At 41.5% G+C, this 121,896-nt stretch overlaps 2 protein-coding genes across 5 annotated transcripts; one reads left to right on the forward strand and one right to left on the reverse strand.

Moving 5' to 3' along the window:
- Positions 1-8,191: 8,191 nt before the first annotated feature.
- Positions 8,192-22,255, forward strand: PDHA1 (pyruvate dehydrogenase E1 subunit alpha 1). 2 transcript variants are annotated; one of them, XM_075429186.1, is made up of 12 exons: positions 8,192-8,384; positions 9,853-9,867; positions 11,292-11,360; positions 13,382-13,555; positions 14,292-14,418; positions 16,849-16,940; positions 17,317-17,409; positions 18,700-18,855; positions 19,098-19,169; positions 20,023-20,090; positions 20,947-21,055; positions 21,784-22,255. In XM_075429186.1, exons 1-12 carry the CDS (start codon positions 8,316-8,318, stop codon positions 21,946-21,948), a joined length of 1,209 nt encoding a protein of 402 aa, XP_075285301.1. In that variant the 5' UTR covers positions 8,192-8,315; the 3' UTR covers positions 21,949-22,255. The 2 variants fall into 2 exon arrangements, with proteins under 2 accessions (XP_075285301.1, XP_075285308.1); XM_075429193.1 differs by lacking the exon at positions 9,853-9,867.
- A 91-nt stretch (positions 22,256-22,346) lies between these two features.
- Positions 22,347-119,904, reverse strand: MAP3K15 (mitogen-activated protein kinase kinase kinase 15). Of its 3 annotated transcripts, XM_075429133.1 has the most exons (31): positions 119,081-119,142; positions 112,704-112,845; positions 90,075-90,214; positions 84,571-84,594; positions 80,953-81,024; positions 76,399-76,592; positions 73,717-73,885; positions 72,564-72,670; positions 60,628-60,798; positions 59,362-59,474; positions 58,174-58,333; positions 57,405-57,555; positions 56,897-57,004; positions 55,504-55,553; positions 52,410-52,505; positions 50,712-50,799; positions 42,380-42,513; positions 41,624-41,751; positions 39,740-39,870; positions 39,347-39,452; positions 35,868-36,025; positions 31,958-32,141; positions 29,278-29,455; positions 28,407-28,581; positions 27,118-27,303; positions 26,293-26,398; positions 24,848-25,058; positions 23,866-23,978; positions 23,594-23,691; positions 23,395-23,471; positions 22,352-22,904 (listed from the first exon to the last, which is right to left on the reverse strand). In XM_075429133.1, exons 3-31 carry the CDS (start codon positions 90,195-90,197, stop codon positions 22,784-22,786), a joined length of 3,732 nt encoding a protein of 1,243 aa, XP_075285248.1. In that variant the 5' UTR covers positions 90,198-90,214; positions 112,704-112,845; positions 119,081-119,142; the 3' UTR covers positions 22,352-22,783. The 3 variants fall into 3 exon arrangements, with proteins under 3 accessions (XP_075285233.1, XP_075285239.1, XP_075285248.1); XM_075429118.1 differs by lacking the exon at positions 112,704-112,845 and having other exon boundaries at positions 22,347-22,904; positions 119,081-119,904; XM_075429124.1 differs by lacking the exons at positions 80,953-81,024; positions 112,704-112,845 and having other exon boundaries at positions 22,348-22,904; positions 119,081-119,902.
- Positions 119,905-121,896: the final 1,992 nt, after the last annotated feature.

The following is a 121,896-nucleotide window of genomic DNA, read 5'->3' on the forward strand; positions in this document are numbered from 1 at the left end:
ACACTTAAAAATAGTTCGTATTCAAACACGAACTGTTCTTCATGTTTACTCATTTTTTAAGTACAGCTGGAGTTCATCGTGCACTCTGAACATAGGACACACAATCTTAAAATCTTCTAATGATTTGCCTGGTTTATGTCGAAGTGTTATAGCCTTGTATGTTTGACTGCAAATACACAAATGTTGATATATTTGAAAGCTAACACATGATAGGTTTGACAGAAAACACAGAGAAATCAATAGGAAGCTTCTCATTGATTTTGACTGAGTCTGGAGAAGACCCATAATCTGAAAACCGGTGTGGTAAATTTTGTTCTCTTGAAGACGGTAGATAACACAGGCAATCCTTCCTAGCCTCCACCAGCTGCTTTCTGAAGAGACATTCCCCTCTTCCTCCCTCTCTTGTGGCTTTACAGTGAATTACTCAGTAGAAAATACTTTTGCAAGCAAGTCCATGTTTGTAGCACACCTTGGCCCTTTGGGCAAAGACTCCTAGGGTTTGTAGACAAGGGAGACACATCAAGGAGATACACAGCTGGAATAAAAAGTCAGATATTTGTTCAGGGTCATCTAGAATCATGGGCAAAGCTGGGATTTGCCTAGGACAACTGACTGCCAGAGGCAACAAAATTATCATCTGCTTATTTTGCTTGTGCCAGGGCCCTGGAAAGCCATGCTGGCTGAGAAGTCCATCAGGCAGTCGTGCTGCTCAGGCAGGTCATGGTGTCCGTGCTCCCCATCTCCACCCAGGCCTCGGAAGCCACAAACCCAGCTCCATAAAGCCCTCCTTACAGTTTTATAGCACTCTCTACTCCCTTCTGCCCCTGGCCCGGGACACAGCTCCACATTTTGCTTAGCCAACTCAGCATCCCCAAAACAGCTGAGAAGCCTTGGGCTAGCACTGCCTTTGACCACTTGTTCAGGACTTGCCTGACTGATAGTAATGCAAGCAAAAATCTAATATTCAAATATAAACAAATAACACAGTCAAAATATTCTGAGTTTTTAGGCCAAAATTGTAGGGAAGATCCCATTTAATGTTACCAAGAAAATAACATGTAGAAAAAACTGTGTAGCCATTGCCTTGTAATGCTCAGGACCAGGTGACATTGAATTCGGCTCTGACAAAGCTGTACTTCATTTTAAAACCTACAAACAAAGTAATAATACGGGGTTCATTCTACTCATGCAGGAAGTCATCTGCAGATTACCAGAAGAGATTCAGCAGTTTGGTAAAAGCTGGCCAAGTTCCCTTAAATTCTTGCATTTAAATGCTTTTCAACCATCCTCAATAAAAGAAAAAACCTGAACGGAAAATCGCCAGACTGGAGGGACTACTCTTCACCTCTCTGAAAAACAGAAGTCTGTTTTCTTATTTAATTCACCCACTCCCCATTCTATTTGTGTACATTTAGAGCAGTCTTAGCTGCATAATCGAAGATAATTTTGAATGCCTTGAATCATGGCAGGAGAAAAGAATTTCTGCAAGTGTGAGATCAGAGAGATAAGTTTTATTCCCGAGTTCTCCACAAAGGGGCAAGAGTGTCTTTAAGTATCAAAGCTCAGGAAGCCAAACTGAAAAACATCTTTAATTCTGTTATTTGTTTGATCTGCTTTCGTAAGCGTCGCGTTCTCTCCCTATAATTATTTGCAGGTTTTCGGCACATGGATCCAGACACACACATGCTAAAGCAAGCGGCATCGTATCATCACAAAACTAGAGTAAACAAGGGATGAATCAGAACCCACTAAGGGTTGTCAGGGACAATGTGGCTTAGTACAAAATGGCTTCAGATCATACGAATCTGGTATCAAATGGTCATGACATATACCTCAGGGTGGGGGTTTGTTTATGATATCTGACCCTTACTGTGTACCATAGGACTGGCTTGGATTTTGCAGAGGTTCAAAAAGCTTTGCAACCAGTACAGATGCATTTTTCTGGTGTGGGAAGTGTGGAGAGGAGGGTTGTATAAAATTGACTCCGCCCAAATTTATGAGCTTCATTAAAACCAGATAAACGTCAAAATTATTGAAGGATAAATCTGAACTAGGCACTCCTTCCCCCGAGGGAGCCAGGGGACTGGGGGCAATGGCAACAGATTTCCTACAAAACCACCCCTTTCTTGTGCTCGGGGCAAGGAAACAAACACCACAGACACAGCGGGGGAAGCGATACCAAGTGGGCACACCCCTTCTAGTGCAACCAGTTGATTTTCAGTTCGTTCCCTTCATATTTCCCTAGCACTGCTCTCTCCGGTAACGCAGCAGCCCCCAGGCCCCGACGCTCAGCCGCCCTGGCTGCCGGTGGGGACTCCCGGCCAGACCAAGTTCTCGGCCCGGGGCTGCACTGTCGCCTCCCAGCTTGCCCCCAGGCTCCAGAGAGCCCGGAGGCAAAGAACAGTGATCCGTGAGCCTGCTGGTGACAAGTCTGACAGTCCTTCCTCCTGCCTGGACTACTCAATTTTCTTATTAGCAGGGGTAAGGAAACCCAGAATCTGCCATGTGGTTCTGGGGAGGCAGCAAGCGGAGCAGGGCAGAGGATTAGAACTCCGAGTTAATTGTAAAATCCAAAGAGTGGTCTGAAAGACAGGATGAGAACCAGTGGTTTGTGCCTGGATGCAGAGAGCAAAACCCAGCAAAGAGAAGGCAGGCAGGCAGCAAGAGGGCTGGCAACGATCCTGCAGACAGGAACTTCGAATTGCAGCGGGTCACAAGTGAGCGTTGTTTAAAAATGTTTGCTAGTGTGAAAAACGCAGGTGTTACACAGAGCTAAGATCTGTACGAATGTTATCTGTAAGGTGCTGTGAGACAGAATGCAGCAGAATAAGGATGCCTGTGTAAAAACCATAAAGTACAAACACTTGGTTTCTTTAAAAAGCATTCTGTGTACACAGAGCTTTCACAAAATGTCTGTTTAGAGCATTTGCTTGAGCCTTGCAAACAAAAAGTCTTAGAGCTTGATTTTGGATAAAAGTATACCTTTGCATATACCTGAAAGACATATCTGATCCCAAAATGCAGGACTGAACTGAATCCCAGACATAACATTTCAGTTTTCTTATCAATGAGATCCAGCAACACCAGAAAAGATTTCTGTTTTCTTCCCAGTTTTCAAGCTGATCAATGTTGCATATAAATAACTCTACAGTAGTCGAGCTTACCCAGGGGAGTAAATAACGTCTCTTTTCCCCTAGGAGTTTGCTACGTGAATGAATACAGCCTTTTCTACAGGAGTGCTGCTCTATGTTGTAATACCAATTGTTCCTGGAACTAAAAAAAAAATAATGGGAAGCACAGAGAGGAACGGCATAAAAGGATAAATAATTCAAGCATGAAAAATGACATTCTAACTTCACTGGAATCTTGCTTCTTCAGTGTCTTCCAAATAATAATGCAGGAAAGCAATCACAACATCAAACAGAAATCACACTATTTTTCTGTCACTGCTAGAAGCAAAACATCTGGAAGATCCTAGAAAACCACTTGTCTTCCAAACCCCGATGACTCCAAAGGAAACAAATCATCTGAAGGATTTTGACAGTGTAATTAATTATTCTAATTCCCCCATCAATGTCAATTGCATGTGTCTCAGTATTAAAAGTGAGTTGGGAGCAGTGCTGCGGTCTAAAGCAGGAACTACCAGAAAACGTAGGACTGAATGGGAATTAATCAGAAGGAGTGGGAGGCAAAAGAGCAGAATAGAGAAGAGACTCTTTTTGTGAGAGATGTAGAGGAGCAGTGTGGACCTGAGAAAAGGAAGAGAGGAACAGTGACAAAAGAAACATTTGGGCAAAAAAATCAAATGAGATAGGGGAGGACAGGATGAAAAATAGGAAGAGAGAAAACAAATGAAAACTCAAAAGAAGGAATAATGAGAGAAAAAGGATTGTTCCTGCCGAGCAGTTTCAAACAAAGTGTAATATATTTAGAACTCGAGATGCATCTGAAGTGAAGCTGGCGATTCAGGACTTAAAGATAGAAAAGGAACTAAGGCTACATCTGTTCTGTTCGATAACTTAATTCTTTGGTTCAGTCCCGGGACCTGGTCCCCAGCCATTCACACCTGAGTGTGTTCATCCACTTGCGCGCTTTCCTTTGGAGCTGACTGACCGCTTCCCCCCTAGGAAGGAGCCAGGGCGTGCTCCTGGGGGCTCTGCCTGTGACCAGCACGGATGAGGCTGTGCCACCGTCCTTCACACAGCCAGCTCGCCCTGCCACCACACAGATTCCCACACTGCCAAGCGTGCAGCACAGCTCCACCATGCAACCACACTCAGACGACACTCAGAAGGGCTGCTACAAGGCCTTGGTTCAACAATTTTGAACTAAACAAACACGAAGACTAATTACTATAATTTAAGGGGCTACTATACGGTGCCACAGAGGAGACGGGCAAGCGCTCTGTGACGTGGATGCCCCCCCAGAGGAAACGAGGCTGAAGCGGCGTGACCGCAAGCTCTTCTGCGGCAGCCGCCCTGGTAGCCCCAGGTCAGTCCCCCACGTTGCTGCCTCCTGTGAGCTGGATCTACGGTGGCACGGGAAGAAGTAAAATCCGGCAGCAAGCTTCTGACTCCCAAAATGCGACGCAGACTGCATTCACCTTGATGTGGATAGATGGAGAGCTGGGCTACATCCCGAACACTGGGCGCTCCCCTCCATCTTCAACCCAATGGCAGACATTTGTAATGGCAGCTGCAATCCGAAAAATGGTAACATTTCAGGATCACACCCAGAACAACAGAAAACAATGGGTTTTGGCCGACTGCCACACAACACACCCTTGATGTGGTAATACTGGAGTCACACATGGCAAGGTACTCCATTATGAAATATTACATCTTTCATTAAATTATTTCCTAGTGTCATTCTCTGCTGATGATTTTATTATGTTTTCCTTTTCATTGTTTACCTCATTGATGAATTAGCTTTCTGCATTAGTTTTCTGTGGGACAACTTAATAATTTCAGGATGTTTTAAGAGTTTTTAATGGAGAAAACATATGAACATTAATGAAATACTATGAAAAGTAAAAAAGTGGCAGAGGTAATGCAGATCCAGGCTTTACTGTATTTCCAGGAAGGACAAAAATGGATCCTTTCCCATAAAAAATAACTATTTCTATTACTACTAGAAGTTTTAACAACGTATCAGTCTATAAATGCATAATTATAAAAATTGCTCTGCTTTTTTCTTTCATGTGGAGAAGGAACTGGTAGATGACACTGAACTTGAAAGAAGCTTGACTGCATTCTTTCGTAGCAATAATGTAATTTTTTCTTTGAGCGGGACCATGCCCACAGTTAACAATTGTTCATAGATCTCTTGAAACCTTTACTTCATAGTGTTGCTTAGTGAAGAAGTGGCACATAAGTTTACCACAAGCTTTCCATCTCACGTACAGACACCAGTACGCTGCATTCTCTTGAGCTAAAGCAGATAAACCTCACCTATGGAATGCTAAAACTACCACGCAGAGTGGTGAATCCTTGTTCTACCACGTGCTGCAGGAAATTCTGACAGCCTCACCATCCTCCCCAGTGCAAGCTACCTACACTGCGCATTCCCCCAGCTCTGACCAGAGGCCAGTTTTCTAAATGAGAGGTCCTAAAAAATTACGGATTAATAAGAATAACAGCTGGGTACGAAGGAGATGGTAGGAGGGGTGAAAATGTTACACAGAGTTAGTGCAATGGAGAAGACAGGACAAGGAACGGCTTGTTCAAAATGACAGAGGGGGAAAAAATAGCACTGGCAGCCCCGGGGAGAGGAAGCAAAGGATTTCGCTCTCAACAGGGAGAAGATAATATATGGGGAAGCTGAACAAGGCCCAGGGACAAGACAGGGCGTGAGCAGCAGGAAGATTCAGCCATACTCACAAAGCACCATGTTCAGAGGCGCTCCTTCTCCTTGTCGGTCGTTGCTCCCTCTGCACAGGAAAGCACCAGGGAAAGAGGAGAGGTGCTACTGGTGCTGCTGGGGATTTTGGCCCCTTTGCGGTCTTCATATAGACTGGTTTTTCTGCGCATCTCTGCCAAAACGTGGCATCTCCTGTGAGGGGTGTCAGGAAGCTATTGCCGCCAGCCAGCTGGAGCAGGGTCACCGCGAGGAACGCCTGAAAGCCTCAGCTTCCCCCTGCCCACCTCCCGACCCTGTCCCCGGCAGGTTAGCGACACAGGCTGCTAAGGAAATCCTGCCACCTGCAGACAGCAGGAGTCATCCCACGCCGGGAGCCACTTGGCCTCGCTGTAAACCCGAGGAGGCCAGGAGGACACTGCGAGTGTGCTTCTCGAGTCGCACCAACATAAGTGGTGTGTGCATGGACACACCTGGTGTGTGCATCTCCCCCTCTGCTCTGCCCTAGTGAGGCCCCATCTGGAGTACTGTGTCCAGTTCTGGGCTCTCCAGTTCAAGAAAGATGAGGAGCTACTGGAGAGAGCCCAGCAGAGGGCTACGAGGATGGTGAGGGGACTGGAGCCTCTGTCCTATGAAAGGCTGAGGGAGGTGGGCTTGTTCAGCCTGATGAAGAGAAGGCTGAGAGGGGATCTTGTAAATGCTTATAAATATCTGAAGGGTGGGTGTCAGGAGGATGGGGCCAGACTCTTTTCAGTGGTGCCCAGTGACAGGACAAGGGGCAATGGGCACAAACTGAGGCACAGGAAGTTCCATCTGAACATGAGGAAGAACTTCTTCCCTCTGAGGGTGACAGAGCACTGGAAGAGGCTGCCCAAGGAGGCTGTGGAGTCTCCTTCTCTGGAGATATTCAAGACCGCCTGGACAAGGTCCTGTGCAGCCTGCTGTAGGTGACCCTGCTTGGGCAGGAGGGTTGGACTAGATGACCCACAGAGGTCCCTTCCAACCTGTACCATTCTGTGATTCTGTGATTATTTTCAGATTTTTTAAGGCTGTGAAAAGTGGTAGCTTCATAGTGCTTCTTTTATACCTCTCAGCCTGTGCCAAGGCCCAGCATACCTCAGAGTACCTGCCAGTGCTCTGTGCTGTCACCAAAACTTAAAGCTGAGGAAGGTCTGGTAATTTTCAGTCCTCGGGCAAGCTGATACCAAGCCTGGGTTTGCACTTCTAATCAACAACTAACCAAATACATACAGAGCCTTTTTCGTAACAGCTGTCTGCAGAGATGCCTGTCTGTCTTCCTACTTTGTGTTTTGGAGAAGATGAAGAAATCATGTTGGGCGTTAGTGTCCTATGTAATAGAACACGTGGCAGCCAGGGAAGGAGGTGAACAGTGCCGTGGGGATCCAGACGAAGCTGCGTCTTGGAAACAGACGCCCACTTTCTGTCCTCTCTGATGGAGGCTGAGGGTGTAGTTTGAGGAACACATTTTCAGTGACAATTCTGCCTTTAGCATTTACCACTTGTGCTGCAAATGTGCTGAGCTCTGTGCAACCCTCAGGACTCAACAGACACAAGCGTTTGTGATGCCAACAGGTGAACATCATTTACTTTCTGCTGGGTTTTTTTGGGGGGTGGGGTGTTGGTGCTGCCTTTTGGTGGGATCTGTTCAGTGTTCAGCTACGGGGTTATGCAGCCGCTGATGCCAGCCCTGCGCAGGGAAGCAGAGCCGGGGTGGGAGCCAGTGGCCAGGTCTGGAGCCAGGATGGCACGGCAAGCGGGTTCGGGCACCCCACTGCAACCCGGCGTGTCCCCTCAGCGTGAGCCTGTGACTGGGTGGGAGGAGAAGAGGCAGCTGGCTGGAGAGACCAGCAGGTGGGATTCGGTGAGAGCACTCTTCAGCATTTAGTTACGTTTTGACTTTGTTCTAGGTTTGCAGGGGTGGGATGCCTATGAAATTAAAAGCTAACTTCAGTTACTTCACGCTCCTTCCCGCAGCAGGCTGGCCAGGGCGGGCACTAAGCCAGGTACGCTTGCTCGAATCCAAATTAGACCTTTTTGACCTTTAATGACCGGCTCCTGAGCCCCTCCCGCCTGGAGGGAGGGGGTCTCGTTGATCCCCAGCGCCGCCGCCCCTCCCGCACACCCGCCACAGACCCCCGCCCGGGGCTCCCCAGCGCCAGGACAGGCGAAGCGAGGCCCGGCCCGGCCCGCCCCGCCTGGCGGGCTCGCGGGGCGCCAGAACCCCGCCCGCCACCGCCCGCCGCGCATGCGCGCCGCGGAGCAGGCACGCAGGGAAAGGCGCCGCTTGGCCCGCCGCTGGGGGGCCGGTCCTGGCTGGCGTCACTGCGGGGAGAGGGTCGGTTGGCCGGGGGGCGGGCGGTTGGCGGTCGCGGCCGGGGCGGCGGCGGCGGCTGAAGGAGACTCGAGGACGGGGTCCCGCTGCCGGCCCTCGCCGCTCCATGCGCAAGATGCTGCTGGCCGCGCTCTCCCGGGTGCTGCAGGGTCCGGCCGCTGCCGCCGGGAGGACGGTGAGTGGGCTGGCGCGGCCCGGCGTCAGGGCCCGGCTGCCGCCGCGGGCCCGCGCTTTGGGAGCAGCCCCGGGACAGCGGCCGGCGGCCCGCTTACCGGCTTCCGGCGGCAAAATAAAAAGAGAAAAAAGGGGATTTCCCGGCCCCCCTCCTGCTGTGCGCGCAGAACCGGGTGGAAATCAAACGGCGCGGCGGGTCTCGCCTTGTAACTGCCTTCCGCGAGCGCGGCGGGACCGCGTAGGCCGCGCCGGGCCGCTGCTCCTTCCCGGCGCTGGGAGCGGGGCCGGCGGCTGCCTGCCCTGCCTTGCCCTGCCCGAGAGCCCCGGCAGCTCTGCGCGCCGCCGTCTCTCTGCTGTCCGTGCGTTCAGCGGGTGCGAAGCGTTGCCGTTGGCTCCCGGAACCCTGCGCTGGGCCTTTCGCTCCGGCTTGGTTCGTGCGTTTGTGCTCCGAGCGTCGGCGCGGGTCAGGCCCCGCGCAGGGGGTCAGCGTGCGCTGCTCCTTCCCTGCTGGCTGCGGCCGTCTGGCCTGTGCTGAGCTGCTTCGCATTTCTTCGCTCAGACAGCGGTCTCTTTTCATCTCTTCCCGAATGTTCTTCCAAATTCTGGTCGTTGTTTGTTGGTTTTTATTAGCAGTAGTGTTTCGTTTGTTGTGTTTTATCTCTTCTGTGTGAGAAGGCTTCAGAACTTACTTTTACCTTTTCATTGTCCTTATTCCATTACTGTGGCCATGAGGAGAAATTAACCCTGCTGAAAAAGATTGTTGGCGAGGTGAAGTCAGCGTTGAAGGGTACTTTGTGGTGATTGGAAGTCGGCTGCCTTTTTGCCCTGGAGAGCAGATCTGTTACTGTGCCACCGTTCGGAAGTAGCTCACCTCGCATTCACTTCTTGTGGAAAAAGCAGGCAGGTGGCTGCATTCACAAGAATGGCACGAGAGAGCAGATTTACCAGAAGATCTTCCTATCTCCGTGGGGACTATGTATCTGAAAGTATTTCCTAATTTACAATTAAAATAGCTATATTAAAATTTTTAAACATGGGTGCCTACAATTAGTTCCTTACTGCAAGTACTAGGCCTGCTCCTGACATACTGCATTTTCCTGGAAGTCCAAACTAGATCTGGTTTGGATACCTGAACAGAGGTTTTTTGGATCCTGGTGATTGCCAGATATGGAAATATTTGTCTTGAATTGTTCCTGTGCATTTATTGCAAAGGTATAAATTACGGAATAAATAGAAGGAGCCTTAATCCATAAAGCAGTGTTTTATACCTACTTTGAGCGTATTACAAAGCGTAAAGATGGATTTCTGTGATGCAGAGCTTACCTGTAAGGAAACTACCTCTTACAGTGTTCTAGCTGGCTAATAATTTGCTGACTTCTCTTGTCCTAATTATTACAGTTACTTACTATTCTCTTTCTTCTTTTTTTTTTTTTTATTTTATTTTTTCCTTCCAAATGCTGCTATCCTAGGGAGCTGTTAGTGAGGTAAGACCTGAATCAGTTATGTCAAGGTTTGTTTCTGACGTGTGTACTAGCCATGTATTGAACTTTTGCATTTATGTCGTATTCAGGGCAGGAGGGGTTGGACCAGGTGGCTTACAAAGGCGCCTTCCAGCCTCTGCTATCCTGTGATTCTGCGAATCCCAAACTCTTGATTTACTTCCAACTCTAGAAGTAAACCAGCTTTTCTGGACTGACAGTACTGATGCAATGTGGTAGACAGTGTAGAAACTTGTTTTAAATTAAAAACTCTAAATATTTAATCTGATAATGGGGTGGGAGGGGAGGAGGGAGATCATGATTGCTAAATCAAATAGGCAACAGCGTAGGTAACCAAGATGGACTGAGGAATTTCTCCTGACTTTTTTCCAAGCTTTATACCTATCAGTCAGACCTTTTTTGGAGACAGTGATGTGGACGTTCTCAAAATTTTGAAATAACAAACCTTCAGCTAAATGTATGTGAATTCCATGGTTGAATGAGCTGCTAAAATTTATGTGTAACTTAATTAGCAATACAATTTTGCCGCTAAAGATGCAGTGCATTTCTTATACTACATCCACAGTGCATACGTGGACAGATGAATATCCTACCTGATGCTGCAGTGAAGCTTACTAAAGTTATCTAAAAACACCAGATGTTGATTAGTCAATAGCTTGTGCTCATTCTTTAAGACAGAACAGTAATATATTTTTATTCATCCTTTTTATCTCTCCTCTACCATGCCATACTTTCTGTTGTTCTGTGTTTCATGTCTCCTCAGGTATGTCACCTTTTATGTTTCTGTATCATTTTTTAGTAGCAGCCATGCTGTTACCCACTTAAATGATACTCTCTCTCTTCATTGTTATTGCCTTGCATCGCCCCAGCTTCTCTTCCTATTGAAAAGAAAGAGTGAGAGTAGTTCATAGGCTGGAAATCTGCTGGATTGTTTTGTTTTGCTGTGTTTGGGTGGTTTTGTTTTTTGTTTCTTTAAAAAAAAAAAAAAAAATGTTTTTTGTTCTGTCAAGGCAAAATTCCAGTCAGCGCAGACAGTCATCAAGATCTGTCTTGGCTGTCCGCACTTATATAGGCAATCTGGCAAGTGAAGGGAAAAATAATGATTTTTGTAGTTTTGATGCCTTTCACAGTCTTTTGAAACTTACTGGTTTTATTTTAGATAGTCAGGGGTATTACAAAGTTAAAACTCTCTTTTCTTTTTCTAATCTTAATTTTAAATACTGGGTTTTAAAGGACTTCTAGCACATATGTACAAAATAAAAGTTCTTTAGTGCTATAAGGATATGACACTAGCGGGTTTAATTCACAAATTATTTCAATTTGAGAGTACTGTTAGAAATTATTTGAGAATTTTACTTTTGATAATTATATTTAAATACTGCTAATGTTTTGGTTTTGTCTTTTTTAAGGCATCGCGAGTGATGGTCGCATCACGTAACTATGCAGACTTTGCAAGTGAAGCTACATTTGAAATTAAGGTAAAGAAGCTGAACACTTAATACTGGGCATTCTTGTAATTGTTTGTTTTAGATCTTGACATGATGGACTTGCCCCCTTTTCAGTTAGAAAAATATGGCTTTAATTTAGAACCGTGGAATAGTTTGGGTTGGAAGGGACGTTTAGAGGCCATCTAGCCCAACGCCCCTGCAGTGAGCAGGGACATCTTCAACCAGCTCAGGTTGCTCAGAGCCCCGTCCAGCCTGGCCTTGAACACTGCCAGGGAGGGGGCCTCCACAGCTTCTCTGGGCGGCCTGTGCCAGTGTTTCACCACCCTCATTGTAAAAAATTTCTTTCTTATATCCAGTCTAAATCTGCCCTCTCTTAGTTTAAAACCATTTACCCCTTGTCCTATCGCAACAGGCCCTGCTAAAAAGCCTGTCTGCATCTTCCTTATAGGCCCCCTTCAGGTACTGGAAGGCTGCAATAAGGTCTCCCCGGAGCCTTCTCTTCTCCAGGCTGAACAGCCCCAGCACTCCCAGCCTTTCCGCACAGGAGAGGTGTTCCATCCCTCTGATCATTTTTGTGGCCCTCCTCTGGACCTGCTCCAACAGGTCCAAATTCCAGAACCAAACCCCTCGCTATCTGGCCTGATTGCTAAATGCAGCTGAAAGTACTGTGCTGGGCAGTATGTAGTAATGTTACCTGTTTCTTAAGAATGTGAAGTTGTGATTCTTTGCAGCTGTGATACTGCAGCACAAGTCTGAGTGGAATCACAAAGAAGCCAAAGAACCTTTTCTGTTCTGAGGGAAGAGTATTAATGCTTCCTTAAAGCTTTTAAAACAAATAGCTGGTATTTGCTGCATACTCGTCTTTCCATCTCCCTTTTGTTTATGGAGTCATGGGTGCTGTATCACAGATGTACAGCAATATAGGAGGAAAAAATATGGCGTCCTCTTTAATGCTTGACTTGGTGCTGCTCAAAAAATGTGCGTTCTGTCAGCTTTCCACAGTGGCTAGGTCCAAGGAAACAGTGATGCTTCTGTTGGCAGTAGCTTTTGTGCTGGCTTTTCATTTAGGAACTGATAAAAGAAACTTGGAAAGAAATTATTTAGTTTTCCTTTTACCCTCTCCCTGTTTGTCCGTGCCTTAAAGTATTAAAATTGTTTCACAGGCAGAAGGGAGGGGAAAATATGTTTATATGAAAAGTCTTTTCTGAGTAGATACAGTGTTTACCATTTGGTCCTGTCTTGATTACAAGACTCTTAAGTTTCTATTGTTATGTGAACTCTGAAGCAGAGCTGTCCTAAGAGTAGTGTGCACATGTGTTATATCAAATTCATCTAGCTGTCAGTGGATTTGCTTTGGAGAGACTTTGCTTTTATATAAACTGTCTTTAATCTGTATATCAGTATTTTGGCTGTTTAATCTGCACTGACGGAGTAATTTGTTTGGTCTGCTCCACTGAACTTGAGTGGTTTTTGGATTTTTTTCTTCTAATTTCTGTTTTGTGTGGGTACTTAAAATCAGACCTCCATGCAACTCTGTTGAGCCCATGGTTTGGGGAGGAAGTTGTGGTACACATTATGGTTTGACTGGCAGGGTGGCTGGTGCAACAGTGGTTTATTACTGCTTGTAAGAAGTGGTGGTAGAGGAGGTGAATTCGTGTCTTAGGACCAAAACTTACAAACTGTTTCACAAAGGAAAATGTCTTGTCTCTTCACTAAGCCTCTGTAGCTCTTACCAAGTATTTGGCGTGCAGCAACCACGTAAATGTGCTTTTATGGTGTTTGTGAGGACTTTAGTTTGCCTACTGCTAGTAGGAACTACAAGGCTTTATTTCATGAGTGGAAATCTGTCTTTATTACAAATAAAGCTTGTATTTCCCAGAATTTGGAAATAATGCACAAACTTTACAGTTATTTTGATCTATGAATTTAGGGCTTGCTGGCTTTCTTTTTTAAGAGATATTAAAAGCTGAATTTGAAAGCGGTATGTGATAAGAAAAAGTGATACTCATAAATGGGATGAATTACTTTCAAGTACTCGTTCAACTTTGCAGAAATGTGACCTCCATCGCCTGGAAGAAGGCCCTAGTACCACGGCAGTAATGACTCGAGAGGAAGGGCTCCATTACTACAAGACAATGCAGACCATACGACGCATGGAGCTGAAGTCTGACCAGCTGTACAAGCAGAAGATTATTCGTGGCTTCTGCCACTTATATGATGGTCAGGTAAGAATTTTTTTTTTTTTGAAAGGTTTTATATTACCTTACCTTAATGTAGGTGTTTGAATAGAGCAGAGAGTAAATCTAGAACTGAGTATCTATGTACAATGTCTGAAATTGTAGATGGGTCCATGATTTAGTTCATTAGTTCTTTAAAAGCAATGTCTGAACACACAAGGGGATCCCTGAGATCTTGGGACAGCAATAGGAAGAGAGAGAAGATAAGGTGCAGCTGAAGATCAGCTGAATGTGAGGAATAAACAACTCTGGCGTATTAAGTTAAACACGTTTGGAGGCCCAAATCTTCTTCCTCAAGCTTCGTTGGTGTTTTTTGTTCCAGTGGCTCTAGATCGTCTGCCCACTAAAAAGCAACAGCCAGGAGAAGGGACTTCATGAACATCTCTCTCCATTCCCCCCTGCCATTTTTGAACTGCAGTTGTTTATATGCTTCATTTGGGAGACAGTTGTAGAAGAAGTCCACAGATCTTTGTAGCTTCTGGTTCACCTCCTGTCTGCTTTTGTTAATCAATCAAAATCAAGACAGGCTGGAATTCAGAACCCAAGGCTGTTGTAGCTCCAGGCTCTGCAAACACAGGCCTGCGAGACCTTGGGGTTTGAGGTAGTCTCCTCTATCTGTGCTCTTCCTGTTTTCTGCTGGTATTTGAATTATTTGGGACCATAGCTAGCCCTTGCCATGCTGCTGACTGAAAATTGTGTGCTTTTCTTCATTCCTTTGTAACAGGAGGCTTGCTGTGTAGGGCTTGAGGTTGCCATAAAGCCTACAGACCATGTGATAACAGCTTACAGAGCTCATGGCTTTACCTATGCACGAGGAGTGCCTGTCCGAGAAATTCTCGCTGAACTTACAGGTTTGTGCAAAGTAAAGTGAGGATTTGCATGCTGCTGTACTTGTGTCAGATTTTTTAATTTAAATTCAAAAATTATGTTGATGCACAAAGCATACTGGGGCTTCAGAAGCAGTTTTGTGACATAGCACAATAGATCAATTCTCTAATTTTATTCTGCAACCACTTTTTATTACGAAACATATGTCATAAAGAAGATTTTACGTACTGGTAGTTCTAAAGCGCATCTTCAGAAGGTTTTTCTTGATGCCATATGTTGTATTTGTGGTGCTACAGCAGCTTGTGTAAATGGAGCTTGCTGGTGGTAGACATTTATTCTCAATAGGACAAGGCATTACCCTCCCTGAGAGACAGACTTGGATTTTCAGAACTAAACTGCTGAAGCCTTAGGAAGGCTGGTAAACACTCCCTGTAATCATAGACTGAGTGGTTTGGGAATAATTTAACTGTAACAAGACCATTATCTAGACAGATCTAAAATTTAGTGGAATGGAGAGAAGGTTGTTCACAACTGGGTCATAGGTGGAGCCAGGAAGAGAGGAGTGGGTCGGCCTGCTGAGCTCTTAGAGGTCTGTGAAAGGATGCCAGCAGTGAAAAATGAACGAGGAGTTTGAAGGTGTTGATGAATCATTGATATAATAAAGTCTTTATCTGAGAATTTGCATGCTCAAAACATTAATACAGGAAAGTGCATTTTGAAGGCAGAGAGGAGGTATGGCTTCATACACGAAGAATGGATGTGTGTGTTAAGAACGCAGGTTAGTAACCTTCACAAAAGCCCAGAGTCTGGTGGATGATCGATTCGCCAGGTGTCACTGGATACTGACAAGAGAGGGGAGAGTAAATAAGGAGATTGTCATGACTGAAGTCTGCTGTTGGCCCTGAAACTGCAAATATCAGCGATGATATCAATTTATTTCTTTTCACAACATGCATCATGTGCTGTAGCATTATGCTTGGGTTTAGCGGGGTTAATTGGAAAAGAGCAGCTGCAGTACAGGGACTGTTGTTACAAGAAATGATGCTCAGGCCAAGTTTCTGGAGAGGAGTGCTGCTAGAGCTGGTTCTTGCAAATAAAGATCTTGACTGAAAATGCCAAACTGAAAGACAGCCTGAGTTGGAATGACGCGAAAATTACAGAATTAAGAAGTCCTTGAAGGAGCAGGAAGCAGTCACGCAAGGACTAGTAGGTAAGATCCTGCAGGAAACAAACTACAGAAAAGGACTTTTCAGGAAAATTGACAATTCGTCGAGAAATGGTTTTGTGGACGTCAAGACAGATTGTTCTAAGGAAAGTAGAAAGTACAGCAAAAAATGGCATTGGTAAATCAGGAGTTCTTAGCTATGATACAAGGAAGGATTGTATGAAAAGTGGAGGGAGATTGCTGAAGTTTAATTACACTTAATAGAAATAGTCTTCTGATTAAATTTAGACAATTTTTTTTGTTGTTTTCTTTTCTGTTTTGGCTCTAACTGGCAGAATCCATAAAAGCTCACATGAAACCAATTCATAAGCATATGGAAGGTACAAGAGAAACCAATAATAAAAAACAATTCACTACTAAGTAAGGAACAGAAGTACAAATTGCAGAAAGAGATCCAGTGTTCAGCTTCTAAAATGCACACCAAGGCTAAGGCAAGCAAATCAACCAAATAAGCTGTGCTTACTAGAAATAAAATGGAAGCCTCTGTAGTTTGTAACAAAACAGAATAAGAAATGGAATGGGCTGATGAGAAATTCTGTGCTCTTAGATCAGCTCATTTAAATAGGGTTTGTTGTAGTGCTTCACGGACCACCAGTTATCTTCAAACTACAGCTTGAATAAAGCTGGGCTGCCTGACTTTTTGATATTTATCTATGGGTGGGGAGTTTGTGGTGGTTTTGTTGTGTTTTGTTTTTCTTTTTTTGTTTTTTTTAAATGTCCTATCAGTAATTTTTACTTCTGGTTACTATCACAGGGAAGAGAAGTGTAGGTTATTGCAACTAATTTGGAACAGTGTTCACACCTTTCTTGCAGAAGCCAGAAGTAGTAAGGGCTGTATATACTTCTTCTTACAGGTTATGTGTATGAGAAATCTAGACCATGTTGGCTATTAAAAAAAACCCACCATATTTTTCGGAAAGTGCTTTTGTATCATAGGACACTGAAACTTCTTGGTTGGTTTTAAAAATTCTTCTTAATCTCAGTCTGCATTTCCTGAATTATGCTTTCATTATCATTCTCTTTTTTTTTTCCCCCCCTTCTCTTGTTTGTTTTGTGATATATTTAACGGTAAACTCTTTGGGAAGAGGCCATTGTATCACAACTCCACATGAATCTAGTCACAGCAACATGGTCTTAGCGTTATTACCTTTAGGAATTTAATTAGATGTTCCCATTTGCATAGTATTTTTCTTCTGAAAAAACTAAATGCTTGTTATTCATGTTTCAGGTCGAAAAGGAGGATGTGTGAAGGGAAAAGGAGGATCAATGCATATGTATACCAAAAACTTCTATGGTGGCAATGGTATTGTTGGTGCTCAGGTATACACATATACACATTCTGCTTTAAGGCACGAGTTGAATTTGGCTCGTGTCCTGTGCCAGTATTTTCCTCTCATTTTTGTGGTGTGAGCTTGTATGCAGATACCCTTGCTCTGTGGCTATTCAATCTGTTATGTCTTTATTCTGGTTTGCTCACCATTTTGTAAACTGTAGCAAAAATGAACCGAAGTGAGAATATAGTTAATGTTTATATTTTGGCTGTAATACAGATTGGAACAAATGGAAGTGGGTTGTTAAAGTGTTTGCTGAGCAATCTCTGATGGGGTAAATGTCTCTTTATGGTTCATAAGCTGCCTATCTCCAACTCCTCTAAACATTATCCTAACATTTGGGTTTGTCCTGCACTCCGCAATAGGTTCCTCTGGGAGCTGGGATTGCGCTGGCCTGTAAATACTTTGGTAAAAACGAAGTCTGTCTGACACTCTATGGGGATGGTGCAGCCAACCAGGTAAAGGAGCTGTGTCCAGTGTGGGGCTGTGGGTTACCCGTTTCCCTTCGGGGTGGTGGAGAGGGCACTTTTCACCCTGCCAGTGTAGTGCCTGCAACGCAGGCAGCGCTGACGTGGAGCTCGTGCTGAGGTCTGTGTGTTGGGCTGTCTGCTGCAAGGGTGCCTTATTAAAGGGGTTCATTGATACTGAAAAAGCGATTCTGGAGAGAGAAGGCGCTGTACGCCCTCTGGCCTGCCGTCTGCCGCAGTTTTTCTTAGGGCTATTGTTGTGAAGTGCTGTTCCCCAAGACCAGCTTCACATCGGTGGCTGGGCATCTTGCAGATTTTGGACCCTGGCACATCTTACTTGTGTTGCCTTAGGCATTTGAGCAGGGCTGCATTTCAAGCACTGTGTAGTCTTCACAGCAGTGGTGCAGATGAATGGTTAAGAAGTGAATTGCTAGATGCTCTTTATATATCAGGAATGTAGCATATGCTTGGATTTTTTTATCATGTTTTGGCTCTGTCTCTGTCCTTCCCCACCACCATTTTAAACTCTGCCCTTGCCACTGGAGTGGAGGGGAAGCTTCCCTCCTGGAGTGCTTGAGATACTGAGGGAGTGAGTGGGGCTAATGGTTTGGTGTTCAAACACTGCGCAAGTCATGGGAGGAGGAGTTTCTAGTTACTCATGTTGTCTTCTTTCCAGTGGCTCACCTACGCGTAATACCCTGAAGTCTCTGTACTGCGAGGAGAGCTCTGAACGGTAGCAGCGAAGGACAGAGCGTCTCGCAGAGCCACTTGCTATTGACATTCATGTTAGCAGCAGAGACAGTAAGCCAGATAAGAAACTGGTGGTTTAGAGTGTACTGCTGGTACAATTTTCCACTTTGAAAATACAGGTGGAGGTCTTGGTTCTTGGTTGTCCCTGTCTGACATAGAGTAGCAAGGCTGATGCAGTCACTGTGCTCAGACTTTTCTTTTACTGTGCTGTAGCAGCGTCCTGCCAGATTAATCAGTTGTGAAGTTCTTTATGACTGTTGCTGAAATCCTTCAGTTAAAGTTGAAGGTTTTGTGCTACCCTAACACAGATACTGAAATAGGTTTAAAAATCAAGTTCTATAAACTGTTAAAGTTACCTTATGTAGTGTAGCTTCTCTTTTATTCCTGCTGAGCTGCAGCAAGTTGCTGGTTTCAGATCACTTCCAGTATTAACATTTCTCCTCGCTGACCTCTGCAACGGAAGGATTTTCAGTCGAGCCTAATGCTTGAGGGCTGCGCTCCTTGTCTATGTGTGCCTTGCTCTTCTTTCAGGGCCAGATATTTGAAACGTACAACATGGCCGCCTTGTGGAAGTTGCCGTGTATTTTCATCTGTGAGAACAACCGGTACGGAATGGGAACGTCGGTGGAAAGAGCCGCAGCCAGTACCGACTACTACAAACGAGGAGACTTTATTCCAGGGCTCAGGGCGAGTACAAGCACAGCTTTTTTTTTTCCTTTTTTTTTTGGGGGGGGGGGTGAGGGGGGAGTGAGGGGATGTGCATGCACACACCTGCACAATACATACATATGTCTGTATTTCTTATATTTAAAAAAATATTTGTAAATAAAGGAAAACTGAAACTGAATTCTTACAGCGCTTGTGCAAGTTCTGAAACTGGAAGTTTGGGGTTTGGCATTTTTGCCTCAACTTGTAGTTTTTGTTACCAGGTGGATGGCATGGATGTTCTCTGCGTTCGAGAAGCGGCAAAGTTTGCAGCCGAGTACTGTAGAGCTGGAAAAGTAAGTCTGTGATCACCATTCCTTTTCCACAGGTGAAATTCTTAGCCAGATTATTGCTGCATAAAAAGTTCCTCATCTAGCCCATTTTCTCCAGTCACTGTTGAAACTTTATTGGATCATTATTTCATTTTTTTCTCCACAGTATTGAACCTGTAAGCAATTGAGTGGTTCTTTAATTTTGTTAGAATTTATTAACATGCAATTGGTATTTAACCAAGCATTAAAAAAATTATATAGATATCCTGATGCCCTGTCATCTTTTCCCCTATTTCTCCCCCAGTTAAATTCTGTTGTGAAAGGTGTGCAGACTGTCAGGCAGTTGTGTTCTTTGTGAAGAGATTAATTAGAGGAAGCATCAAGGAAAGTAGTAGTCATTCTGTATTTACAAGTGGAAAGTGAAGTAAAAGTTTTGTGAGTCACCATTAGTGTCTGTCACCCAAGTGTGATACACTGATTCTGAAGATTCTTAATATTTGGTGAAGTAATGCTGGGAATGTGGAACAGAAAAAGAAAAGCGTTCGTACAGAAGAATAAGCTTCTGTGAGTTACAATCTTACAGTGAAACAACAAGAAATTTGAAATAGTCAGAGTAATGGTGGGATGACATTGGAAGAAATTGTTTAATGCTGCTCTATAAGAACATGAGAAGAAATGCTTACGCTATCAACATACGCTGTCGTTTGAAAAAGTTTCATTTTACTAGTTCTGATAATGTTGTGCAGATTGAACTGAGAAAAAACACTGAATTGAAATCATTCATCACTGGTGCAATTCACCTGTAGCAAATACTTGCTTCTGTGACAACACATCTGTCCCTCCAGGCAGTAACACTCTCAGTGGTGTTCTTTTCCAGGGTCCTATTCTGATGGAGTTACAGACGTACCGCTACCATGGCCACAGTATGAGTGACCCTGGAATAAGGTACCGTGACATTCTTTCTTGGCACCGAAAACAAATAAGTATTGAGGGTCAAAATCCTGAAACTGTCATGGATTCGATGTTTAAATCTATTGTGAAGTGCACATAAAGATTGTGATGAAACTGCTGTGAGTAGTCTGACCACTCATCTTGTCACTCAGCTGATGATCTGTGGCCATGCAATGTTCTTGTTTTACTTGCAGGATTGAGAGATTTACTTGTAGAACAAGCATGAAGTCAGTTAAACCTCTGTGCTTTCTATTGATGAGTTCTGCTTTCAGTGTGACTTTATGGTGTGTGGTAATTCAGCTTTGACTGGAAAGCAGCGTGCTTTTCCAGGGTTTTTTAGAGTCTTTAAAATCCCGTAAGTTGAAACTATAAGAACAGTTTGGACTGTCAGGTCAAGCAGAGCACTTCTTAAGAACACAGCTACCCAGGTGCCAGAAGGACTGGGGCGCTGCTCCAGCTGACAGGTTGGAATTTTATCTGCGTGAAGCAGGGGTGCGTCCCGGCGCTTTGCTGGGAACGTGTAGGGAAGTGGAAGCAGGCACGAGGGGGAGAGGGGAAGGAGGAAGTACGGCCCCTCACAGCAATGGTGTCAGCCGGGGACTGCTCCCCTTCCCTGGCCTGCCTTACGTGCCAGTCCACAACCCCTTCAGCTCTGCTGCCGCGTACAGAGCCAAGAGGTCTGTAGCTGCAGCCATGCCACCCTTTGAGTGGGCCATGGTGCCGTGCTTCCATTGTGTTCCTGGCATTCTTTGGTCACACCTTTTTCTGAAAGTGAGCTGTGGCCAGAACGTTGCCTCCATTCACGGGTACCCCCTGAAGAAGGTCATGTCTTTGTTTGTCTTGCTCCTAGCTACCGTACGAGAGAAGAAATCCAAGAAGTGAGAAGCAAAAGTGATCCCATTACCTTGCTGAAGGACAGAATGGTCAACAATAACCTTGCAAGCATTGAAGAGCTAAAGGTATGGCTCTGAGCTGCTGTTTAAGCAGGCTCTTGAACATTCACACACCAATGGTCTATCATCTCTGAGAAGCACAGCGCAGGGTACTGTGCATCTCTTCTGTGACGTTCTTTAAAGTTTGTTTTAACGTCACTTTCGTTGGTGAAGGCGAGGTTTTGATGCAGACCGACTAAGGCGGTTGCACTCCGCTGGAAAGGCGTTTGGTGCTTGGGGGCTGACTGAAACTCAGCAGCGCAAGGCAAGGGTGTGTGGGGGGTGTGTGTGGGTGTGTCAGTGTTTCAAGTACAGCTCTTGTCATACACTGACATGTAGAAATCAAAATTGTCCAGGCTTTCTGGACCACCCGGGGAAGGGGTTAAGCCTCTGAAAGGGAAATGATCAGTAGTGAAAAATCCTAGAGAAGAAGCCAGAAACCCTCTAAGCGAATGTTGTAAAATCATCAACTCTTTTTAAAAAAAAAAGTGACACTGACATGCTCAGTATTTCGCAGAATCAGAATTGAAAATGTGGAGGCTCAGTGGGGTCATGTTCCCCTGGCAGTAAGCGACCCATACTAGCCAAAAGGGACGAAGGCTGTGGTGGAGGAGGAAGGAAGTTTTCACAGGTTTTTAATTTGTTATAGACAGTGTTAACACCAATTCTGACCAATACTTAATCATGGCACTTAAATTCAAAATTATGCTGCTTTTTCTGAGCTGTCTTCTAATAAGTGTCCATTTTTGGTGTAGGAAATTGATGTGGCAGTACGGAAGGAGATTGAGGAAGCTGCTCAGTTTGCTACCACTGACCCAGAGCCACCCTTGGAAGAACTAGGTAACCATATCTACTTCAATGAGCCCCCCTTCGAGGTGCGTGGCCCAAACCAGTGGATAAGGTACAAGTCTGTCAGCTAAAGGCCTCGTGGTTGGTGTAACTTATTTATAAGGATAAGTGAGTGCATTTACAGGAACTATAATGACTCGGAAGCGAACCTTAAGTTTATTTAAAAGCTTTTTCAAAACGTGTAGGGAAATCCACCTCAGTATGGATTTTTCTTAAACACATTGAATGTTGTTTCAGAAGGAGCTAAATTAAGAGAAAGCAGCAGTTTATTTAAATTGCTGTATACTTGCTTTACTGACCTTTCTTTAGATTGCTGTATGTGTTATGTACAGTGTAAAAAAAAAAATATATATAAAAATTAAACTTTAACCACATTTATCTGGTGGTCCGTTTGCTTTGTTTCTTGATGAACCACTTTCCAAAAAAACCCACCAAAACCCCCATTTGGCTGCTGTGTTTTTGCTGCAGAGAAGTTACTAAATGAAAACATCACACCAGGCTTTTCTTAGTAGTTCAGTGGGAGTAGCTTTAATACAAAAAGCTATGTACATTTGCCTTGTGAAGAGGTGACAGAGGCTGGAGCCTATCCCCTCCCTGCTGGAACCATCAGCCCGCAGAACTGTAACACATTATAAGTTTTCACAGTGCTAAAGCCAGTTCAGGTGTGTCGTACCTGTTTGCAGAAAGGTGGTTTCTTTCTTCAGCTGATGCTTTATATTACAGTGATAGACATTTGACTTCTGCATTACTCATAAATAATTCCAGTGCATTGACACCGACTTAAAAGCTGTTGCTATTCACTGTGTATTACACTGATGGTCAAACGAGCCACATAACTGTGCAAAACCTGCAAGGCCACTATACATACATATGTACATCTAATAATTTAAGTGTTAGGAATGTATCTCATTTGCTTATTCCCATTGCACGTTCTCCTTCCGAAGCTTTAATCTTCTGCCCTGCTGTCTTACCAGCTGTTTGTCGGTGGTTTAATATTGCATTCCAAATTCTGCAGAGAAGACCCCCCCTGTACGAAGAAGAATGGAGCACAGTTAGGGGAAGACTTCCTCATCTCCGTTACTTTAACATCAGCAAGAAGTAACCTCTAGAAATCCCAGGAATATCTGAGCTAGAACAGCACACAGCAAACACTCCGCTGCTTTAAGGTTATGGCTGAAACAACTTCCAGGTCAGCCAGGCCTTAACAGAATGATGATGAAAGGACTTGAATCAAGTTCTTCACAGCTGTTTTCCATATGATTACATCGTCCTGCATGGTGCAGAAATAGTTTCCAGCCTTGATAAATGACAAAACTTGGGTGGTTCAAAGCACCTGAGATGTTAGGCTGAGTCAGTTAAGGTGTGAAAAACTCTGAACAGAAAATCCCAAGTTGAAATTCATAGCCGTTGCTGCTAAACTGCCACTGACCTACTTGAATTACCTAACCTCTAAAAAGTTCTTTTTATAAATTACTTTAATTAAACTCTAAACAAAGAACTAAGAAGTACTTTCTTACCGCAGTTGAAGATACCGCAGATCATCTTTAGTGATATCGTTAAGGACAGCACTTAGTGTATAATCTTCTTCAGCGAACTAGAAGGCAAATTTATTCCTAAATTAATATTCCTGCTTTGAAACCAAACTGCTCATTATGACTATAATGACCTTTTTCTAAAAGGTGTTTTTTTTGGGGTTTAATTTATTTTTTTTTTTACCCTTTTAATGGCATCCGAGTCTGCTCCTTGTTGTTTCAGCCAGTTCCTCAGCTCAGGGTCTGCATTCTCTCCAAAAGTTGCTGCAGACCTTTGGGAGTCTTTAAAAGAAAACAAAAGTATAGGCTGATAACCTCGAAACTAGGGCAGGAGTGATGCTTTTCAAGCTACTGAAGCATAAAATAGTCTATCAAGTTACCCTGAGCCAAATCAAATAAACACACAATCCAATATATTTGTGTGCAGCTGTCAAAGTATGCAGTATCTCCTCATACCTTCATGTTTAAGTTTTAATCGAAGCAAGTGCAGCTCCTGAGTTTTCTGCTCCAAAGATTGTTGTAAGAGGGTCTGGTACTCTTTCTCCTTCTGAACTAGGTTTTCCAAAAGCCTGTCAGCGTATGAGAGAGATCAGACACAACCATACTGAGGATAAGTCCAGCTGAAAAAAATATTTATCATTTTTAACGACTACCAAAGGACAGAGACACTTAAGAGACACTCTCTAAGTAACACATTTTGTGGCTTACAGGTTTCCTTCTGGTTGTCTGAGACTCAGCGGTGGCACTTTAAGGCTTTGATCTTTGCAGAATTTAGTAAAAAGCTTGTAAATTCTGTTCGTGTTGTTTTGCAGCCTCCCTGGGGAGAGTTGCTGCCTTTATCCACTAATTTACACCTGAGCAGTGTAATAACCCTCGTGTTTTAGCAAGGACTTCCTGATCACAGATTTACATGACGTCCATGAAGAACAGTGGGCCCTTCAGGTGTCAGACAGGCTGGTAGCAGCCTGCGAATGCAACCCGGGAGAAACCGGAGAGGGGCTCTCCTGAGCTACCCTGGTGCTGATCCGCAGGCAGCCTGTCCCGGGGGCCAGGACGGAGCCGCTCCGGCCTCTCCTTGCAGGAGCAGCTTTGAGGGCACTGCCACAGGGCCGGGTGGTGTCCAAGGAACCCGGAGGAAACCAGCACAGCTTCACAAGCCTGATTACTGAACAGTAGCAATCCAACATGACGTTCTGCAATTAAAAAATTAATTACACAGAAAGGGAAGTTGAGCTGAAGGCTGTTGAGCTGTCATACTGGTGCTGCCAGTATACTCTGAACCTGTCTGTGTTCCTGGAAGGTCTGCTGTATCCTGCGGCAGTCATAGCAGGTGAGCAGTGTCTGTGTTACGCATGTACGCGGCACTGCAGAAAGCAGCGTCCAAGAGCTTTTCAAAGAGTGCCCGAAAACAGACCCACGTTCTTGACAGGAGCGTTACCTTAAGGTCTCTTGTTTAAGTCTGCCCAACTCCAGGCTAAGCTGCTGCTGAGCCTCATGTGACACCACAGAGCTGAGGGTGCTGACTCCTGATGTGACGGCGGGATCCTCGGCCCCGTTTTGTTCTGTGGGCTGGTAGCTGTCCTCCGCTTCATCGCCGTCCTTGTCCCCCCCGTCAGTTTCTGACGCTGGCTCAAAGTGAGCTCGAAGCTCTGGTAGAAGGAAACAGTGTAAGAATAAGAATTTTTGTGGACAAATGCAGTGCCACAGTTTGTTCTTTATTCCTGTGGGTGGGGGAGCTTCCGAAGAAGCGGGCTGTGTGCACAATGTGCTTCCATATGGAGCAGCGGAGCTGCAAGGCCTTGTGCGAGCTGGACCACAGGTCCCGGGGCATCAGTTTTAAGGTGAGCGGCACTGCAAGAGCTCAGCTGTAGCGTACCGGGAGGTAGGTAGCTGTAGGTTACAGCTGTAGAGGTGACAAATACATTTGTGATGAAAAGAATTATAAAAGTAGTGATTAAAATATTACTAATGAGAAACCCTTGGAAAGGTTGCGCTTTTTTAAAAATGTTGGGGGAAAAAAATAAGTTGCTTTGCCCTAATGCGCTGGACCAAAGAGTTTACGAAGCCTTTCTCTTTTCCGGGTAGCCTGTCTCACCCCAGCTCTGTCAGAATGTGCCGCAGGGGCCCCCCCTTCCCCCCAAAGACCAGCTGCCATTCTTCTCCTGCAAATGAAGGCCTGAAAAAGGTGGTGCATTTGGCTTGAAAGCCAGAGCAGCTTCGGAGTGCAAGGGCTCACTGTCACTAAGCGCTCTCTGAACATTCTCAGACTGGAAGGGGTGCTCAGCACTTCGAAGAGGTATAAAACTACTTGCAAATTTCCAACTTGGAGTTATTCCTAGTCAGTTCTTAGTCATTTATCTTCCTCCTTTGTGGTGGTGGTGATTTTTTCTACTGTCCATCTGTAGGCCAAAAAAAATCATGCTCCTCCTCGTATTAATGCACTCCCTTCTCTGCAGCTGTTCCACAGCACAGCTATCATTTGTCAGAACACATGACCAGACCTGTGCAGCATTACCCACCTTGGATTTCATTAAAATGTTGTGCAGACTCATTTTCTTTCATACTAGAAAAGCTCCACCTTGGACTGAATTTAATTTGCCTTTTTTTGTCGCGGTTGAACCACACTGGTGGTGCAGAACCACGAGATATCTCCTCATTACGTGCTTTTGTACTGCAGGTACTGCGTTAATCCTCCCAATCAACACTTCTTTCTGTACAACCTTCTGAGCCTGTGCCTTTGATGCAGTGGCACAGGGGATGCAGTTAACTGTGTGCTGACAGATTAAACAGTTGAGCTGTTCCATTTGCTACAATGCTTTGACAGCGAGCAGCTGCCTTTTTTAAAAAAGAAAAAAAAGATTATTTTCAGCTGCTTTGATTTACCTGGAATAAGAATAGTGACTGCTGCTTGGACTGCTCGGCGAATGATGTTATCCATTGCAAACATCCAGTGGGGCCTTATTAAATGGTTTCTTAATACTTTATTCACCTATAAATAAACAAGTAAGTAAAAGTAGCAACATACACCATTTGCTTACACCTTAGGAAAGAGAATCCTGTTTTTCACTAGTCAGAAGAAGTTTTACAAACCAACAACTGCGTGAGTCACTGAAACCCTCCCACCTTGGACTGGAGAGTTTGAGGCTGGAGCTCTCCAGCCGTAGCCAGACTGGCACTGCAGCCCCGCTACAGCACGAGGAGAGGCAGGACAGAAATAAACGTGGGATCCAGAGCAGACGGAGCTTTCGGTGAGCTCGTAGGCAGCCCTTCAACCACCACCACACATGCCCCCACCTTGGCTTCCAGGCCTGCCTGGGGGTGCCCACCTGCAGCTCACGGAGGGTCCAACACCTCAGGGCTCTGTGCCCAGCCTCGTGTGCCCCTCTGAAGAGCTTGGCCTGTGCCCGTGGCTACACCCCAGGCCTCCTCCTAGAGCAAGGGAACTTTCAACACCAGTGATCCACAGGTGACCAGGCAAAACCTGACCTTCAAACACCTTTAGCCTTTTGTTAGTCTTCCACAGGATCAGTCACCAGGGCTTTGCCTACTCCACACTGCCCACATCCTCCCACCTTCCCCGGCAAGCACAGGAGCTTCTGAGGAACCACGGCAAAAAACGGCTGTTCGGCATGAGCAGAGTGAGAGGGAGAGGAGCGGAGAACTCTCCAAGAGGAATTCCTCTCTCCCTGTGCTACGCAAGGGACTCACCGCATCCTGAAAGCCAAACAGCACCAGATGAATCTGATTGATGGATGTGCTATCAAAGTCCAAATCCATTTTCAGCTTGGATATGGTAGAAGCCATCACTCTCTGCTCTGGAGAGCGTATGAAGTCCCGTAAGATCCCAATAATTTGCTTGATGTGGGCCACTGAAAGTTGAAGTTCTTCAGAGCTCTGGAAAAAAGATAATTAATGTGCATTAAGTAAATCCCAGAGTCATTAAACATCTAATTAGTAGTATTAGTATTTTTAGGGTTACAATTTATAGCTTTGCTCATGTATATTTCACAACGATGCACAGCAATCCCAGAACTTTTATTTCTGCAAAGCCTTTATTTTCTACCTTTTTGTAACTAAAATTTTTTAATAGCAATTTCTGTTTTCCAAAAATAAATGAAGTCTACTGCTACTGTGGCTGTCACAAAGGGAGGAGGGTCCAGATAATATCCACAGCTTTCTGCAATATACTGCAGAGGGCAGCTCTACTCCATAAAAACAGCAGAGCGAGTCAGTAAGAGACCAGATTTTTTTAGATGCTATCCTTTTAATAAACAGAATCTGGACTTACATCTAATTATGTAGACATTTGATTTCCTTAGGCAAAAAACTATGTTCATATATGCATTTATCATAAGTCAGGAAAAGGTCTAAGATTACACAGTGATAGGACTAAAGTGCTCGTTGATTTGCAGTCCATAACCCCTGTGGTTAAAGCCATCCAAGCGCCTGCAAGAACAACCACCCGTGTAATTAAAAGGCAAAGGGAGAAGTATTACAGAAATTACGGAAAAGAGGTGTTTACAGCAGTGCTGCAAAACAGCTGGAGACAGAGGTAGGACTTGCTAAAGAATCTTTCTTTTTAGGATTCTTACTGTGTTCTTGGCACTAGTTTGCATATGCTTTGAATTAAAAATTGCTAATCAGTTCTCTATCCTTAAAGCAAATCCCGCTTATTACTGTGTTCCATTTCCATGACCTCAAAAGCCAAAGCAAAACACAACATCAAATCCACCCAACCCACCAACCTCAGCCCCGCATCACCCACCCCAAGCCTCCCCTCAGAAAAACCCGGGAGCCCAGCAGCAGGCAGAAGGTGGTGCTCGCTACCCATTCAGGCAGCAGCAAGTGGCTCGCACAGTTACAGGTCTCGGAGATTGAAGATATTCAGAAGGAACAACCCAAGCACCTTCGTTTATTAGTTTTCAGAAAAGAAACAATACTACCCAGCTTGTCACTTTCCTTTTGACATGGGAAAAAGAGAGCTGAAGTTAAATTACCTGTGCAATACAGTCCTGCAAATTGGAAGCAACTTTGTTCTGTTCTTCCTTAAGGATTTTATACAGGATGGCTCGGCGTTCACTGTCCTTCCGCAGCAGAAACAGGCCGGAGTCCTTGTCCTCCATGGAGGGAGAGGTGCTCCTGTCCTCCGAGGCCGAGCCCTCATCAGGCACACTGTGCCAGCAGCCAGGCCGCACGCACAAGAGAGACCTCAGCATTAGCGACACAGCAGGGGTACTTCGGGGGTTAAAAGGCAAGTTCAAGTATACCAGCGGATTGATCAGACTGTTGAACGCTAATTCTGAGACAGAAGATGGCGTAAACCCCCCTGAAGCCGAAAGCACAAGGCTGGTTTCATCCCGCTAAGAGCTGGCGTTAATGTCACCCAGCACCCGTTCAGTTATGGGGAGGAAAGCTGAACCCCCTGGGCTGAGATAACCACTCATTTTTGCTGGCCCGATACTGTAACATATTCATTTGAAAGTATTGCTTTCTGCTTTCTGAGAGGCAGAATTATCTTTCTGCCGACCCTTTCCCACATTTTTTCATGAGTACATGGAAGGGTCAATTCTTCTGCTGACTCCTGAGTCCATATCCACTCCATCAGTGAGACAACTGACATGACGTTTATTCACCGAGGGGGCAAAAGTACATACATATGTGGAAACCTCAAGGAGAAAGAATCATTGTTCATTAATTAAATATAGACAATAGTTAAATTAACTGGTAACTTGCCTACGCAACTCGCTTGCTGTTTAACACATCTGTTTATCTAGTCATTATGTGAAAAAATCTCCCTCAGATAAAACATAATATGAATTAAAGCCACATAATCCCTCACGGGTGTCAAGCGATAAGCAAATGCTTTACCTTAGTAAATGGGAAATGGGATGCTTTGTCTGAATCTCTGAAATGGATCTCTTTGGCCTTTCGAAAAACATGTCATGCTGTACATCAGAGTCTGGCGAAACAGAGCCGTGCTCACTGCTGCTACTGCCAGCCTGCTCGCCGTGGACTGGCAGTGGGAGGGATGCAGTACGATTATAATCTGTGAACAGACATTGTAAAACACATCACAGATCTAGGCAGAAACGGGCAATGTGCTTAGAACAGCCATGATCATCTTCAGTGATATCAAAACCTCACTTTGCAAAATGGCTGAGGAAGAGGTAACCTTGTTAACAGAAAGCAGCAGTACAAATCAAAATCATTATGTGCATAAGCAATAAAAGGTGGGAAGGAGCTAACTGCTGAACCCAAAGACAGCAAAGCAGCTAGATACTGATATGAAATGCCATTTCGTTACCCTCTCTTGCATGCACACACACTCCCCCTCGGTGCTGGTCTCACCAAGTGGTACAACTGAACATACAGCTGTTTAAAGAGCCAGAAGTAAACCAACAGGTTACTGTCAGTTGCTACCACAGCCATATGTCTAAGCAGCGAGTGCTCTGCCACCTGCCTTCCTCACCTCTCCCCATGTTAACAGACATCTGTTTCCTCCCTCTCTGACACCCGAGGCACCTGTCTCACTTGCCTGTCCCCTTGCCCTCAGCAAGGACTGCCTCTCTCAGCACTAGCCTGAGGAAAATCTCTTGTCCCTTCCCAATTCATCTTGAAAGTAAGAAGAAATATAAAAATAACAGATATTGAGAGCCCGCTATAATCCTGATTGCCAGTTTGCAGCTGTGTGATAGGAAAGCTAAGGAAGAAGTTCTGTCAACTCAGAGTGCACACAGCCATGGAGCTAAAATATCACAAAAATGTTTGATGCTTGTCACTATGAATTATGTGGAGGTGGGGAAGGAAGAGAGTGAGAAGTTAAAAGTTGTTCAGAAAGCTCTGACGTACTCCCTGGTACACGACTGATGTTCAAACAGATGAGGTTAAACAGTGACAGAAATGAAACAACATACGTCACCTTGTGAGAACTGCTTCAAGGCGTCTCAGCAGTACAGAAATTTGAAAGCTGCTGTCCCAAGAGTAAGGGCTGAGACTTGTTCTGGGCTGCCTTTGTTATTGAAAAGAAAAAAGGGATAGAGACAGGATGGAAAAGATGGGGACAAAGCTGAGGAAATCACTGGTGAAGGAAACAGGAGAGGGAGGAGACAGAGTGAACTGCTGCAGCTGAGACTGCGGCAGCTGCTGGGCCAGGACCTGCCTTATGCCCCCAAACTCCCTTGGAGGTGGCTGCGGCAGCCAGCACAGCTTTCCCCAGCTCCGGCACCGCAACACACACACACACTCGGCTGCAGCCACATTGCCTTTCCCTCCCCTCCCCCAACAGACAGTTTTCATAGCATTTGCCCACTCTGCTCAAGGCCATGGCCATCACTGAGCTTGTTGCTTGCTGCAACCCAGTGCTTAACCCTGCAGCACCAGACCCTCAGGCCATCTGAAGGAGCTCCATAACCTCATCAGCCAGCGGGAGAAGACAAGAAAGGAGGAAGGCAGGAGGAGGGGGGGGGGTCCAAAAGACAATTGCGCTTCCCCTGGTTGCTTCCAGGGCAGCTGACAAGGCAAGCTCCACCCTGCCTAATGCCACGAAGGTTTTTCAGGAAAATGTCCTCAGGCGAGGGCTGAGCAGGCCACAGAAGAGCTTTGTGGCAGTGGGGCAGAAGGCCACAGCCTGCCAACAGCTCCCGACTGCCACCGCCCTGGATGAGCAGCGTGAGCTCTCCCGCTACCCCAGTGCAGCTGCAGGGATTGCAGTTCTCAGTGCCCCTCAGGTCAAGCGACGATGCCCATTTCCTTGCCGAAACCATTTCAGCTGGATGTCATAAATTCCTTGCTAGTTTTTCCCCTTAGAATTTAATTCTTTCAAATGTTCCCTGCAATTCAATTTGCATTGGGAGCGTGTGCATGTGTGTGTGTGCAGACAGGGGAAAGAAACTGCAAGACCAATGGCTTTGCTTGTTTTTAAACGGACAGTTCCTTCTAACACTAACGATTCATTTGGCACGCCTACATAAAGATTTGTTATCTTATCACTGAGAAAGCAGCTGGCATATTGAGGGGGGAAGAACACGCTAGGCAGATAAAAGAAAACAACCCACTGAACAGCTACTTCAGCACCTATGTGCCAGATTTCCAAGTTACATATCCAGTCTGAAAATGCTGACTCTTGTAGACCCAAACACCTAACAGACCCACATTTTCAGGTGCCAAGCACCTACACTATAAACCTCAGACTTCTGAAGTGTACATAATTGTGAATCTAAAATGCAGAATTGCTTTGAAAAGTCTTCACCGAATGTCATTTTCCTAATTCTAATTTACTATAAATGAGGCATTTCTTTCTGAGGAGAGGAAAAACGGGGTTGGAAGGTTTCAGCAAGCAAAACACAAAATAAGCAAGTCACCAGATTTTGTAGGAATTGTTAAATCTAAATATGTCCAATTACAAATCACAGGCACTTTCAACAGTTGAGTTCCTGCTGCTTTCCTGGCACAAGAAACGTGCTTAGTAAAAGAGAGTGCTTAATGATTCCAGTCTTTTATAGAACACTTAATGATGATGTTGACTTGGATTTGGCTGATAATTCCTTACCTGATGGTTTGAATGCAATTCTGCTTTTCTTGCCCTTGTTTACTTGTTTCAGGAAGGAATCTCTGAGCAAATCAGATGCTGTAACACGTTTACTAGGATCAGGTTCAAAACAGAGCAAAATAAAGGCCCTTGTTTCAGTGGACAGTGATTCTGGAATTTCAGGATGAATCTTAAACATCCCAACCTGCAAATAAAACACAAATACAAATTATTTTTACTAAACAACTGCAAGAGGACCATGGGCCAAAGCTTTCTTAGGATGATCTCTCACACTCTCGCTGACTCTCGTGGAAAAAGAGCGATCCAGGTACCCACACAAAGCAGTGAAGTGACAACAAGGGTCTGATCCTGTTTCACCTCATTGTAAACATGGTGTTAATGCCCATGTGGTATGACACAAATGTCCAGTTATGGATGTATCCAACCATCTACCTCCAGGCAACCTTGGAATCCGGACATTACCCACACCAAGCGCTTCAAATGCTGCTTCTCCTACCAGCCACAAACCCCTCCAGCTACTGCATATGCTTCCCCTCACCCCTGCCCAGTACTGCGTCTCTCCACTGCTCACTCCTCCAGCACGTTCACGCCCAGGAGCAGGAATAACTTCCTCCTCTAGCACCGACTGCCTGGGGCCTGCACCTGTTCTGCTCCTGCCGCTGCCAAATTTCCTTGTATGAATGCTCACAACGACCTTGCCAGACCTTGTCACCACCCCCAGCAGTCGGGCCAGATGTCCTCCCTAGACTTGCAGTGTTACTTAACTGAAAATCGCATGATGTCCAAAGGTTTAACAAGACCCCCCACTCTTTCTTTAAGTAAGGAAGAACGTGCTTCTACAGGTTGCTCCCTAGTGATTTTTCCAGCTCCTTCACTGCCTTCTTAATCTCTAACGCCGACCTGGCACAAATGTTTGGAAATGAGATTTGTGTAACACATGTGCGCTGTATGGCATGTATCTGGCAAGATTATGGCTTGTAGTCTCAGCATCTTTACATAAAACAGGCTCTGGAGAACAAGCAGAAAGATAGTGGCCACAAGGGAGATAGTAGCCCAGCAGTTAAGCAAGCACCAGCTGCTTGCGAAAATGAAGAGCTGTTTAAATAATCTCATTATACAGCTGCATTAGCACACTGTGGCACCATTAGGCACTCACAATAGCGGTTCAGCTGAGCAGTTGTGCTTCTGTTCAAATGACAGTGCAGAATATAAAATGCCAATAATGCATTAAGCCCTTCTGAACCATGACTCTAAGCACATTCAGAACTCAGTATTTCCTGTATGTAATGTTTTTAATACATGCAATTTGCTAATCTCTGCAATTAAATTGATGTATAATAAATAAATTTAACAAATAAATAGATGTTATGTCCTTTTGGCAGGATACAACATGTATACCTTGTCTGCTGGAGCATCTCTATCTGATTTGAAAAATCCCGCGCGTCTTTTGGACAGTGCTTTATAAATGGGGTACATAGTTTCACCACTCAAAAATATCAGCCCAGCAAGATTTTTGCTTTGGAGCACAGAGAGAAGACAGCCACCTGCTTGCTGTGCTAGGACAATTTCTCTTGATATGCCTGTCTCTGTGGGCAGCCCCCTCCTCCTGGTGCACTCTGGGGACAGGCTCACGCAGCCAGCTCCAGCTGGGGCAGTGTCACAAGCTGATATTACAACCTTATGCACTAAACAAAACCCAGGACAGTGCAAACCAAGACCAGGAAATTTGAATGCAAATCTCTGATCTTTATCTCTGTGGCTCAGGGAGAATATATTTTGTCACAAGCATCCTGAAACTCTGTGGCAATGTTAGTTTACTCTATCTCCATTGAATGTCATTTGTTTGCACTCCTTTCACACAGGACCAGATGCACACACACTGTGCTCACAGAGGAAATACCAGATAATGTACACTCAGCCAGGAATTATTTCCAGTTTTCTGTTTCCTCTAGCCCCATTTTCTCCACTTTGTCCAACTCTTTGATCATTGGCAAATCTGTATATGGACTGCACAGATTCAGACCTTCCCCCTCCTCACCTGCCCTATGCCCGACAGAGTGTGCATGTGTGGAGGTGGAGACCTCACAAGTTCAGTATCCCAAGTTTTCCAGGCTTCTGCTCTGCTTACATGGCTGCCCAGTCAGCTTGCTTCAATCTTGGCTTCAAACCTAGCTTCCAGCTTGCTTACTTTTATTGCAGAGCAAAGAGAAACAACAGTTCGCAATTTATGGTGCCCAGCAAGTAGCAGTTTCAAGCAGGTCCCAGCAGAGCCAAGAAATGGAAAACAAACACAAATGCTTGACTGTAGCACATCAACACAGCCTGCAATAACAATGCTCTTCCTTGAAAATGCCACTTCCTTGAAAAAAGAAGGACAAGAAATGTATTTAAAAAAAAAAACAAACAGTTCTGAGACTTCAGAACACAGCTCTGTGGCCTGGAAATGCTTATGGGCAGGACGCAGGGACATGCACAATCCTGCCAAAGCTCACCTCGTGAGCCTGCGCAGAGCTCATCGAGCACACAGAGCTGAACAAATGCTTCCTGACAATTCAATAAACCGTGCTGAAAAATAAGACGTGTAACTCACTGAACAGTTCAACTACATGCCAGATACATAAGATGAATAGGCGTCTGCCGACAGAACTGTATGTGACATTTACAGCAATGTGGAAAAAAGTCTCTTTCCATGGCTCCGTCAGGAAAGCTTTAGTGAACCAAACCACGTTCACCCAGGCAGCTTCTTCTGAGGTAGTGTCACAAGTTAACAGCACCAAAGTGACATATTATACTGCTGAAATAACTACATCAAACCCCATAACCATCCCTTTCTTTGCCTTTTGGCTGTGGTGCATGGGACAACTCACAGGCCTAGTACGATGTATGGTATTAGGTGCGATGCTGAATTGCAGCCCAGCTTACTATACTTCTTGATAAAGATCTGAATTTCCTACCGAGGTTCCGTTAATAATTATACTAATGGTCACACAGTGACTCTTCACAACATATGCAAAAGAATTAACAATATTGATAATTTAATGCAGTTTGCTGGGTTATGGATGTTGTATTTTCTTCATTATTAGACTGAGGACTCTGAAGCATAAGTGAAAACTTAAGTACTTTACTGAAGGTCTACTGCAAACCAGCAGAACCACCAAAAATTTTCAGTCTGCATATTTGACACTTTATCACATCATAGCTTTTACACTACTGTTAGTTTTAGAGTTAGAATAAGTAACTTTTTTCAAATACATGTATTCTCAAACCTGTCTGAAGCATTCTCTTCTCGAGTGATAATTTGCGCATTTGAAGACAGAAATACTAAGAGAAACAAACTACTAGAGGCAATAGTTTACCGAGGAGGTAGCTTTGATCCAAAGGACTCTAGGATATAAAACAGAGAGTATTCCACTCCTTCACTACACACCAGAAATCCTGGAAAGTCCCTGCTCCCTTCCACCACCATGTTGCAGAGACCAGGCCTTTGAAAGACAAGGCAAACATATCCCCTGGGAAGAAGGCTTATAAAAAATGACTTAAAGGAGCAGAAATAACTTGGTTGTTATCACTGGAGAGACTAGCTGCCAAGAAAGAAATTATAATCCAAGAGCAGGAGATGATAGAAGCAAGGGGGTAGAGAATACTAGTTTTCATAAGTCTTCACTCATTTTTCAGGTTGCTGCTCTGAATCATGACTTACTTCCAGCACAAAAATAAATTATTACTCCCTAGAGCAATACAGCTTAGCACAGAGAAGGATCATTCAGTGAGAATTAAGAATACAGGTCAAACTGTGGCTTTATGGAAAACAACCCACATAACAAAAGGTTACTACCAATTAAATTAATATTAAAAAATTAAGTCAGTGTTTGAAAATTCATTAACTCTATAGCAAAAAAGCTGTACTTACTTTAAACATTGCTGCTTGAGGCTCCCCTAGCTCATGAAATGGAGGTTTGCCTGTTGCCATTTCAATAATGGTACAACCTAGTGACCAAATATCAGCTGGTGCGCCATATCCTCGTGGTCCTTTATCGATGATTTCTGGAGCCATGTACTGCAAGGTTCCTAGTCAGGACAAAAAGAACAGTCAAGTGTTATAGTCTTCATTCTTATTAAAGAGAATTAACACACCACTAAGCAACCCAAAAACTGTCAAATGCAACGTGTATAGACAAAATATTTGATTTCCCATATTAACACTGAAAACTAGACAGAAACATATGTTTTAACGTCTTTTCTATAAACCATTTTTTCCCGCCTTTCTAATGCAAAGCTTCAAACTGCTGCAAGTGTATTCCCCACATAGTCTAAATGCTTCCTCAGGACATAAAATGATATCAAACAATTTTTGAAGACACTAAATTGTAAAGATTATGCATGTAAGAGGTGATGAAAACCTACGAAGTGACAGATAGTCTTCAGGACAATAATTTTTTATATGTTTACCCCTATAACGAGAACACAATAATTTTTTATATGTTTACCCCTATAACGAGAACACTAGTGACAGGGAATTTCAAAATGTTAGTCTGAAAAGAATCTATTTTCGTAAATATAAGATAATAAAGATAAGAACATTTAAAAAAAAATCAAGTTTTACACAAAAAAAATCAAGGTTGTAATCAAGGTAAATCAATTACACAATAACTAAAAAAATAAGGGAATCCATCATAAATTGCAATTCCAGGAAGTCTCTCAGGTGTGTTTGGGATTTCTGACATCCAAGGTTAACAAAAAAAGAAAAAAAGAAAACAAGCTATTGAAACTTCTAAAGTTATATGTGTTGGCAAAATAAGATTCTGTCTAAGCTTATAGTTGGCTCTCAACAGGTGAATCTGAATGTCTCTAAAGCTTGCCTGTAGACAACCTGACTGTAATACTAGTTTTAATATTGATAAACAAACAGAACAGTAAAAATGAAAAAAATATGGTCAATTTGGAGTCACTGATATTCACTCATATGCTAAAACAGCTAGCAAGAGGAAGACAGTGCATCCCAAAAACAGAAACCTGTAGATGTTCTGAGTGTTTCAAACACTACAGTACTTTCTCCATATGAATTCCTACCAGGTCTGTCATGACATCTTTAAATTAAATTATTTTTCTCCTTGAGAATGCAATAAAATTACACTGTAGTAAAGCTGTGAACTATTCAGGAAAGGATATCAGGTGAAAATAAAAGGGATTGTATATTACTACATTCCTTAGATGTGGCTGCTATAGAATAATAGTTCAAGCCACAGCTTTGCCCCCAAGGCTGTCTCTTGAATGGAGGGATGTTACATTCAAACCACTAGAAGTCTGATTCTTCAAACCATGTGATCGTATTACACAATGCCTAAACTCCACAGAGTTCATGCACTGAGTTAAGGAACAAAACAAAACAAATTGCAAGAGACCTTTTAAGATCCCCAGGGCTGTAGCTACCTGCTTACTGATTTTAAAACCAAAATGAGAACTTAAGTAAAATATTAATTCTCAGTAAATTACATCTCTGAGGCATAAACAGGGCTGCAAATGTGCAAGAGGAACAAAGAAAAAGGGCACAAGGAAAGATTTCACTCCTTTTCTTAGAGTATGGTGACTTCAGATACCATTTCTCCATATATCATCTCTAATGACAACCAGTTGCTAAAAAGCCACTGAGGAATACATAAAACACAGGCAAAGACAGAACGATTTTGCTCTAGCATCTACTCCAACCATAACGGCAATCAGCCATAACAGTGGCTTCCTGGGCCAAAATTAAATTTTGGACTATGACTTTTAATAGCCACAAAAGGGCCTTCCTCCAGGACTCCAACTTTTACCTTATGGAACCCATTTATACACTTAAAGTTTTCAGACTACCCTGTAGAAATGAGAAGCACAGTATACATCACACCACACAGTAGTGCATCTCTTTCCCATGGAGTATAGTTGCATTGAACCAGTCTAACAAAAACAGCAAGCACAAACATTGCAGGCAAAACCTGAAAATATTCTTTCCCATATACCACAAGAGACCTGTATATATTTGAGCATTATCCATCCAGTTGTATAAGAAATATGATTCATGAGAAATACTATTTATTGAATAATTTGTTTGGAAAAAATGGTGAAACTCCTTAAGAGAATGCTTCAGAAGACAGCTTTTAACTAGCTCTGTTCAGACATAATGTCATTGACATATCTATCTGTTGTAGCATCTATAAACTGAAGAGATTGCTTCTTGTAGCTCTTCAGTCTTAACAAAACATTCAAATGCTGCATTTATGATTACAAACTGGACAAATAATAATTACTTTCTTGTCTTTAAAGGACTCCTAACTTAACTCAACTTGATTCTAACTAAAATCTTTACAGCTTTGCAAGAAATAGATTTGTTTCACATGGCTGCACCTGATAAGATGTTGATCTCGTGAGATATTTATGCAGACATCATATACCGTGTTCAGATCATGATGTAATATAGATCCAGTTTCCAACTCACAAGCTTTGCTAATAATGAGTAAAAAAAGCTTAGAAAGGTATGTTATTTCAGAAACTTAATAATTTTATTTCCATGGCTTCTTTTGTAATTAAGCTGGATGAACTGCAGACTCACCACCAGACAGGTAATGGGAAGCCCTGATTATCACTTGAATGGAGGTTGTTGTCTTCTGTCTTCCACAGTCATGACTGATGGCTGTGCCTGTGTACCGTTTACTTAAACTGCAGGCCAGGATGTGGCTTGTGATTTGTGGTATCAGCCTATGCACATGGCCACATAACAAGTGAAAACATGCTGCCTATATCTCTACTGATAAAAGAATTGAGCACTCATGTGACCATATATTCATTTTTCAATGTGGAGTTGCAGCTTTTACTCAGCAAATTTTGTCTTCCCTGAATATTGCAAGTTATTACTACCTTGTTGTATATGAAAGCTTTTCTGTAACATACCAGCCTAGTATTTCCATGCAAACTGTTCTTTTTACTGCTGATAACAGCAAGTTAGCCCGTTGGTCAGGTTTTATAATTAATACTTTGAAACTGAAAGTATTTATAAATTTGTGTTTGGTTTTCTGCACTTTAGACATGCTTCAAGAAAGTGTGCATGCAGGAGTTACCCATATCAAGACTATTCAATGAAAAAGTTGCTGTATTCAAGTGTGTCCAGATGCAATTGCAACAAATCAATTGCTACTTAATGAAAAACACTTAGAAGAAAAACTATTACCCCATCACACTTAAGCTTAAAAAAAATAAACCAGTAAGCCTGTGTTTATGGTGATCACACTCTCATTCACTCTTCCCTGAAAACAGAGACCTAATTGTGTTTCCATCACAAATCCAAAGAGCCTCTTGGCTCTAACTCTAAATCTATCATCAAAACCCATATAAACTCTGCTAAATTAATCTTACCTGTAAATGTTTCGGTGCACGGATTGATTCCTGCCAGCCGTTTGGAAGTACCAAAATCAGATATCTTTACCACGCCACTATAGGTGTTCACCAAAACATTATCCCCCTGTGGTTTGGATGAGAGAGAGAGAGACACACACAGGATGGGAGACAGATGAGTACAGATTCCAAAACCCAATCTGAATACTCCTTGAAGTTTGCAATTATCTTTGTAATACACCTTCCCACAAAGGAATTGTCCAGGAACACCAGGGAGAAGGGGTTGTTTTCTCTCCTTTTGTTTTAAGCTTCCATGAAATCCTACTACAAATTCTTCTTCAGGTTAGAATAAAACTAACTGAAGTAAATAAGACGAAAAGCAAATCACACAAGACACACTAAAGGAAAATTCACCTTTATATCTCTGTGTACAATCTGGTTCTCATGGAGATACTTAAGGCCTTCCAGAATCTGCTTAGTGTAAAATTTAATTGTAGGTTCTTTCATTGGGCCCCACTTAGATCTTAGGAGAGCTGAGAGGCTGCCTACAAGAGTTAAGAAGAAAGTGTATCAAGATAGCAAAAGCCCCAAATTAACATGAAACATTTAAATCAATATATTGAGCAAAGGCTTAATCCAAATACAAGAGAAATGCAGTACCTATAATTTAGTCAAATTCTTCCTAGATCCTTCAAAGCAAATAATTTGCTGCTGCTCTTGACTGGTTATTTCTTTCCTTCCAGCTCAGCTTCCACCTCCATGACAGGAATAAATGTTACGACAGGGCTGGATGCATCTCCCTAACTTCAGTCTAACAACTGTTGAGATTAGGACTAGCAACCATTTAGCCCTTATTGAAATGAAGACTAAAGGTAACACGGTATGATGTTATACACTATACTTCATGAACCACATACTCAGGCAAAGAGAAGCTGATTTACTCAAGGCAGGGAGGGGAGAAGAAAAAAAGAAAGTCTTTTCCTTGCAAATATGGGATTAACTTCTGGAAATATTCAGAGACAGAGGAAAGAAAGCTCCTGAAAGAAACCAAGTAATGGATGTTCAGAGTAGGAGATGAATCATCCACACTTCCCCTACTTGTAATAAATCTAATCTTTTCTTAAATAACACAAATATTTTAATTGTGAAGCAAAATATAGAAGGTTTTGCTTTTTCCTCTCATACTAAACTAAGTGCAGTGGGTCTACTTAATGCCAGACAAATTCAGCTCAGAGATTTTCAGTCCACATCAACAGCTTTCTAAAGCAAAGTTTCATCAAAGAATCTTGCGTAATCTGAATAGCTGGTTCCTTTCTAAGACTGGCTGCAGAGTTTAAAATATCTGAATTGGTTCAATAATATCTTGACATTAGTAACTAATCACAGTACACTCTACTGTGCATATATGAATGGGAGAAAAAAGGAAAAAACCAACACCAGCTGACACTTAACGAGTGCAGGAAAACAAGTGGAAGTGTTGGTATAAACTCATCACATCTGCATGCATCTTACATGTCAGAGTGTCTCAGCTTTCAAGTGAGAAGGTCATAGGAATTCAAAAATTAAACAGGTTCCTATGTCAAATGCCCCAGATGTATTTAATTATACTTTGAATGTTTGTGTCTGGACCTTCCCTAGAAAACCTGAACATGTTTCCTGGTTTTCTTATTTCTGGTGTTTTTTTGCCAATTGTATTCGTACAAGAATTTAACACTCATCCTGACACATCCTTGACACTGAAGAGCAAACAGCAAAAGGGAGAAGCAAATATAGCCTAGAGGTTATATCGAGGGACTTCACATCTTAAAATATAGAGATGGCTAGAGGAGCAAAACTGGGATTTATGAGCAAGGGAAGCATATAACTTTTATCTCTAACCTACCTAGGAAATAGCAATACTTTGTACATAGAAGTTACAAAATAATGTCTAATTGCTCAATCAGTGCTACTGCTCAACAGACACTTATCCTAAAAGCTCCAGTCATTGTGCAGATGCGCAGGCTAAATGGACTATACAGCTCTAACTCCACTATAACACAAGAGTATTTGACACCAAATACTTTTTAATGAGTTTTCTCTAGGTTTACAATTATTACAGAAAGCAGAGAGGGTACTGGGACTTGTACACTTCAAATATATTTCCTTATATGAGAAGACTGCCACCTGTAGTTAATGTCTCAATAGAAAAGCCATATACAGTTCACAAACACATTAAGTGCACATATACTGGCTTTCACTAAGTTTAGAGTCCCAACTGCTTTTGATTCCTTTGAAAACTAAGCTCAGAATGATACAAACCTCCTGGTACCTGCTCCATAAAAATCTTAATGTATCCATCTTCTGAAATAGATCCTAGATACTGGACAATGTTCCGATGCTTTAAATACTTATGCAGTGCTATCTCTTCATGAAGAGGTTGAGAATACCTATTAAAAATTAAAAAAAGAAAAAAAAAAGAATCAAGAAGTATCTCATCATGCAGAAAAAGGTTCTAGTCTATGCTTAAATGCTAGTTTGTGAACAGAATAAATTTGGGGGATACTTGATCCAATTCTCAGCAAACATCTTGCCCATGATCTTCAAAATGCAGTGTGACTGGCTGCCTATTCAGAAAAAGTACAGAGGTAGATCTCAGAGGAACCCTGCAGGAGAAACAAGCCCTCAGAAAATTTACACATGCCTTTCTTCTGTATCATTACATAGCACTGTTTTTGCTTCCAGAACTCCTTTTATGCTTTTTCCCCTCCCCAAATGAAAACAAATTACGTACAACTGCAACTTCAACCCCAAATTAGGTCTTATTCTAGAATTTATGACTTACCTATAGATTATCAAACTGTGTTATTTATGTACTATATATCATATCTTTTCCAAAAAATAAAAAGTCCTTATTCTCAAATGGATACTGTGGCATACTAGGAGGAAATAACAATTGAATTTCAGTATACTTGTATTTTATAAACTAACCATATAGAAATACCTGCTAAGACGAGCTTTCAGCAAACAACTGCAGTTTCATTAGCAATGTATATACAACAACAAACGAGGTCTTACCTGCTGTCTTTCTCAGGTATTTCTTTGATGGCTATTCGGACCTGATTGCTAAGGTCTCTTCCAGCATAAACTATTCCATAAGTACCTTTCCCCAGAACGACCCTGTCACCATTCTCATCATAATCATATTCATACTGCAAGCAGAAAAGATAAACAAAGCAGCACAGAAATTGTTATCACTAACATTTAACGTTACACGAGTTATGTACTCTACTGAGTTAGTACAGCAGAGAATAGTTACTGCAGTACAGCGGTAGCATGGTAGGTTACCCACCAACCAGGCTGGTGCATTATACAACTTGTAAAATTTCCATGTTACTTGCTTTACGAAACAATCTTCCCTAACCAACTTCAAAATGTATTCACCCAAACAAGGAACACAGCATTAAACCAAACTCAATGAAGAAGTGTTGCCAAAAGAACATATTACATAATCACAGAATCATAGGGGTTGCAAAGGACCTCTGGGGAATATCTAGTCTAACCCCCCTGATGAAGCAGGGTCACCTAGAGCAGGAGGACCTCATCCAGGCAGGTTTTGCATATCTCCAGAGAAGGAGAATCCACAACCTCCCTGGGCAGCCTGTTCCAGTGCTCCATCATCCTCAGGGTAAAGAAGTTCTTCCTTGTGTTCAGACGGAACTTCCTGTGCTTCAGTTTGTGCCCATTGCCCCTTGTCCTGTTGCTGGGCACCACTGAAAAGAGTCTGGCCCCATCCTCCTGACACCCACCCTCAAGATATTTATAAGCATTTCACAGAATCACAGAATAGTAGGGGTTGGAAGGGACCTCTGTGGGTCATGTAGTCCAACCCCCCTGCCAAGGCAGGGTCACCTAAAGCAGACTGCACAGGACCTTGTCCAGGTGGGTCTTGAATATCTCGAGAGAGGGAGACTCCACAACCTCCCTGGGCAGCCTGTTCCAGTGCTCCGTCACCCTCAGAGGGAAGAAGTTCTTCCTCATGTTCAGACGGAACTTCCTGTGCTTCAGTTTGTGCCCATTGCCCCTTGTCCTGTCGCTGGGCACCACTGACAAGAGTCTGGCCCATCCTCCTGGCATCCACCCTTAAGATATGTATAAGCATTTATAAGGTCCCCTCTCAGCCTTCTCTTCTTCAGGCTGAATAAGCACAGCTCCCTCAGCCTTTCTTCGTAGGAGAGATGCTCCAGTCCCCTCATCATCCTCATAGCCCTCCGCTGGACTCTCTCCAGTAGTTCCTCATCCTGCTTGAACTGGGGAGCCCAGAACTGGACACAGCACTCCAGATGTGGCTTCACTAGGGCAGAGTAAAGGGAAGGAGAACCTCCCTCGACCTGCTGGCCTCACTCTTCTTAATGCACGCCAGGACACCATTGGCATTCTTTGCAGCAAGGGCACACTGCTGGCTCATGGTTAACTTGTTGTCCACCAGGATACCCAGGTCCCTCTCCACAGAGCTGCTCTCCAGCAGGTCAGCCCCAAGCCTGTACTGGTGCATGGGGTTGTTCCTCCCCAGGTGCAGGACCCTGCGCTTGCCCTTGTTGAACTTTATCAGGTTCCTCTGTGCCCAACTCTCCAGTCTGTCCAGGTCTCGCTGAATGGCAGCACAGCCTTCCAGTGTATCTACCACTCCTCCCCGTTTCGTGTCATCAGCAAACTTGCTGAGGGTACACTCTAACTCTTCATCCAGGTCATTGATGAAGAAGTTGAATAACACTGGGCCGAGTACTGACCCCTGAGGGACACCACTAGTTACAGGCCTCCAACTAGACTCCATGCCACTGATGACAACCCTCTGAGTTCTGCCATTCAGCCAGTTCTCAATCCACCTCACTGACCACTCATCCAGCCCACACTTCCTCAGCTTCCGTAGGAGGATGTTACGGGAGACAGTGTCAAAAGCCTTGATGAAGTCGAGGTAGACAACATCCACGGCTCTCCCCTCATCTACCCAGCCAGTCATGCCATCGTAGAAGGCTATCAGATTGGTCAGGCATGATTTCCCCTTGGTGAATCCATGTTGACTACTCCTGATCACCTTCTTTTCCTCCACTTGCTTGATGATGACCTCTAGAATGAGCTGCTCCATCATCTTTCCCAGGATGGAGGTGAAGCTGACCAGCCTGTGGTTCCCTGGGTCTTCCTTCTTGCCCTTTTTGAAGATTGGAGCGACATTGGCTTTTCTCCAGTCCTCGGGCACCTCTCCTGTCCTCCAGGACCTCTCAAAGATGCTGGAGAGTGGCTCAGCAATGACATCCACCAGCTCCCTCAGCACTTGTGGGTGCATTCCATCGGGGACCGTGGATTTGTGGGCATCCAGATCACTTAAGCGGTCCCTCACGCAATCCTTCTCAACCAAGGGAAAGTCATCCTTCTCTGTAGGCTTCCTCTCTTGCCTCCAGGACCTGGGATTCCTGAGGGCCTGCCTTGGCACTGAAGACTGAAGCAAAGAAGGCTTTCAGTAACTCTGCCTTCTCTGCATACTCCGTCACCAGGACACCCACCTCGTTCAGCAGCGGCCCCACATTGTCCCTAGTCTTCTGTTTGCTGCTGATGTAGTTGAAGAAGCCCTTCTTGTTGTTTCTGACATCACTTGCCAGATTTAATTCCAGGTGGACCTTGGCCTTCCTCGGTGCTTCCCTGCATGCTCTGACAACTTTCCTGTATTCCTCCCAAGTGGACTATCCCTCTTTCCACATTCCATAGACCTTTCTCTTCCATTTGAGTACCACTAGAAGCTTCTTGCTCATCCATGCAGGTCTCCTGCCTCCTTTGCCTGATTTCTTGCTCAGGAGGATGCACTGATCCTAGGCACAGAGGAAGTGATGCTTAAATAGCAACCAGGTCTCTTGGACCCCTCTGTGTTCTAGAGTCCTGACCCACAGGATTCCTACAAGTAGGTCCTTGTATTCAGGTATCACCTCTAAGAATTCCTGACAGAGCCTTCAGAATACGTAAATGTACAGAACATAACCTATAATTTTTAAACCAATGGTTTATTAAATAGATAAAAATGACATTCCCATTATCGTGGGTGGACACATTTTAAGACCCTATACTCTCATTTGAGTTTAGCCACAGGAAAATTAATTTCTGACATATTCCACCCATTATAAGCTTTTCCAAAAAGGCAAAAAATAAATGCTCGTCTTCTCCAAGGATGATTAAATATATGAAGTGGTGGTTTCCACTGCTGCTGACACCATGCTGGGTCATACTGCCAGCTGAATAAGTAAGTTACTGCATGTTCACTGACTTCAGTAAAGCTACACTAATTTATACCACCTCATGGTTTTGTCCCATATGGTGATCTCATGACAGAGCTCTCCTACTATAAAGGTCAGTGAAAAGCCTACTGATGAATGATGCTTAACAAAAGTACACCCAAGACACAAAATAAAACCAAATTTCATAGAATCATAGGTGGAAAAGACCTCTAAGATCATCAAGTCCAACCACTCACCCAACAACACCATGCCTATTAAACCATATCCTGAAGTGCCACATCTACACTTTTTCTGAACACTTCCAGGGATGATGACTCCACCACCTCCTTGGGCAGCCTGTTCCAATGCCTCACCACTCTTTCAGTAAAGAAATTTTTCTGAATATCAAATCTAAACCTCCCCTGACACAACCTGAGGCCGTTGCCTCTCGTCCTATCGCTAGTTACCTGGGAGAAGAGACCAACACCTGCCTCACTACAACCTCCTTTCAGGTACTTGTAGAGAGCCATAAGGTCCCCCCTCAGCCTCCTCTTCTCCAGAATAAACAGACCCGGCTCCCTCAGCCACTCCTCATAAGACTTGTTCTCCAGACACCTCACCAGCCTCGTTGCCCTTCTCTGGACACGCTCCAGCAACTCAATGTCCTTCTTGTAGCGAGGGGCCCAAAACTGAACACAGTACTACAGGTGCGGCCTCACCAGTGCTGAGTGCAGGGGCACGATCACCTCCCTGCTCCTGCTGGACCCACTATTCCTGATACAAGCCAGGATGCCGTTGGCCTTCTTGGCCACCTGGGCACACTGCTGGCTCATGTTAAGCCAGCTGTTGACCAATACCCCAAGATCCTTTTCCAATTGGCAGCTTTGCAGTCACTCTTCCCCAAGCCTGTAGCATTGCATGGGGTTGGTGTGACTGAAGTGCAGGACCTGGCATTTGGCCTTGTTGAAACTCACACAGTTGGCCTTGGCCCATCGATCCAGCCTGTCCAGATCCCTCTGCAGAGCCTTCCTACCCTCGAGCAGATAGACACTCCTGCCCAGCTTGGTGTCACCTGCCGACTTACTGAGGGAGCACTCAATCCCCTCATCCACATCATTGATAAAGACGTTAAACAAGACCGAACCCAAAACAGAGCCCTGGGGAACACCACTCGTGACCAGCCGCCAGCTGGATTTAACTCTGTTCACTACCACTCTCTACACTCGGCCATTCAGCCAGTTCTTTATCCAGTGAAGAGTACACCCATCCAAACCATGGGCAGCCAGTTTCTGCAGGAGGATGCTGTGAGGCACAGTGTCAAAGGCCTTACGAATGTCCAGGTAGACAACATCCACAGCCTTTCCCTCATCCACTAGGTGGGTCACTTGGTCATAGAAGGAAATCAGGTTGGTCAAGCAGGACCTGTCTTTCATGAACCCATGCTGGCTGGGCCTGAAGCCCTGGTTGTCTTTCACATGCCCAGTGAGCGCACTCAGGATGAATCGTTCCATAATCTTGCCTGGCACTGAGGTCAGGCTGACAGGCCTGTAGTTCCCAGCATCCTCCTTCCAGCCCTTCCTGTAGATGGGTGTCACAGTGACGATTCTCCAGTCACCTGGGACCTCCCCTGTTAGCCAGGACTGCTGATAGATGATGGAGAGTGGCTTGGCCAGCTCCTCTGGCAGTTCCCTCAGCACTCTTGGGTGGATCCCATCCGGTCCCATAGACTTATAAGTGTCTAGGTGGCATAGCAGGTCATTAACTGATTCCTCCTGGATTATGGGAGGTTTATTCTGCTCTCCTTCCCTATCTTCCAGCTCTTAGGGCTGACTACCCTGGGATTAAGCAGTCTGACTATTAAACACTGAGGCGAAGAAGGCATTAAGTACCTCAGCCTTTTCCTCACCCTTGTTGGCAATATTGCCCCCTGCATCCAATATGGGATGGAGATTCTCCTTGCCCCTCTTTTTATTTTTGATGTATATGTAAAAACATTTTTTGTTGTCCCTTACAGCCGTGGCCAGCCTGAGTTCTAGCTGGGCTTTTGCCTTTTTAATTTCCTCTCTGCACAACACAACAAGTCCCCTGTAGTCCTCTTCAATTGCCAGCCCTTTCTTCCATAGGTGGTAGACCCTCCTTTTCTCCCTGAGTCCCAGCAAGAGCTCCCTGTATCCATTTCTCATTGAAGCTGGGTTAAACAGCACACCCCTGATTCAAATTAGGGAATGGATAATGGATATTGAAAAAGCACTTTGGCAAAGTGTTAAGAAAGGAACTGGACAGCTTCATAGCCTCAGATATTATCAGGAGTACACAGACAACCCCTAGGATCTTCCCAAATTCAAGAGAATGTCCCATATGGGAAAACTGCAGGGTGTTCTCTGTGGGTTCATATGAATTCTCTATTTAAAAAAAACAAAAACAAACAAACCTTTTTACAATTGCCATAATTATTGACCTTTCTGTCAATGACCAGTTTTTCTGCTTAATCCAGTAAGACACTCTCATACAGAATGCAGCCTTGAGATCTATTTCTTTGAAGTGGCTTCTCAGTTCATATTGCAGCTCTGGCATTGCAAAGTCCATGTGTCACTCGCGTTCCCCCCCTCTTCATCTCAGCAAATATGGCAAGTTTCATGCTGCTGTATGGAAGGTGCTAAAGAAAAACTGTCTGTCATTTATCCTAACAGCTTATTCTGCTCAGTGGGACTACACTTGAGTTAGTATAGCTTTAGTACAGTTTCATTTTTCATGTTCCAGCACTTCACGGTTCATAACATAATCTTGTTATATGATAGGGAAAACTAACCCAAAACGCCATATGTCAAACTTGTCAGGTTCTTTGGTAGAAGCATATCCAGCTTTCACAGCTATCATATGACATAGAACTGTGCAGAAAAAAGACAGCAGTCACACCACAGAACTTAAGACTGACAGCAACCCTATCTGCAAGAGACTGGTCCTAAGCCAACTCTATAACTACTGTGGAGAAACCTATGTTCTCCAGTCTGGGTCCCACGATACATGAAAATCATTGAGATTTATAGTTCAGTGTTAGTTATACAGTTTAATGGACTTGTGTATACTTGATGCCACCTTACATTTGCCTCCTCTCTTTCCAACAGCTACAAAGATTGAACATATCACCGCTGGCTGCCAAAAGTCTGAGTATGTGATCCACTGGATGTGCAATTCAACAATTACATATGCATAAACAAGTGTTCATAGCTGAGCTTCTGTATGAATGTAGCAGGGCAGAGTCTGATCTCTAGAATGTCCTACTTGGGATACTGCAGGTACTCTTAAAGTGACAGGAATTTCTTCAACATCAGTATTCAGAAGACAATACCCTAAGGTAGAAAAGACTGCCAAAATCCTAGTCAGCTGTAGAACTGAACTGTAGTTCCTTTCAAATAATACTGCAATCCAAAATGCACAACCCCTTGGGACAACATCCTCATAAGAATTCTGACTGAAATACTATTTCCTTCCCCCAAACCGTGCTCAAGTTTAACCCTTCCTCTTCCCCAAATACAAACAGTTGTTTTATTAATGGTAAGAACTTCTACTTTCTCTGTGCTTGTCAAGCCCATCAAGACCATACAAAGCTGCGTTTTCCATGTTGTCTCTTCTTAAATGTAAGATCTCAGGCTGCAGAAAGACGTTAAGTGTCTCAGCTCATTTATAAGCTAAACAAATTAATCCTCCCCTTCCATGTCTTGATTTCTGTTTTAATGTCCTGACCTAAGACAATAAGTATACAGTGATAATTTAGCAGACTTCAAGATATATAGAATTATATAGCTTAAAGATTTAAAATTAACTGCTGCAGTCATTTCTCCACATGTCATTGATTCATGCAGGATTGTTTCCTGCTGTGCATTCTCAAGCCATTCTTCCAATTCAGCTTTTAAAAGGCTCAAGCCACAGTGAGCTCACTTCCTCTGAGAGACTATTATACAGTTGAATACACTGGGTTGTCTGAAGATTGTCCTGCTATTAGCTAAGTACAGAAGCATGCAATGTAAAATCTGAAGCTATAGATAATACCCTGGATTTGCCAAGGCAGAGCCCTGATCCTAGGTGGAGACCACAGATGGACTTAATGGATGTGCATATCTTGTCCTTTTCACTTGAGGAGAAAATTCTGTGGCCACTATGCACAAACTTCAGCACAAAAACTCATCTTCCCCACCACATGCAATTGCATTCAACGGTAAAGTAGAGAGTCTTCCACTTTTCTAACCCTCTTCTGAAGCTTCAGGTACTACGAAAGGTTCACTGTCATGAAGGGCTGCTCTGAATCGTAAGCCTAAAAGAAATGCTGGAATGAGACATGATCAGAAAGATACCCAGCTCAAACAAACCACAGAAGGGTTTTTACACTCACTAATTAGATTGACTGAATTAGTTTGACCACAGATAAAAGTTATGATCTACTTTATATGATGGCTTTTCAGTTTTTGAAGCAAATGTACAGAAGCACAGGAATACATACTTAGTGCTACAAATCTGGACATTTGCTATGAGGCAGCGTGCCTTATTAAGACTTGGATTCACCTACTTCAACCTGAGCCCACAAAAAATGTGAATGTTTTTTTGTCTATACTGATTATAAACAAAGCCTACAGCTATTAGGTTCCCAACATGGATGTTTCAGTGATGTCAAAAGCACAATGGATTAATCTGATCTTAAATATCTGCAAATCTCTGTGACAGAAAAAGCCTGTGAAATGAAATTACCTGGAGTAGTAAGAGTATTAGATGTCAGCTAGAAAAACTGGAGTACCTTTGCTAAATGGCTTTTTCCTAGAATTTATTTAACATCTTATCTTTTTTACCCACTTAAGTCAGCTGATATGAGACGATTCTCACCTGTAGACTGTTTGCAACATATATACAAGATAAGTAACAACCTTCATTAGGGATTTATGCAGTTTACAGTAGCAACAGGCTCACTTCATTAAAAATGTGTTTTTTCAAATGAATGCAACTCTTGTGCACAAATAGTTCCGTAAGAGTTGAAATTTCATATACAATTAAGGAGTTCAAATGCTATTCGTTATTTTTGTAGTATACTGATATGAAAGTGCAGGGAAGTCGGAGAACAAGTTTCAGGGTTCTTGAATCTTTTAACCTTGACATACCTCCAACATGTCTCCATCTATTTCTCCTTCTAGTTCCAAAGTACTGCCAACTGCATCAGACAAAATTTCTTTCACCAACCCACAGAATCTGAAAAAGAAATAAATAGCACAGCATCAAACAAAAATATCCTTTTGGAAGGAGATTAAACAGATTCTTCGCAAGCTGGGCTTTACTTTCAAGCTATTAAACTGACTAGCATGTTCATAGGTTTCTTTTATTACTTACTTCCTCCATATGTATCCTATTTTAAATGAGGAAGGATATCAAATACACACTGAAAAGCCTAATTATTTATAAAATTATTTTATCTGCTGTAACAGAAACCAATACTTGCTTGTTATTGTAATTGCACAGTAAAATCTTGGTAGATGAAACTCAAACATTTTTGCTGTACACTGTGATGGAAAGGGCTTAGTATGGCCTTGTCTTTACAAACATAGTCAGAGAAAAAGTTGAGATATTAAAAAATCATTTACTGATTTTTAATGGTTCAATTCAGTAGTGCTAAATTTGCATCATCATATTGAGTGGTTCTCCTTCTGCACAGCGATGAGAATTTTATTACCTTCAGTTTAATTTAAATCTTCCTATGGACTTGGGTTGCAAGTGTGATTACTTTCTAAAAAACAGATTTTGTGGTTGCTAGTCGGGCATCCAGAAAGACAAGAATATAAAAGCAGTAACGGGTTTTGAAGAACAGAGTTTTGACTAATGTCCTCTAGTTCTTTGGGATGGAGATCCTTAAGTACAAGACCATCTTTTGCTGTAATCCCCTGCCTGAGCCACTCACTTTTTTCCAAATTCTATGACAAATAGTTAACAATTATTGAAAATTATTATAAAATATTCACATCTCTTTCACTGGCTAATAGAAACACATCTCTGGAACAGACTCCTGTTGTGCACTGAATAAGGCATCAAAAATGTGACTATTTCATAACACAAATTGCAATGCCAAATTAAAGCTGAGCAGGTAACATTAATTTTGATGTTTTCTGTCTTCTACACACTGCACTCTGCAGAGCTATTAATTTTCTTTAACCTGAGTTTATTCCATATAATAAATAATACTTATTGCAAGAAAAATAAACATACCATCAAACACCAAATATGAAGTGTATTAACAAATCACTCCTACTTCATTCAGAAGGTTTATATGCCAAATATCAACCCCCAGGAAGAATTTGGTCTATAAAAATCTAGGCCTAAAATTCACTTAGCATGTTTACTGTTTAGAGACAACATATCATCAGGAAACCTCGGAATACAGGCACAGACAGTAACAGATATGTGTGACACAATATAAGCTAGAAATTTCTATTGCATCTAGTTGCTCTTACTTAAATCAAACTGAACAGGTACCTAAGGGAATCTAAACCAATACAGTACCTTACATGGCATGGCCAAGACACGGGAAAAGAAGAGAATAGTTATAAATCAGAATAAGCCGCTTAAGCCTTTTCTCAGACCTACTTGTAGGTAGATGGATCAGAACAAGCCAACAAGTGTAATGAGACATTGCTCTCATCATCTTAAATATCACTGAGTTTAACTCATTATTTCTTCATCAAGAAAAAAGAAGTGAAAAAAAAAAATAATTAATTTATCAAGCAACAATGTTAGCTTTCAATCTTTACCAAATCAATTCTAATTAGAACATAGATTTAGCATGCAATACCCACACAAACTGAACTCACCTACTACATTGGTTTTCTGTAGAAAAGTAGATTTGAAAGTCATCAGAGTTGTCATGGACGTAAAGAAAACAACATCGTTCATCAAACTTGGAAATACTATAAAATTCACATTAAGAAAAGATTATTTTGGATGTAACTATTACAAGAAATACAGCAAGAAGGAGGTGGTTTTTTTATTATGAACACTTAGCAAACACCTTTTTCACAGTTGTTTACCTCAGAGAGGCAATATGCATTTATATTTACTTTCCTTACAACTAGAAGCTTTGAGTTTATTTATCTGTTCTATAACCCTCTCTCCAGTTTGATAAATGATTAAGCTACTGCTTGCTTTGGTAAAATACTCATTTACCTGAAGTGTTTTGAGATTTGTTTGTTGTTCACCTCCCTTTCCATTTTTACACAGTTCTGTCAGATTTCTTGGTATTTGATGACACCTCTATGGAAAATTAATTGCTTTGACACCAACTGAGCTATCAGGAAAGTCTTTCTTTTAAGCTTAACAGGTACTTCGGGTTTTTATAATTCCACCGCTCCTACAGTAGAACTGAACTGTGAAATACCTACAGTGTAACAGATTCTTCACATTGTTAACTTTTTATGGCCTTAATACTGATAAACAAGCTTCAGGATGACCAATATTTACTCCAAACTTCAGCACTAATTCTGACAAAGTGATCATTTATTGCATATTGTGTCTTGACAGTGTCTTATATATCCCATCTAAATGCACTGAAGTGAAACGTGAAGAAGCCGTAAAGCGTAATATCAATATGAAAGCAAATCTAGGAATTATTCCAAACACTTGCACTTCAGTATTATTCTACATAAATGCCAAGCTGTTATACTTGTTAAGGTATTCTCATAATTTTTGTGCATTAAATTAATAAAATTCATTAGATTCTTGCCTGATCTGTTTAGTCAAACTCTCAGATTTTGCTAAGCCTCTGTTTAGACAGTTAGTTAAAATACATGACAAGAAAACTATAGTAAAGTCACAGAACATTACAAGACCAACTTGCTGTAGCATCATTAAGGGCTACATGGACAAATGTTCCAAAAAATTAGAATTTCCAGAAGATTTTTTCAGAAATATGTGAAAACACACTACACTATTCTGTATCTTTGCTCTGGTATAGCAATTTCTAGTCTAGCAAGGCAGATTAACACATACCTGACAGAAGAACTAAGCAACAAAGCAAGATGATTCTTCCAAGGGCAAATATAAAGCATAGACAATACTGTACTATAAACAGTGAAATGCATTTGGTATATAAGATGAACTGGTTAGCATAAATACAAGTTAAGAGTTTTGATAGAGTATAAGTTAACTGACACCACTATGTTTTTTTACTAAAAACTAATGCAATTTCAAAAATACATCAATTGTAAGTTGTCACATACAAAGCAAACATCTAATTCCACTAAGTTTAAAAAGATTGCCTCTTCAAGCTTTGTAATCCCCAGCAGAGATTAAGAATCAAAGCAAATTAATTGCTTGCTTCCACTTAATTAAAAGTTATCTTTCTCAAAGATTAATTTCTGTGCAATGTGTTGACAGAAGGCAATTAACATTTCAGAAACGTTATGCTGAGTTATGCTCAGCCAGCTCCACAGACTTCAGTAATGACAACTTCACATCGACTCACACTGCATTGGAGTAGCAGAAAAAAATATCACATCTAATTCATTCAAACCAAAACCTGCTTCTTTTAGAAGAAAATACTGAAGTTATGATAGAACCTATATTTAAATCCACCATGGTAAGCTTTCATAGCAATCACTACTCACCTTATTCAGAGAAATACTTTTTCACTGAGCTTATTTGCTTAAGCAAATTATACCACTTCAGAGAAGGCAAACTTGGGACCTAAAACTTAGGTGCTTGTGGTCAAAATCACAGCCCAGAAGCCCTCTGCTTCCAGAACTACAGAACTCATTAGGTATCTGAATTCACGCTTGTACTCAAATCAGAAAGTTTTTCAAGCACTTAAGCTTATGCACTCACAGAAGTGGCTCCAGCCAACAGCCATTTACGTCCCTAGAAAGGCCAGATCCACCAACACAGTGACTCATGAACCCAGAGAGAAAACAAATCCCACCTCGTGTTCCCTGTGCTTTCGGCTCCTCTGGTTCTTAGCTACAGCCTGCGTAATGCAGACAGAGAGAAGAATGCCACAGACACACTGCCAGGCTGTACAGACAGGTTTCATTTTGTTTTCTCTCCTGGTGCTCTGTCTCTCACCCTTCTGGCAGCAAAGCAGCCCAACTTAGGATACATAAGCTAGCTTTTAAGTGTAGGCATGTATTTTGCAGTTGTTAGTACTAAATGTGATTCTTTTGTATCCTTTTAGTTCTCAGAACAATCCTGTTCTTTCTATATAATATTCTGATCTTCTTTTGTACTAATATTTGGAGCCATTTACATGTGACTAGTGTTTCCATTAATCTAGGCATCACAAAGTTGAACAACTTTAACTATTTAAAGGCTAGTCCTTGAGAAATTCCACTAGCAGTCTCCTCCCAGCTCAAGAATTCTTTCCTTAGCACAAACTATGTCCGTGCCTCTCTTAACACTTCTCTAATAATCCAAGTTCTATCTAGTAGGTTTTTAGACAAAGCCACATCAGAAGCATTTCTGAATTCTAAACAGAAAACAGATACCATGGTTTCCTTTTGTTAAAGGAAAACAGACAAACTGTTCTTTCACTTATGGAAGGAAGTAAGAATAGCTAAGGGCTCTCCTCTCCTTCTGCCCTCCGTGTTTTTAATATCAGAGATGGCAGTAACTTCACTGAAAAGTTCATAAAAACGTATAAAAAGCAGGTACACAGTTTAAAACAGGGAAGTCCACCAGAGAAGACACATGCACACATACACCCCTTAGATGAGTATTCCTATGAGAAATGTACAGCTCTGCCCATGCAGGGAAAGGCAAACTCTTTTGTGTTGACATTTCAAGGCAGGCTGGACAGAAAAAGCTTTTATAATAGGCAACACAAAGCAGAGATTTAAGGCAGAATCCAGATTTCCCACTTAAGGGGAATATGAAACATAAACAAAGAAACACTTCATTGTTTTCTGACATACCAACCTTATTCCCCTAATGGAAGAAGCTGTAAAATTCCACTCATGAATCTGTTTCTGTAAAGAGCAAAGAGCTATAATCACACACTGTTTAACCTTGACTTACTATTGAAAACCAAGTCATAACATGGTAAGCAAAATAAAGTTTTTCCAACATGTCTCTTTTCCTTTCTTTCTTTCTTCTCCCCCCAGATTTCAGATAAGACAGATGTCTAGGTAACGAAAGGCCATTCATTGCTGTTTTACTTACTTGAGGAAAAATGAATATAAATGGCACAAGGTGGAAATAAAGGCCACATTTCCTCATGTAAAATTAAATTTGAAGAATAAATCGTGAAGTACAATTTACCAAACATTATGTTTTGACTCCATACATCAACATTTCTTATTAAACATGGAGCAGACTATGTGCTAATTTTTTCTAGGCTGAAAGGGAGAGGAAACTTTATATAACTTCGTAAGAGGTATTGAGCCAACAGCTTTGTCCCAGAGAGCACACTGGAGGCAAAACAGGAAGGGCAGCCCATGCCTAGGACCGTAGCCCTCCATAAATCTCTAGCTAGTAGCTGGATCTTATTTATCACTGCCAGATATGCACCAAGAATTTGTTTCATACAGCAAAGCTGTGTCAGACACATTCACTCAAGGTAGTAAGTAGAACAGTGTACTGGAAAAGAAGTTCACAGATTCAGTAATTATGTGGTCTTCTCTTGCTCTAACATGCTTCTTTTCCACATTTGGCCTCTCTACATTTTTAGTCTATTCTCCATCTATGGTGTTCAGGTATCAAGAATAGGTGGTGAAATACATTCTAGATTTCAAGTCTTTCAATATGAAACTGAAATTATTTCCTACTTTTAAGAGATTACACTGTCTATAACTGTGCCTGCTACTTTCCAAATTCCTGTGCCCTATCCAATAAGCCAGGACACCAAATATTTAATCTCTTGACACTTATTTGTCACAGGCTGCCATTTTTTCTAGTTTCTAATCTTAAAATTGTAAAACTTTAAAATTTCTAAAACATTAAACACAATACCAGGCTTTATCTCTACTTTTCATCTAGCTTTGAGCTGCATCTTAATAAAAATCACACAATTCTAATAAGAAATATTTAAAGCACACCAAATAACCAAAGTGCTTCTAAGAAACATGGGCAAGATAAGTGAAATCTGAACTAGAGGTCAAAACCACTTGAGTTCTAATCATAGTCCCTCCTTTTACTTTCTCTGTAAAAAGTCAACTTTCATCTCTGCACAAGAGAGATATTGAAGCTTGTGCTTCACAGAAATGTAGCAAACTTTAAATTATTGTGACGTGCTCTAAAATCTACGTGTAAAAAAAGTGACTTTAAGCACAATGAGTCAGAATACATGAAACACATCTTCTGGTAGTTTTACCATTTCAGTGGGAGAGACATGCCACAAAGAGAGAGATCTCTCATCTGCTTCATTGTTGATTGAAACATATGCAGGCTGGTAGACTTTAGTTGGCTCTATCACCAAAACCTGAAGAGAGAACATTTTTCCTTAATAAATCAGCAGCTAATACATGACAGTCTTTTCAGATGCTCCAATATAGACAATGTGTATCTCAAAGGAAGGCCTGAAAAATTTCCAAGGGGAGAGAGAAGGTCAAGACAAGGCAGGAGGAGGCTGTGTTTCTACGTACAACAAAACAGTATTATCACAATTTGTTGCAGGAGACTTAAAAGTATTTCTTAGAATGCTTGTAGGGTGGTGGGTTAAATGTATTTTAGAAAGATTAGCAGAATACAGGGTTTTGGTTCATGCAATGAAATAACAGGCAGTTAAGTATGTAAGCATTGTGTTTAGAATCTTCCAATTCTTGTTATATCCTGTCCAGAAACATAAGACATACAAAACTTGTTTGGACATAACATCTTACTGGAAATCTCAGTCCATTAGTTGTTTCTTTCGTTGCCTCAAAAATTATATCTAGCCAGAAAGTCAGTCTTTCTTGTCTAGGAGAATGTTCTATGGTGAGTTTCTTGAAACGCTGAATTAACATCAGATTCTGAACTAATGATTTCAAGTACCTAGAATGTATTGAATTAGTGAGTCAACAGAGAGAAGACAAAATTTGACCAGATTCTAAAACCATTTAACTGACCTATACATCCAAAACATTAACTGCAAAATTAAATGTACTTTCTAATACATAAATTACCATAATGGAAATGATTGTGTGATTTTTACAGATTTCTGGAAAGAATAGCAAGTTTAGTCTAAACCTTAAGTCACCAGCTCACATGGATGTTCATGGACAATATCTTTCTGCAAAAGGATATAGTTACATGAGTAGTTACATGGTGATTAGACAGTTTATTATGAGCTAGAAGATGGTTGGGGAGGGAAGCAGCAGCTAGCTAAACTCTGAAAAGAATGGTTTCACAATATTTTCACAATTGTTTCACAAGGAATCATCACTAATTTCCAAATTCTTTCTAATAAAAGATGCGTTTCAATGGGATATAAACTCAGCAATGATGGGTACCTTAATTGCTTACCTTCCCAAAATAAAGGAATAGAGTACAAAGTCAGTTACAAACAATCTAAGATGGAAAAGTGAAGTTATCCAAGCAACTACAAGATTTTTTAAGATTTGTGTATTTCCCCATAGTTGGATGTTTGAGCTACAGCCTTCTACCACATACCACACTGGAGGTTTCAGCTTAAAAAGTTTCTCTGCTGCTTGTACTGCTTTACCAACATCATTAGCCAGCATGCTCACACTGAAGAACTGTCCCACGTCCCAGTAACTGTTCATTTTTTCTAGGCTTCCTTTTCTTCCCAATAAACTGTTCAACCGTACACCTGTAAAATTTCAATTTAAAAACATATTTTTCTATCAGTAAAACACTAATAAGTGTTTTTTACTGATAAGTCTATCAGTAAAAGACTAATAAGACCTGATTAAGCATCAGTGATAAAAACAAAGTGGAACAAGTTTTGTGCAGGAAAAAACATTGCCCAACACAGAGGCTGGGTCTGCAGATAACATCCCCAGTACAGTTCAGACAGTCAGAACTCCTACTACACACAGTGTTGAAAAACCTCCTGTGCTATCTGTCTCGTGATTCTCAGTGTAAGCTGCGCATGTCTGTGTCCTCGAGATCTGCATCTACTGCAAGAGATCAATGGCCAGAGGCTTACGCAAGTCCACCCTAGAGTAAGGTCAGGGGAATGATTTAAAGCCTCCTTTGCATTTTTCCCCTTTAAGGTTCAAGTATGTGTTTCAGACAGGATCTGATTCCAAATACAATTTTTAACTACTATCTTTCTAGGAAGAACTGTATATCTGTTTCTATTATATGATTTATTTATAGATGTACAGTGGTGGGTTTGAGTTAGCACCTACAGGGAAGATGTGAATCTAGGTAGACTACTAGTTACTGTCCTGTTAGATCCATCCAGGTGATACTTCCTGTGGATCTCTCAGTTCAGGGACAACAGAAACCCTGTGGATCCTTCCCTAGCATCCCTGAGGAGAGGTGGGCCACACACTGTCACTTCCTGTCTTTGTGCTGTGTTGGCTATGCAACGGGATAATCTCTGCAGTGCAGTAAAGGTAGTTTAAGGATGATATTGAAATTGGCCCTTCCTTGTTCCTTTCCCATCTCTGAGACCCTTTAGATGGGCCAAGTTACTAGAAACTGCTCCAAGGCAGCAAGGAGAAAAACAGTCCTTCAAGATCCCTATGTTTCAGACTGCCATCCAGGACCCATCAACTAAAAAGCCTGAACCACCTTTCTGTCTGTGCAACTCATCACTATAAGCATTTTGTTTTCTCCATAGGGAGAGGGGCAGAAAACTTGTCTGTGGCACTGTGTGTGGATATTTACCTATTTTTCTCAGTTCCATTGAGCTTTCAAACCGTTGTCCTGCAACAAGTAGCAGAACTGCAAGGTTAATTCCAGAATACAGAGTTGACTGGAGTTCAAATCCTTTGCGATACCTGCAGAGAAAAGTCAAGAGCTCACATCTCACTCTATAAAAAACCTGAAATACTGCAAAGTTCTAGTAGGTCTTTCAAGCTACTAATTTACATAGTAAACTATGTACTAATTTACATAGTAAACATTTTCAACTATTCATGACTACATGAATAGTTGGTACCAATGGCACTCTTCGCAAAGAGCACTTGAAAGAAAGTAGCTTTTTGTCTTAGGGAGAGAAAGAAAAACTTCTGCTTAGTTTTCCGGACTGTCTCCTTGTGTAGTTTTGTGAAAATAAACTGGTTACTGCAAAACTCTTAAATGCAATAGAACATAATTTTAAAATATTATTTATACAAGAGAAGCAATGAAAATATTAGTCTTCAGTGCAAGTTTAACAAAAGGCTCCAGTCCAAGCCCTTTGTTCTAAAGCGTCACATTCATTAAAAGTAATTGAGCCACAGCTGACACAGCCTGAATGCATACCACTAGCTGGTGCGCAATAAAGACATTCACCTGAGGCCTGTAAGTTCACTGCTACCTATGTTGCACTAACCATGTCGATGTGATTTTGGGGTAAAAATAAGAGAGAACGAGAGAGGTATTTTCACAGTTACAATACAAACCACACATTGCTAACGTTATTGCATTCAGCAATAGTTTGTATGACTATACAAAAATACATGTGAACAGTATGTCAGTGAGAGCCTGTGTGCACATGCACGCCTTACTGTTATAAGAAGATTCATAATACAGTTTATCAGTATTTTTCCTTATATACACTAGATCATTGCATTTCCTGGGGATCCAAGGTGGAAACCATCCTTGCACAGGGGACCAACTTAATTCCTATGACCTCACTTGCAGTTCATTTTGGCCTTGAAGCAGATAAACTGTATATTTTCTCTACAAAGTGGTGGGTGAGTGTCCCCCCCCCCCCAATAAACTACGTGCATCATTCCATGTTTGTTATAGTCTATAAAGAGAAGCAAGGAAACATACATCCAAAGAACTGGTGCTCATTAAACCAACACCACAAACAGACCCTGAAAAAAAAAGACATAACAAGTAGAACATTTGATCTTCTGGTTCTTACAGCCCTGATTTTCATAACCAGAAGTAAAAGTCTAAAAACGTTTTGAAATAGAGATCTTTGTGGGGTTTTTCTGTTACCATTCAATAGCATGATCTCGACTATTGGTGTCTTTACAATCAGAATCAAGAAACATATCCTTGTAGATCCTCCCACATAAGCAAAACATATCTGGAGCAGGGTGATCACACGTGTGCAGGACTTGAAGCATAACTTGTAGTGCCTTCTCCCTGTCACCTGCATTATTTCTTCTGAAATCAAATACAGAGAACAAATAAATGAGTTCAGATCTGAAACAGTAACTGCAAGATGGTGGAAGAACATTATCCTCCATCTATCCCACAACCCATCCATCATTACTATATACAGACTTGACTTTATTTACACTGATACGTGATTGTTGGTTGATTGATAAAAACCAAATGTGTTCTCCTATCATGGGACTCTACTTTTAGCTCGCTTAAGAACCAATTAAAGCCCAGTCACTCCTCTACAAAAAAATAATAATCTGCCATCTCACTTGACTCCTCCCTGCATAAGCAGACAGACTGCACATCCTGCAATGAGAAACAAGTGTTTGTTTCGTGTTCATTCCTGACAATAATTATACAAAACCGGTCATATTCAGCATTTGAGCTGACAGCTCATTCAGCTATGCCAAAGATTTGTAATCTTGAATCCAAAGGATCCAGAGCCAATACCAGGCAGTAGTGACTAAGTACAGGAGAAGCCACGTCAGCCTTATTTCAGCCAAAAGAATGCTGAAGCTCAATATGGGTCCTTTTTACTACAAGAACAAAAGGGCAAAATTTAACTGGATTTCTTTCTTGATTAAAATTCTTCAGATTAGAGAAAATTTTTGAAAACAAACAGCTGTCATAGAGCTTCTTTTGACAAATATTTAACAATCATATCAGTAAGAAATCAATGATTAAGAAACATTTCAGTTCCTTACTATCATTAAACACATCAGAATTTTTGCCTCCCTTTAACATGTTGGTTTTTTAAGTTTAGAATTCACTACTTCCTGAAAAAAGTCACTTGGAACAAACAAAAACGTCTATTTGCAGAGTAATGCAAACATAGCTTAAGAGTTTAATAGCCTCTTGAAGACATCTTTTAATCACCAGAGAGATTGAAAATATTTACCAACCCCTTTTCAGAACTGTTTACCATTTTTAGATCCCTGCCTAGGTATCCAGGAACAGGCTTACAAGCACGGTGATTACTTTGTCAGCAATACCAGTAGCAGATAACGGTTTCTGGTAAATTTATTATTTGCATGCCCTGAAAGGATTAATATTTACTGTAAAGTGGCTCAGTTCCTTAGGTAATCATTTGATGCAATAAGACCAATAACAACACATCTGTAGCAAAAATCAGGCTTCTGTGCCTGTTAGGTGGTGGAGGACACCTAATAAGATTAAAGAGATGCGTAGCTAGTCATGCAGGCTTCATCCTGCCTTTGATGTCACTGGCAGAGTGTAAACTTTCACAGAGAGTACTTGCATATTTCTTAAAAGTTTTTTTTTTTCTTCAGATTGATTGTTATTCTGAAATTAATACTAGTCTGCTCTAATGAGCACACAAGGAGAAAGTTAGTATCTTCTTTAGTTTTACAAGAAATAAACAGAAATCAAAAAGTGTGGAGGTAAATCCCTCATGCAGCTTAGTGTGCTGTAACCAAACCTGCTGTGAACTAACCAGATTCTCTCAGTAATAGCAGCCAAGTTCCACCATTGTTAATATGAACACAAAGAAAGTTGAGTAAACAGAGCTTAGAATGAAACAGGTCCTAAACTGTAAGTCCAACAGGTCCCAGGTCATGTGTAACATGGTCACAGAAGTCAGCATGCGTTCAGGCTTTTGCCGAAAACACAAGAAACGCACAACTAGTACCTAAGTTAGAGCACTTTCACATGGAAAAAGAAAATTTAAAAATCACTGCTTCCCAGACAAGGCAAACTTTGAATCAACTCTGCCTTGTATGAAAGCAGGTTAAATATTAGGGTGTTATGTACTGACAGAAAAAGCATAACTTTAAAGAAAAAATGCAATGCATAAAGCAAGACCCTGCTTAAAATAGGACACTGTCGATTAACACTTCTGGACATTAAAAGGATGAACCTGTACACACCAAATACAATACCAGGAGCATTTCAAAGGACCAAGCCCTAAGAAAACAGTGTAGTAGAGGACTCAAAATAAAATTAAAAGCTTCTATCTCTTACACGATAAGGAAAATATAATAATCAAAAATATATTAAAATAAACAGAATTTAACACATTGCATTAATTTAACAGGATATTATTAAACAAACATCAGTTTAGACACCTTTATATTAAACTCTATTTTTCACAGCTGCAGAATTTGTTGCCCACTGGGCAATACAAACCCAACATACTAGTTACAACTCTACAAATTTGGGAACAGTTATTGGCTTCTAAAGCAATCCCAAGAAGAGAGGGCTAACAAGAAAAAAAGCAACAGAAAAATCACATAATTTTGGCTACAAGCAACTTCTTTAAGCCAACATGAAAATATACTGTTGGATATTATGCAGAACCTGTTATGCTGGACAAAAACAGATTTTCATCTCTTATTTCATACTCCACACTTTGTCAGATGTGCATGTCTGACAGCTTGTAATTTGTTTCAAGGTATCTTGAAACAGGTCTGTGGTTCTATCAGTACAGTAAAAGAGATAGTCCTAAACCCTCAAAGCTGTGGCACTGACTGCTATTTTTCTCTAACCAATACCAAATATATCAGCTTCCCCACTCTCCCTTACCCCGTTTTAAGTTCATAGTAGAGTGAATCACACAAATGTGTGTTGGAAGAGATCTATGGAGGTCATCTAATAGAACCTCCTGCTCAGAGCCGGAACATCTCCCAGTACTTGCAGCCTTGGCTTTGTCTGAAAAGCTGAATCTTTTAAACCTCCAAGGATGGAGATGCCATGGCCTCTCTGAACAGGGAAAGCTGAAGTACTGTATGTTATGATGAACAGTTGTGAAAAGGAAGGCAGAAAACTTTCTATTCATCCAGCAAAGTGGTGCACCAGGTGAGGCTGATCCCCTGAATATGAAGTTTTACAAGCTACAGCAGAATCCCAATTGGCTGCTACAGAAAGGACCCTACCTTAAAGAAGTCTGCTTACGCATGCAGTGAAAATGAGAGTGACTCTTCATGGTTTGTTCGGGTTTGGGGGGGAGCAGTTTTTAAAATCACTAATCACAATCTGAAACCTCTTTCAAAATACAGTTTTACCTTTACAAAATACATGTCAATGGTAAACAAGCTAGAAAAAAGAATACTACTACAATTTATTCAGAAACTATATTAAAACAAAGCACATATCATGGGAGAGCTGGTAATAATACTGTTTTTTTTCCACTGTTTTCCTTGTTAGCACATTTTAGTTCTCTCCCTGCAAATCTAGCCTTGCTAGAACTTGCACAGCAACCAAACAGAGAAAATCAGGCTAAATTATGTGAACACAATAACTGGAAAAGCTACTGCCAGTGAGGAAAGAGATCTTCAAGTTACTTCTAAATACTAGGACAATTACAAAAATATCCTAGTGCTCAATGAAACACTGGCAAAATCCCACAAAAAGTAAAATGCTAGGAAATAAAAGAAAATGGACAGAGAGTAAAAATTAAAAACATCATGACACCTTTTTGCAAATACCCAGCACTGTGTACAATTTTAGGCTGTATTTAAAAAAGAAACTAAACTATTAGAACTGGGAAAAAAAAAATCAAAGAAGGGAGAGAAGAACGATCAATGGTATGCAATGGTTTTTGTATGAAGAAAGCTTCACTAAACTAAGGTTTTTCAGACAGAAATGACTATAAAGACTTTTTTTTTCCCCGAAAAAAGTTGTCCTGTAGGTGACCTTTATAGCCTTTAATCACTTTCTCTACATTACTCTTCATGTTCTTCTTCCAGTTTAGTTTCATCCAACAGTTGGTATGCTCCAGAAACTGCTCACTGATTCTCATGCCAATTTGCTAATGTTGCCATGTGATTTATCTGTCTGCTTATTCTACCATGCTTCTTTAATTGCAGAAGCAGTCTTCTCACTTCCCTGTCTACACAAGCCTCTTTTGCCTGTCCCCCTGTCCTGCCACACTATCGACTCCTCCTTTACCTCTTAGGATCACTCTGTACAAACGTGATGAGAGCAGTTTAGCACATAATTAAACTAATTTTTTAAGCATGGGAATATAAATGCACATACTGAGCAAGCAGAACTGAGTTACAATCAAGTTATGGTGCAACTTCAGTTTGTATCACATGTCCTAATTTGCTGCTCTCCACCCCATCCTGCTGTCATATTTTGTCTCAACTTGGGGCTGAAGTTGGACATTCTTATACCTGAGAGGTATTCAACTCAAAAGCCTTCCTCTGAAGCCAAGGGACAAGCTGTAAAATGAAACAGCGTTGCTTCTTCCAAAAAGCAGGATACATTTAAAAAACTTTCTACTACTAAGTTATGAAAGGATTTTTTCCATCTCTCCCTGCCCTATCCCCACTTCTCCACTCTCTCCTCTCTTCTCCCTGTCAGAAAGAAGCTGCTGTTCCATAATTCAGCAACTTCAGTCACCAGAACTGTGGCTTGGATTTAGAAGCCCAGAGGTACTCTGTGCTGCTGAGAGATGTTTGCTTGTTTCCATGGGGGAACAACTGCACCACCAAGCATCCTAAAGGATGCACTCATGCTCTCTCCTTGGGTTGTACACACAGCATCCTCCTTAGCTATTGATAGTTAAAGGATCTGAGATACTCTCAGATTAAAAATTCATAAACTGCTAATGGCGCCAGAAACCCTCCCTTCGCATATTTGTCCTGTCCCCATCCACCATCCCCACAATTCTCTAGGCCTTTCCTCCCCTGAAGCTCAAGAATAATTTGTTGAGGATTGCTTCAGTTCGTTCAAGTTTTCTCTGAATCTGTACTAATGAAGGGAGGTTACAAAAACAGCCATCAATCATCATTTGCAGAAAGCAGAATCTCTTTACAAATCTATCCTCCTTTTCCCTTCCCAAATTTACTTGACAATCACAAAAATTACTGCTGGTCTCTCAGGAAGTCCCTGAACCACAGGCTGGTGGAAGCAGTAGGAGTATTTAGGGAGACTTATCACTATACATTTTCTCATCTCCATACTCTTCCCCAGGTATCTGCTACTGACCGTTAAAGACAGGAATCTAGGCTAGAAAGAACTATGCCCTGAACCAGTATGGCCATCCTTACGCTGTTTCTCTCCCCTAGTTCTCAAACACCATCCAGAAGTCCTGTTCATATCACAGCCTTTCTCCTGGAATAACACTGCCTTATAGCAAAAAACAAGTTATCTTTTTTTTCTTTCTTTTTTATTTCATGGCTTCACACTTCTTCCCCCCCCCCCCCCCCCTTAAATCCATTCTTTTCTCCAAATCCTACTCTTCACTGCAGTCATTGTAAGAAGTCCTAGTTTTAAATATCCCTAAACTAAAAATTCTTGCTGCTTCACAGGCTGACTTTACCAGCTTTAAAGCATTGGCATGGTTAACGAGCCAGAACTACACTCACTGAATCAAGCCTTTGTCCAACAAAATTAACAGGAAGAGTACAGCTTTCACTGGGACAAGAATCAGCTCAATCTGTAAGTAACAGCTGATACAACCTTTTTGTTCACATCTTCCCCTGTATGGCTTGTTTTCATCTGTCTAGCTGAAGAAGACCATATACTATAAAAAACCCGTACATCAGTGAAAAGTAGTTCGCTCAGGGGAACCTACCTTTGGTTTTCTGTAGATTTCATGCTGACTTACTGATTTGATCTTCTCTTATTATTTTAAGGCCTCCATAATCAAACAGATTTCTTGAAAAGCAATGCAGAGGGGAATAAATCAAACCATAACAAACAATTCTGAAAATGTTTCCCACAGAATAGTACATTCAAAAAGAGTCAGCTGTTTTTTTCCACTCTATTCCTATATGAATCCTGTTTATCTTCTGATTTCAGCCTTGAAGCAGCAATAGTTTACTGCACATATTACGATTTAAAAACCCCCTGATCTCACTGTCACATTGCAGAGGAAATGTCAGTGAGACCACTTAATCTGTTAGTATAAACACAACCTTTCATAAAATAACTGGTCTTCCTACACTATACTGTGTTCATTTATTATCATGTACAATACCTTTGCTTACAGTAATGATATGTGATTAATAACAAAATATATATTTTGAATTTTCTTGCATAACAAGAAGACACCGTTAGTTAAGTATGCCTTAATGACTCCCTAGCAGACAATCTGAACTGCTACTAACTGAACAGAAATCTGCAGAAAAAAAGATTTCAAAAAAATTCTTAATTATTGAGGAATACAACAACTGATTTCAAACAGAGTTATTACACTTGCATTCTCACTTAAAACAAGACACTGATTTGTGACTTAAGGCACATTTCACTGAGGACGTGATTTGATTGTAGAACCTTCAATATCTGAAAGTGTGACTGAGGAAAGCAAGACCCTAAACTGGGCTTTGAGACTGGAACTAAATTCGCAAGTCTCCAGTTAGATATGAAAAAACCAGCTTCTCCCCCCTCCTTTCAGGTGCTTCATGCAAACCACTCATATAAAATTACGAACACCATGATGTGTTTTTTACTAAATCTGAGTAATCACAGAACAGACCATTTTAAATAACCCAGCATTTTTCAGTGGGAATAATTTCCTACAGCTACTATTATTCACAATTACTAGTGATTTTCTACTTGCACCCTGTTACGCCCTTCACTTGCTAATTGCCTTTTTTTATTATTGTATTGGAATATGTTGCTTGTTAAAACACAACATGCTGAGTTAAATAATAGTGACTGCAGCTGCCCTCATCTTTAATATAAGTAAAGATAGAACCACCTTGGAAAAAGACTGAAGTCTTCACAGCTCTGGCCTCGTGTCAGGGCTGAGTTTGATTTTAAAGTCTACTCTGTTTTGAACACAATTTGGCATACCCTTTGGACTCTTTGCAAGCTTCCAGAACTTGCTAACTCCAGTCCTGGTAAATAAGGCCAATTGGAAAAAATTCAAACATAAGTGTACTGCAAATCATCAAAAACTTTGCTATGCAGCCCTAAATTAATGAAGTAGAGCCTAAGCAAACAGCTAGCTGACAAGCACATTTAGCATTTGAATTAACTATAAATATCTGTACTTTTTCTATCTACTATATATACACACCACAGCAACAGGAAATAAAATAATAAAGAACAAATTAGCATCCTCTTTTACTACTTTCATAACCTGATTACAAGCAAGTAAATTAAGTAAATTCACAGAAATGGACTGTAAAACTTTCCTGTCGCATTGACTTTGATCATTATTTGTACTGCTCATGTGACTTGCTCAATGCTTTTAGATAATGTGAGGCAATATAAAACACAGACTAGGAAATGGTGCATTTTATCCTAAAATGATTAAATAAGAGAAGATATTGTATAAACTTTATAAACTTTTTTTTGAAATGTGATATCACAGTCATTGCTTTCTACAAAAAGGCTTGATAGAAAACAATAATAGGCTTTGGAATAAAAACCCAACAAACCAAAAACCTTTAAGAACTTCTTTCACTGTTTGGTTTGGTTTTTTTTCCAGATGGATCAAAAATTTAACTGTTGCTTGTAATTAATTCACTTAATACATTAAAACACTGAAATATGGTGATTCCAAACACAAAAGACATGAATATATGCACATATAATACATTAATAAGGTACATTGAATCACTCTAGATGTTCATCTCCCTTGAGAATTCGTGCATTAGTTCCACATCTGTAAATGTAAGTAAGCACCATTGTTCTATTTCTCCATATGGTGACAAATTACCCAGGTATCACAACATGAAAGGACCCACACGGAACTAATGATACTTCATGTGTGGGGTGGAAGGCTGTGCCATATAATAAATGCGTATTTATCATATGGCACTGTTACATCTTTAACAAGCAGACTGACACAAAATACTGAGATACTGACCAGCTGACCTCCAGCTATTCCAGTACACCACACCAGGCAAAGTTCTCGAGGGAAAAAAATCAGATAGCCTTCAATTAGACACACATTTAAAACAGAGGAAATAAAATGGCAACCTTCATTCAGAAATTTCTTAGCTTTCAAGAATCTGGAACTTTGAGAGCATCCTTTCGTGGCAGCTCCCATACCTCATCTTCTCCTTACATGCTAGTTGCCTCCCGGGCAAGGTATACCAGAAGACTAAAGCAAACAGCCATCCACCCCTGAAACACCCAGTCCTTACTTGCACAGCATCTTACTTCATACCAAAGCTATGAATACAAATATCAAAAACATTCATGTTTCACATTTGGGCTGAACTTATACCTAAAGACGTGTTCCATCCTATGCCTAAATTAAGATACCTAAATCTCAGCTGGGAGGCAACAAGGAACAACGTCTTAAATCAACCCATGTCTGTATAGGAGAGAGCACTCTCTGCTCTGCGTGTGTGTGGAGTCAAAATTAACTAGCTTAAAACACTGGTGGAGGAATGATCTTTTGCTCCCTTGGACTTTTAAACAAGCAGCCAGGAGTGTGACCTACTTAGATCGCCCAGGTTTGGAAACAAGCACAAACCTCTCATTGCAAACATCCATTATTACCCTCTATGTTATTAGACCTAAGAGATGACAAATCTAAGATGCTCTCAATGGTCTGCTCCAAGATGGAAATCGGGGGAAGAAGAGAGTGATCTAGAAGAGGAGCTGTGCTTAAAAACCTGCTATGTAAATCAGGGCACCAGAAATTAGCATGAAAATGTCTGCCTCCCCTACAAACGATAACACTTAAGTGCTTTAGTACATTTCTGCACAGTACTTCCCAGGCAAGCGCAGTCTTGCTTTGCTCATGATCCAAGCCAGCTCAGATCCAAGCTGCCTCTGAACCAGAAGACATGCAGCTAGGCTGGACCGCTGCTGAGTCTAAAGTAAAACATCCCTGTTCCTTTCCTTAGCACAACTTGTTAACTTGGACCCAGAACTGCACCCAGCTGTTGTTCAGATTGGGCTTGTGTCCTCCTGCTGCACCAGCAAATACTTGAGGCCCTCAGAACCAATGCTCTACCACTTGCCTGCCACATCGCTAGCTCTACGCAGCACTTGAATAACACCGACTTGAAAATGCTAAGGGAAATTAATTGTCAACAGAACTCAGTTACAGAGTCCAAGAGGAAACAAACGAGTGACTTTCTCTGTTGATTATGATCACAGTTCTGGCACACTTTTGTAATAAAATTAAGCAAACATTAACTTCTGCAGGGTCAGATATTCTTACAGCTGCTAATTCTGCTTTGCTTACGATGTATTTTGTTCCCAGTAAGCTTCTGCTTGTACTGAGCAACACTAACACTGTTCTGTATGACGAAGTTAATAGAATATTAAGTGAAACATTGTTCTGTATTTTTATAAACAGATTCTGATAGAACTTGCTAAAAAGAACTTGCTCTTAAAACAGAAAAAATAAGTGATTAAAAAATCCCATGGAAGTAAGATGCTAAAAGCAACACTTCAAGGGTCATTTTGCACTAAGTGGTCTTGTTATGTTATGTTACAATGTTCGAGTCTTAACTTTTGTCCATCATTTTGTTACAAGAAACATCTTTTATTTTCAAAAACATCTGTAGAATCTAAATTCTGCATTCTTACTGATGGAAAACTGGTCATTTGTTTCTGAAAAAACTTTTCCATAGCAATGTTCAAATTGTTCCTTGAAGAACACAAGGAGAGTCACGCTGGTTCAGGCTAATGATCGATTTAATGAAACCTTTTGATGGGGAAAGCAAGTTCATGAGCAATTAATTTTGTCTTGTCTTACACGGGTGCTACTGGCACTGCCAAAACAAAAGATTGAATGGCATGACTTTCACATGCTGCTCAAAATACTCAGAATTTGAAGACAAAGAGAGTAAAAGAGCTTGCCAACTTTATTATGCACATCTAATGAAAAAGTTTTAAAAACTGATCGAATCAGGATATTTTCTGAAGGACGAGGCACAACCCTAAAATTATTCTTGCTGGCAAATTTCAACATCTTGAGTCAAATTCCTGAAATAATAAAAAGTTGGACAAACTTTTTCTGAAAAATAAGGCCAAATTCTTTTTGTGGAAACCACTTCTCACGACATCAGTATGATATCTTAAGACAACTTGAATTTCAGAAGCTCTATAAGATCAAGCTTGCAATTTTTAGGGGTTGGGTGAAAAAACAGAGGAAAAACATACCATCCAATAATAACATTAATAACTATAATATTCAATAATAATAGCTATACGGCTAGGAACATGGTTTATAATTTACATAATTTAATTAAGGAAATGTCAAAACACTGGTTTCTACTTTAAAATACTGCCTTCTGTGGTAAATTAAAAATTTTATACAAAAGGTGCATGTTTTCCTTTTATTTTTAAGCAGCCTAATGAGAAAATTATCTTTCATTAGGTGTGACAAATACCAGAGCAAACTGCAAGTTATATAAAAGGATTCTCTCTGTCTTCAAATATTCAGATCAAAATTTTCTGGAAGATATACTTCAGTGAAACAAGTTAACAACTCAGTAGATAGTTAATCAGCGAAGATTTAATGGTGTATGGTATCAGGGGTGGAGAATCAAGATACCCAGCGTTCACTTCCAGTCTTCCAAAAAAAACTACATAAGCTGAATTATATGTAGGAACTACATTCATATATATGGTATCAAGAGCTAAATATTAATATTTTAGCCTTCTTATTAAAAAGGCTTCATCATCATCTAGATTTGGGTTAAAGTTCCAAACATGGGTCTAATTATCTCTTTCTGTGAAAGATTTGGGCATTGGCTGGCACCTGATACATTTCTTCTCACAGAGGTAATTCTCATTGTAATCAATTCACTTCTCAGAAATTACTGGTTTTCTTTAATAACAAAAAAGGGCATTTCAAAAAAGTCTAATTCCAGCCTTCAAAAAACATCACTATAGCTAGCTGTCACAAAAGCATGGACATCAGAATTATGAGCAATATCAGCCACACCTATGCTGAATAGTCTGTATACTCTGTATTAATCACTACTACATTCTTTCAAAGATCACTTCAAGCTGTTTGCCACTGCCACGCTCAGAGGATCACTCAGCCTATTAACAAACCACCAGATCCTTTTAAAAAAATCAGTTTTCTACGAACTTTGCTGTTGCCATGTACTGCATTCTTTGTTCCTATATGTATGACCTTGCACACAGTTGCATGAGAATTTTTTTTTTTTTAATAGAGAACATGGTCTACAAAATGCTGTGAGAAGACTGTTCTTTGACACAGAATTTCGTCTAACCAGTTACTTTTATTATTACATGTGATTTCATCTGTATGAGATCGATTTTCTACAATACAATATTAATAAAAAATATTTAGAAATGAAGTAACTATTATAATTAGCCACTACAGAAATTTGTAGCTAACTAGAAGAGTTCAATAATATTTCTGTGCTTCCTAACCTCGCAATGCTCCTGTAGATCCAGATCACCTTTCAGCCTTTCAAGGAAGCTGCATCACAAATGTGCATTCATGCATCAAGCAGTGCTTGTTACCTATTACTTTAATAACTCATCCATAACTCTGTCATGGTAAACTTTTCAAGATGTTCAGAATAATCAGTGACTCAGAATAAGCAATCTCAGCCTGACCAAGAACCCATTTGTGTCATTGGAGTCTTTCACAATTAGTCAGGTGGCCTTTGGAACAGATTGACTCTCACTGGGTTGTTGACAAAATGATGGTTGTTGGAAAACAATGATTTCTAAAGTTACAAACTGACCTGGTGCACAGGAAGTACGGGATTATTGAAAGATGACTGTGGTGAATATCAGTGTGTGTAGAAAGGGAAAAGAATTTGATAATATCTGCACTATAGATTTATATATAAGACCACATGGAACAGCAATAAAACAAACCAACCTCAATCAATCATCCTTACCGATTCAGTGCAAAAGCATAGTGAAATTTAATGTTGTGTTGATCAGCCAGATCGCAGGTAGGAAGCATTTCTAGTGTTTCCACCAGCTTCACCATAGCATCATAGTCCTGGTATGAATTAAAAAAAAAAAAATAATAGAAAATGAAAGCAGAGGAAAGCACCACTAAACTAAAACACATCATGACTGCTACACAATATCTCAGCTGACTGTTCCCAGAAGAGTCAGTGAAACAGCCACAAACTCTGCATAACGAATGAAACAGGGATTTTGTCTATCCATGTCAGTACTTGCTGCTTCCTCACCTCAGTGCTACTGCCCAAATTACTGACTCCCTCTGGCCAGTTTGATCAATCACACTCTCGGCATCAGGAAGGAAAGGTGATGAGTCTGCCTCTTTCAGGCGTTATTAAGGACTTCTGATGAATGACACTTCATCAGGTCATCGCAAGCTACAGCACAGTCCATTCTGCAGTGTGTCAGATGGTTGTGCATTCGTGTTGGTTTCTCAGGAGTAAACCACACATACATTGCTGAAGAGGCCAGTTTACTGACATCACAAATGGCCTCGTATTACTTAATTTTTTTGTTCAAAATGTGTTTCCAGATGATTACATTTCTCAACAGACAATATCTTTCAAAAGAATGTAAATCATCATCAGAGGTGGCCAAAATGAAGTTAGATAAAGTGCTGCAGGAAAATACGCATCTCAGAATGGAAAGTTGGTTTATGCAGGATGATGGGGTCACCCACTGCTCTCACAATGCATTTATACTTAATAATCAACTTAGCTTCTGACAGAAAAAAAAAAATTTCTAATTATATTTGACTTTCGGAATGGGGCAGGAAAGGGAGAGAAAGGAAAAGCAAACAGGATTTTTCCTTTTTTTTTTTTTTTTTAAGGAGGTTAAAGATGACTAAAAACAAAGGAGGAGACCTCAGGAAGTCACCTAATCTGTGTCTCTTGTTTGTAGGCAAAATAGATAAGAGTTTAAAGCCCTTTAAGATGCCCAACAGAAAAATCAAAGTGTTAAACAATGTAACAATTTAGTGTCAGCTTTGAATCACTGTTTAACAAACAATAAAGTATAAAAGAATAAACAAGAGCCAAAATCCCATGGTAAAATAATCTTCCTTAGTCTTTAGGAACATACCTGAATATCTCTGTAAGAAAGAAGCAGGTTTATGACAATGTCAGAAGTCAGCACTTCAGTATTATCCATACGAAGCTTAATCCTGGCCAGCTCCTTAGCCAGTTCATCGCCTTGATACTTCTCTCTAGCTTTTCTAATATCATTTAGCAGTGTTTCTTTATAATAGGCACTAAAGAAATAAAAGACAGATATATGGGAAGAAGATTGTTAGATAATTCTTATGGAACATGGTTATACTTCTAATAAAAAGCATAATTTCTAATAAAAAGTACTATGACCTCAGAGCAAGGTGCACATCAAATGTTTCCATGTTTTTCATTAGCTCATTATACATACTCCACCTTGCACTACCTCATACCGGGGGAATATGTACCAATACATTTACAAACAGGATTGTGAGATAATTTTATCAACACAGTAAAAGTGGGGCACTTCTTTGCCCCATCACTGACTGTGGCGGATGTGGTACTCTGTATCGTATCTGCATCCTAAAGAAGGCAGCAATTGGGTTAATAAAGTGACACGGAAAGACCAGTGTGATGTAAAGAGGAGGTACATAATTTTATCACAAAAGGAGGAAAGAGGTTTTCAAACAAAGAAACTGAAATGAAAACAAGCCACAAAAGCTGATGTAGTTGCTATCCGTTTGATGAACATAATACATAATGTGGGCGGGATCTATGTAAAATCCCTCAGTAAACACTAACATCAGTGCACAATGCAACACTAGAGCTTTTGTAGAATACAAACTCATATATACATTATCAGTGTGACAGTTCTAAACGACCCGGAGAGGCTTCTTAGAGGTAACTTTATCTGGAGCAGCTTAAGGGGTCTATAGCTTGGAAGTTAGTAGCTGTCACCTGACTGATACTCCAGTGCACACAATGTCTTTTTTGTTTACAAATAAGTATTGCAAAGTATTCAACTTTGCTTAGCATAAGCCCTACACATAGCACAGAAAACTACGTTCTCTAATACACATTATATCCTATGTATAACATGTAAGATATGTTTATAATGCAAAGCAGCAAGGTCACAGTAAGCACTATTGGAAAGCTTTTAATAGTTCTTTTATTGTCAATGGAGCTTAGGCCTAATTCACCATGGATTTCCTATCTCAGGTTTCTGTCCAGCATTGCCTTCTACCAGGCTAATGATAATTAGCTGTTCTTGTACTAACCAAACCAAAGGGAGATACTGGATAATGTTTTTCAACAGTATCCAAAGGACTTAGCAATGGGAGTCTCACTTTCAAGAATGATGCAACACTTAACCTCTTCAAACTTATTCAAGCTTTCAGCAGAAATGAGGTATTGTTTAGCGACATCTTCCTCTTCACGGGGATCTACCACAACAGTGTCTAATTCTGCAGCTGTACAAAAGCCTCTTTCAGGCACTTCAGCCTGAAATTGTGAGAGAAAAAAGAGGCTTTACTGTAGGACTTCACACCAGAAGTATCAAACCAAAATCTCTGACAGCCCTGGTCATAAATGTCAGAGACAAACATATAGGTAGCGTTGGACAGCTGGTGCCCAGACCACCATTCCACAATGACACAAATGCTAAGCGGTACCATAATTTACTAATGCCAGGACCAACTGTGCTACTAGCTTCATGAGTCCGCACTGCTGAGCGCAGCCCTCCCGTATGCTGACCAATGAGTTTCTGCACTTCCTCTTGTCCCTCTGCTCAAAGTGGGCCTGTGTTGCCTGCATGTAGCCTCCCCTCTAGCATTGTTTTGGAGAAGCAGGAGGCAGCCTGTGCTTCTCCAGGCCAGCAATATCTCAGTCGCTGCCAGAGAATAGCAGACCTGCCACGGATGGAGGTGTAAGGGACAAGGAGTGTGTGGGCAGAGTCAGCTATGGGATCCTGAGAGTGGGACCAGGCGAGACAAGGAGTTTTTTAGACAAACCTTTCACCTGGGCAGGGCAGCAATGGCGAACAAGAAAGAAACCCGAGGGCCCTAAGCACTACCTCATGCTTCAGACACTGGGAAAAAGAAAACTTAGAAGCTCAGTCCCAGTGTTTTCCCGAAACACAAACAAAACCAGACTAGCTGCAGAGTATAGGGTGAGCAACTGAGAAAGAGAGAACTCCATCTCCAGCCCCAATCCTCAAGACTCCAACAGTCCGTTGCAGAAATGGATGAACAGTACCATGTTTATTAGAATATATCAGAAGGGTAATATTTAAAAAAAAAAAAAAAAAAACCAACAAGAAAAAAACCAAACCAAAACACAAAAAACAAATAATAAAATTTACATTTGATTGCCCATTGCTGCCGTATATATGCACACACTTATTTGGTGACAGAAACGGACAGTCTTTGGCTTTGAGCTCTACAAAGAGGCTGTGATCTTATCTCCTATTACAATCTTGTACACTGTAATTTATACTTAAGCATTTTACCTTGCCCATGGACCACCTGTGCTTACTGATATTTCAGAAAGTAACCATAAATCAATTTCTAGCATAACATGCTTAGTTAACTGCAACAGCTGCAAGTCATTAATACAGAAAGCAGTAAAGTTAGCAGCTTCTTTTAACACTATATTAAGTGCAGTGAAAAACAAAAAATAAAATAAAAACAATCAATGCTACTAGACATTCTGAATCTCTTTTTATAACATCAGAAAGAGCCCATCCAAGTTTCTGGAAATGTATGTGTTGTAAAATTACCATGATGTAACATGAACATCCTTGAGAAGGCTGATAAACTTGTCCACCAGTGGGACACAAAGTGGCCCCAGGATATTGTCCCAGCTGGGTTGCATATACTCAGAAGCTCTTCGTTGGGCATCACTTTCACAGCAAAAATAGTCAGCACAAGGTGTTACGATGTATGGAATAAAATAATAATTGCCACTGGAAGCCTACAAGAAAAAAGTTTAGAAAACAACTGAAAGTGGAAATATGCTTGTGTATACACAGAATCTTTTACTGTCAGAAAAAACAGCTAGATTAGGGCTATGAAGATTTAGCACACTGTTTAACGCAAGTTTTGCAAGCATTGAATTCAAAGAATTTTCTGTGGAAGAGTTACAAATACTGACAAGGCTGATGAATAAGGGTCCAGATCTGTTAAGCAACAATATAATGAAACTGTTCCATTTTTTTTTGTGTGATGCACAGACCCTAATAGGGTCTGACAGTTACAAGCTAACCTTCTGCTCCTAAATTTCTGGAGTCAGAGAAGTATTTGCATCCTCTAGGCTCACTTTGTGCTAGGAAGGATATGATGCAGAACTCTTCACAAAGAGAGAGAGAGAAGTACAGAAACATAGGTATTGGAAGTACTTTATGGAGATGTTTAATCCAGAGTGTAGTGGCTGGCCTTGCTGGACTTGTCAATGACATGCTCAGACTCCAGCGCCAAGAGCCAAGGAGTTAACAAAGGGAGCAACTGACTCGTGCTTATCTTACCAGACAGGAGAAAAGGGGGAAAGCCCACCATTCTAAATCAAGCGATCTCCGGGATGCGACAGAAGCCGGGCAGCCAGAGTTTGCTTAAACATTTGGCCCCCTTGACCACAGACCAAGATGCCCGCTCCTAGTCAAACTGCTGAGTCCCACTTGTGAAGACACAACATTCCATGCCAAGAGCCAACTGACATACAATAATTGACTTCAGTCCCACCTCGCCAAAAGATTTTCAAAAGTGTAAAAACTGGCACTTGAAAACTCTCTTCAGGAGGAGGAGCAAGCAAGAACCTTACCTGATGGATGGGTCAATGGGCCTGAACCTCTCTTCCCCCCCCCCAAGAAGGGACGCCTTTTTGGTAAGAGTTGCGCCTCTGACTTTGTCAGACGTATCCCTGGGAACACATTGTTAGCTAAAGCGCTAAACTATTACCTTGAGCTCAGCTTTTGTAGACCATGCATTTATCAACGGCAATCCCGAATCTGTGACACCTGTCACTTGACTAAATTACCTATTGATTCAACTTTGCAAAACTGTTTCAGCGAAAGTCCTTGAAAGGACAGGCAAGTGTCTCTGATAAGTGGCTACACACTTAAACCTTTAGACATAAACCGTTGACCAAGACTGGGACTAGAAGTAGATCCAGCCACACCTAGACTCCTCTCTGAGAGAGAGTTTAGGACACAAGGGGGACTGCTCTGAACCTCATGAATCAACAGGAGGGCTTTCCTTCTGCCACTTATCAGACTCCTTTACCCCTTTTAACGTGACACCAGAGGAACCTACATCTGTTGTATGCTGCCATCAAACACCAAACCAACCAACCAACCAAACTTTGAAATGTTTTGTAATACATGTAAGACTTTTAATACAAAATTCTAGAAATAAAAAACAAAAAACCTTAGTATGCCACTTAAAAAGTGTAAACATGACCAAGGTGCTGAAAGGGGAGAAGAAACAGGAAATGCCCTTCAGAGCCCAAAAGCAGCAAGTTCAGAGTCTTCAGCTCCCGAGCAACAACCCAAAAACCAGACAACTGCAAAGTTTTCCACAGCTACTAGAGGCACCAGTATCCCATTTTGAGCTACTACAATTATCTGCTGTTCAAAACAAAAGTAAATTTGCATTTCAGAGTAAACAGACAGGAACATTGAAGCATGGGTCAGTATGATAGATCTAACACAATCAACTGTCTCTAAATACCCTTCAGCTACTACCTTGGGGATATCAAGGCATTAAACACATACAGCAAAATCATACCTTTCATTTTTTCATATCATCTAAGCCTGCAGTAAAGCTTATAGTCACTTTGAACAATGGGAGAATTCCGAGATGATGGAAAGCATGGATATGAAGATGACACATTTTTATATTCATTAATAAACTAGACAAGAGAAATACCTGTTCACCAGAAGTAAGAATGTAGAGCAGTTACTAAAAATACAGATGGAAAAACACCTGTATCAGTGACATCCTGTTACTGATATGCGTCTGTAAGGATTTAGAATTTTAAATTGTTTCTAACAGATAAAGATCAAACCACATTCCTTCCTCATAAACCCTACAGTACAGTATGTCTGTTGTAACAATACAATTATCTGTTGCAATGTTATCTTTACTTCCTACTAAAAAAGTCAGAAAACTCACAACCCAAATCACCAGTATGTTAAAACTATTTAATCTCAGGTTTACTCAAACAAACACTGAGTTCAGTGCAATGCGAAGTTGCTTGTGTATAAACTCTATTTTAAACCTGTAACAGTGAATTAGCTCTTCCTGCAATGGAAAAAAAAAAATCCAATTTGAAAATATGATTTATCTTGTGACACAGAGGGCTGCAATTATGTATTGAAAAAGCACAGCAATTTTCAGAAAAAAAAAAATGATGTATGAAGCACTGTGTTGATCTTATTCAGCCAACATCTCATCTATTTGACTTAGATTTCTTTCCTCTTTTTGGACAGCTAAATCTATGCAATTAAAATCACATTTTTATCCATTTTATCCACATTTTTGTGTGCAGAAGTCAGGAACCCTGCACATATTTGAGCATGTCACCTTGTCTGAAAAGTAACCAGCTCCAATTTTCCAGCTTCTTCTGTCCAATATTTACATATAATATAAAGCCCTTTCATATAGAGTCTGTGGGCTTTCTAAGAGTCTTGCTTATCTTCATTACGTAAAAAAACAGTTCTGTACATCTACTTTCTTCACACTATTGAGGGCTAAAGATGGATGAAAATATCATTCTTGCTTCTCCAGATTGTCTACTCAGGATGCCAGTCTCTGACACCACAAGCTAAACATTGTGAAAATTATTGTCCTGTCATACATCAGCTACTGCTTTTTTGAGATAATGAATAAACGGCACAGGTTATGTATGGAGTAATATATATAGCAATTCTAGCTCCAAATGTACATAACCTACAAATTATTACTTCTTTAATCATAGAATCATAGAAAGTTTTGGGTTGGAAGGGACCCCTAGAGGTCATCCAGTCCAACCCCCCTGCAGCGAGCAGGGACACCACTAGATCAGGTTGCTCAGAGCCCTGTCCAACCTGGTCTTGAATGTTTCCAGGGATGGGGCCTCCACTACCTCTCTGGGCAACCCATGGTAATAGAATTATAACTTCATAGCTTATAAAGACTGTATGCTGAGTTGGTTTATTTCAGAATTAGTCGTTAAGCTTCTTTTATTGTCTTATTCTGAGAATTTTTTAAGTTAAAAATTACAAAAAAAACAAGCAGACTGGAAAAAACAAGGCTCTCAGTAGCTCATCTTCCAGTAAATAATGTATGTCTGTTATGCTAGCAATGAAAGTTTACTATTCAATCACACTTTAAAATCTACCACAAAAAAAGCCAAAAGTTTAGGAAGTAACTGCAGGTAAATTGAGAGAGGGACCTGTTCTTCAGGGGAAAATGGTTAAAGGAATTAAGCACAGAGCCATGCCTTAGCTGAAGGGCTGAAAGAGTTAGGCCCACATAGGCCATTTTGCCAGGTTCCAGGCAGGACAGGCCAAATGTAGAGCACTTTTAGTCCTAAAAAACTCCTCTAAACGCTTTGCTAATGTTGTTCAAAGTAAACTTTTGACCTTAATAACAGAAACAGTTTTTTTAATTGTACTGATACAGTTATTCCAGTACAACTGTCACTTTGTGACAGAGATGCCACACTAGGATTAAAAGGCATTTTTTTTTTTCTTCCAGATAAATAATGTTGAGTAAAATCTCTGCATTTTTAGGAAGAGAATTATGCCTGCACAGCTAATAGCTCAGTTATCTTACTCGAGTCATGCAGTTCATTTCGCCACTTACTCGAGCGTCAAGAGTACTAGGAGTGCTTACCCTACCTTACAGAGCAGTTAGAAGGAAAACACATAGGATAACAGAAAATGAACTGCATTCACTCAAAGAAGTCACAAACTTTTGAGCATTCAGGAAGTTTAATCCACTGTTGTCTTAAGAATTAGTTTTCACAGTAGTTTTCTTGTGACATCACATTCCTATCTGTCTTGTGACAAAGGTAACTAAGATATTCTAAACTTTTAAAAAATACTTCTTTTTCTAAAGTTGAATATATGCAGTATTTTTATGTAAAGACTGTGAAGAGGCATTATCACAAGTCAACCATTCTAAATGCTTGGGATCTAGCTTGCAAGGAATGAGTACTCCAAGATTACAATCACTTTGAATGAAAGACCCTGCCAAGCACTAGTCTTACAGTATCCTTACACAAAAATGCCTAGAAACATAGTAATAAGATGGCACATTTGTTCAACAGAAAGCAGATTTAAAGCAATACATACTTTGCCTATCAGATTACCACTGTGGTATTCAGGAGGTACTTGAACCCGAAGAAAAGCTTTGTGGTTGGCAACCTACTCCAAATTGATATAAAACAACAAAGAGGAAAACACCACCACAAAACAGCATAAGAATCAGAGAGACAGACATGACACATGAATAGAGAAATTATTAAAGAAAGGAACAACAGAAAAAGAATATGAATATTTATAGCAAGTCCATATTTACAAGGCCAAGAAAACAGTGCAATACTTTGCCACCCAGAATATAAGATTTCTCTATCTACATTTTATTTATCTATACATCTCCCTGTGTCACCATTAACATGCTTTCAAGTCTTACGTTATGAACCTATCAGATTCATTAGCTGATTAGTTAACTATAATCCAAGCACTACAAACATACATCTCTTGAGACAGTGACATTTCCATAAAAACTAACTTTCATAAATAAATTTTAAAAGTCTTAGTTTTCATTATATCAGTAGTAACAGTGGCATATTTCATTATTAGAAACATTAAAAGTAATATTTACTGACTTACCCATTGCCTTTGTACTATTTTTGCCCCAAAAGGCACAATTATTGTCTGCATTTAAGACATTCTTATTGCTCTTTCATTCTGTGTCCTTTTGCAGGCTCTTTAAATATTTCTGCTGCCTCAGGCTTTTTTAGAAATATATCATTGAATGATCATATCATACTTACACATATATTGTAAAAATAATCAGAAAATAAAAAATGTAAAGCTACTCTGCAATACTACTTCTTCAGATCATTAAATTCATATAATGTAATGACACATTAGAGTCTTGGATCTCATTTCAATCTATTTGGGCCACTAAATTTGAGAATATCAGTCCAAGTGCCAAAATCTTTCTATTTAGTTTTCTGAAATCTTCATTGCCTTGAAACAGTAGATATAGTCTAATTTATACAGCTGCTGAATCTCCGAGGAGATTTTCTGCCAATTACAATAAAAAGTGATTTCTCAACATAGAAATTTCTTGTGGCAAGGATAAATTGCAATCCTATTTCCTTTAGATCAAGGAGAATTTTTACTAATGGGTCCTCCATAGCCCAGACATTATCCTCTGCTACAGGATTTAATGAAAAAAAACCACATTTTAATCTCTGAAAATACTTCATCAGGCCCATAGGCCTAAGTATACTACAATAAACCTTTTGGTTTAATAGCCAGCTTACTTTCCTTTAAATACCTTCCCCAAAAGCAATTAACAGGGTTACTCATATTTCTTCAGGCACAGCATCAACTAAAGAAAAAATAACTATTAAGTCTTTCTCTTTATATTCTGTACTTGCCACAATAATTTTTCCAGAGTGGGAAGTTCTGGTTTGTATTCTCAGTGCCACATTCAAACAAACCGAAAGGATCAAAGTATGTATGTCAAACTATGTGCAACCAGTGCTAGAACTATTGGCAATTGCCTTATTGGCAGAAGGACTATACATTTTTCTTCCTGACTCCAGTAGTTTTTAAAAAGCCCCTTGTGCACGCTTTCCTTCACTCCATCTTGGACTTTTTTAATGCACCATTCCTTAAAATTCTTTAGAGGGAGAGGAAATTTGCTTATTGAAATAAAAGTGTTCAAGGACAGCAACAAAAATAGAACAACCTTCCCATGGATTTTGTCTATTACATTGGTTTGGGGGAAAATCTTTTTTAAACATTCTTTGTTTTCAAAAATCCTTGAAATTTCATTTCTCCAGTAAACAAATGGTTATCTGACATCTAAAGAAACTTCAAACCACAAACCCATTTTCCACAGATAAATATATTCTCCTGTACCCTACAGTCCAGTACCATCCATGGTGCTCTGAAACCTTGATTTTTCCATAATGACACAGGAAGCAAACTGTTCTGCAAGACAGTATGTTTGCAGTTTATTTTATCAGTGATAATTTTGACAGAAACTAGGAAGCTGTGCATATACCATAAGTAAAATTAGAAGAAGACAGTCCTCAAAGCTCAGAGGAGGTCTACAGTAGGAAACCTGATGGGACACAGAATCTTACCCTGGAATTTCATGCCAGGACAATTCTGTCTTGGGAACTGAACTCCCATAGCCAATAATTCTTTCCTTTTGAACCTAAGTATGCAATAAATTGTCAATACAGAATTTTAATTGTGTGTTTGGGGGAGTCACACAGAACTGAATCACATTCTTCATCTTATCTCTGAAAAATTTATTCCTGGATGGTAGAAGGAAGGAATGAAGTTCTCCCAATCTTACATTCTTTTTTCAGATAGTAAGCTATTAAATCTCTCAGACTCATACCACCACAGCATGTTTGCTGTGTAATTTTCACTGTTGGATCAGCTGTACTCAGGCGAAATCCCAGATGAATTGCTGATCTTTTTTCTATGCATTGTTTTCAGCTGTATGTCCAGTTTCCTCACTCTTGCCTCCTCCTCCTTGATGCTGAATTAGCATAATGTTTTTCTTACAAGGAAAACATCCATTTTCTTCAAGGCTTACTTGTAACACACAAAAGAAAATCACCACACAGGACACACTGAACACATGCTTGTGGCATTTTGATCACCTACCAGCTGCAGCCAAAAGATGGATAGTAGCATTCACAAGCAAATCTGCCTCACTCTGAGGCCTCCCTTCACCAGTAAATACAGTTCACATCCTACAGGTGAAACTAGTTCAAAGATCACCAAGACAGACATGAAAATAACCTGGTTTTACTCATGTGTTCAACCTGATCTATCTTTAGCCTACATGCAGAGCTGTGGCCAAGTGTAAACAGCAGCTCAAAATAAACTGCTGTGACTAATGCTTTATCTCTTCCAGTTCTATTTTAAATTATTAGCAAACTCTAAGAACATTTTATTATTTTAGTCCTGCTCTATATTCTTCAGAAGAAAATAAAAGTCTATGGTGAATGAGGGGAAACAGAAACGAGTAAATGGAAGTTTAAGATTTTTGCAAGTGCAATAGCCCTCAAAATAACAGTGTAGAGCATTTTATAAAAATAACCACTGACATGATGTGAAGTATGACAAAATATATAACTAAGATATCATGGCATACTGTAATAACTCTAAAACAACCACTAAATTGTATCTTGGTTCAGGCTTACCTCCCTGTTCGGTTTTACTTGCATTAAAGGTAAGAATATTTTTACTTTGGGAAATAAGCTTTTGCATTCCTAAGTAAAACCTGTGCATTTGTGAGGAAGAGGATGGGTATACAGTAACCAAAGCTGTCTGAGATACAAGAATAAGCCCTATTAAGGTATCATACACACATATACATTAGCACAAGTGAGTGAAAGTGATAAAAGGAGAAAGAGACTCTGAATTTCTGAGTTTACATTTTGATCTATCAGCCCAAATATATAACATATATCTGTTGGCACTTTTCTAAAACTTAAAAAGGAACTTCTAAAGAAAGAGTAATTTTTTAATCTACATTTACTTTGGAAAAGAAGTCAACAAGATTTCCACTAGTTTGAATTGTATATAGGTAAAACAGACTTCCTTCAATCTTATACAGCATATATATGTTTGGCAGCTTTGCTACTAGACTTGCTTCGAATGTAGCATCCTCATTTGGTCTTTTAAAATGAATATGAATTTAATACTTACTGTGTTTTTCTGAGATACCATATCCTGGAAAAAAAAAAGATAATAAAAATGTTTATTCATTTTTACTGGAAAATGTTATTTAAAAAAAAACATTGTAAACCTATATATATATACATACCCATATACAGAAGTCTTCACAGCATAATCCGTATTTCCTGCCAGAGCAAGTTCCAAGTAAAGGGACAGAACAACACCAAGAAAAATCTTAGTAGTTCAGGTTAGGAAAAAATCTATGATTCAAAGAAGAACTCTGTTTAAGGAAGTGCTCAGAAGATGAAGAAAGTTGTACCTGCTGGTAACTGGAGTTTCTCAGGCTGGGCACTCCACATACCCAGTTACGCTCTGGGCATTTGTGAGACAAAAGCACTCAGAGCTGGAGATTGTTTTTTCTCTGAAAGAGTATCCTTAAGATAACCTAGGCCCCTTTCCTACCTGAATGGGCACAGACAAACATACTCCTTCTACACCCTAATTCTTCTCACCTCAAAATCTAAAGAGAGATATTGAAACTATGAGGCAGATGATAAACTAACGGGCATGTAAACCAGACCTCAAAGATTTACAGGTGCTGGTAACTCACTCCTCTTCCTTCTAGTGATGGTTTACATGTCCAATGAACACTGCTTGGTGAACTAAAAAGATCTCCAGGTAAGCCACGCTACATGTTAGACATAGACTTGTTTCTAAGCAAGGTTGTTGATATAAATTAATTGTACATGCTCTGACAATTTAAGATGGTTCTGCTTGAGCAACTTCAGATCTGACAGCCTGAAATCCACTTCGACAACCACTGCATAGAAATTACTGTGCTCATGCACCCTTTTCCTCAACAGCAGACAAAATATCAGGGACCATCTAAGAGGTTTAGTTCCGCAAATACAACCCTCTTGAAATCCCATTTATATATATTTTTTATACACTTGGAACTAGGCTATTTCGGAAAGAACACTGGCAAAACTGAAGAAACAACTCTTAGGAGAATTTCAGGATGGCTCCTAAGAAATATGTCTTCAAGGACCTACTTGGAAGAAGCTCATGGGTGAAGGCTCTAGAAGGTAGGGGGGGTCCAAGACAGCTGGTTACTATTCAAGCATCACTTCCTCCATGCTCAGGATTGGTGCATCCCCATGAGTAAGCAATCAAGCAAAGGAGGCAGGAGATCTACATGGATGAGCAAGGAGCTTCTAGCGGAACTCAAATGGAAGAGAAAGGTCTACGGAATGTGGAAAGAGGCACAGGCCACTTGCGAGGAGTACAGGGATGTTGTCAAAGCGTGCAGGGATGCAACGATGAAGGCTAAGGTCCACCTGGAATTAAATCTGGCAAGGGATGTCAAGGACAACAAGAAAAACTTCTTCAAGTACATCAGCAGCAAACAGAAGACTAGGGATAATGTGGGGCCGCTGCTGGATGAGGTGGGTGCCCTGGTGACCGAGGATGCAGACAAAGCAGAGTTACTGAATGCCTTCTTTGGCTCAGTCTTCACTGCTAAGGCCAGCCCTCAGGAATTCTAATCCCTGGAGGTAAGAGAGGAAGCCTACAGAAAGGATGACCTTCCCTTGGTTGAGGAGGACTGTGTGAGAGATCATTTAAACAATGTGGAGACCCAGAAATCCATAGGCCCCGATGGAATGCACCCACGAGTAGTGAGGGAGCTGGTGGACATCATTGCTGAGCCACTCTCCATCATCTTTGAAAGGTCCTGGAGGACAGGAGAGGCGCCCGAGGACTGGGGGAAAGCCAGTGTCACTCCAATCTTCAAAAAGGGCAAGAAGAGAAGGAGGACCCAGGGAACTACAGGCCGGTCAGCCTCACCTCCATCCCAGGAAGGATGATGGGCCATTCTGGATGTCATCTCTAAACAAGTTGAGGAAAAGAAGCTTATCAGGAGTAGTCAGCATGGATTCACCAAGGGGAAATCATGCTTCACCAATCTGATAGACTTCTATGATGGCATGACTGGCTGGGTAGATGAGGGGAGAGCAGTGGATGTTGTCTACCTCGACTTCATCAAGGCTTTTGACACTGTCTCCCATAACATCCTCCTAGGGAAGCTCAGGAAGCGTGGGTAGATGAGAGGACAGTGAGGTGGATTGAGAACTGGCTGAATGGCAGAACTCAGAGGGTTTTCATCAGCAGCGCAGAGTCTAGTTGGAGGCCTGTAACTAGTGGTGCCCCTTAAGGGTCAGTACTTGGCCCAGTCTTGTTCAACTTCTTCAGCAATGACCTGGATGAAGAGTTAGAGTGCACCCTCAGCAAGTTTGCTGATGACACAAAACGGGGAGGAGTGGTAGATACATCGGAAGGCTGTGCTGCCATTCAGCGAGACCTGGACAGACTGGAGAGTTGGGCACAGAGGAACCTGATGTTCAACAAGGGCAAGTGCAGGGTCCTGCACCTGGGGAGGAACAACCTCATGCACCAGTACAGGCTCAGGGAGGACCTGCTGGAGAGCAGCTTGGCAGAGAAGGACCTCGGTGTCCTGGTGGATGACAAGTTAACCATGAGCCAGCAGTGTGCCCTGGCTACCAAGAAGGCCAATGATCTCCTGGGGTGCATTAAGAAGAGTGAGGCCAGCAGGCCGAGGGAGGTTCTCCTTCCCCTCTGCCCTAGGGAGGCCCCATCTGGAGTACTGTGTCCAGTTCTGGGCTCCCCAGTTCAAGCAGGATGAGGAGCTACTGAAGAGAGTCCAGCAGAGGGCTACGAGGATGATGAGGGGAATGGAGCATCTCTCCTATGAGGAAAGGCTGAGGGGGCTGTGCTTGTTCAGCCTGAAGAAGAGAAGGCTGAGAGAGGATCTTATAAATATCTCAAGGGTGGGTGTCAAGAGGATGCGGCCAGACTCTTTTCAGTGGTGCCCAGTGACAGGACAAGGGGCAATGGGCACAAACTGAAGCACAGCAAGTTCCATCTGAACATGAGGAAGAACTTCTTCCCTCTGAGGGTGACGGAGCACTGGAACAGGCTGCCCAGAGAGGCTGTGGATTCTGCTTCTCTGGAGTTATTCAAGACCCTCCTGGACGAGGTCCTGTGCAGCCTGCTCTAGGTGACCCTGCTTTGGCAGGGCGGTTGAACTAGATGTTCCCCAGAGGTCCCTTCCAACCCCTATCATTCTGTGAAATAAGCTGTATAAAGTCAGGTTGCCTGAACTTCACAGAACTTCCCAGAAGAAGTTATAGCGTTCATGAATACTGCCTTTATAACACATAGGGTCATCGCTCTTAAGAGGCATGCACAGCAACCTAGATACAAGTAAAGTAATAAATTCCTGAAGGGAAAAAACCTGACCAAATTTGTTATAAACCTAGGAATAAAGAAACATCAGCAGATGGTAAAAAAATACATACCAAGGTACAAAAATCTAAACAGAATAAGAAACTCCTTAAGCCAAATAGAATACCCCAGAACAAAAGTAAGGGAGGCTTAGACATCTGAAAAATAATGTCTGCTTAGCTAAGCAAGTGTCTCCAGTACAGATTTATCTACTCCAGACAAGGATCTTTCTCTGCAGGGAGACATGAGCTCTCCTGAGAACTATCAAGGACCTACACCATGTAATGTGTCATGTTCTTCACTGAAAGACCCTGAGAACAATCCCTAGTTGCCTTCTGAAGTATTCCTAAGAAAGTTGTATTTACATGTTTGTATGGTATCCAACACTAAACTGAGGCTCAATTGCAGAAGACGTATCCAGGACATCAGGGTAGGACTGAACCATGTCCCAGTGCCCTGCTTAAACTACTTTAGCACTGGATCCAGAGGATCTCTTCTACTTGGTTCCAGCAACTTAAATTAAGCCTTCTGATCCCATAATAAGATGTGCTAGGGGCCTATGCAGGCCAAGGAGATTACGTAAACAACTGGGAGATGAGGAAGAGATCAGTGACACTGAAAAGAGTTCCTAGCAGAAAAGAGTTGAAGGCAGATAAGAGCTTTTCTAGCCTTAAGTAGCGAAGTCACACTCCAGTGTTCCCGGGTCCCCAGACTTGCCCTTGAGGTTTATTTACATCCTTAGGAAAAAAGCCCCAGAACTGACTCTGCAAAGACTTGCAAGTTATGACAAGAATCAAACTGAAGATCCAGCCCACGGATGGATGTAACCCTTGAGGTCATTCAGCACTCCAGTTATGGAGCAAGTGCTCGCATATGTACTCAGCACAAGAAAAACCATCCACAGAGGTCCTCACTGGGTAGAGACAAATAGAAGATGACTAACCCATGCTTCCCAAACTTTGGCACATCCTCAGAAGAACCAAGTTGATCAGAACATCTGAGTGACAGCATAAAAGAAAGATAAAAATGTGTTAATGAAAAATAAACATGAAAGATCTCTTTGCAGTGAGGTATATTACCTATGCAGGATGAAAAGTTGTATGCCTGCCCACCCAGATTAGCTAGAGGAATGGAGGGCCCGGAAGTATGCCTTAGCGCATATCTGCATGGATAACCTCTTTGAGCAAAGACTGTGAGAGGCTCCAACTCCAAGTTCTTGTGACTCCAGGTCACATGGAATGTGAATGTGGATGCGGACCACCACCTGAAGAAACGAAGTATGGAATACTAGACACATCAGAGTAAAATTGATGACATTGACAGCAGAAAAGAGAAAAGAGAAGGTGTGACAGAACAGAGCTTTTCTGGGAAAAGACAAGGAGGGTCATAAAAAATTAAGATTAAACTTCATATTCTTATAGGATCAACAGAGGTTGTAGAATCCCATAAAGGATTTTTGGACATAGGTGGTGTGAAAAATATAAAGTAGTAAGGGGCAATAACTCAAAATAAGCAAAAAAAGACAGAGCATGAACACTACTGTCAGTGAAGGTAGCAAGAAAATAGATTATATTAAAAACAGTAGTAGGTAATGATACAGAGAATGAAAGTCTAAATGTGTTCAAAAACAAAGAGAACCTGCACTGAGAAAGACAGAAACATCCACAACATGACTTGCACACGGAACAGCAATTTCAGGACTTCTGTGTCTAGCATGTATTATCCTACTATAAAAATGAACAACAGAACTATAGAAAGATTTAGTAAGGATCTCTTTTTTTATCTTCAAACAGCAATAACAAGGAGACTCCTGTAGTCTACTTGGCACCTAGGAGACCCAAATGTCACCTGACAGAAGTGCTTCAATAGTAGGAGTAGGTTCCAATACAGCCCTTGTTCAAGTGTCGTTATACAGGCCACAACATTTTTTTACATACACTCTAGTTAAAGGAGGAAGCGGAAGCAAAAAATCAGACCTGCATGCTTACTTCCAAGTCTAAACATCTGAAGAAAAATCAGTACCATACTATGGATCTTTTCTTATGAACAAGCTTTTATACTATTCTAATCATCACTACTTTTGCTATCTGCTGTTTTTCTTAGCATGATTTTGTTATGTAGCTATCAGGAAATCACATTCAGTGTAAGTTTCAGAAAAAAAAAAATGTTTGAAAGATCAGGTATTCAAATATATTTCTGAATCGAAGCAGATTTTGAAGTGAGAACCTTACTTTGAGAGACTGAGCAGTGTCAGCATCAGTGTCATGGTAGAGTATAACATTATTAGCCATGTCAAAGCTTTCACGCACGCCAAGGTGGTAAAACAGTGACGGTTGCTTGGAAATATCGCTCATGTCCACAACTGCAACATCTGAAATGAGAAAGGGAGGGGAAAAAGAGCTAAAAAAATAATCATCTTAAAAACAGTTTTATTCTTACATGGGATTGAAAATAAATCCTGAAATTACACATATAGTTGAACAGACAAAATAAATATATTCCAGTAAGGGTCATTTTCTCATGGCACAAGTAAATTTTACCGTGCATATAAAAGATAAGAACCTACTCAGGAAATTATTGCAGTGTTACAGTTAGTGGGAGGTAGAATTCAAGAATTCTGCTTGATGTTTTGAAATTGCTGCATCGGGAATACCTCGGGTGAAGAAGCAGTTCTGCATTTGCTCTCTGAACTAGGTCTGACAGCCTGAACGTGCAATAGAACAGCAGGCTTCAAACCTTCAGGTGGAACCTCTAAAAGCAATAATGTAACAGAAAATCAGAGAAAACTGTTAGACCAAGTTTGTCTTAAGAGACTGAGATTTGGCGAACAGGAAATTCCTAAACAGTAGAAAAAGAAATGACTGTGAAAGCTGACTTTTACAAGCTACAGGCAAGATGTTCAAGATGGACCGGTGCAGGAATGAGGGGATTCAACCAGAAGTAGCCAGAGCAAGACTTCCACTGCTTGAGTGGTATTCCAGTCAGAAACAGATGTAACAAAATTAATACCAGTGGAAGATGACCCATATAGAGAGCTAAAGAGAAATACACTATATTGTGCAGAACATCTGAGATACAGGCAAAAGATTCTGAGTTCACCATTTGGTCCTCATAGAAGCTTAAAGGCCAATACAGAGAGAAAAGGTAACTGGAGGACACTTAGACTGTTTTTTTTTTTCTTGATCCTTGTATCTTCTACAGTACCAAAGAAAATTTTGGTTTAAAGCTTTTTAAAGGTCTGTATCTATATGTCTGTCTGCTTTCACTGCTATGGGACAGATGGACGAACTTCAATCCAAAGTATTCATAAGACTAGAGCCTTGGCATTGAAACCACAGGGAAGTCTGAGGTTTAAAACAGATTCCAGAGACTCAGTGCAGCTGGGCAGTAAATCCTACGTCTCTGAAAGGGTAACAGACAGCGTCTGTACCTACAGGGAATGACAGAGAAGGGTGATCTGCTAGTAAACAAGAAATCTAAAAGCAGGTCTGATGTATAAGATCCAAACACAGCAGCCAGTTTACCTGGGCTTCACCAAAGTTACACATCACAAGAATCAATACCCCATACTTAGTATGTAAGTTCTTGGAACAGCCTGCAATGAATGAACTCCTGTACGATTCCATCAGGCTATGCTAACACACCACACTGGGGTCAACCAGTCCCTCTGGTTACCAACAGAATCCCTGTTAAAGCACAACAAATGTTCTGAGTCCAAAGACAATGACCTGCCTTAAGAACAAAACATCACCATTCTAGAGCAAAACACCCCACTGAAAAACCAAAACCCCCAACACAAAATGGCAACAGGAGAAAATCCCCTTATTCCTATGGAATCTCAAATTCTGCACCATCTGCTGATGGTCTTTCCAGTTCCTGTTTAGCCAGTTTTCTATAGCATGGACAAACTTCTTAGTACACTGCACACGGTAGAGTCACACAAAATGAGTGGGCTTGAAGCAGTAAACCCCAGCTCCATACACACATCCAAATCTAGATTACCTCAATATCATGAATTCACTTTTGAAAACATAAATTATCATTAAAACAAAAGCTAGGACAAACTAACAAGAAGACCTAGAATCAAATACCATTTAGGAAAAAAAAATTAAGTCTAAGAGCATGGACTTTTTTCAGTGCTTGCATAAACTGTTTTTTGTGGAACTAGAGTGCTGTGAAATCAAAATCGCTATCCTGGTAAGATAATTTAGACAATGCATTCATGTAGCGCACAGATACTGCATTTTACAACACAATGTGAGCAATGATCTGTAACAGAGTTTGTTGAAACAAGGCTACACACAGTTCATTGCCACATGTAGTAGTCCACAGCCGAAATTTGTCTGCTATTGACTGCTGCTAGGTAACAATGTAAGTAGCATTGGAGACACATTAAAACGACATAAGAACATAAGTAAACATCTGCATTAAAAACGGTAATTATTCATCACATATTCATTCACACTGATAAAAGAGGATTTACGAGAACAGGTTTTTTTGTTTATTCACACCTCTAGAACACAGTCGTAAGTAAGGTAAAATAAAATAAAAATAAAACAAACTGAAGACTAGCAGAGGAGATGAAAACGGTATCACAAAAACATGCATGCAAGTGAAAAGAAGTCCCAGGAAGATAATTGAACGCTTCAATTCTAGTCATGGGAATCAAGGGATGACACAGAAGCAAATGAGAGTGGAGAGAAGCAGAGTGTCAGAAGTGCTAGTGGCTGTGGACTAGAGCAGTGATCAGAAGCTGCATTCCCAGGGAGCTCTTCAAGCCCCCTTCCAGCAGGAACAGCAACAGGCTTGCAGCAGGGAGGAGAGAGACCTGCTTACAAACCAGCTTTACTACTGTGCTAATGAAATGTAGCTCAAGTCCAGTGGGCCCAGGAAATGAATGAAAATTAGGGTGGAGAACAGATGACCAACGATAAATGCATATTAAAGAAGCGGATCCCTAGGACATATTCAGTGCACGGGGTGCTGAGAGTATGGTGTTCAGTGTCACTGATCACTGGGTCTAAGCATGCTCCCCAATACTACTGTTTTCAGGGTTACATCTCTCTTGGTGTAGGCAGTTTTGTGAATTGTTCAATGAACAATGCTAATATGTGACACCACAAATATTTCTGTTTCAGCTGTCCTGTATTTTTCTTATGATTTATGCTAAGATCTTCTTGAAACACAGACACAGGGCCCTGCACTTCAACCACATATTTAGTATGGGTGATAAGAAAGAGATAAGAATTCCCTTAAACTTCCTGAGATACATAAAACCAAATACTACAACATTAGTATCTGCTTTGCAAAGCTTGATTTATGAACAGAAACATAAGTCAATCACACTTCGTCCTCAACTCCCATCCTCTGTATCAGGAAAGCCTGTTCAGCCAAACATACTTCTGGGCTTCTCCTTCCAAATTTAAGTTCAACCTACTCCATTACACACAAGTGTGATGCAAGAGCTAACGCCAACTTTGATTGAATCTTTTAATGAATGAGGAATTCTATGTAATAATGAAACATTTCACATAGGTATATAAATGGATATGGTTTCCTGTGTTCAGAAGGAAAGAGAGCAGGGGAAGGTACAGCCCCTCTGTAAAGACAGGCTTCCAAGTGAAGTACAAAGATCTTTACAAGGCATCCACTAGAGAGTGCAGAGGGGTGGGGATGTGCTTAATGTTGCACGTGGCAAATTTTGGATGATTCTGGAACAGAATATTTAAACTCCTTGCTTCGCCTCTGCAGCAGCAACTTACATTCAAAAGAACATACCCATAAAAACATGTCCTCCCTCATTTCTTAAGCATAAAAGATCTTTTCAACTTTTTGTTCTCTCACAGTTGCGCATTTTCATCCTGAAAATAGGTCTGTGTTGTCATGAACCCAAAAACTGATCTCACTTTATTAAGTATCTGATTGCAGTTGATTTGTCTAAGCTTTTGTTTCCATTGTAAAACAATTACACTGTGTGTATATTTTTTAGTGCATTAAAGTAATTCATCAACATTACTAGTACAATCATGATTAGGTCTCCTCATTGTTGCAGTGGATGGCACATAAGTAATTTCTTATACTACAGTTCACATATTTTAACACTAGCTTGTCTTAAGAGACCAGACAGGGTAGAGATAAATAACCATGACAACTGAAATTGAGATGAGAGATCACTACCTGTAGTAAAACAGGAGACTAAGAAACTAATAAATAATTCAACAGCAAAAACATTATGACACAGGTTAAAACCAGAGGACTTCTTTCTCTACCTGGAATGCACCTGAAAGCATCATATAGTTTAATGATCTAAGCAAATCATAAGTCTTCACGTAACTGTTGTATGATTTATGGCATTGCTAGCAACAATGCCTCCTGGCTAACAGAGGAGGTCACAGATGACTGGAGGATCACCAATGTAACACCCATCTACAGGAAGGGCTGGAAGGAGGATCCCGGGAACTAGAGGCCTGTCAGCCTGACCTCAGTGCCAGGCAAGATTAAGGAGCAGTTCATCCTGAGTGCGCTCACTGGGCATGTGAAAGACAACCAGGGCTTCAGGCCCAGCCAGCATGGGTTCATGGAAGGCAGGTCCTGCTTGACCAACCTGATTTCCTTCTATGACCAGGTGACCCACCTAGTGGATGAGGGAAAGGCTGTGGATGTTGTCTACCTGGACTTTCGTAAGGCCTTTGACACTGTGCCTCAGAGCATCCTCCTGCAGAAACTGGCTGCCCATGGTTTGGATGGGTGTACTCTTCACTGGATAAAGAACTGGCTGAATGGCCAAGCGCAGAGAGTGGTGGTGAATGGAGTTAAATCCAGCTAGCTGGTCATGAGTTGTGTTCCCCACAGCTCAGTTTTGGGGCCTGTCTTGTTTAATATCTTTATCAATTATCTGGATGAGGGGATTGAAAGCAACTTCAATAAGTTTGCAGATGACACCAAGCTGGGTGGAAGTCTCAATCTGCTTGAGGCTAGGAAGGCTCTGCAGAGGGATCTGGACAGGCTAGATCCAAGGGGCAAGGCCAACTGTATGAGGTTTAACAAGGCCAAGTGCCAGGTCCTGCACTTCAGTCACAACAACCCCATGCAACACTGCAGGCTTGGGATTGAGTGGCTGGAAAGTTGCCCAGCAGAAAAGGACCTTGGGGTGTTGGTTGACGGCTGGCTGAACATGAGCTGCTGGCTCATGTTCATAGCCTGAAATGTGCTGAAAATTAAATGGAATCTAGGAGGCCTAATGAAGAGAGCCAGAAAAAGTCTGTGCTGCTTTTGACTTCTAATCTAAGACTCACTTCCATCAGTCTTACCTGTACGGAGAGTAAGAATCTTAGTCCATTATTATCGATTCATTATTTTTCAGCATTTGGAACCTATCTATACATAACAGATTTAAAAAAAAACTTTAACATGACAACAGAAACCTTACTGGAGCAAAATGCAGAACTCTGCACCTTGCAACTAGCATGCTGGTAAATTATGAACCTTCAGGTTACTATTGCTTCGGATCATTGGCTATTTGCATCAGCGTCCTTGACACACAGTAAATAAACAAATGTATTATCCATTAAATCCAGTGGAGGAAGTTATCAAAGTTATTCTTCAGATAAACACTGCTTCTAAAGAAAAAGGGAAACAATTACTGTAAAATGTGAAGTATATTTGAAAACTAGGAACCCTTTGCAGCTTTCACTTAAGCTAAAACAAAAGGCACAATACTCTCAAACTTTAATATACCCTGTACTCCCAGAAACTGGGAAATGGAATAGCTCCAGTTAATAAAGCATAGTAGTAACAAGTAACAGAACTGTTAAGGTAGCTTTTCAGCACAGTTTGTTATATCCACAAATTCTCAGTACCTTCCAGTAGATCCTAAGCACAAGATAATTTTACTGTGAAACCATTGTCAACATCCATGATGCTATTATGGCCCTCACAATGCATCGAGTTTTATCAAAATCTCACTGCTCTAAAATCATGCTATTCTGTAACAATCTGCTTACTTTTCTTTAAAAAAAAGAAAAAAAATTTGTTCCAATCACAGTGACAGAGTAAATATAACCAGAAGTTGCCTTAGAAAAGTCTCTTGAGACGTAAACATGCAACTTTTTTCTAAATTTAGCAATCTCGGGTTGAAACCAAGAATATTTCAATTCAGCCTCTTCAAGTTTGCAATATTACGGCATGAACTTTGCTAACTTCACTGGTATACTATAGGGCCAGAATTTATCACAAAAATAAAAACCATCAAGGCAGTAATGATTTATCCTGCAATATATATTATAATCACATTAAATAGCATTTTAAAAACCATTTCATATCTTTCAGAGTAGGCTTAACTTCTTGTAGATTAAAACCAAGTGCTGCACTTCTGTATAAATACTTCTGTTAAAATTAACTTTAATAGTTTAGAAACTGTTTACAAAGCACCTTTAAGGAGGAAGATTGCTCTTATAAACTGCAATCAACTTTTGCACAAGATTTCAGTTGTGGCTGTAGTCTGACAAAAAGTTTCAGCCTACTTCCTACTTCAGAAAAGGAAATGCAAGCATACACATGGGAGGTCTGAAACTTTCTGATACAGTGAGGGCACTTCCTTTGGAAAGGGCAATTAGTTCACAGGCTGAAGGAATTGAGAACTCAAAGGACAGGAAATTTAAGAATGAAATTAGGTATGAATCTTCGTCTTAATTTGGGAAAAAAAACCATTTCTTTCTGTTCACGTATGGTAAGCACAGAAGAAAAAACAGTCAGATTTTTGAGTTTTATTAATGACTCCAATCACAAATTGGAGAAAGATGACATCTTTAATATTGACCAAATAATTTTTAACTCACTTTTTTAAAAGGATGATTACCTTGGGAAGACAACAGAGAAAATTAGAATTAGACATTGATTCTGGTGTATTATCCATCCACACCCACTCTGATTATAAAATGAAGCAAAATCTAAACTTTAAAATATCTCACTTTTGACAGCTCTAATGGATTTGTTAAGTGCTTTAGAAATTCTGAAAACCTGGGCATCAGATGGCAAAAATTCTGAAATATGCTCACCCATCATTTGCCTATTTGCACAGGCAAACAAAAGGACTGTTGTAAAGTGGCAAATTCAGGCCACTTTTTTTTTAAGGTTGTTTTATCAATAACAGGCAACACATCCAATTTGTGTTCTCAGAGAGGGGTTGCAATTTGCCTTTTACTCCTTTATGGATTCAACTTTACCTTCATCTCCCAGCGGTTTTATGTTACAAAATAACATATAGGTGAGAAAGGCACACCAAAACGTACCAGTTCTGCTCCCCACACCTACCAAAAATGGAAGGCAAGGAAAGAAGCCTCCCAGCTGGGCCCCTTACAAAAGCAAATATTATCAGAACAGCAAACAGAAAGTGGAATGCCAGACCCTTCGTTTGCATTTCTTCCTTGCTGTGTGTCAAACCTTGCTCTGGAAAGCAATTTCACATCCTTCCCTGTGTCATCCTCTGTGTGAATGTGAATACTGCGCGTGCTGAAGAAGTAATTTTAACTATTTATTAGCTGAGCAGAAGCAGCACTCTTGGATAAGGAAAGTCAGCTGTTAAATAACTTTCCTGAAAAGACCAGGCAAATTCAGCAGCTTGCTGTTGCTAGGAAACGGCAAAACTTCACTTTTCAGATGAGCCTTTCCACTATATGACAGCATTACTAACTGCAGCAATTAGGATGATTGCTTTGTTCCACTTAACACACAAACACACTAAAACTGGCAGTGCCCCACCTCCAGAGACAAATCTGGGAACAGCTGTGTTAAGCAAAGTGGTCCAACTGGCACTTCACAGGCCGGATCCAGCTGACCCACTGCCTTGTGTTGGGAAAGCAGACTCATCCACAAAGAGGAAGAGGAGGAAGGAAAGTTGACATCCAAGTTTGTTTCTAACCACGGCATTTGGGTGTAATTTCATCTAGTGCTGCAGGGCACCTAGAAAGTTTGGAGCACTCAAACTTAAGCCTCTCAGTTCCCAAGACAAAGAAATGAAACAGAGCAGTTTTTAAACTACCAGAATGGTTAGAATTTACCAAGCAAAGCCGTAGCCTAGATTACACTCTGAAAGTGGAGATAAGGAAGGTGGCACACTTGTTTTTCATGTATACATCACAAAAGTGCCTCACATAGCTTATATTCAAGCCACTGGCAGAAACCTTAGCAGCCTGAAATGCCACAGGAACAAGCGCTTTTTGGATAACCGTTCTGCAGGCGGTGAAACATGAAGCCCAAAGAAGCAGCCAGCAGAATAATCCAGTGTGGAAGACACAGAGGCACAGGCAGCTGGAGTGAAATCAGTAATGAATGCAACCAGCACTGCAACACGTGCATGGAGCCTGAAAGCATTTTAATGCAAGTAAGAAATAGCAAAATCATAATTATTTTAAATGTTTACTTTAGTTATAACCAGAAAGAAACTTCTTGTTCATGAGATCAATTCTCACCTGTAACCTTTTGCCCTTTCAATTTAAAATACTAGCTTTTGGTAACAACATTTGAAAATTTTAGTCTTAGGCTATCTTTGTAACATACGACATTCTAACATCCACTGGCAATTCTCATCCAGCAAAATCGACCCTCAGGATGTCACAAAAATCAGACAACCATCCAAAACAACAAGTACAGACAAGACTGAGAGACCAGTGCTGATCTCCGGCTTTCATAATTCTGTATGAGTACCCTTTTCATACAATGAACTCCACAGCAGGGTTACATTAAGACCCAAACATTACAGCCACCCATCATGTTCGCACTGCGGTGTTACTTTACAGTTGTACTCAGATACCGCATCTTTCATCTGTCCTCTGGTACATGGAATACATATCAAAAATAGAACTAGAACATATTTTACATGCTTGAGTGGCATTTATTGCAACTCAGAAGAAACTAGTATCCAAAACTATTAATTTTTCTAAACTATGACAAAGTATTTGTGCCATACTTATAATTGATACATATTCCTCAATATCAAAATAACCATCTGTTCCAAAAATTAAATCACGCAAGAGATGGCACTTCAATTGAAAGGAACAGAGCAAATTATAGCAAGTGAGCAACACTGCCAGTTCTAAAGGTTGACCTTTAACATGAGTTCTCATTTATTTTTATGTTTTGGGGTTTCCTTATTCATCAGATACATCCCCTGAAGCTTTCAATTCTTTCCCCTGCAATTGCATATTAGGAACTTTTTGGTTAAATGGAAGTAAAGATTCTGTCAAAAACCTTGGATACGAAAAGCAAAAGCTTTAAGAAACATTTTAGATGTTTCTTAAATATCACTAAATTCACAGTAAAACTAAATTTCAAAGAAGACAAGGCACTATATTAAAATAAGAACAAAGTTCTACTGATCCAGAAAAGCAAAAACTGTGTCAAGAGCATGCCTGCACTTATTGTTTCTTTAGCTGATCTTTCTAAAGAGACTCTCTCGGACTCTGCCAAAAGAGAGCACCCACAAGAAGTGGTGTGGGAGGAAAAGTAATGCAGTTAAAGTAATCAATAGGGCATCCAAACTTAGAATACATATTTAATGCTTTTACAGAAGTATGAAGGAGAAAAATATTGTATGATTAGAATAATGAAACATGTGAAACCTGTCATTCAGAAGAGAGCAGAAAACTTTACTATTTTTTGTACAGTTGGACGTTTAGGGAAAGAAGGCAACAAAGAACGAATCCTCAAAGAACTTTTCTTGCAATATTGAACTGCAGAAGTTAGGAAACATATAATTCACTGTAAACAGTATATGCCTAAACTTAGAAGTTGCTTAAGGTTTTCCGTGACAAAGCTGTGCTTTCAATCCTTTTTAACTTTGCCACTCTTTGCTTCAGGTTGGTTTTTTTCTTTATAAAAGATTTAATTAAAAACAATCCAGCCATTGCTGAGACTATTTCAGAGAACTTATTGTTCTTGCCAATGTTAAACATCCTCTTATGCCAAATTAAGAAGCCTTAGTGCTTCCAAGCACCGAAGCAGAAATTTGTCAGACAAGTCAGGCTGTCGAGAAGTACTCTTGTTAGCCTTATGAAACGCTGCTTGTTCCAAAGCGAAGATCTCAGCAGTGAGTTGGTCAGAGTCACAAGGGAGATGCTTGGCCTCAGATTAGCCAGTCCTCACTCACTACATTGTCAACACAAAGAGAGGAACAGCACATTTAGAGCACCATTCGTCTGGTCTGTCAGACATCTACCTTAGGAGGAGAAAAAGCGCAGCCCACAAGTGCCTGTTTCTCTCCACTAGCTACAAAGGGAGTCAAAGCCAACTGCAAGACACCCACATTGCAGGTGTTCAGTGCTATGAACCCCCTCCATAGAGCCTCACAGTTCTGTTTTGAAAAATTTCATTAACTGTTAAGGCATTTCAGTCAAGAATAATATAATCTCGGCAGATATTTCCCTGCAGACACTCCCACCAGCTAACCAACAAATTGGTGGCCAATGGAAAAGGACTACATCTCTTTCCCATCAGTACTAGACCCGCAGTCACTCTGCCTGTGAGAAAAAAAAGGAAGGATTGTCACAATTCAAACCCTCAGCTAACATCTCCAAAGGGGACTCTGAAACACCTAGCTCTTGCTTGAGTTTTCAAAAAGTGGGAGTTCATTTGTGAATCCCAGCTAATGATGTTGTTTGTTTTGGCACTCAAGAAATATGATTACACAACTGTGTGGATGAGTGTTCTTCAAGAGGTGTTTGTGTGTGTACTATCTCAGCCCAGAGTCTTTTCTGCTACTCATATAATCTGATTGTTCAGTTACATTGAAGCATTGACTATAACCTCCTGGCCAATGGATGAAGATCATACTCAAGTTAAACTCTCAGTAAAATTACCTTTAAGTCGAATATAAACATTACATTTCCCTGTAAGGCAATGACATTCATACTAAAGCTAGTAACAGACTTTACCTTTTTTTTTTCTCTTTTCGCACCATAGCTTGTGAAGTCCTGGGAACAACATAGCCTCAAGCCTGAGGAATCTCACTCAGTGGTGTGAGAGGTCACAGTAAAAAAGAAAAAAAATATCTGCACCAGAGTCACTGCAAACTCACCTAGTACACACTCTTCTGCACATCCACTCTTCCTTGAGGAAGGACTGCAAAAATTTACCCACGCTGGGACCACAATCAAAGTCACAAATCTTCAGTTATCAACAACAATCATATCAGATGGGTCCTGCCAAGGTCTGCACACTGCTAACAAATGAATTCTGAAAGTAGTGATGTGCACAGGAGATCAGTATTTATACCATTTCTTTGTGAAATTACAGCCTTCAAGTTCCTGGGTTAGAAACTGAGACAGAGATCTCATCACTTGGATCTCAGCCATTTGAGCAGTTTCACGGCTCAGGCAGATGAATGCTTATGCCTGCCTGCAACTCCTACCTCGTTCCCATGACCCATGGTCTCTGCTTCTCTCTCTTCCCATTCTATACTCCCTTTATCCCTCAACCTACATTTCACTTCATAATTTCAGCCTAACTTAGTGCTAGCACAGCAGCAGCTCTGTCACTGCAGCTTATCAGTCCCATGAGTGGTATCAGCTACCAGCTTCCCGCTAGTCTCCTGGAAAAGCACCTTAAGGAACTGTCAGACTTTACAACAATTGAAAGAAATAAAGGTTAAAAACTTAATTTCATGAAAACTCCCTTTTTACATATCATATAATGAAACACAGTTGCGTCTGTAACTGCAAAATCAGATTCTGTAAGTAGTAAAGACTCTAGGCTGAAACAGTACAAACACAAACACAAATAACAGTCATCCACACTGTTGTATCATCATATTTCTTGACTGCCAAAACAAAGTACTTAAATTTACAGTGGCTGCTATTTAAACCTGGTAAGCACGCACCCAACAGAAGTGAAAAAAAAAGAAAGGCAAATTGCAGCAATTTGCTATTGCAGGTTGACACCCATCATTTGACCATGTATAATGTAAAAACCAACCACTATTAATCACTGCAAGTTTCAGTAAAAACATGCCTTCCTTTACAAGGCCAATATATAGTGTGAAATACACTATACTCACTACGCAATTATTAAAATAAGCTGAAGAATCTTATCTGCAGCAGCGTCCGTTTGAAGCCCAGAAGACCAACTGTATCCTGGGCTGCATCAAAAGCAGTGTGGCCAGCAGGGCGAGGGAGGTGATTCTGCCCCTCTGCTCTGCTCTGGTGAGACCCCACCTGGAGTCCTGTGTCCCGCTCTGGAGCCCCCAGCACAAGAAGGACATGGACCTGTTGGAGTGGGTCCACAGGAGGGCCACGAAGATGATCTGAGGGATGGAACACCTTACCTGTGAGGAAAGGCTGAGAGTGTTGGGGCTGTTCAGCTTGGAGAAGAAGAGGTTCTGGGGACATCTTATTGCAGCCTTCCAGTATCTGAAGGAGCCTATAGTAAAGCTGCAGAGAGACTTTTTACAAGGGCATGTGGTGACAGGACAAGCAGTAATGGCTTTAAACTGAAGAGGGGTAGATTTATACCATATATATTAGGAAGAAATTCTTTACAATGAGGGTGGTGAGGCCCTGGAACAGGTTGCTCACAGAAGTTGTGGATGCCCCTTCCCCCCTGGAGGTGTTCAAGGCCAGGTTGGATGGGGTTTTGAGCAACCTGGTCTATTGGAAGGTGTCCCTGCCCATGGCAGGGGGGTTGGAACCAGCTGATCTTTAAGGTCCCTTCCAAGCCAAACCATTCTATGACGCTATAAATATTCTAAGAAACTTCTTTTAAACACCATAGCTCATATCACACAAGTGATTGTGGGGTATCCGGTGAACAAAGCAGTTCCATGCACCTCAGTGGCTGCAGAAGATGAGTAGGCGCACCATGACAGAGGCCGACAAGATTGCAGGAAGAGAAAGGGCTGTATCACAGCTTAGCAGCTGAATGCTTGCCTGAGAAACTGAATTCCACCCCTGCTTCTTTCTACCCCACAGCTGTTGCGTGATGCTAGCCTAGTCACACAAACTGAGATTTCACAGATGGACTTGGTGAGTACACAGTTATTAAGAATCTGATTTCCGGGGGCGGGGGAGTGGGGGGGGATTATCAAAATACCCCACTGGAACACAAAAAGTGGCTTTGAAAAACAGACCCTTCATTTTAAAGGTAGTTGTCCTGGGTTTGGCCAGGACAGGGTTAATTTTCACCGGACTCCAGGAAGGGGCACAGCCGGGCGGGCTGACCCCACCCCAACCTGGCCAGACAGAGCCGGGTATTCCATACCATGTGCCGTCATGCGGGGTTCCGAGGGGGGGGCGGCGCGGCGGGAACTCACTCGCGACTCGGGAGGGCTCAGCTGCGGTGCGGTCAGAGCGAGCGGGTCTGTTCTGCGGGTTTGCTTTGCGTATTCCCCTTTTCTGTATCGTTGTTGTTGCTGTTCCCTTTGTTCGCTGTTCTGTTAAACTGCCCTTATCCCGACCCACCAGTTTCTGCCTGTTTCTTTCCATTCTCCTCCGCACCCCGGCGGGGGGAGGGGTGGCCGCGTGGCGCTTTTGTTGCCGGCGGCAGCCAAAACCACAACAGCAGTTTATAACAAACCCAGTGCCTTTAGAGAGAAGAAAAATCCTAATATTTTACCTAAGCCACTCCATCCTGTCATTTAATTGTACCTCAGCCTGAGTTACAACTCAAATAATCTCTGACACAGCATATGTAGTCTTCCATCTGCAAAATAGCTAAGCATCTACAGAGCAATCCTACCTCAGAAAAAGACAGATATTTGCACTTGCCATGTACTCATTCAATCTTTATACCCAAATGAATACTCACAAAGCAGCAATCAAAACTTCTCAAAGAATATTTAAATAATCTACATTTGTTTCCCTTTTTGTTACTCAAGACACTAGGCAAATGGATTTCAGAAGTTACTCACTTCTCACTTTTTCCCAAATTCATTATCATTGATCGGAAAAGGCTTCCAAATCTACGTATTCAAGACACTACAAAAATATTTACCCATCAGAGATCATCTGAGGAAGCAACCTGTTCAATAATTTCCTCTGTTCATATATGCTTAGTATATTACAAATGTTGACACGGATGCTAGACTGCCATAATGAATAAATGTCTCACATCATACATGCTTTTCACTATGCCAGGTCACTAAGGATAACGTTATTTCCTAAAATTTCTCTGCAAGCCAACAAGCCTACTGATTCTCTGTCCTGCTTAACACCAGAGGAGAAAAGAAACAGTGGAGTAAATTATAAACAGGCACTTCACACTTGCCTGCCTCACTAGCAGCGTGCCAAGCATCACATGAGAATATTTCCACTGCAGTCTTTACTAGACCTGAGCTAGCCAGTTGAGAGAGCATACAGAAAAAACACTCCAACCCTGAACCTAATTTGAACCTTGTCTGAAGTCTGGGGGGAAAATGAGAGAGGTGAACTTTATCTAACTTTTCCTACACCTCTGCACTTTCTACACTGGTTCATAAAAGGCAATGAAAGGGAACGAAGCATCAAAAAAAAAAAAAAAAAAAAAAATAATTTATAGGATAATCTGGCCTAAGTAAAATAAAGCAGAGTACAAAATTCATCAAGAAACGCTGTCTCTTCCTGCTCGACTGCAGGCAAATCAATTTCTAGGCCAAGGAGGTTTAGATAAGCTCCAAACTTTTAGACATTTATCCAAACTAAACCACTTGAGAGTCACCCGTCATTTAATGTTGAATACCTTGGCTGGGGAGCAGAAAAAAATGCCAAATCTGCACATCTCCAACAGGTCACACACTGGCCACCAACATATATCAAAAATATTTGAAAAAATAAAATTATGCTGAGCTTTATCTTCTGCCCAAAGAAATACAAGAGATGAGAAAATTAATCAAAACAAAAGGCACTATAATGGAAACAGAAAAGATTTCAGTACACCAAAGTTCATAAGTTTGGGCTAAGCCAAGACCTTTATTCTTTTCTTTAAGATCTAAAAATATAGTATATGAACATAAATGAGACTTTCCTACTCTGAATCTTTATTTTTTCCCCAAATATTTGTTTGAAGACAAACATCAAGAGACATCTCCATCAATAGCACTGAGAACTTATACGTACCAAAGTGAGGTATCCCGCCTCATAACTAGATAACAGATTTCCTCTTTATGTTGATAGACTCCCAGACTGTCATTTAGGACCCACAAAAGAGCACAATAAATTATGCACAGAGAAATTATTAACTGAGGAAAGGCAGTATTATTGAAGTGCAAATGAAAATAAAGTTTACATAAAGCCACAGCACCCTCCATGAGCCAAGACATGCACTCACATATAGATGCAGAGTTCTTGATTTAACATTCTGGACGCTGGACAGATGTGGATTCAATCTGCCATTTTTAACTTTCCTGTAAACAGTATCAGCTTTATGTGCCAGCCTAAAAGACTGCATGCACTACTGAAAAAATCCTTATGTGCCACTGAACACTGTAATTTCAAAAATCGGCAACATCATTAAAAAATGAGGAAAATCTATTTCAAGGTACTCAGTAGTGACCAATAAAATTTAGAATTTCAGTAGAAGCTGTCCTTTCCAAAGCAAGTCACAACCATTATCTATTTAATCTTTAACTATCCTACAAATACAATACACGTTATTACTTCCAGCAGGTAGACAGGGAACATTAAGCATGGACACAGCTTGTCTGTTACCACAGTGGATACATTCTAGATTTCCCTACCTTAACTAAGATTATAACCAAAAGTAAGATAACCAAAGCGAATCACCACAGGATCTCTACAGAGTCGGAGGAATATTAGTACTTCCAAATTATGATTCATCAGATAAAATGAATCACATGAAATCGTGATTTTACAACAAGCCTCTAAACCTGGTCTCCAGAACTTATTAAATGTAGTGTAGGATGGTTCACAACAAAATATACATACATGTAAAGAAGTCATAACATGAATCACAGCATGGATGCTAACAATATCTCAGTTTAAGTATTTGATGGTGTATTTTTTCTCTTTTTAATAAATCCCAAGATAGATTACCTTTTTCCTTTTAAATTTAAGTCTACAAGTATTGTTCTGAGGCTGATTTATTGCAACTTTCTAGTTATCATACAGCTGAAGTTTTTACACTGTTGTTCAAGTCAGCAGTTTGTGAGTACTTTCACTGTCCAAAGTCCCAAACAAACTTAATGAAATCATGAAATCGCTGGCACTTCTTGATGGAGCATCCTTTTCTTCTAATTTTGGGGAAAGACTATAGGCAGATTTGGGGATGACCAGCAAAGAGGAATAAAACAAAAACTCTAAAAAAAAAAAAAAAAAAAAAAGGTTGCAGAAGCAGTGTGCAAGCTTTTCTACTAAGTAAATTTTCCCTTTTGAAGGTTTCTGAATTCTGTGTATTGCACATTCTGTGGAGAGGATGGGTGCTATGCCACAACATTAAGACAGACTGTCTTACCCCAGGTTAATGCATATTCACCCTAGGACCACTTCTCTGCATTGCCTTAGTGATCACAGTGTAGTGTATTGTAATTCACAGATCAGAATTCAGCAGTGAAAAAAACCTTGACATTTGTTACATTAGTCACTCTGAAAATTAGTTCACAACTTTAAACTGGCAGAAAAAGCCAATTGCAAATGATTGGAAGAACTTACAGTCCTATGCCTGTAAGTAAGGCTTCAGCCATGGAGCAGGGAAAGCACTGAATTTTATATCACTAGAGTCTGTGTGCTGGCTTTACAAGCACAGTTTCAGATGTGATGAGGAAAAAAGAAATACACAAATTACTGCAATGAAGTTTTAAGATGGCAGGCAGTTTCTAAGAAAATGTTTTGGAAATCTGTGTTATCAGGTCATCCAAACACTGTACAGAGTCCTGAGGCATGTTGATGCAGATGGGCTGTGTACCTACAGCCAACATCAGCAGAACCTTCCCATCAGTTCTGATATTGCCTGATTTCACTGACTAAACTAGCCTTCTGTGACAGACTGTATGTAAAGAATCAGCATCACTGGGATGTTGTTTAGTAACTGAGCATATCTCATTATTATCTTATGACCAGCCTCAAAGGTATGGAAGAAGACAGAACACAGCTCCTGCGTTATGTTGCTTCCAAAGAAAGGATGTTACATTCACTGAATTCTGCTGGAGAACAGTAGTTAATAGAATCATGGAACAGTTTGGGTTGGAAGGGATCTTTAGAGGTCATCTAGCCCAACCCCCCTGCAGTGAGCAGGGACATCTTCAACTCGATCAGGGTGCTCAAAGCCCCATCCAACCTGACCTTGAATGTTTCCAGGGATGGGGCATCTACCACCTCTCTGGGCAGCCTGTGGCAGTGTTTCACCACTCTCATTGTGAAAAATTTCTTCCTAATATCCAGTCTAAATCTACTCTCCCTCAGTTAAAAACCATCACCCCTTGTTCTGTGACTACCTGCCCTTGTAAAAAGTCCCTCTCCAGCTTTCTTGTAGGCCCCTTTAAGTACCTGGCAGGCTGCTATCAGGTCTCCCCGCTGCCTTCTCTTCTCCAGGCTGAACAGCCCCAACTCTCTCAGCCTTTCCTCACAGGTAAGGTGTTCCATCCCTCGGATCATTTTTGTGGCCCTCCTCTGGACCCGCTCCAACAGGTCCACGTCCTTCTTGTGCTGGGGGCTCCAGAGCTGGACACAGGACTTCAGGTGGGGTCTCACCAGAGCAGAGCAGAGGGGCGGAATCACCTCCCTCGCCCTGCTGGCCATTCCGCTTTTGATGCAGCCCAGGATACGATGTTGGACTTCTCGGCTGTGAGCACACACTGCCGGCTCACTTCCAGGTTTTCATCCACCAGTACCCCCAAGGCTGCTCTCAATTCCTTCATCCCCCAGCCTGTTTTGATACCAGGGGTTGCCCCGACCCACGTGCAGGACCCTGCACTGGAGCCTGTTGAATCTCATGAGTAGTAGCAATTATGGACCAAGCCAGAAAACTGGGTCTGTGTTTTTACAGCACAGTTATTTGTGGCCAGGGCAGCCACAAGGCTGCCTCCGCATCATTAGAACCATCTTTTTTACTGTGTTCTGGACTGCAGTACAACTATGAGACACCCAGGCTATCTGATGATGGCAAATGCTGTTGAAAGTGGGCATTTACTGCTTTTTCCCTTGGAGTCAGAGTTTGGCTGCTGTTCGCCAGCTGGAATTAAGTACTAGACTTGCAAGACAAGACCAAATGAGCATATTTTTCACAGGATTTGTTAAAAGTGTTCAGGTAGTATGACAACACTGAACATTTTCATGAATAGCAGCATATGCTCCAGAAGGAGAAAGGGATCTGTTCGACACATTGCAGCATTCATTTTTCATGAATCCTTAAAGCTTTATCAACTTTGATGAAACAGAAGTCAAAGTCAGGGTTAAGCAACTACCACAGTCAGATCTGAGGCTCCACAGATTTATCTAACAGACCAAACAGAAGAGTAATGCCACTGCTTTCAGGGACTACGAGGTGGAAATTCAAATTTGAAGTCATATTAAAGGAAAATGATCAGAAGTACATTCTAATCTGTACCTTGTGAATGTGTCATGGTGGGAGTATGCAAGAAAGTTTAGATTTAAGATCGTAAATTCTAAATATCCATCTTTAAAATTGTCCAAAATACCAAAAGTTAAGGAAATTAACTTGTTATTCTTCTCAGAAGTAGTCATATCTTCTCAGACACAATTATTACTGCAAAACAAGGAATCTGAAGAGACATTAAAGGGTGAAAAAAAAAAATTTAAATCAAGCATTTTTTTTATGCCTTGATTGCAAGCCAGAAAGTCAAGGCAGTTTCTGGTTTTCCAAAAACAATATGAAGGCTTACCTAGTTTTGTTCTATAGTTAATATAATAAGCAAAAAGTTAAGTTTATCAACCCCAAAACTTTCTTACCATGAAAACAAAAACATCCATTTCAATCATTTAGAGACTTTCTGTCATTCTGATTTGGATACTTTCTCAACCTGATAACAACCCATAATTTGTCAGTTATCTTAAGGACCATCAACAACAGTAGTAGCAGCAGGCAGAATGTCCAGCTTTGAGCTTGGTAATTAAGTCCTTCTCTTAAACCGGGTTTTAAAAGACTGAAGCATGTCAAGCATCTGTTTACAAAGAAAATATCTGAAACTTATATCTCAGTTCCACAAAAGACAGACACGCTGATAAAAGCAGACAGTCACTCTGTTAAACAGGATTGTGCACACAGAAGCTATGCTATGTAAGGAAGCCTAGTGCCAAGCAGTAATGCTATTGTAAACATTAGCTTTGCTCCTGCAAATTTTTATTATCGACTACGATGAGAGCAGCAGAGATGACTGGTCTAGCACCATTGGAAGGCAACACACAGACAGAATACGGCCTTATACTGTTTTCATTTACCAATTCCCAAATCTAGTTTCATCTTGTCATTCTCAGAGCAAAGGCAAAACTGCCAAGAAATCTCTCCCCTCACCACACACAAATCAGCAGATTTAAAAAAAAAAATAAAAATTTCTTTTTTCAGCTGCTGTGAGTGAAAGGCAGCAATAGAAGACTTACTGCAGCTAGTCTCACCTAAGTGAAATTATTATGGACAGATATTTTTCTGCATGAGACAAAACCTGTAGCCTTTCTCTGACTGCCAAAGCAAAGATACTTGATTCAATACAATTTCTTTTGACTGAGCTAGCTGCTAAATATTTGTAACAAACTTCAAGGAGGCGAGGAGAGAGGATTGCAAACAAGTGGCAAATAAGTCACTATCCCAAGTGTAACCAAGTAACTCCTCTGTTATTTTCCCCACAATCAGTTTCCCGAATCTGCAACTCCGTGTTTGACAGGCCTTGAGGCAATGGAGTACCACAATTCATGCAAAGCACTGCTGACACCAGTAGGAAACTGAAGAATTTTAGGGAAAGCTTATTGTCATGCTGATTTATATGGGACTCTGTTTGTTTTCCAGAACTAATGCGTTTTGGGCTTAGATTTCAAAAGCTTTGTATATTATGTGAACAACATTTCTCAAATTTTTGAGAGGCCAGTGACTATCAGTGGCTGAGCTACAGTTTTGTGCATGAAGGCATGTTTTCCTAAACTGGAAAAGAAAAAAACATAAACAGCAGAGAGTCTAAACATTTATTTCCAGAACTTGATACAAAATGAAACAAAAAATATTATACTGAAACAAAGCTGAAAGGTACTTCAAGATGATTTATCACAGCCCTTTGTTTCTTACTTTAAAGGGATAGTGAAGACTTTTTAAACATAAGCATAAAAGCAGTATATACTACAGTAGACACAACTACATGCGCACAAGTTCAGCTATGATAAACCAGAGTACTTCCCTTAATACTGGACTTAGCTATGCCATCCCAAATCAGCAGAAAGCTAGGGATGCAGTCTTAGCAGTGCCATTACTGTTTTGGATTTGTGCCTGTTGTCAGAGCCCACTTCAATCAATGAAAGATCACGCTTACCAAGGCTGGGATCATGTACTTCCAATGTTATAAAAGCTGGGGTACATATTTTAAAGTTGTGAATCCCATTTGGCTTTGAGCTCCAAGGCATAACTGTTGTCGAACTATTGACTTAGACCAAAGTTTAAATGCTCAGAAGCTTTATCAGAGAATATCTGAAAAATTTCATTGCTAGCACCTTGAACACAGCAGAATCGTTTAACTTGTCAGGGTAAATATTGTGAAGGACAGAAAAAGTAAGCACAGTTTATCATAACACAGTGATCCAACACTTTTAAGCACCAGAATGAGTGTCCCAGCTTTGGGTCCCTCCTTGCAGACTACGTTGATGCAGCTTTTGATCCTGGCAGGCCTCTACAGCCACCCCAACATCCCAGAAAAAGGTCAATGTAGTTGCAGTGCCCTGGGAGAAAGCAGACGGGCTAGGTGAAATCATACTGTGGGACGTTTGGCCCATCAGCTGCCAGCTGAATTGCACTGACCTCAGCAGAGACTGGAGCTACGCTGTTTATAGTAAGCCCGTGCCAGGGAGCAGGAAAACGCAACAGCTGCGCTCCCTCTCTTGGCTCAGCCTCAGGCACCCACATTGCTGTTCAAAGGTAGCCTGAGGCTAAAGCAATTCACAGCCATGCTGAAGCACAAGGCAGAGCCTACCACAGTCACAAATTCCACCTGCAAGAAGCAAACCATACTAAGGTCCTCCTAAGAAATTCCCTGCACCTATCTTGACACCCCAATTTCAGCCATGTAACATCACTGCAGTGTGAAAAGAGCAACCACCAGGCAACCACCACTGGGGCTGCTCCTCCATGTGCGTCCAAGTAGCAGTACGCCCTGAGTATCAGCTGAACACAGGTTTGCAGCCAGCGCAGACAGCCAGTGAGTTTGAACTTCAGGCTACCTTGTACGCAGAAGGTAGCAGAAGCTGACAAGTCTGGAGTTCTCACACGAGTTCTTACATCAACTCCTTACACATCAGAACAGCTTTACCTCAGGCTTCTGCCTTTTAGTTCTACTAAAGGAACATTAGTTACTTTTTAACTAGGGAGTACATCAACATCTGTAAACATGAAAGTGTAATCTGATGATTAAAAAACCAATGTATGATTCCACTGATAAAAGCAGGACATGACTGCAGAACCTAAAATAAGCTACTGCATATCTATCATGATTTGTCTATTTCGTGGGAGGATGGAAATTAAAGCAATGTAATTAACCCACACAAGCAAATATTTCCTTTTTTTTTTTAAACTTAATTTTGTGACCTGAGGTCTTAGCAAAACAATTCTTATACCTATGAAGAATATGCTACACACAGCATAGCAAGACCGAAGCAAGCATGCAATTGCTGCAAAGGACATGAGTGGCCAGGAACCAGGCTCCCACATAGGCAGTCTCATGTGCCTGCCCTGCTTGACTGAAGCCTGTCAGCCTCATGTACAGCTTCTTTTCAGGAGCTCTGATATCACCAAGTGTCAACCCGAAATGCAACAAGGGAGAACCCGAGATCTACTAGCCAAAAGCTCATGGTCAAATGGCACAGCAGATTCCTTCACAGGAACTTAGGAACTATATTGAAAAATATGTTTGTATAAGTATATGATTCTTAAACAAAACAAAACAGAAAGGTGACCTTTAGAATCCACTGAATGGTATTCACAGTCAGCACTTTGTTTTTCCTCCCGTCAGTAAGAAGAACATTTACTCACATGAAGAATGCAATATTAAAAAATACCACAATATTTTAAAAATATCTTAAAATTTTATTTAAGTAAATAATAAAAAACCCACACCCCGACTGCACTGCTTTCAAGTGCTGTGTGACAACCATTAGTCTTGAGATCAAAGGCAGCTCAAGACAGATGCAGTCATTCATCTCTTCAGAATAACCCTAAATGTTCAAATTTTCTACATCATTCGTAATGGCTGTACTGGGCACAAAAGCTTCTGTTTAACTAAGACTATTTACTGAGAAACAGTAAGACTTCTAATCATATGGTGAAAAATATTACTTGCAGAGTAAATTAAAACAAAACAGAAACATACACAGTTTGTATTCTCTTTAGGAAGAGGATTCCTTCCCTGCTGATTCAACACCTAGAAACACCTGTAGTGCTCCCAGCTACAAAACCCAGTGACACAGGGTTCACAGTCAGATTCCAGGAACCTTTCTCAGAATTAATGTTTAAGCTCGCGAGGAGAGAAAGGCAAGCAGAGAAAAAGGAAAGTCGTCGGTTGGGTTGTTTTTTGGTTTTGTTATTGTTTTTTTTCATACAAGTAAGTTTCATATAGAGGAAAGAACAGGAAAAAAAGTGCACTCCTAATTTTTTTTTTTTCCTTTATCCAAAAGTCATGGTACAGAAATGAGTCACTTCAGACTTCTGCATGCACAAGTACATACTCTCACCTTGGAACAATGAAAGAAGTCCAAACTTGCATGGTTAGCACCAGATTTTGAGAGACGCAAACGTCATTCAAAGCTTCATTAAAACGTAGAACCCATACTGGTTTTGGATTGTCGGTATTTCTTTCCATATGACACATAACAACTAAAAAGATATGTTAGTTCCAAAAGGAGAAGTAATAAAACAGAACCTCTATCCATTAGAGAATCAAGGTGTATTTCTTCTTTTCAACATTTTCCATTCTCTGAATACAACTCTGATCTTGCATTTGTCCCATGGCAATATACCAAAGGAAAGTCAATGAATTGCACATAACTTATTTATGGTTATTTATTTGCACGTTTCTAAGCTTGTTCAACTGACATTAAAGCAGCTATTTCATAGAATACACACGAGTTGAACCAAAGTGAAGCTTTTCAGGTTACACACAGAAAAAGCAACAGAGTTGGTATAAAAACATTTTTCACAGGTGACAGAAAATAATGTTCTCCACTGCTGAGCAGAAGCATGCACATCTCAGAACACAAATACGCATTTCTGCAAGAACATTTTGTATTGGAAATTGACCCCAACTGATGCCTTTAAAGCACAATACATCTCTTGAATGTAACGCATGTGTCACAGCACCTGAGACATATCATAACATAGTAATATATAGACTCAATGGATTGCATCAGGCTTGTTATTGTCATTTAAAAACTACCTCATGCACTTGAATATAAAAGAAGTACAATACTGATATATTACTGGGTCTTGTGATCAGAATATTCAGTTCAATGGCACAATACAGAGCTGTGCTGGAGACACCTGCAGTCACTGTGGATGTGTAGTACCATGCAGAGATAAAAGATCATGTTCCAATTGCTCTGCTCTTTTATTAAAGCAGCACAATACCCAGCCTAGTTAGCCCTAAGCCTCTCAGCCATTACCTTCCCATTCTTAAGATGGCTGGCTTGCTTCTTTTCAGATTTCCGTACTCTGTGGTATATACACCTCCTGAGATTTAAAGCAAATATGCCCCTAGCCATTGAGCCAGTTGCAGGAGAAAAGAAAGGCAGGGAAAAATATTAAGTATTCCCCAGAAAAACAGCAAACCCTGCCCGCCGAGGTAAGCATTGGAGACCTAACCCTTAACTCCTTCCTCACTGTTCACTGTCACACCCAGGGGCAAAGATAAATTGCAGCAGGAAAGTTTGTTGAAGGTTATTTAAGAAGGTATTGCCCTCAGCTGTCATGCTCACCTTCCTGTTAGAGATTACAATCCCTGTGGCAGTCAGCAAGACAAGCATGTGCCTCCAGCTCAGCTACACTAGTTACCGTAACATTTATTGGCTTAAACTAGTAACAAACGTTTACTGTACCCTGACATGCTAGCCTTTGAGTTGAAGAAGTTGAAGCATCCCTGCCAGTTCTGAAGTGGGGACACTGGCCTTCAGAGGGCAGAGGGCTTCAGGGCAGGCAGCTGGGTACAGGCAACGATGATTCCTTCAATGGCTGCCAAAGCCTGAAAATTAGGATCCAGAACACACATTTCCCTCCTTCCCCTTTCAGGGTGTAACAGGAAGAAAAAGAGTTTCAGGGACAAGAAGTTTCAAGGGTTGTGTTAAGAGTGGTTCAACTACAGTACAGAAGTAAGTAGGACCCATGTTGCAGTCTCTGTCTGGCCCCCCTCCCAAGTCCAATGCTGGCTCTGAGTGAAGAGGGGGCTGCAGAGACAGATATCAGACAATGCATTTCGGGGCTGCCTTATCATGCAGAATGTTGATTAGAGAAGTTCATATGTAGAAATACAATAGAAACAGACTTCAAAATATTCCACTGTACTCACAAATGATCTGACATGGTTTTCTGGATTGTCAGAGAAGTACTCATTTTTCTCAGGCAAACTGTTAGCTTTATTTCTTAGGACTTCCAGTCTCTCTCTAGCTTGTCTTCCTTTCAGTCGACTTTCATCCTGCTGACTCCAATGACTGCAGTCATCTAAACGCTGTGGTCAAATGGTCAAAGAAATATTCCAAGCCTCAAAACAGACTGCTGTACATTCCTCATGAGGTAAAAGGATGATCAGCTACAGAAACAGGATTTCACAGAGCCAAAACGGGAACATCCAAAACTCATACAACTGTAGAAGCCACTGCTTCACTTAACACTGTAGTACTTCAGGCAATAAGCCTTGATAAAGTTTCAGGTAGACAAGTAAAAGCTGTATCTCCTTCTATCTAGCATCACCCTTCCATAGGTACAGGTCAGACCTTTGACATCATGTTTGCTTTCTTTGTACATACAGAACAGTAAGTTCCTTTGCAGCTACGGTAAGAGCACAAAGAGGCTGAATCATTCTATCTGTAATGTCACTAACCAAGCCATGCTCACCTTTTCACCATGTCTCTTTAGCCGTTCATGAATGTATTACAGTCCCTGTAGTTTTATTTCCTGCACGGGGTAATTCTGAAGAGTTTCTTAAACCCTCATTTAGCTCCTAGGCTCACTGTTCCTGTGTAAAATTGCTTTTATTTTACTCAAAAAAGCTTCACACTGGTGTCCAGTATCTGTGGCTTTCAGTCTAAAAATATTGCCTCTCTCTCCCCAGAGATACAGTCAATGTATGTAAGCATCTTTGCTGCTTGTCTGTTAGGTAGAAGCTATCACCCACTTCCACATAACAGAAATTACTTTGTTGACAGCTTATTTCTAGCACAGGCTGAACAGAGACCTCTTCTTTCTGTTATCAAGCCTTTATTTCACAATTCTTTGTAAGTTTGCTCTTGCATATACTGTAGTTCCCCTTTTGCAAAGGATCTTAGAAAGTTTAGTAATTTCTTAAAACCAGGGTCATTCTGCACTACCTGCTGATCTGCAGTAACTAACCAAAGGCATAAGTCACACTTCCATTCACGATAAGATTTCAAAAGATGGGAAGTCAGTAATGAGTACACTCCAGAGGAAGAGAGACATCATGCTCTTATTATGGAATACAGGTGCTTTTGCAGCACTCTTCTTGGTGGTTTACTCAAAGTCATCTACTAGAAAATCTGCCTGCAAACAGGAAAAAGAAGTTCCTGTCAATCTTTTTCTTTGCACTCTGTCCTTAATGTTTGATGGTTTTGTCATCAAACATACCAACTCCGATAATCATTATATTACAGATTCAAAATAAATAAGGTAGATAAGCTTGCTTGGGGAGGCGGGGGGCGTCTTCTGACTGTAAGTAAATGGCTACAATTCCAGGCAGTGGGGGAGAAAAAAGGATAATGGATAACACTTTTAACAAAGACCCCGTCGTTACTATTCACAGTGAGATGGACCTCACTGCTCAGTCTCTTTAAGCACTAGCAGATACTGGTTAAGGTTCCAACTAGTAAACCAAGAGACGGCTATGCGCAAGCATCTTTTAGAGAATTGCCAGTCTCATAACAGAGCAAGAGGAACTGCTTGTCAAGGTTCTGCCCATGGTGTACAGAAAGCAAATATACATCATAATAGATATCTTCAGAATGGAAAACATCTGCTCAATATCTTACATAGGCAGTAATAAAACTTCTTTAGATTTTCTTTTTAAAGTAAACACACGGTAATTTCCTAACACAGAAAGTTCATCATGATTGCTCATATTAAAACTCATTTTTAACGATGTTCATCATTAAGAACTGAATAGACGCCAACTGTCCCAATCCAATACATATTCTGGAAAAGGGGTAGAATCACGGAATCATTAAGGTTGGAAAAGACCTCTAAGATCATCAAGTCTAACCAAGTATGGCAACAATTAATTGTATCTACAAAATATAGAAATTAAAAAGGACTTATTTTTCAAAGATTAAAGAAATTGCAGGGTAGCAGGTTAAAAATGTTGCATGTAAATGAACAATTATCAGATTCAGCATTTTTGGATAATAGCTTCATATGTATTCAAACACATGAGGCAGGGAGAACCCACCAATAAACAATGCAGAGCAAGAAAACAAGAAGGGCATAATAAAGCTTCTCAGGCAACAATGACAGATCTTTGTATACAAAATAAGAACTGAAAAAAAAAGAGGCAGCACTTTAAAACCCATTGCAAGGACAATCCAATATGAAATTTAGGTCCACTGCTAGCTGATACCAGAAAGATTAAAAAAAAAGGGGGGGGGGGGAGGGGTGGAGGAAAGAAAAACAATAAAGTGAAAAGTGTCATGGATATATTTTGTCCCTTTCCAGAATGAAGCAAGAAGATGCAATTATTTCATATGACACTGTTAAAGGAATAAAAAATCTCCCCATCTCTAGCGTGTAGTATGAGGAAATCAAGCAGCAAGCACTAAGACAAAGACACTTCACCTCAATGTGCCAGCATAATTTCCTAAGTTTACATTTTAGAAGTTTAAAGGTTCTGATTAAGGATTTCTCTGAACATCAATTTTAGACATACCATAAGAACTGGGAAAACTCCGAAGGACAGGGAAGTGTCAGTACAGCCTATTTTTAAAAAAGATAAAAGGAAACTACAGAGATGTTCAGGTAAAAAAAGAGACAGGAACTGCAGCAATGTAAGAACAAAAAAGCTATTAAAAATGTTGATGCTAGAAGAGCTACTTTTTAAAATATTAACACAATCGAAGAGCAAAACAAATACTCTACGTATGCAGGTTAACTTATCATTAAAGGACGCTTTAACCAAAAAGTTTGCCAAATACATTACATTACACAGATTAAGAAGCTGTCCTGTTGGCTGATCTCAAAACATGATTACTGGAAATAAATCCACACAAAGACTATTTTGAACTTTGGAACAGTTCCTGCTCCAGGACTATTCAACTAGTTTTTAATGGACACTAAAAATGATACAAACTATTTGCTGACTAAACCTGCATGTAAGAGTGTTGCAGGAGTACCCAGTAACGAGGCACTTTACTATTACAAAGTGATATTAATCACTGATAAAATGATCTTTGTCCTACAAGATGACTTGAATGCAAAAGTCTGTGAAGGCAGGCCACATTCCCAGACAAGATGCACTCACTTCAGAATGCAGTAACTTCAGGAAACGTTTTAAATAACTGTCCCAAGCTCTCAGTACAATGCAGAGCAGACGTGTACACAATAAGTTAATAAGACTATTAGTAGAAACTGAAAAATAAATTTGTACTGATAAGTACACTGTTATGCTTACCTTCAGAAGGGCTACTAAAATACTGGAGATAGACAAAGAAATTGTTAGTTTACAGTTGTGTAGTAAGACACACAAAGAATGTATTTATTATTACACTTGTCAACCTTGCCAGCAGAGACATAACAAAATTCCCTGACTGGGAAGCTAGAAAACAACAGCAAAGGATGTGAAGTTCCTCAATATTTGGGTGACTTATCAGGGGATGAAATGGACTCATCATCATATGAGAATTTAAAATAAGACTAAAGTTTTAAGAAGTATTCTTTAATACATCTCATGAGCAAAACAAAGTTCCTCTTGTGAAAGATGGACGCCAACATGGACTTAACGGTACTTTCCCCCTTCGGAGTCTGTGGAACCCCCAGTTTCCTAATGACTTCTCATACGGATATGAGAAAATAAATGTCTGCAACATGTCTACATACCCACCTTGATTAGTTTTAATAGTACCTATTGACTTCGGGGCTTCCTCTGCCAGCTCACAAAGCTCATGAATCTCTCCCACGCAGCCCAGTCAGCCAGGCGTTTTTTGAGTGGAGAAGGGACAGCACCTTACTTTTGAACCATGAGCGACCAGGCACAAGCTGGAGCCTGGACAGGGCGGGCAATACTCACAAATCTCCTTCCTTGGAGTACGTTTCTACACTGTCTTGTTCAGAACAACCCTGGATTGCTCTGTGCCTGGCTACGTGCAAGCCAATTTCACTGTCCAGATATGGAGTTAGAGAACATGAAGCATCTGGCCAAGCCAGCTCAGAGGCTTCTGGCTGGCCTGTCTTCATTTGCTCTAAGTCCCCAACCAGGCTGTGAGCTGGAAGAAGGTTCTTAGCAAATCACACTAGTGAGAATTTTGCTGCTTCTTAATTCTGGGTTGGTACCGTAGGGTTCCATGGTTCTGCTGGGGCAACACACCGCGGTGATTGAAAGAGTTAGTGTAAGGGCCTGGGTTTTCCCTCACACCTTCCCCTCTTCCATGTGCAGGATGCTCCTGAAGACCGGGCTCTTGCTTCCACTACACGAGGTGCCCCTCACAGCCATTTTCCTGTTCCCCCCCCCCCCACCTCACATTTGGCCCGTTCCCCCTCTCCTCCGGCCTCCCCAGCACCACCCTCACCGAACCTTGCCCGGCTCGGCCGGCCGTGACCCCACACAACCCGGGGAGGCGGCACCGGGCAGGAGCGCTCCGGACCCCCGCCCCGCGGCCCCGCCTCAGCCCAGCCAGCTCACCCGCGTCGTAGAAGGCGTCCAGCACCGCCGTCTCCCCGAAGTCCAGCTCCCCGAAGTTGACCGTGCCCAGCTGGGCCCCCTCGGCCTCGCAGGCCCGCAGCAGGCACTGCCGCGCCCCGGCCTCGGGGCTCCGCGCCCCGCCGCCCGCCTTGGGCGGGTCGTTCAGCACGTACACGGCCCGCAGGCAGCGCGGACGCGGGGCCGCTGTGCCCACCTCCGCCGCCTCCCCGCCGCCCGCCGCCGCCTCGGCCGGCAGCTCCGGCTCCGCGCAGGGGTGCGCCGGCTCGGCGGCCGCGCTGCCGCCCGCGGGGCTCTCCATAGCGGCGTCGAGGGCCGAGGGGAGCCGGTGGCCGCCGGCAGGTGCTCAGGCGGGGCCGCGCCCCATGGCGAGCAGATGGGCAAACTTCTCCCCTCGCTTCCGCGGCCGGGCGGCACCGCTCCCCGCCGGGCGGGCGGGCGCGGCGACGAGGTGGGGCGAGGCGAAGGCGGCCGGCGCGCAGCGGAGCGGAGTTCGGCGCTGGCCTCCCCGGACGGGACAGCCGGGGGAGCCGCACGGGAGCCTGGCTCCCCCACCTCCGTCCCGCCGTGCCTTCCCGGGACCAGCGCTTCCCTCCGCGACCAGACCGGCACTGAGGGGGCGGCAGCACCGTCGGGGCGACCGCGCCCCTCTCGTTACTTCCCTTCCCCGCCCCTCGCCGTGCGAGCGGTGCCTCCTGCCGCTCTGCGGCTGTCGTTGCTGCTTCACGCGGCGCCGCGCGCCTCGCCCCGGTTCCTCTGAGGGTTACCGGGGCCAGGTGAAGGCGGGGCGGGCTGCAGCCGTGACCCGCGCGTCGCGCTGCTGTCCCCCCCCTTCCCGCGGGCTGCCGTGAGGGGGCTGCCTCCCCTCCCCTCCTCTCCCCTCCCCGGGCCGCGCGCGGGCGGCCGTTGGCAGCCGTTTACCCGCCGCCGGCGCCTCAGGGCCGCCCCGCTCCTGGCGAAGCGCGGGCAGCCGCCAGCGCCGTTTGCTTCCCTCGGGTCGTCGTGCCGCAGCTTTCCCCTCGCTGGCTCCCCTCGCTGCGCCTTATCGTTTCGATGTCTCTGGCCACAGACAAACTGTGTCAGGCGCTTGGGTAATAGCTCGTCCTTCGATCCCTTCGCTTTCCTTCAAATTCTCCGACGATCACGGTCAAACAGGCTCCTAGAAACTCTGTGGCAGCTCCTGGCTGCTTTGTACGAGCAGGACTAGCTTTGGGCCTCCCGTTATCTCGCACATTTGCCTTATCAGCTGAACACAGGCAGCCCCGGCCTCGGCACGGCTGTCGGGCGGCTTGCGGATCTATGCAGCGAGAGGGCAGAAGGCGGGCTGCCTGTGGATAGCCTTCAGTCTCGGCCTGGTACCCCAAAAGGACACCAAGACACCCCATGGCCGAGACCACGGCCTGACGGCGACAGCATGCAAAATGGCATCTTCACGTTCTGCTGCAGCGCGGCTCCTTACGGCTCTCCGAGGTTAAGGTATTTATTTTGTGCTGTAATACAACAGAAGCGATAAACAGAGACTATGGGCACAGCGCTTTTCTCTTTAGGTGCCTGGCACCGCAGCTTGGTGACCGTAATAGGAACGGCAGTAGCCGGGCTTTTCGGGAAGCGCCCCAGCACGAGGCTGCCATAGCACAGTGCACCCTCTGTGGTTGCTTGGAGCCTCAAAAGCATTCTGGAGAGAAGTAATTTGAGGCAAACCCGTTTCTTATTTTGAGAGCTAGGGGCAAATAAACTGCTGGGTTTGGTCCACAGGTTGGGGGCGTGTGTGCTTTTTTGACAAAAGCACTTGTAGATGAGACTTTGGAGGAATGATATACCATGGCCACCAGAGATTCTACTCATTCCTGGCAGCTTCCCTCTAGGCAAGAACAAGCCTTTTTGTATGACAATTCTATTGGCTTTGATCCAGTAGTGCACCAATTATTTGATGCAACAGGAGAAAAACATAAATCTGCATTTAGCAGATACTCAGTGTGTGCACTGAAGCCTTTGACCAACCAAAAGCACTAGCACATACATCTGCAATCCTCCCCTATACAAATCCTACTTTGTATCTTTTTCATTCTAAGAAAGTTTGGGTCCAACAGCTGGTATTAAAACTTGACATGAAAAATATAGTAGTGGCAAAGTTAAGGGATTATTTGTACAGGAAAGTGTTTATCTTGAGAACATTCTTGGGCTTCCAGCAACTCGCATGCAAACCCAAATTGCAGTTTAGTGGGTTCAGAACAATAGATGCATGGTGTGGTGCTTCCTGTAATCTTGGAAATTGTTGAAGCGTTAGTTTAGAACAAACACGTGGGCTGGAATTGCTTAGTGGGATGCCACCAAGACATAACAAATAAGCCTTTTCTGGCTTTTAGACATTATCAAAATCTAGATAATGTAGATCTAAGAGGTGTCTTTGGGTTTCATTTAGCTTTTTGACATTTGGTGCCATTTTAAATTGCTTGCTGAGAGGTCTGTCTCTTGGTCTGGAAAGAGAGTGCTAGTCTCTCTTAGTCAATACTTTATGTGAATATAATTAAGAAAAGGATATTTTCCCCTTGTCTTCATTATATTCACTCCTCTTCCAAACAGTATCCTCACTATTCCTTGGTCATTTTTCCTAACAAGCTGTCATGTGCTGAATATCCATTTTCAGTAGTTTAACCTGGTGCAATTTGTTCAACGTTTGCACGGGTTTTTTGAAGCTAGGAACAAGGAGTATATTTAAAGGAAGAAGCTCCGGTTTGTATACTGCAACTGAGGCTTCAGAAACTGTGGTTCAGTGCTGGCATGCCTGACATTTCCAC

The sequence above is a fragment of the Opisthocomus hoazin genome, chromosome 1, assembly GCF_030867145.1.
Source record: "Opisthocomus hoazin isolate bOpiHoa1 chromosome 1, bOpiHoa1.hap1, whole genome shotgun sequence".
NCBI classification, from domain to species: domain Eukaryota; kingdom Metazoa; phylum Chordata; class Aves; order Opisthocomiformes; family Opisthocomidae; genus Opisthocomus; species Opisthocomus hoazin.

Bases quoted from the DNA above. Each gene is read 5' to 3' on its own strand.
- PDHA1 (XM_075429186.1), top strand. From the start codon at position 8,316: ATGCGCAAGATGCTGCTGGCCGCGCTCTCCCGGGTGCTGCAGGGTCCG. The intron at 13,556-14,291 runs GTAAGAATTTTT...CCTTTGTAACAG, and splicing joins GCCACTTATATGATGGTCAG to GAGGCTTGCTGTGTAGGGCT. The intron at 17,410-18,699 runs GTAAAGGAGCTG...CTCTTCTTTCAG, and splicing joins GGGATGGTGCAGCCAACCAG to GGCCAGATATTTGAAACGTA.
- MAP3K15 (XM_075429118.1), bottom strand. From the start codon at position 119,399: ATGGAGAGCCCCGCGGGCGGCAGCGCGGCCGCCGAGCCGGCGCACCCC. The intron at 39,453-39,739 runs GTGAATTTTCCT...TCCAAACCACAG, and splicing joins TTGTACACAGAGATATAAAG to GGGGATAATGTTTTGGTGAA. The intron at 29,456-31,957 runs GTAAGGAATTAT...GTCTGTTCACAG, and splicing joins AATTGCATTCAAACCATCAG to ATTATAATCGTACTGCATCC.